This window comes from Podarcis filfolensis, assembly GCF_964270895.1.
Source record: "Podarcis filfolensis genome assembly, chromosome: 4".
Classification (NCBI taxonomy): domain Eukaryota; kingdom Metazoa; phylum Chordata; class Lepidosauria; order Squamata; family Lacertidae; genus Podarcis; species Podarcis filfolensis.
In genome coordinates, this window is record NC_139607.1 from 14309355 (window position 1) to 14453533 (window position 144179).

Here is a 144179-nt window from a genome sequence, read left to right on the forward strand (position 1 = left end):
GCAGATCTGCTAGTGTGCCAATCCAAACATTTACACAAACATATATTGTATAAATTTGTTTGTTAAAAGGTTAATTCTGGGGTGCATAACGAAACAACGGATGAGCAGAGCTGGTCCTCACCATGTGCCATAGGCACACCTCTCACTGCTGATGTGCATGGTATCAATGCCTTGCCACCATCCATGCACACAGAAGCCATGGGAACATGCTCTTTATGTACACTGCATGTGGGTGGAACAAGAAGACCACTGATTGGGTCAGAGTACATGTACATCTGTACATGTGGCAAACTCTTTCTCCCCACTGAGCATGCAAGCAGTGGGGAAGCATTTGAGCCATGCATAGCAGCCGTCGGAAGCATGGCTGCAGTGGGTAGCAGTGGAAGCAGGCAGGACTGGCCTTGTCTCAGCACAATGAGAAGTTTATGAGAGCCTCTCTTAAGCTACAATCCATCAGGAAGTTCTCCTGTGCTCACCTCATTAAAATGAATGGCGCTACTATCCCATTCATTTTAATACAACTCACACAGTAAAACCTCTCATTGCGAAAAGAGTGCCTGAACAGCTTAGAAAGGTTACAGAAGTAGTAACTTCACAGGGGTTTTGTTTAACAGACCAGGGGGGGCACTTTATTCTGGATAACGTTAAGGGCACATAAAAGCAGAGTACATGAAGTTTTAATTAAAGTTCCGTTTCTGAACATGAAAATCATTGATTGATATCTTAATGCGCAGAACATGCTTCAGAAAAGCTTTCATTTAAAAGGTGTCATGCTGCAGCAAGTAATTCTTAAAGCTTTTTGTTTCTTTCCCTTGGTATAAATGAGCGATTTCTTTGCTCTTCTGATTTGTTAATTCCCCCTCAATCCAATTTAACTTTAGGATTTTACAGTAAAACACCTCTGTTCATGCCAGAAATACACAATGTTTGGTGAAACATTCTCGGGATATTTTAGAGCCGTACTCTACACCAGGATTTTGTGGGCTAGCCTATCCATAATATATGAAAACCTTAAATAGTTAAGAGCAAAAGGAGTAACACTGGAAGAAGAATCTACTCTCATTAGTCATGTAAAAGGAAATTTAGCAAGCAAACTAAATGTGCCACAGAAAATTAGATCGTAGCATACATAAGAAATGAAAAGGGTGCAGTAACCAATAGCCAGTGACAGCATAGATGAATAAAATGCGTATCAAATGAATAAATGCTCATAATCCCATTAATATCTTAAATTCCTTAATGCAGGCCTGAAGTGGGGGCTACTGGGGGAGTTTGTCCCTCTTCCCTTAGGGAACGTCCCTGCCCAGACTATTGAGGCATCTAATCAAGGCCTGTATTTTAAAATGAGCTTAAAGATTTGCAAATGTTTCATGCCAGGCAGAAAACCAGCTGGCTAAGGACTTTGGCAGTTGTTTATCCTCCTGGACAAGGGCCCCCCTGATTTATAGCAGTAGCAGGAGACAAGTTTCTCAAGGTTGTAAAAGGGAAATACAGGCTGGGAGCAAAGGTTACACTGACCCTACATATTACAGAATACAATCAAGCTGCAAAAACACTAATTAAGAGTTGGTAAATAGTAAGATCTCTGTTTAGATAGAACTTAATACCACGAGCCATCTGTTTTAGCCATTTGTTTTGGAATGCAGGGGCAACAGGGCCAACAGGGGCAAAAGGTGATCTGGTAATTAAGGTGCCTTGTGAGGCAAATGTAAAATATATGGCTACTTGTCTGCCATTTATGGATAGAGGGAAATATAGCTCTTTGTCTCCCATAAAAGGTAATAGGAAATGGGTGTATCTTTTATGATTGGTTCTAGCAAACAGCCAATAGGAATTTCAACCAGGCTGATTGGACAGAGGCAGCCAAAGGAGGAGCAAGGGGGCTGGGTTGAGGAAATATAAGTGCTGGCCATCAGGGCTGGAGTGGGCAGAGCTTTGGTAACCATATACCACTGTGCCTATCATTTATTTGTCTGACAAATAAATTATTATTTTAATTTCTCTATTGCTGCGTTGAATATTTCATTCCAGCTAAGCGTTAACCACAAGCAGGGTGCTACACTATGTTTTGTTTTGGTTAATCTGGTTAATTCCCCTATTTATATGCAATAAAATAGAACCTTCCCCCCATTTTGCTTTCCCCAGGTCTTCTTTGAGGTATGATGGCAACACTTTTTGCTCTTTCCCCAAAATGCCTTTTAAAAGCACCTTGCGCTCCTGAAATACGGAAAGGCAAACAGAAAGTCACATTAATGCCACCAGCTCTGAAAGGCTGTTTAGAAGCTGAGGCAATTAGTTGCTCCAAAGGAAGTGAAAGAGGCGTCATACCTTTGGAGTGGAGGTTTTATTGCCGGCAAGTAAAACTGCCAGGTAAGGTAAATGTCAACTTTAAAACACTACTCTTCCAATTTAATGTTGTATGTTTACTTCTGTTGTTTCTGGGGGAAACGCTGATTCTTTTAGTTTTACTTAACCACCTCAGCTTGCTTCCTCCCTGTGACTTGCTGACATCACATGCCACCCTCAGCTGCTATATTGGGCAATAATGGAATTTATTACCTCAAAGATTACAGCCTTATTTTCTTCCGATCATTCTCTCTCTCTCTCTCTCTCTCTCTCTCTCTCTCTCTCTCTCTCTCCATGCCAAAACAAAGCTTCATTTCTGAACATCCTTGTCAGTTGTTGTTCAGGTAGGAGTTCAGCAATATTATTTACGTAAGTATTGCTTTGCACCTGTGAATGCTGGCCCATTCGGTTTCTGAATCAAGCCCCAAATCACAGTTGGGTACAGAAAAATACTTCCAAAAATGTATTTCAGAACACACCAGAAGCAAGTTTGTCACATCATTTGGTTTAATAAAGTGGTTTCTGCTGGGAATTTCATCTCCAGAAAAAATGGGTAGAAGTTAAGAATCACCTTGGTTGCCCTCATAGATGTTTAGAAAGAAACCAAGAAGAAATGGATTCTTTTTATCAGTAAATGGAAATAAAGGGGCCTAGTATGTTTTGAAAATAAGAGTATTGTGGACAAGAATAAATCAGGACAGAGCATTCTAGGAGCTGACTCACTGAAGTTCTTGATGGATACTTAACTGATGTTTTCCACTGATAGCCACTGCTTGGTAGACAAAAATAGATTATTTTTCAACATATGGATTCTGGTAATCAAATATAATTTTGAAAAAGCGGAAACTGCTAGCAGAGATATGACTAAAGCTGCAATCCTAGGCATCCTTGCATGGGAGCAAAAATACATACAGTGGTACCTCAGGTTAAGAACTTAATTCATTCTGGAGGTCTGTTCTTACCCTGAAACTGTTCTTAACCTGAAGCACCACTTTAGCTAATGGGGCCTCCCGTTGCTGCTGCACTGCCGCCACACAATTTCTGTTCTCATTCTGAAGCAGATATTTGGAGTATCAGCCTCAGCCACTCGAGTCAGTGATCGTGCATAATGGCATTTGTAAACCAAAACTATTTGGAGGGCACCATGACGTAAGGTATGAAAACATGACAACTGGTGCTCTTAAAATACATTGCTTTTTTAAAAAAAATTAACCACTCACCTAGGGCTCTTTTGCCGCATGGTGTGGCCATGGTGGGTCCAAAGAGGCTGCCATCTTCTAACGCAAGCACTGGGAAGGGTTGGTCACCAGGCGCCACCCCACCTCCTGCCACAAGGCCAACCAGGGCAGGGACTTGGAAGCTGCGCCCAGCCCACCCTAGTCTATTTAAGGGGGTGGCCTGATTGTCACTGGATTTTCCATCGAGTCCATTAAGGCCTGCTCAATGAGTGAGGAGGCGAGGGGTATACAGACCTTGCCATGATTTACTCGGTCACCATATCTGGGGCCAGGGAGGAATTTTCTCCTCCAATGTCAGAGAGAATTCTGAGGAGCAATGGAGAGAAGAGGAAGACAGGGAGATGATGCGGGAGGCAGAACGAGGGGTGGAAAGCAGTCAGGGAGAACAGGGGCTCAGAGAAGCTGGAGAGCCCTGCAACCACCCAGAGGCTCGGGAAGGAAGCTCAACTCAGGAAGGGAGGGGGCTTTCAAATCAGCACAGACAAGGAGGGAAGTGAAATGTAAGGATCAAAGATGCCTCGTGCGATTCCTAGGCCTACTTTGTTGGCGCGGGAATCATAGGAAGCCACTCCCCGAATCTGACTCAACGGGTTTGGACGGGTAATTCTGAACTGTAGCTGTTCTTGTATACAGTGGACGCTCGGGTTGCAAACGTGATCTGTGTGGGAGGCATGTTCGCAACCCACAGCATTTGCAACCTGTAGCGCCCTATTTCCGCAATGTATTTTTGTTTCTGTCTGTCCTTCGATGCAATGGCCTGTTGGCTATGCAAATAAAGTCTATTCTATTCTATTCTAACCTGTAGCGCCGCATCTGCACATGCGCAGGTTGTGATTCAGCACTTCTGCGCATGCACAAAGAGCGATTTAGCACTTTTGCGCATGTGCGAGCGCCGAAACCTGGAAGTAACCCATTCCTGTACTTACAGGTTTCGGCGCATCTGTAACCCGAAAATGCGCAACCTGAAGCGTCTGTAACCCGTGGTATGACTGTGTATGTAATAAAGACTATAAATATCACGCTGATTGTGCTGGAGTGTTACTGCAAAGGGGAAACACTACCTTTACATCCAAACAGATTGGCTGGGTTGCAGGTCTTCACCTGCTTCACAGCAACTGTCACAACTTTGGCCTATAAGGCATTGGGCTGGATCCTTAGTCGCAGGGATACCCCATTAGAGAGGGTTCTGGAGGGGCGATTCTGTCCAGGAGTTCACAGGGGAAACAATGGGCCAACATTTCTTGCCCAATGGTGGCCTCCTATGGGGTTGTGGCACCCAATCTATGTCGGGGGCAACTCCCCAATGCAAGGTTGACCCTACCAGGTTCCCACCAGGTAGCAGATGGGCTGTCTAATGCTGGATGCATGCCTGATGCCTTAGCCAAATCTACACTTTCATATAATCAATAGAGTTGTAGCCTAATTCAACCCAATACCAGTCTCCTGTGTCCATTGCTGTGGCCCTCCCTGCACCTGCAGTGGCCATTATGCACCTGTACTGGCCATATTGTAATCTTGAGTAGATCCAAGAGTGAGCTAGAATCTTTCTCCCCATTACTGAGATCTCCTTCTCTCACCAAACTATAAAATGAAATATTGCTCTTTTATAGAACTTTAAAAGGGGAGCAGCAAAGAATATATCAAAGGAAGTAAATAAAACTCAGGAGCACAATCATAAAATGCTCTTACTTTTATAATTATAGCATCAGCTCTTTCACTTTTCAGGACGCACTACAAACACAAATTACAGATAACTATTAAGGCTGGAGTCTGGATAACAGGTAAGGCCCATCCAAGGCTGGGAGAATGATGCCTTCCCCAACCCTGCTTGAGATACACTGCTGTATAATCTGGCTAATTCATATATTTATGAGCTGACAACAGCCTCAAGCCTAGCGTAAGGAATCCTGGCGGTATCATATCTCTTATAGCTGGTTGTGCTCTGGTGGGGGGGAAAGGCAAAAGGTAAGGTTTGGATTGGAATTGCTAGAGAACAGGTGCCAAGCCTGTGGCATCGAGGCAGCTCTGAGAGAGGATATGTAGAAAACATTTGGGAGTGCTGTTATACTAGAACCAGCTTCACAGTGTCTTGAGGCTACTGGCACCAGACAGCTTTGGGGGTGAGGGAATGACTAGATGATAGAACCGCTTAGCAGCAAAAGTAGGGAGGACAATGAACAGTGACAGTGGTATTTGCTCCTCTTTGGAGGGGGAGGTGAAGGGTCATGTGGACATAAGGAATGCTGGGATAAAATCTGAGAAAACTGGTAGATTACTAACATGCTTGTTGAAGCTTGAATGCATGATCAGGAAATATCCTCTCTATAAAAATTGTGTTTGAATTCTCATTCTGACATAGTTCCAGGAGACACTTCGTCCTATCTATTATAATAACTGTGACATTATTGCAAGGTCTCTCTGTGTGTGTATTTGAATATTAATAACACAGCTTTTAATGGAGTAAAAGCCTGAATCATTTTTCTTCCCCTCTCACCAAAGTTAACTATTGATCAACGCAACCAATGGTAGTAGAAGTCTATGCATTCCAATGCTTTCCCCGCCCCCTAGAAAAAAGAACTGTAGCTGAAGGCTCACCAAGGGTGATAGGCAATGGTGTGTGTGTGTGTGTGTTGGTTTAGAGAAATTCAATCCTTTGCCAGTCCTCTTATTCTCTTCTCTCACAGCCATAAGTACTGAGTTGGATAAGGTAAAAAGGTAAAGGTAAATGAACCCTGGATGGTTAAGTCCAGTCAAGGGTGACTATGGGGTTGCAACTCTTCATGTCACTTTCAGGCCGAGGGAGCTGGTATTTGTTCACGGTACCTATTTATCTACTTGCACTGGTGTGCTTTTAAACTGCTAGGTTGGCAGGAGCTAGGACAGAGCAACAGGAGCTTACTCCATCACAGGGATTCGAACCGCCAACCTTCTGATCAGCAAGCCCAAGAGGGAGGGCACAGCCCCCCAATATTTCTCATGAAAGGGCTGCCCCCCAAAAGTTCCATGGCAGCCGTGCATATATTCCACTGGGTGTGCTTGCATCACACGCGCAAGCCACAGGGCATGCTGACGTCATGCACACATGCCGTGGAGATGTGCACACCACATGCTGACATCATGCAGCCCCAGGTCCCCTCAATTGTGGGGGCAAGTCGGCAGCCCTGCTCACTGCCTACTCTTGTGTACATCACTGAAGACACTGAATCAGGCCCACCAAGGGGCAGGCAAGGTCTGCTCTATCCCCTGTTGAGGATGTGGGATATTTTTTTCTTTGTACAATAGATTAGTTTCTGCACATGTCTGTGCATCCTCCATCCAGGCCAACAAGAAGCGTGATTAAATTCCAAAAAAATGTTCCAGCCAAGCAAAAATCTTCAGTAAAGGGTGTGGGCTGAGGAGAGGGTGTTTGGCTTGAGACGGAGGGTGACGTTAGGAGGGTCCCATGGGCCAGAGTGTGAGGTTTGGGGACTTGCATTTGGCCACAGGGGTTTTAACTACTCTATTCCTGCTCTAGGCCATAGCAACAGCCTCCCTGCACTCCCCATAGCATGGAGGCATTACAACAGTTACAGTGTAAAAATAAGTTATCCCTGGAAAATGCCATAAAACCTATTGTGAGCACAAACTCTTAGAAGGAGACATCCTTATTAGAACCTTAGCAAGTTATGCAAACACATTCTGTCTGATTTTTCTTACCTTTTCTAAACCAGTAAGAATATCATAATACCTCTTTTAGGTCACTGCAGCTTACTGAGAACTTTATTGCAACGCAGCCACAGACCAGAATACTTAGAATTCTTTTCCTTGAAGAGGCTACACCTAATTCAGAATCCATCAGTAAGTGCTGGCAGTCTAAATTGCTCTTTCCAATGTACATTATCTCAGGCTTATTGAGAGGCGCTTCAGCTAAGTCAAACTGCAATTGCTTTTTTGAAGACTCTAGTATTTGCATGCTACAAACTGTCACTACAAGTGGAGAATAAAAGGAGCTGGAAATCATATCAGTTTACAATCAGTTTCATCCTCTATTCAACTGTGCAGAGGTTTTCCTTTCTTTCCTTCCGATATCCACTCACATTCAGTGGGTGCAGGAGAAATGTCATATGACGGCTTTTCATTTCTCTCATTTGAGATTGGGTTAGCAACCTGTTTCCACCTAGATGTTGCTGGACTTCAGATCCCATCATCCCTGACTTTTGACCATTCTAGCTGGGGCTCATGGGAGTTGAAGTTAAACAGCACCAGTATGAAAACAGGTCCCTCTTCCCCAGTGTAAGGTATGGTAAAGGTAAAGGTAGTGTTGAGTTTTGATGATGGTAGTACTGTAGTTGTGGGGCTCCTATCAGAAATAAAGAAGGATTGTACTGGATTGGACCAAAGGTTTACTGCATTGGAAAGCCCATCAGCAATATATGAAAACAGCAGCTTTCCCATATATGTTTTCCAAGCATTGTCTGCAGCACCAGTCATTCTGAGGTAAGCTGCTTATGAACATGGAGGCTCTACCTTGATATCATGAATAATTGTTCCTGGCGAAACAGTATCTTCCATGTTGTGTGTACTGCATATCAAAGCCATCAATCACAATGAGCACCACCCCATCTTGTAGCAAGATAATTAACTCCCTTGGGCATTTTAGGAAGAATATATCAATGCCCCTCTTTCAAAAATAAAACGCTGTATGAAATTGGCTGAATGTTATATGGTACACTCTTATGCTAGTTTTGGAGTGCACAAGGGTTGTTGTTGTTGTTGTTGTTTTGGCCTACAATTCTCCTTTGTTAAATGCATTTTTATGGTAGTTTTCACTTACTTGGGTCTTTACTGAAAAAAAGACAGTGAGGAAATGAATCGTTGAAGAAGTGAAAATTGTTATGTTTACAGAAACTTTTGTGCATTGTTCTGTTCAGTAGCATATGAGGCAAATAGGAAGCACTACATAGAGTGCCTTACTGAAGAAGGTACATGGCAGGAACACTGGATTGACTCCACCACTGTGCTTGTACTATGCTGAACTCCCAGACCCTTCACCCCTCTCCCTCTCCCTCTGGGTTACAGACAATGACATCTGCATTGGGATGCCAGGTAAGTAGCCCCCGCCCAACCTGCTCTGCCCTGCGACTGACAAGTTTGGACCACTGGAAAAAGATATCTGTCCTTCCACTTGCCGTCTCACAGGTAGGGAGAGAGAAGGAGAGAAAGAGGAGGAGGAGGCCTCAGAGGAAGAAAGAGGCAGAAGGGTGTCCGTGAGAGAAAGCGAGGGGTGGATCCATCCTTTTCAGCTCCAGCCTCATGCACTGTCAACATGCAGACCTTGATAGATTACCCCTAAGAGAATGAGCTCTTTGACATGGAACCGGAGTGAATTAATTGATTCTGGTTGGACAGTGTTCTTGAAGCTACTAACATGAGTTTGACCAAACTGCAGGAGGCAGTGGAAGACAGGAGTGCCTGGTGTGCTCTGGTCCATGGGGTCATGAAGAGTCGGACATGACTAATGGACTAAACAACAACAACAAAACCTAACTCATGAAACATCTGTTTGCTTCATTGTGATAGTCATTGTATTCTTTGACATGATCTAGCTGGATGCTCTTCCCATTGCATGTGCAAAGTAATATCCCCAGGATATAAAAGAAGAAGATAATTTCTCATTATGCATTGTAATGGGGCTCCGTAATGGGGCTCCAATGTCCTTATGAGAAGCAAAGTCCATGGATCAAAGCATTCTGAAATATTACCCTAAATTCTGGTGGTTGCAAGTTGGCAATGACCGTGACTGTTATCATTGAAAACAACAGCAAATGTCAGAGATGCCAAGAAATTTAATCATCACAATCCTTAAAAATAAGTTGATGTCTTTTTTTTATACAAAATGGTGATGTATCCAGTGGATCAAGATTTCTTATTTTCTATTGCTCAGTGGCTGTTCTCATTTCCAACAGTGATACTTTGTTAACAGTGTTACCTATTACAATTCAGTTTCCATACCGTCTATTATTGACTGAGGGGTATTCTGAGATACCACTCAAGATTGGGTAGATTTGTTTGCCATAAAGGTACTGGTTTCTTCATTGAATTACAAGTATTTCTCTTTTCACTGTCAATTTTCTGAGTGTTCAGTGACGAACCATTGAATATTTTTACACTTCGCTGTTAGATGGGGGAAAGGGGCCTCTAATCCTTTTTAGCTGTGTACTGTAGAGAAAATCCTGGCAGTTCAATAATCTAGTGAGCATGTAAAATGCCGTTTAATAGAATCCAGATCCCTGCCAAATGACTCCCTGTTGGGCATGATATATCCCAGTTTTTGGTGTATTGCTGTCGTAAGAACATGTCATTTCCAGGGATGAGCAGACCAATAGCTCATCTAGTATTAAAGCAGCCTATTACTGAATGTGATAGGTGCTTAATGCCTTAATGGAAGCTGACATAAAAATGTAACCTCTTGCTACAAAAACACCACCTTCTTGAATGTAGCTATTCCTGTTAAAGCATAATAATTTGTTGCCCGTTAAGGTTATTCCATAATACAAAACTGAGTAATGCAATACCTGGTGATTTATATATTACAGATTATTCTGTAGTGTGTGTTAAGCAACATAGTCCATGCATTGGTGACCTTGAGGCTAGATTACTGCAATGTGCTCTATGTGGGGCTGCCCTTGAGCCTGGTCTGGAAGTATCAGATGGTGCAGAATGCAGCAGCTAGACTGCAGATAGGATAGATGATTGAGAGTATGCAGCACCTCTGCTAAAACATCTACCACTGGCTGTTCATATCTGACCCACTCATGTTGTGGGTGGGTATAAAAAGCCCTTAAAACCTTTGTTGTGTCACTCAGATGGTGGTTCTCAAATTATTTTCTCTGGGCCCACTTTGCTCACTCTACATCAATTTTTTTTTCTTCATAAGAAATACATTGGAAAGCAAAAAGAAACAACTCATAGCAGAGCTTGATGGATAACTGTCAGGCTTCGGGGAATCGACTCCCCACCCCGCTGCAGTAAATAAGCAGATCAAACGAAAGGAAATTTTTACCAGTTAGTTTATTTAATAAACACAGCGAGAGACAAAAGAAAGCATCTCCCTAGAATGGCAGTGCTCCCAATTAAGGCTTACCCCCCTCCATCCCTATTAATCTATGTCACTCCCAAGTCTTATAATCTGAGCTTGTACCCTCTGCGCTTTCTGTTCTAACACTCTCTGAGCTCTCCTTGTCTTTGGGGATGGGGGTTGAATGCTGTCCAGAGACTGTGAATCTTCTAGTGTTTCTTCTGCTACCTGTTCCCCATCCAGTACTTCCCAGCTTCTGCCTTCTGAACTATGCCCCTCTGCAAATCACTATTCCAAATCTATACTGTCCTCCCGCTGCCAACAACTTTCCCATGAGCCTTCAGACTATTGTCTGGACCATGTCCCAGATATTGTTGGACCCCATCTCCTATCAATCCCAGCATTCATAGACAATGGTTAAAAATGGAAATCCCTGCAACGATGCCATAATAAAAGTTCATACTGCCTCAGAATGGGACTGATTTTTAAATTGACTCGCAAGGCTTTGGAATTTTGTTCCTCCCGCCCCTCCTTTCCGAAGTACATTGCACATTATTAAGTTGTAAGAAAGAACTTAGTTACAAAAATGGCTTAAATATCTTCCCTGTTTTGATCATTGTAATTTTAAAATGAAAAATTATAAGCTAGTATGATTTGTACTGTTTTAATTAACTACAAGGCAAGGTTATTGTAAAGGTTAATTAAAATCTGCTTCCTATGACTGTGGGGAAAACACGTTATGATAAGTACTTCAAGAGGTATTGTAGTTTTCTGTATGTGCACTGAAGCATGATAACTTCCATCGGTTTAACATGTACAAAAAAGGATTGTGGTTTTGTGGTTTTTTTTTGTATGTGTGGTTTACTCCGAAAGCCTGATAATCAAAAATATAATCATATTGCTCAAACGAAAATATAAGACCGGGGGGAAATGTGTGTGTGTGTACTTGCAGATTAACTAGCTGTTTTTTGTTTTGTTTCCAAGCACTTTGTCACATCAAAATGCTGGTGCATGTTAAAAATATGTCAAGATTATTATTACTGAAGAGACAAGATCAAAATAAATCACTGTGTGCTCCTCTGGAACTCAGCTGAGGTGGTAATGTCAAGTTACGGGTTTTCCTCTTTAATTAAACTCATTCTCAGAGGTGATTTGTTCCACAAAGAAAACAATAATTAATCAGTTAATTACACTGCTGGCTTACCTTATGAACTTGGGAGCAAATGGAATTTAATTTCCAAAGAATATCAAGACTTTCTTTTCACCTTTCTTTCTTCATCTTCAAGTAGTGTCAGATTACCTGAGGGAAATAGCTCATATAAAATACAAGGTGGTGTGCTTTTTAAGGATTTCATACAGCAGTATAATGTTAGGCCAAACCATGCTTTCTGTGACATATCCAAATCAGGGATCTGTTGAATAGCCAGCCATGCAGCAGCAGGACAGGGGTGGTTGGCAGCTGAGAAGATAAGAAGCTAATGGGAGCTGAATTGGCCTTTAAAATTCTTAATTGTGAAGGTATGGAAAGGAGATTCTACTCCCTCAAAATTAGACTGGCAAAATAAAATGTTGGAATATGCTTAACTAGCAAGACTCCAAGACCATGCAGATCAAATATTTAATAGAGAGTGGAATATTTACAGAGAATACTTAAAGGAACATTGTAACAACATAAATTCTTTGGTAGGCCTGGATTGATTTCTGCATGAAATAAGAAATTTCTACAGAATTAACATAGCAGAATAATTTAGGAGAGATAAAGTTAAGTGCTCAGCTGTAATGAAACTTAGGAATCACAATGGGGGATCAGAAGTCATGTTAGAATTAGTGATGGATGAACTCAATTTTGTGTATGGACTGTTAATTTTGGGTTGCCTTTTGTTGATCGTTGTGTATTGTCTTGTCTTGTTTTGTTTTTAAAACCAATAAAGCATTTTTTTAAAGAAAAAGGGGAGGAATTGGCCTTGATTGTTCTGATGGATTACCTTTATCAGATGATGGACAAGGAAAGTTCAGTCTTGTTCCTCTTACTTGTATAGGTAAGTTTTTAATGTTTAATGTTTTATTATGTTTCTGTATATGCTGGAAGCTGCCCAGAGTGGCTGAGGCAACCCAGTCAGATGGGCAGGGTACAAATAATAAAGTTGTACATAATTCCTCAATCTGGGAGGCGTTCCATGCAAAATAGAAAACTGAACTCCAAAACCTTGAATTCAACATTAGATACATTGAATACCTCTGTAATGTATTATCTGCCCCGGCTTTATCCTCTGTATAATAGAGGTGGAGTATAAGTTCATTTTAAGCGACAAGAAATTTCTGTGTGATAATTGCTGCTTTCAACTGGTGGCCTGAATGTGCGAAACAGTTATCTGATTTGTGCTGTTCTCCTACAGCCATTTCTCTCTCATATAGTGTCTGGCAAATGAGGGAAGGCAACCTGAGACATGATTAAAATAGTGTGATCCATGATAGCAGAGAGGTTTCACACATTGAGGCTGCAATCCTAAACACACTTACTTGGGAGTAAGGTTAATTGAACTCAATGGGACTTCTGCAGAGACGTCCATAGCATTGCCGCGCCAGACAGTCAATTGATCTTCGCAGCTATCATGTGGGAAACCAAAATGTGTTACTACTTAATTTGATACAGTGAATCGAGTCTCCAACTCCTGATGTCAGGAATTGTTGCAGACAATATAATACCTCAGCAATATAATACCTGCTAGTAAATGGCTTTTGAAGATGGAATTTCTCCCAGAGCTTCCTGCTTCAAAATTAGTTGCACTCTTGTGGAGTACAAAACAGGCAACTACATTATTTTGCAAGTTCTGTTTTAGAGCATTTTGTTTTTGATGCAACTTTGTTATAAGGAAATAAGAACTGGACAGAAAAGTGGCTCTTTTCCTGTTTATTTCCCCCAAGGCCTAAAATTGAAATAAAAAAGGAAAAGGAAAAATAGGGGTGTGTCTGTGAAACTAAAATTTGCAGAACATTTTGTCTTTCAGATAATTGAATGAAATACTTCTCCATGTAGTTAGTATGGCTTCAAAATATCAAAGATTCAAAGGCAGTGGTGATGTTGGCAATGTTACTGTATTTGCCTGCATTGGCTGGCATGAAGCGTTCATTGACAATGACAACTGAGTGTGACAATAAAATGATCAGTATTGTGTTGCTCTTAGCCAAATCTAACGTGCATCAGTATTGGGAAGATTGTGTCAAAAAGGATACACAAAGTAGGAAAAGATGATGAAAATGACAATCAAAATGACAAAAGGGTTTGATTGGACTACCTTCTCTAAATGGAAACGCTAAACCCTCTGGGTCTGGGGGTTTTTTAGTTTAGAAAAAAAATGATGACTAAGGAGAGACATCATAGAGGCTTATAAAATTATCACGGTTTGGAGAAACCACATGGAGATACTTTATGTTCTCCGTCTTTCCTTTTATGTGAAATTGATGTCATCTAGTAGATTGAGGAACGATTTTCCGTCCTTCTTGTGAGCATCCCAGAGCCATGTGACTAGTCGCTGCTAGAAGTAAGATGAACCCAGGATCTGATCTGGCAAGGTTTTTCTTGGATAGCTCAGCTGGTTAGAGCGTGGTGCTGTAACACCAAGGTTGCAGGTTCGATCTTTGTAAGGGACAGCTGCATATTCCTATCTCTTCTGATAGTCTCCTTAAGCCGATAAACACCAATAATAATAATAATCCTGTGTGAATTTTCCGTTCTTCCAATCCTCAAATCGAGATGGTTTTCATATATCATCTCCTTCATAGATAACATCACTCTTTCCATCATAATCTCGCAAAACTGTCGCTCTTAAGTTCCTCTGAGGAGTTTAACCCACAATATATAAACAGCTCTATTTCTCTCTTTCTCCTCCCAGACTCAAGACCTCCGACAGAACTTCCCAATATGGCGACGGCATTTTTAACTGCGTCATTCCAAAGCTCTTATACATTCTTATACATTCCACGCTCTTCTTAAAATATGCTTTGGTTCGAAAGTTTATCTCCACACAGCCTTAAATCCACAGCTTAAGTCCTTAAAACGACATTTCTGACTCGTGAGGGGAGGGGATTCTTGTTTAATCACATAAGGAAAGAAAGGAAAGTTTTTTCCCCTCCCCCATCAGTCATTTGCCATACCGTGTCTTGGCGTATCTTCTCATGTTTTATTCTTGTCTTGTTTTATCAGAGATCTCTTCTGTTAGCAGTCTTCACTCCCCCTCCTTCCTTGAAATATGTGCATTCCTTCATCCAAATTGTTTCTTTTGAAGTTCTTGCAGCTAGTGGCGCGAATCAGGGATGGCGTCCAGGAGTGCCGAAATCCCACAGGAGGGCTTTGTGCCTAGTGCCCCCATCCCCACAAATTCGGGGGTGGTATAGGGCACAGCAGGCAAGGGCAGTCCCCCCCACCATCCTGGGGGGGTTAGGGAGGCTAATTACTCCCATCATAGCCTCCAAATTACCTCGTGTGGGTCGGAGAGATGTTATTGTCAGCCATCTTCCGATGCGCCCCCTAGTGGCCCCCCAGCTCAACATATCATTCTTGCAACATGGTGGCAAGGTCTTTATGCGAGTCCACCAGTGATACCTCTTCCTTCTCACTTGACTCGGATTTTGCATTTTGAAATTGGCTGACAAATGTTTGACAGAATTTAATGAAAGACTTCAAGGAATCCAGTGGGTCTAGTCCCAGGTAGCTTACAGTGCATGGTTATGGTGATGTTCTATTATTAAAATATGATTGGCCATATTACATGGTTTTAAATGAATAGCTAAAAAAGGGCTAGGGAACATTTTTCATCCAAAGGACCACAGGAAAAAGCAGGCAGAGCAATGAATGCACATCAGGATAGTTTCTATACAAAGTCAAACCCTGCTCCATCCTTCATCCAGACAAGCAAATGTCACGATCAGAATTCAAGGACTCATTCAAGCCAGGCAAAGTTGCTCAAGGAGGGTGTGAAACAAGCCCAGTGAGAGTCATGTTATGAGGAAAGTTGAAGTGTTGGACTGAGACGCCCAGGTCACATTTGGTTCTGAGACCTGAGGTTGTATACCACTGATCTAAATGTATTGATACTTTATACTAGAGGGCCTAAGGTGTTTATTTTGTGAATGTTATCCTCCAAAAATACGACTTTATTCTGTTTCTGAATGGCCGTGATTAAGCCAAAACGCTATTTCTGAAACCAGAAAATTAAAATTTTTTGTTTACTATGGTGTTTATAGTTTCTGTTTTGAACTGTGTATTTTGGGTCTATAGACTGCAATATAGCTGTTTGTATTTTGAACTGTCACCCCATCTGTCTTGCCAAAGGTGCAAACAGTTTTCAGATCTGTGTCTGAGCATATCTGTCGTTATTGGTTGATTAAAGCAAATACATTCATATGTATATTTTTTATTTTAAAAAATGCATCAAAAAGCACAATTTTAGATGCTGGCCATAATTTCATCTGTTTGGCCAATATAGGAACATGAAATGAGTCCTACTGGACCACACCAAAGATCTTGTCCAGTATGCTAGCCTTACAGTGGCCAACTGGATGCCCATGAGAAGAGTACTGAAGGAATGGAGGCCCATCAGTAGCACTGTGCGAAGGCCCCCCTGAAGTCTGGTGTTGGCCTTCTAAGTGGCAGACACACTTTCCCTGGAACAAATACTGGAACAGACTCACCAAGCACACCAGAAGCAAGATGTAAGTCACTACCTTTACTTAAGGCCAAGCGCAAGATGTTCTTCCTTTTGAAGAAGTCATTACAAGTCCATCACTAGAATCCCAATTAACCCTGATGTATAGCTCTGATTTTTACCTTTGTAAAGATTATCTGAGATGTTAAAAGTTGGGGAGAGATGCTTTTATGAAATGAAATAAGCTCCATTTTTATAGGAGTATCAATCTATAGAAGTATAGAGGTGTCAGAGTTGTCTCCCCCCCTCCTCACTTTCATATATACTGTAAAGTAGATTTTGATGTAACAGAGAATGCCTCCCTTTGTAGTTTTGTCTTATGGGTCCCTCACTCTTTTAAAATACAGCAAAGAAATCAGAGGTGTTTGAGGAGATCAAATGCACATATATTTCAGATGGAACTCAGTGTTAAAAGTTATATTTAACTGCATCAGGCACCAGTTGGATTAGGCTTTGCACAGCTTTCTTTTTATACTATACATATTACTAAAGTTCAGTTACTTGACAGCTGCATAAAATGAATATAAGTTGTGAGAAATATAGATTATTATGATGGTTAGGTACTTCCCATGCAAGTGAAGATAGGCTGCGGTGGAGTGCTAACAACAGAAATAATAAAATGCAAGGGGACGCAAGAAAATATAAGAAATTCTGACAAAAGGTTGAAGGGTTTGTTATAGGAGCATCCACATAATTTGACTCTCAGTTGTCTGATTCAATGAAGTCCTATTCATGTATTATTCACATGTAGGGCATGGTTGTGTTTAATCTGCAACAGGTCTGCAATTGTCAGCCCTGCTCAACATGTTTTAGCCTTGCTCCATATGGCAGTGTATTGCATACCATAAGGGGTGAGGCTGAAGGTTCCATATAAAATGTGGCAATACTTACTTTTGAGTGAATAAGGCTATATTTGTCTGTATAATACATTCTCTAATACTCACATCAATCTTATGATGTCGTCAAGGTTTTTGTGATCAAAGAGTTTGTACTGCAAGCTGGTGTACTTTGCAGTACCGAATGAGGCTCATGCGTCTGGATATGACCGTTCGATTATTGGAGTTTCCTACAAGCAAACAACCCTTCAAAAAAAGCCCCTGTGCTCACTACGTTTTTGGTTATTATGGATTAATCCATAAGCCCCTGATCTCCCACAAAGACTTAAAACTAACAAGTCAATAAACAACCCAGACCTGCACACACAGTAAATCCCTAATATTCTCTCATCTACAAGTGAATGCAAGTCTAGAGTGGTATTGATTATGTAATTCATTCTGAAGTTTCTGCATGAGAGATCTCTAACAGCACAGAGGCTACCATGAGCCATCTGATATTGCATCCGCAATGCAACAATCCTGCCATCTGTTAAATTAAAGATTCCTTTAAAATGCCCATTAAGCAACTTAACACTAAAGCTATGAACCACAAATTCAACCGCACTCCTCCCCTATGCGATCACCTCAAGGAGTCTCTCCTGACATCCGACCCACTCTGCAATGCTGCAGAACGCAGACCTGGACATAAAGAACTTGGGAGTTTTTGTCAGAGCAGGCTGCAAATAGATTGTGGCAATTTCATTATAACACAAATTGAGCTTGTGTAATGCTCAATGCTTGTGTTCATGTTCAAGCACTCTCATCCAGTCTGGTGTAAAAATAAATAGTAGAGATGATCCACACCAGCCTTTGCAGACCTGGTGATCTCCGTATGTTTTCCAGTCATTCCCAATCATTTGTGAGTCGAGGCCCCACCACCGCTTGGAGATAAAATAATACACATGGACACAAGTATTTAGGTTAATGGGCTAAAAAAGGCCACAACTTTATTGGTTACAGAATGTGAGTGGTATTGGCTTAGGCATTGGATCGGACAGACTAAATTTGACTCCTTCCCGCTCTGCCGGGAGTCACACAAGGGTTAACAACCAGTAGGGGGAGCTTTTTGATGCAAATCAACTGGAAGCTTTTCCCTAGAGTCACCGGGGGTCGAGCCATGGCCCTAGCCATTCCTTTAACGGAATACCCTTCAAGGGGAGGGGTAGGTGATGGCCACAACCTCCCCTCGACACACAACAAGAAGGGAGAGTCCATGTGCCCATGGTCATTCAAATACAGCTAAGCCATGCCTCACCCAGTCGTATAGGACTCAGTGATGCAGGGGACTGAGTTACGCCCCCTGCGAGTGCAGGAAGTGGTACCCACTCACAACACCTCCCTTCCGTGAAGAGGAGAGGCCTTACCAGGATGCCTGGAGCTGATGAGAACTGAGATGAAGAGAGGTGTTGTGCCTATTTTGAAAACCACAACCACAACCATTCTCACAACAGCAAAAACGTTCAGCTCTGCTCATCAGATTGTATAATTCAAACGGGCAAATGTGTGTTAGCTTTGCCTTGCCTGTTTTCCATTTATCACATATGTGGGTAAGGGGGAAATCACAGCTCCTTTGACCAACCTATTTGTTTATATGAACAGGGCTGTAAGATGTCCTAAGTGTCCAAGCATTACCGTTTTGCTCAATTTATTTTACAAACAGTTGCCTCTTGTGACATAATGTAGAAAATTTCTTACGAAAACTGCTGTGTCTTGTGCTGCTCTGTTGTTTTTGTCACTGAGGTATAATGTGAATATTATTAAAGAAGAATATTGTTATATGAGGGGCAGATGGGGCTCATCAACCTGGGAAGGTAGCCATAATAATAATAATATTTATTATTATTATTATTATTATTATTATTATTATTATTATTATTAATTTATACCCCACCCATCTGGCTGGGTTTCCCTAGTCACTCTGGGTGGCTCCCAACAGAACAACAATAACAATAATTAAAAAGCAACAACATCAAACATTAAAAACTTCCCTAAACAGGGCTGCCTTCAGATGTCTTCTAAACATCAGATACTTGTTTATTTCTTTGACATTTGATGGGAGGGTGTTCCACAGGGCGGGTGCCACTACCGAGAAGGCCCTCTCCCTGGTTCCCTGTAACTTTGCTTCTCTCAGTGAGGGAACTACCAGAAGGCCCTTGGCACTGGACCTTGTAGTTTCCGGGTCACCTTCAAAGGTAGCCCCATGTAGAGCGCAATGCAGTAGTCCAAGCGGGAGTTAATCTGAGCATGCACCACTCTGGTGAGACAGTCCACGGGCAGGTAGGGTCTCAGCCTGTGTACCAGATGGAACTGGTAGACAGCTGCACAGAATTAACCTGTGCCTCCATGGACAGTTGTGAGTCCAAAATGACTCCTAGGCTGCACATCTAGGAGAAGGAAAACACTGGTCCTAAACCTCCATTGCCTTTTGGCTATAGTCATTCATGAGTAAAAATCTATACCAACTGCCTTGTGGGACATCTTCAGGAGAAGAAAAGGCTGAGGAGTAAACCCTACACAAATCTGGAGTGGAGTCCCTAAGGCTTCTTTCCAGCAACTCATGCAGCCAAGTTAGTGCCAAATGGTTTTCATTGCTTTCCATTGGAACACACTGGTGAGGCCAATGGGAGGTCTTGTAGACTGGGCAGCCCAGGAACGCCATACACGCTTGTCCAGGATTGTACCCTGGAGAGGTTACTTTGGTGCTGCTAGCACAGCAAAAACTATGTGGGAGGCAGCAGTTATGAGTTACCAGTCTCTTCAGCCACAGCAGGCGCTGTGATTCCGCAGCGGTTTGACTTCAACCCCGGAGGTGCACTGTATAGTCTCATGAGACAGATCAATGCCAACAAAATATTCTAGAAGTGTTGGGGGGCAGTATATAAAGCAACTGAAGGAAAACAACAATCACTACTGAAAGGGCACTGAAATAGTTCTGACTTAGACCTCCACATGTTATGCTGGATTTCTAAGCACAGAGAGCTTTATTTTTTTAATTACTGTGATGGCATATTCACCCATGCAATCCTTCATTTGCATAAATGGTACAATGCACATTATTTTCTCTGAAATTTAATCATTGCATTGAGAAGCAAATGGCCACCCATTTTTATAAGTATAAGCAATTACTGTACTTGGATGCTCAAACTAGGCACGTACTCTTCAAGACAGGGGTGGTTAACCTGTGGTCTCCAGATGCTGTTAGGCTACAGTGCCATCATCCTTGACCACTGGGTGCACTAAGGGGGACTGATGTGAGCTGAAGTCCATCCAACATCTGGAGGGCCACATTTCCCATCCCTGCTGTAAGGGAATCCTCCAGTATCTCTTTTATTATTCTTTTGTACATTTAATTGTAGGTTCAGGGATTTCAAAGAGCAAGACAAATATAGAAAAGGGGGAAATTACTTTTGACATCTTACAGTACTTAAATGGATGCATAAAAATAGTAATTATAATATTCCATCTTACAGCACAGATTTCCCTATATGAGAAATCACTGTTTGCTATCCCAAATGGGAAATGGAATTAGTGTGGGAGATTAGTCTGTTCTTCTAAAACAGCACATATAATTTGTTTACCTCTTTCTTCACAATTTTCAAGCAGTTTGTGACAATAAGATATGTCACTGGGAATTAAACGGGAGCCACAGGTTTGAGGAATCATAAATCACTATAACGTTGCTTTGCGAGGGTTTTTTGTTTGTTTGTTTTTTAATTATTCCTGGCTTTTGATGGGCTTTCAAAGCACAGAAATGATGAAAGGACTTGTTCGGTGAAGAAACACCTGGTGTGATCTAAGTTGACAGGCAAGCTGAACAATAAAAAGCAATAATTTACATATGTCCAATTTAGACGAATGGGGTAAGACGATGGCTGCTTTGCAGGGCAGTTTGTTCTCTTTTGTGAGCTTTGGTTAGGAAATCTCTGATCCCCATGAAGATCAAGACCACACTTTTATATTTGGTTTTCCCTTTAGCTTAGGTTGTTTCCTTTCTGATGTTGTATATTGAATGGGTGGGATCCAAAGGATATGCAAGTTTAATGTTCTTGCTCCCCACCCACCCCAGCCCACCGCTTCCTAGACTGTGTAATGGGAAAGGGAAATTGCAAAAAATTGAGCAGGGACCTTTGCACAAACAGAGTTGTGCTGTAGCTTACAATGCCGTTGGTTATTCAAAGTCAGGAAATACCTGGTTAATGGTGATATCATTATTGGGTATGTCAAAGTAACAAAGTATGTCGTTTAAAAGAAAATTAACCAATAAACATGAACGGGGGAGGGCTTCATTATACAGGGCTGCCTTCAGATGTCTTCAAAAGGTTGTATAATTATTTATCTCCTGGGCTTGGGGGGTCGCATAACTCCATACCCTCCAGCATTTCTCTGATGAAAATAGGGACGTCCTAAGCAGGGCTGTCTTAAGCATATGCGGTGCCCAGGTTCAAAGATCCGCCCAGCGCCCCCCCCCCAGGTTGCCGAGTCTCAGGCATGCAGGAGGGCAGAGCTGGCTGGCAGCCTCATCATCTTGCTGGCTCAGTTGTCCCTGAACTCACGGCACAGAGCCACCCGCAACAGAAGAGCCCACCACAGCGCTCTGACCAACAAGCGGGCTCTTCCCCGGATTGAACTCTCAGGCCCCAGACTCTCAGCCTGGCGCCCCTGAGAGCCCAGTGCCCGGGTGCCCTGCACCCTTAATACCTATGGGTAAGATGGCCCTGGTCCTAGGGAAAAGCGGGACAGAAACTGGAATGGCTTCTGTAAATCCAAGACTGTCCCTGGAAAATAGGTATACTTGGAGGGTCTGTGGTGAGGGAGCTGGGTGAGGGAAGTGTCATAGGAACATAGGAAGCTGCCTTATACTGAATCTGATCATTGACTCTGATCTTGCTCAATGTTTTCTGCATTGACTGCCAGAGGTTGTCCAGGGTTTCAGGCAGAGCAGAGACTGGATGTGGGACCTTCTGCATGCAAAGCACAGTGCCTATCATTAAGCTAGGGACCTGCATGGGAATTCACCAGTTAAAACATTGGTGACAGGCTTCTAGAATATATCTTATGAAAAAATAGATAAATAGTAAAATTTCAATAAAAGTAAGACTAGAGGGAAGAATTCAGATGGGTAGAAATCAAATCAAGAGGTCAGTGAAGTAAGCATATTTTGTTGGCTATATGCTCCTGCCAACCTAGCAGTTCGAAAGCACGTCAAAGTGCAAGTAGATAAATAGGTACCGTTCCGGCGGGAAGGTAAACGGCATTTCCGTGCGCTGCTCTGGTTCACCAGAAGCGGCTTAGTCATGCTGGCCACATGACCCGGAAGCTGTACACTGGCTCCCTCGGCCAATAAAGCGAGATGAGTGCTGCAACCCCAGAGTCGGTCACGACTGGACCTAATGGTCAGGGGTCCCTTTACCTTTACTTTATTATTGCAAAGAAAGAATGAAACTGTAAGATCACTTCAAGACTAAGGGATTGAAAGCACCGTTTTCTTTTCAGAGAATTTCCCCCCATACATGCCTAGGGAAGGAAATAAAGTCACGAAAAGTGCCAACAGGAAATAAAAACTAAACAATCCCATAGCTGTCCTTCAATCAAACAATAAGGCCTATCAAAAGCGTTTCTTTGCCAAACAAAAGCCATCTGGGACGTTGAAGCACCTGGTGCTTATTCCAGCTGTTCTTAATGTGACAGATAAAGGGCGTTTTTACACTTCTCAACCTTAATTAACCCAAATTTCAAAGATGACAAACATGTCTAGAGAACAGAGGAGAGAATTGGGAGTCAGGTGACACAGCCTCTCCTCATGAGTCTGCCACAAAGAAAATGGAGTGTTTGTGTATCTGTACTCAACATAATTAAATTGGAGAACTTTTGCAGTGTTTGTGGATCAACTCACAGCTAGCCCCAGAGTACACATGGACTTTTGCCCAGGGCTTTTTTCAGCTGGAACTCACAAAAACTTAGTTCTGACACCTCTCAGGTGGGCTCCATTGTCACTATAAGAGAAGAAGGGAGGTGTTCATGGTGAGTTCCAGCACCTCTTTTTTTCTAGAAAAAAATAGTACTGCTTTTGCCCCTAATTCCCATTACAGCTCTTTACCATAGCAATTGATAATTGATTGGTTGTTTTGCTAGGGAACTACTGTGAAAAGCAGAAAATGAAATATGGGGAGCAAAAGCCCATTCAGCATATGGAGGAACCCCTAAGCCAATAAGACCATCTGAGGCGGTCTTTTGCCATACCGCCTCATTTTTCCTGTGCTGAGCTTTTTCTTCTGGAAAATCTTCTCCTGTTCTAATTTGTCATTTGACCTTGATAAGAATTCAGGGTTTTCTAAGGCTTGTTTCTCTTTTGAGGAGGGTGTTACCAAGCCCTCTGAAGCTCATTATTAGGCCTGAGCCTATCAAAACCTTCTTATATGTCACTATATTCCAACAAAGAAGTTTGAAATGGAGACTCCAATGTGAAGCTGCTCAGTTGAAATTCTTTAGTAAAATTGACAGTGTGAAATTTGATTTTAATGAATCCTATGTCTAGTGGTACCTTGGTTCTCGAACTTAATCTGTTCCGCGAGTCTCTTCGACTCCCGAAACCATTTGAAAGCCAAGGAGTAGTTTCCAATTGGAAGTTTGGCTTCCAAAAAGAGTTCGCAAACCGGAACACTTACTTCCGGGTTTGTGGCATTCGGGAGCCGATTTGTTTGGCAACTAAGCCGTTTGATAACCAAGGTACAACTGTATAGGGGTGATATTATATGTTTGTTTTGCTTGGAACAGACTCATTGTAGTTAAGTGTACTGTTTTTGACACTTGATTGGGAGCCGCCCAGAGTGACTGGGGAAACTCAGCCAGATGGGTGGGGTATAAATAAATTATTATTATTATTATTATTATTATTATTATTATTATTAAAGTGACACAACCAATTATGGTGCATTAATTTCAGTGGATCTGCTTTGTATTGCACTCAGCTGATTACAATCCATGGCGCAAATACAGTTTGCATTATTGACCCCTACTCATCAGTGACCATTTGTCAATGGTGGGTCACACAGTCTCACACCCATGTTAACTGGATCTTTTGTTGAATTATGTTGCCATCTTTCTTATTTTTTAGATGTGCTCTGTACTGTACTCTGGTCCTCACACTACTATCTCATCTGTATTTGGCTTTAGCAATTTTAAAGCCTCTCCCTGAAATCCAGCTAGAGACATATGCACATATATCAGTTATATCCTCATTTTAAAAGACATAGATTTTGTGTATGCATACTGTGCTTTTAACCCTACACTGCATTTGATGTTGGTCATCTATATACCAAATAAAGTGACTTGATAAACATATCAACTGGGTCATATGCTAGTGAGGACCTAAGCAGAGGAAGATACATTCACACAACCAGATGCTGTGTTTCCAACTCTGTAAACTTCGATGCAGTTCACAAGAATTTCCAGGTATTACCAGGCATGTGTTCAGGAGTGGGACTAAGGGGCTATATCAGGGATAGTCAACATGGCACCCACTTTAGAAAACTTGAATATCCTGGTTCGAATATATCAGATGAAAGTTGCCAATCAAACTCGATTATTTACAAATTTCCCCCCAAAAAATGTGCAGCTAGCAGACAATGCCTCCTGAATGATTTCTTTTCCTCATTTATAGTCTTCCCAATGCAGATTGCAAGACAGATGGCTTAAAGCAGGAGAGAGAGAGTGCACAATAAATTTCAAAACCTAACATTCAGCTTTTAAAATGAACTTTGGCTCCCCCAAATGCCACCTATTATTTTTAATGAAGCAATTCATAAAACTTATATTGACTTAAAATGGAGCAGATAGAAGGGAAGGAACAGGCAGGGGAGCCATTTTGCCTGATTCATTTAGCGCTGAATTGAGTACTTAGGATTGTTTGTCAAACAGTCGGCAATTCATTTACAATACTGATGGCCTCTTGTTTACCCAGGGTGGTTTATGTGATTCCTGATTCTCCTCTGGACAACTTTGTGAATTTTCACAATTTCTTCTCAAAAAGCAAAATAGAAGTTTAAAGTTCCACACACAGAGAGAGAGAGAGAATGAGAGAGAGAGAGAGAGAAATCCCCAGAGATTGGGAACCAAGCCATTCCAATTGACAGACAGCTTGCATTTCTGCAGTTCAGATGCAATGAATGCACCGCCTGTCCAAGTTTTGCAAATCACACTCTGTTCAAAATAGAAGGCACACTTAGAAATGTGACATTTCTTATTTGGCAAGCAGATTTTAAAGCCTAAAGGCAAGCCAACATATCTGTAGGGTTTTAAGTAGGGCTCCAGTTAGCCTGTGAGCAGCATAGCTGTTGCACAGAGAGAAACAAGATGCTCCTTCGCATGCAACCCTGATGGCTCCTCCTGGGAAAATAGTACTATAACACACTACTGTTGCTTGCCACCCCAGTGTGAGAGGCCAGGGCTTCCAGCTGTTTACCTAGGGTTCATGTTTCCTTTTGGAAACGAGGCACAGTGAAGACTTTGGTGTTTTTCTGTGGTATCATTTATTTACACATATATACAACCTGAGCCTGATGTTGACAGCATCAACACCCCCAAAGGGTCTTGTGTTTCCCATAGCCACAACCTTGGTTTCAAACAGAGGTCAAACATTGCTCTAATTCTCTCTCCAGCTAGCTGCTTTACATCTAGGTCACAAACTCTCAGCTCTCAGTTCTGGCATTTGCCCTTCTTACTACCTGCAAGTTAAGGGATTTGCCCATTTGCCATCTCCCACGGAGCCCCTTCGTTTGTTCTCCTTAATGGCTCATCACTCAGGCTATCACCTCACTTGGAGGCTAGCCTGGCTATTCCAAGAATTAGAAGCCTTGATTAAGTTTTAACACCTGCTAGATCCAGGAATTAGGGGGATCTTGGCATATAGCCTACTACCCCCAGACCAAAACTCATAACAATATTTCAAACTCACCCTTCTTCCCAAAGGAGCCCAGCACTGATCCCTGCTGCAAGTTGCAGTACAGCCTCAGTCAGTGATGGCGCTAGAGTGCTGCAGAGTTCAGGTCAGCAGTTCCTTCTGTTTGTAAACTGCCTGGGCCCCAAAGGCAGACTGTCTAGTCTGGCAACCTCAGTGTCTTACACAGGTCAACAGCCCACTATGACGCTGCCTAGAAAGCAGCAACAGGTCCCAATCAAAGAACAATGACAACTTAAATTGATGGAATATGCACAATTTGCGGATCTAATTTACAGAATAAGAGAACAAGAAGAACATTTGTTTAAAAAAGATTGGAAAATGTTTATTCAATATATGGAGGGAAATTGTGTACACTTGAAAACATTGGCAGCATTAAGATAAATTCAACAGTGTAAATAAGTTTTGATAGAAGTAATAATGGAATACTGAATGGTTTATTTTATATAAAATATGCAGGGATTTATGCCATGTAAAATAATCCATGGAAAGAGAAGAAGGGGAGTCACTGATATTCTAAGGTTGTTTAAATGAATATTCTAAATTCTGAAACAGAAAATTTAATAAAAATTATATATAAAAAAGAAAGGGGCAACAGGATTGAAACAACAAAAATGAAAGCCAAGTACAATTGTTTACAAAATGCAATTCCCCACTCTCGCTGGAACCTATTTTCTCAAAATCCTTTTTCTCTCTGGTGAACTGACATGTTGTTTTCATACATCACAGAATCACCGCCAAATTATTTTGGCATAAATGAGCAACAGATATTTCACAACACAGGTCAAATTTTATACTTTTGCTGACTCAGGGCAGAACCCCTCCAAATTAATATGTTGCTTCTTCTTGACCGCACAGTTTCTTCTGTGACCTGCATATGCTGCCTGCAATTTGGCATCATTTACCTCACTGTAACCCATGTTGCTGTCTCAAGCACATTGTTTTGTAATGAGCCTGTGAATGGGATGTATGCTATCATTTAATCTTCACCCCTTACCTAACCCCCACCCCCAATAAAGGTTGGCTTGAACTGACACAATGAGAGTGAGCCCCTCCTCGCCTTGTCCCATGCACCTGCCCCAACTGTTCCAGATTTTGAGGTTATACACCGGGAGGATACACTTAGTTGGTCTTTAAGGTGCTACTGGAAGGAAATTTTTTTTTTTTGTTTTGACCGGGAGGATGTATTTACATGACAGAGGAGTGTAACTGGAAGTTCTGTTTCACAAGTGGACATTTGTTGCCCAACAGGAATGGAAGTGTTGGATACTTTTCTTTTCTTTTTACTTTGCATTAATGCCACCACCATCATTACAAGCAACCACATGAACCTTCAAATAATAATAATAATAATAATAATAATAATAATAATAATAATAATAAATTTTTATTTATATCCCGCCCTCCCCAGCTGAAGCTGGGCTCAGGGCAGCCAACAACAATAAAATAATACAACATTCTAAAATCATTTAATTATAAATTTAATTCAAATCAAATTGATGGCAACCACTGGGCTAGACTTCTGTGAAGATTACCAAAGGAGGGAGTCAGGCTGTGCCCTGGCCAAAGGCTTGGTGGAACAGCTCTGTCTTACAGGCCCTGCAGAAAGACGTCAAGTCCTGCAGGGCCCTGGTGTCTTGGGACAGAGCATTCCACCAGATCGGAGCCACAGCCGAAAAAGCCCTGGCTCTGGTTGAGGCCAGCCTAACCTATCTGTGGCCTGGGATCTCCAAGATGTTTTTGTTTGAAGATTGTAAGTTCCTTCGTGGAACATACCAGGAGAGACGGCCCCATAGGTACAAGGGTCCTAGGCCGTATAGGGTATATTTGATATATTTCTGCTATTCATTGTGTATGCATGCAACTGTTTGTAATGGTGGAAAGAGGCTGCTATTTACATTGAAAGCCACCCATTGTCAATCTGTGTATGTCTTCCAAAACTTCTGTCATCTCCCACCATTGGCCATGCTGGCTGAAGCTGATGAGAGTTGTATTGAAAATGCCTGGAGGACATCAGGTTGGAGCAGGCAGCTATATGCTATGAGTGCACATTGAGACTTGGTCTTACTAGCCCAAGAAGTCTGCTTTTCCTCAGGACATCTGTGGCCCTTGGAAAATAATTATATATGTCTATTTCATCCAAAATATCAACATACATTTTAAATCTGAAATGATAAACTCTTTTTTTTCCATGAAAGGCGGGCACATCCATCTCTAAACGAGGCAGCAAATTAGAATTTAGTTGGCAGGTGCAAATTTTATTCATTGGAACTAGGCTGATCAATTTGGGGAAAAACAATTTGATGGAATATTTATAAAGCAATTAAGAAACCATTTAATAAAAAATATAGTTCTCAATTAAAGAAATATTACATTTAAAGCTATTAATTATTTACCACATGGAACATGTAAAATATATGGGAGAGATCCAAGATCTAGGCACTCCTTATTGACTCTTCTTGATGAATCTATTCAGTAGCTCATTATAATTTAATTCCGCAAATGCGTTGCTAGACTAGAATGCTAAAAGCAAATATAATCGGAAAATGTATTTTGCAGTTCTTCTTGTTATTCACTGGGTCAGTGGTGAATGTCACTCAATGGGCCAAGGTGGGGAGCTGCCTTGATTTTATTCAACATATTCCTTGCAAAAAAGAGCCTAAGCAAATCCCTCTGCTTGAATGCTTGCAAGCAGGATTTGAGATGAACACTACTCATCTGCTGGTGCTCACTTTGATCCTGTGAGCCACTCCTGCTGTCGCCTTCCACCCGTCTTATTTGCTCTTGAAATATGTATACCACTTCCCATTTATAAAATCTCAAAGTGGTTCACTATATATGTAAAAAATAACTAAATGTGCAAAAAAATATATCCAACAGTGAAAACACCTGGATAATCATAAAACATGTGGTTCCTACAGCAACCAAAACCAACCCTCCTTTGAAATATCGGTAGTCAAGGAAAGTCAGACTAGACAGAAAATTCTTCAACTATCTGTGAAAGCCTCATCTCATCAGTGTTCACCTGACCTCCATAGGGAGCTCAGCCTACAAAACGGGCACAAGACAGCCTGTACACTTACTGTGGGAGGGGGCCAGAGTGATGGAAGTAGGCCCTCAGTGGAGCATCTCTTCCCTGATAGAACTTCTTGCCCATGGGAAACTGACTCTCTGTGCATCATTTCCACTGAGAAGAAAAGGCAGCTCCATTTAAATCACCTCCCTTCCATTATGGTTTAATGTGCTCTACTTATCCAGTTGGTGGCACATTCCAGAAGCAGCCTTTTACAGGTTCCACGTATCACCTGCAATAATTCAGGCTGTGCTTCATGGGATGATTTTTAACTGCCCAAACTGTTCCTCCAGCCTCTGCCTAAGCAGTAGGTGTGTGGTAACTAGCAGCCACCAGACATCAAAACCTATCCTACTTATTTAAGCAAGCATTTTGTAACCATCAACTTCCACTGAGGAAACACCATTGGCTACTAACTCTCCAGAAGTCAAACTTAATCATTGTCTCATTATATCCAAAAGACTAGAAGTCTCCAGGGAAATAATGGGCTGATTTGTTGGAACATTTTTGTTCCATTTTTGCCCTCATTTTCTACATAGGATTTCTGGATCTCAGTTCTGTAATGATGGTTCAGAATGCCTCTGTCCTGATTTAGACTCAAAATCTCATAGTTCTATGTCTATTTGATTTCCTCACTAACAGACCTGAGGCATTTCCCTTCCTCATTTCCCCCCTACCAATAGGGAACCCCAAGGTCTCGTGTGTTGTTTTGGCCAAGTCCTCTTCACAGTATTTATCTGGCCCTGTGTCATCCCAGACACAATGACAACTTTCCCTTCCTTCACAGAACCCAAATGTGAACAGCTTAGTTCCTTTAGCATCTGAATATTCTATTCCACCCACAATGCCATCTCAGCTAAAAGAAGAAAGGCTTGAAAGATCTGAAAACTTCCCCAGAATTATGACTGGGAATTCCTATTCTCCTTAAGCTACTGTTTTCCACATGTATGGGAATGAAGTAAATGAATTTTATATTGGTGCCCACAAGTCTGTTTCCATCATGGTCCTGAAGTTACTTGTTCCAGAGATGTTACTTTCTCCAATCCAGTCATCACGACCAATGATCAGGGATGATGGGAGTTGAGGGGAAGTCAAATAACATCTGGAATGTGACACGTTCCTCATTCCTGTTGCAGTGACTAAAGATCACAGTTTATGTTAAACTTTTTCTTTTCTTTTTTAAGGTTATTCCTTTCAAATGAAATTGCCTGCAATCCCACACAGAGGAATATTCCACAGAGCTAATAGGCTGATAGAAGTTAATCTTGAATATAAAGCTAAATTAAAAATAGATTTAAAAGCTTTTTTCCCCCTCTGAAGGCAACAGTTCCCCCGCCTCTTTCTTGGGCTTTGTACTTTTTGATAATTCTCTTAATGTCACAGATGCTAATCACACGTCTCCTTCCTTTGTGGATCCAAGACAGACACTATAAATCACAGAAGTTACATTAATGCAAAGACTGGGTCAAGTGGATATAATAAATCAGCTTCAAAAGACCTTTAGTCTTTCCGATTCTCCACATTTGTTCTATGGATTTCATTAGATTGATTGAGGCTTTAAGTGTAATCTTGTGCAAGCTAATTTTGGCTTTTGTTAGGCTGTCACTTGCGAGACTTTATAAGATCCACATTCCTCGAAATGTGAAAGTATTCAGGAGAACAATTAGCTGATATTTGAAGGCAGAAGGATATCACCCTTATTGTGCTCATGATTCTTTTCTGTTTGGGAGGAGGAACAGGTCTGAAATTCTCTGCTCCAACTAGCCGTAGTCCCACCATTATCAGATAAGACAACAGATGAGTGACTTTCCCCCGGCTCATGCCATGTGAGCTCAGAAATTAGCTTATTTTCTGGAGCTAGGCTAACTTTGTTTTGAATAAATTTTATCAGAGTATAAAGAAAAATACAGAAAATATTATCAAATATATTTCCCCCCAAATTAAAATATTAATCTAAATATCTTATCAAAGGGGGGAGGGAGAGGGAAAAGTGTAAAAAGGAAGGAAAAGAAAGGGAATCTGAGTTTGAAAATTGAGCCCCACACCTCAAAGTACTCTCCCATCCAAGCACCAAACCCTCAAGAGCCTTTCATCCTGGTGCACTGCAGTGCACTGGGGAGGAAAAGGAGGAATTTTTGCTATGGGGACGGCAAAGCCTGCCAATGCAGGAAAATTCCTTTCCGGCCCTTCAACGGTGACCATAATGTAGCAGCACCCACGTACCTGTGAAAAAGAGGTTGACCTGCAAAAGAAGGCTTAACTGAGGGAGGGCAGGGTGGGAGAAGCTCTGGAGCCGACAGAGAACTCCTAGGTAAGTTCTGCCCTCTATTGTGTGGGCTGGGCGATACCTCCCTTTACCTGGTCAACTCTCTCCTGGCAACGCCTCCCCAGCTGGGATTGAGTAACTGGCAGAGGTAGGCGGCTGCCTCCAGGTGTCCAGCCTGGGGGGCTTGCGAATCCAGGCTGTACTGCCGGGAGCCACATGGGATTGGGGGGCTGCATGCGACTGCGCAAAAGGCACCCCCCATTTGATGTGGGGAGTGGTCATTGTGGAAACCTGGGAAAAGTGTCTTTCTGAGGTTTGATGGCCCATAACACCACTTTTTTTTAGTAATACCATAAAATTAGACATCAATGGAAAGATAATTTAATGAAGAATTTAATGCAGCAAAGATTGTTCAATTATCTATTTTCTATCTAAGGTTATAGCCAAATAACTAGAAAAAGGAAGCACAACTTGCTTAGGTTGATGTTAGTTTGACATTCATTTCTTTCATTTAAATGTAGCCAATGAGCATGTGTGTTTAGAGAGCCAATCAGGTGTTATGAGCCGTCAGAACTCAGAAATACACTTTCCCCAAAAGGTTTCCACAATTTTGGCCACTAGTGTGTATGTGGCAAGGTAACATATCTAAGCCAATGGAATCTTTCATTGTGTGTTGGGAGGGGGGTGGATAATGGATGTGGTCAGGCGAAAGTTCAATATTTTTAAGTACTATTGATTTCTGTGTGGGAGAGTTGAGTGCTTGCATTACAATTTGGGCTTAGCTAATTCCCCTTTGTAAGGCAAACTCTTAACATTTTCAGATTATTCGCACAGGCTTAAAATTTAAAGAAAGGTTTCAAAGTGCCCATACCCCCCCCCAAAAAAAATAGATCTAGGAGATCTGTTCTACAGTGAGGTACAAGATAAGGAGAATAATAGAATCATAGAGTTGGAAGGGACCCTGAGGATCATCTAGTCCAACCCCTTGCATTGCAGGTATATGCAGCTGTCCCGTACAGGGATCTAGCCTGCAACCTTGGCATTAGAAGCACCATGCTCTAACCAACTGAGCTAACAATGGTTTAGATTCTTTAACTGTGATTCTTGCACTATGGGGAGTTAGACTAGAAGGAGCGTTTCCTCCCCCATCATTCAGCCCGGACATTGAGGTCCAGCTCCAAGGGCCTTCTGGTGGTTCCCTCACTGCGAGAAGTGAGGTTACAGGAAACCAGGCAGACGGCCTTCTTGGTGGTGGTGCCCACCCTGTGGAACGCCCTCCCATCAGATCTCAAGGAAATAAACAACTATCTGAGTTTTAGAAGACATCTGAAGGCAACCCCGTTTAGGGAAGTTTTTACTGTTTGATGTTTTATCGTGTTTTTAATATTCTGTTGGGAGCCGCCCAGAATGGCTGGGGAAACCCAGCCAGATGGGCGGGGTATAATTATTATTATTATTATTATTGGCTTTCCCAACACTCTGGGCAGCTATTACCCTTGGGGTATCTTGAAACTCTACAATTCTATGAGTCTACCATTACTGAGTTAAAAGAGACATGGTTGAGCAACCTGTCTTGATCTAAACATATAGGGCTGCATCCAAAGTTGGAAGGAACTTCCACTAGGAAAACTTTGGATTCAATCATTTTAATTTTTACACAAGAAGATCATATTTTGTATTATATGGCACATGATTTGGTATGTTTGATACTATACTCTGGGGTTGGATTTCATGAACAGCAGGCTAGAAATGTTTCAGATTAATTAATTGATTGAAATTTGTTGCAGTAATTTCTCCTTTTTTTAAGAAAAAGTATGTATAAAGGACGTGTTGGAACAAAATATGACAGAGCATGGAAGTAACTGAATTAGAATAACTTATCTATTTGTAGCTGAACAAATGCATACTTGATAGCTGAGCCCATATGCCCCTTCCTTTGTTTCTTGGCTCTGCTGTGGCGAAAAGCAACACTTGAAAATAAATGTGAGAAGACACTATAATAAAGTTACAATTGCTTGTGAATTATGATGGCTTTACAAAAATAATAAAATAATATTATTATTGAGTTCCTTTTCAGGCAGTCTGGCATTTTTGAAAGAGCAACAAATATTATAATTAGGTATTGGCATTATCTAAATAACACTTCAGACCCTCCAAGTGTTCCTATTTTCCAGGGACGGTCCCGGATTTACAGAAGCCAATTTTGTAGAAATAATAATAATAATAATAATAATAATAATAATAATAATAATAATAAATTACTCATACCCCACCCATCTGGCCAGGCCTCCCCAGCCATTCTGGGCAGCTCCCAACAGAATATTAATAACACAATAAAACATCAAACATTAAAAACTTCCCTAAACAGAGCTGCTTTCAGATGTTTTCTAAAAGTCAGCTAGTTGTTTATTTCCTTGACATCTGATGGGAGGGTGTTCCACAGGGTGGGTGCCACTACTGAGAAGGCCCTCTGCCTGGTCTCCTGTAACCTCACTTCTCACAGTGAGGGAACCGCCAGAAGGCCCTTGGCCCTGGACCTCAGTCTCCGGGCTGAACGATGGAGGTGGAGACGCTCCTTCAGGTATACTGGGCCGAGGGCATTTGGAGCTTTAAAGCTCAGCACCAACACTTTTGAATTGTGCTCAGAAACATACTGGGAGCCAATGAAGGTCTTTCAGGACCGGTGTTAATAATAATTGTACCCCACCCATCTGATTGGTTTCCCCAGCCGCTTTGGGTGGCTTCCAGCATATGCAGCAACAGAATAAAACATTTAAAAAATTACCTATACAGGGCTGCCATCAAATGCATTCTAAAGGTTGTATATCTACTTATCTCCTTGATATCTGATGGGAGGGTGTTCCACAGGGTGAGACCTCTACTGAGAAGGCCCTCTGCCTGGTTCTCTGAAACCTCATTTCTCGCAGTGAGGGAACCACCAGAAGGCCCTCAAAGCTAGATATCAGTCTTTGGGGTGGAAAGAAGAGTTTCTATAAGGAAGGCAGCAGCTTGTCCCCACAAGCTATTTCCTCCTGCCCTGCAGTTCCACATTTCAATACAAACTGCAAGCACGTGTGATGACTTCTTTTAAATATGGCAGATTGTACATAGAGCTTTTCTCCCATGTCTTTTATAAATAAACTCTGAGTATGCAAGAGTTGAAATATGAGGCTTGTCGCAACTAGGACCAGAGTTTGATGGAGTGCTGGGGCAGATCGTTACTTTCACCTTAGGCTTCTCTAAGTGGTTTCTTTTAAAGTCTGGCAACTGAAATTAATATGGCCAATTACTGTTAAGTAAAGAAAAATCCCACTCCATTGACTCCTAATTCATTCTGCAAGTTGTCTTATAGGATGGTAACATATATCAATGGCAATGCAAATGAGCTTTAAAAACAAAACCTGTCTCTTCATTGGTTACTTCTTGGGATAGTCCCTGTCAACATCATAAATGTTGCTGCTGTACTTTGTGAGCAGTCTGAGCATGTTGCAAAACTTCAGCTACATAAGGAATTCTGAAGAAGTTCCAGTCAGAAATCAAAGAGAAAGAAAGCATGGTAGGGGCAGACTTAGAGACCATTTGCTCCCTATCAAACCAATAAGCCACTAGGTATATTACAATGAACAAGCATCATCTGAAAAATGGAAGCTAGTTTGAGAGATTGGAGATAATGTTGGCTTATAGAAAGTGGTTTTGTTGTGTGTTATATTGGGGTGGATGAAGTCCTCAGTTAGGAACTCAGCTAAGCCTTCTTTCACTAACAGCCCCACTATTGTTGTTTATTGTTGTTTAGTCATGTCCGACTCTTCATGACCCCATGGACCAGAGCACGCCAGGCACATCTGTCTTCCACTGCCCCCCTCAGTTTGGTCAAACTCATGCTGGTAGCTTCGAAAACACTGTCCAACCATCTAATCCTCTGTCATCCCCTTCTCCTTGTGCCCTCCATCTTTCCCAGCATCACGGTCTTTTCCAGGGAGTCTTCTCTTCTCATGAGGTGGCCAAAGTATTGGAGCCTCAGCTTCACGATCTGTCCTTCCAGTGAGCACTCAGGGCTGATTTCCTTGAGAATGGATCGGTTTGATCTTCTTGCAGTCCATGGGACTCTCAAGAGTCTCCTCCAGCACCATAATTCAAAAGCATCAGTTCTCTGCGACCAGCCTTCCTTATGGTCCAGTTCTCACATCCATACATCAATACTGGGAAAACCATAGCTTTAACTATACGGATCTTATGCCTGATGTACCAATTGCTCAATGTTGTACAGCACAACTGTTAGAGATTTTTAATGTCATCGAATTTGATTTTTGACTGCACCATATAGCCAGTTCTTTCTGACGCCTTTTATTAGAAGATGACTGGTTAATGTCCAACACCACTTGCTGTCGTTTTCCCCTCTGACAAATTACTTAGCACAATAAGGGCAGAGGTACAAGCACTTTCAGATTCTCAATCAAAAGATCCTTTGACATCCTTTCAAATTTGTCAGAATAGCACATTCCCAGGACATTTTACTTTAAAGACAATGGTGACAAGTAAACACATTGTTTTTGCTTATAAATGGTCAGTGTGAGTTTTGAAAAATACTCCATCCTTTCTTGATTCACTGTTAACTGATCATTTGGTCTCATAAATGTTTGCAAGTTGTGCACAGAAAGAAAAACAGGTAAACAGTCCACTGTTCGTGAAATCAAATGGGGAACTGTTCACTGAATTCCAAAGGAACTTCTCAAAGAGAGCAGCTACTGTGAAGACTAACAAAAATATAGTCAAGGTTGATGCCATTAGCCACCAGCAATAAATGTGCCCAACATGGTTCATCAGACCATCAACCAGATAAATACGAAATAGGCTATCACTGTCACCATACTACTGTTAAACATTGGTGGCAATATATGGTAACTTAAAGCCAGATTTTTTCCAGGAAGTTAGTCATCTGCAGCATTTCATAGAATCATAGAGTTGGAAGAGACCACAAGGGCCATCGAGTCCAACCCCCTGCCAAGCAGGAAACACCATCAGAGCACTCCTGACATATGGTTGTCAAGCCTCTGCTTAAAGACCTCCAAAGAAGGAGACTCCACCACACTCCTTGGCAGCAAATTCCACTGTCAAACAGCTCTTACTGTCAGGAAGTTCTTCCTAATGTTTAGGTGGAATCTTCTTTCTTGTAGTTTGCAACCATTGCTCCGTGTCCGCTTCTCTGGAGCAGCAGAAAACAACCTTTCTCCCTCCTCTATGTGACATCCTTTTATATATTTGAACATGGCTATCATATCACCCCTTAACCTCCTCTTCTCCAGGCTAAACATGCCCAGCTCCCTTAGCCGTTCCTCATAAGGCATCGTTTCCAGGCCTTTGACCATTTTGGTTGCCCTCCTCTGGACACGTTCCAGTTTGTCAGTGTCCTTCTTGAACTGTGGTGCCCAGAACTGGACACAGTACTCCAGGTGAGGTCTGACCAGAGCAGAATACAGTGGCACTATTACTTCCCTTGATCTAAATGCTATACTCCTATTGATGCAGCCCAGATTTGTTCACAAATGAGTTGGATGTCTGACACTAAGTATCCGTGAACCTGGACTTACGAGACATTTCTTTCCAGAGTTTGTAAACACACAAACATGGAGGTAGCAGAAATGCTGTTTAGGAAGACATCACTTGGATTAGTTGACTGTTAATTGAACAGTTTCATTTTAATAATAGTTTATGGGAATTTTCCATATCAAAGCAAAGGAACAGTAAAGCTCAGATCATATACATTTGGTTACAGCAAACTAAGATCAAAACAAGAAGACAACGGAAGATCTCCCATAAATATACCATCCATTACACACGGACAAATAAACACAAAGTGAAGCAATCAAGGAACCATCAAAGAAGTAATCAGCTAGCCAAACATAAAGAGAAGAGAATAATAATAATAAATGAGGCTGGATTTAGACATATCAAAAAAACATTTCAGGAAAACGCATTGTAAACCTCATAATGGGAAATCATGTTGCAGAAAGACGGAACTCCACAGCGCCATCTGATGTCACAGTGTTATAACACATTTAAAACACTTTCTCTTTACTAATGTAGCTGAGCCCTCAGTCAAACTGCAATATTACTCCATAAAATCACATGAGTTGCTATTCTTTGACTGAAACACACTTAATAAAACAAAACTATTTCACATAAAGCATTTTCCTCCCTCCTTGGATTACTTTTTTTTAAAAAAAATAATAATTTCAAACATACAAATAAATACATAGATAACAAATACATACTTTGGTACCTTCTATATAAATCAAGTATACCTCTCAACATATATAAAAGAAAAAGGAAAAAGGAAACAACAACAACAAAAAAGACAAAACAAAGACAGTGACGAAAGCAAAAACAAATTCAATATGTATCTTTTGTTGGATATGATTTAATACAATTTTGGATTTTTCTTTCCTTCAATTGTTAAGTTCTTTCCATAAGGGCCAACAATCAAATCTGAGAATACAGCAAATAAATTCAGACTCTTTAAACTTGATACATTTGAGGGGCGTCTGATAGCGATGGTGTATGTTGAACTGGATTTTTTTGCTTTTTTGCTATGATAAAGTTTCTGTATGAGCCTTGAATTTTTGAAAGTTCAAATTTTGGGCATACTTGCCTGAAGTGAGGCAGCAGGGGGGGGGGGGGGGAGAAGAAATGTTACATCAAACCCATACCCCATCTGGTTCTGCAAGAGGTGATGAAAGCAGGAAAACAATGCTTCCTGCTTAAAAAAATATTTTAAAAACTAGATGAGATGCTATAAACATGAAAAATTAAAAGGGGCTGTATCAAAGACTGAAGTGAAGGTGCCTCCAGGCAGCTTTTTCACTCAGTGAAAAGGGAATCATCAAAGCAAGGATGGGTCTGTCAAAGAGAGGTTTGGTTTTATTTAGAGAGAGGGAGAGGTGTCATTAGGGGCTAACTAAAGACATGATCACTCTAACCTCTGGAGTATAGTTGCACTTTGAAGTTGATTGCAAAAAATGAAAAAGCACTCAACAAACTGATTCAGACTTAGGTGAACCATTCATTATCCATTAATATGCTCTTCTTAGAGTTGGATATTGAAAGGGCTAATCTTCTCTAGTTTGGGGGGAAATATCAAAAAAGCTAGATTTCCAATTATCCAACACACCAAGTACTCTGGGAGAGGTGATGTAGTGTGAACTGATGGATATGAAATATTTTGAATATCTACACCTGAAATTAGTACTTCAATGGCCCCTGAACTGTTGATAAAAACCAGACCATCCTTCCTCAGTGATTAATACTTCAAAATATGCCCTCATTTTCTTTTGAAGTTTTATTCCTCATCTTTCTATTGATAATATTGGGACTCGGAAAAGTATTTCAAGAAGTAGCATCAAATATTTAGGAATCGGATGTGCAGAGAACTCAGAAAATCTTTAAGTTGGAACTGCACCTATACTTGCCTGTTTCAATTTTCAAGTTGATTTCGTTGGGAGAGAAATATTCACCCTCTTTTCAGGCACAAAAAGAGACAAACACTTTGCATGTTTAAACATTAAACTTTTAAAGATGAATTTGACAGAATTGTTACACAGGCTTCAGTTGCTTGGGCAACATTTATGAGTCCCACCAATCAGCTGGTTCTCAGGATTGCAAGGCGCTGTGTCACCTGATGCCATTGTGATGTCAAGTGATTGACAGGCACCAACCTTTCAGATTTGGCCATGGGGGGGGGGTTAGGAGACATAGGCATATGGCCCACTTACCAAATCCAATAAATAACTAAGAGCTGGTCAGGTAGTGATTGCTCTTACAATTTAGAAATTCCTTTTCCTTCCATGCAGCCGAGGTCAATCAGTGGTGGACGATGCCCTCCTTCCTCTCCACTCAAACTGTCAAACTTATGGAACTGACCAGCTCAGTGGCTGTGAGGAGCCCACCCAGCCCTTTCAGGAGGTGGCAGCAGTGGCGAAAAATCGGGTGCGGTAGGGCCCCTTTGGTTTGAAGTGGCTGACACAAATTGGGCCCCAGCCAAGCAGCAAGGCAGAGGAAGGTCACCAAGGCTGACGGACTGCTTCTGTCCCGTCGACTCTTATCTGTGTGAGGGCCTAAGTGGGGGGCCTAACTTTTTCCAAAGGCGAATGGGCTGGTGGTTGAATTCCGTGCCCCTAAAAATTCTGTGCCCATGCCAAAAAAGCTGAAAAACATCTTCATGTATGTGACAACGGCCGCGAGAGCTCTGGTAGCACAAGGTTGGAAGACTGAAGAAACCCCGACTAAAGAATCATGGCAAGAAAAATGGATGGACTATGCAGAACTGGCAAAACTGACATATAAGCTACGGGACAAGGATAATTGTGACTTTAAGGATGAATGGGAACCCTTTACAAAGTATGTGAAGACGCAACAAAGCGAACTGGACTCCTTGGCTGGTTTTGAATAAACATTCACAAACTTTTTATTGATAATAATCAGCTAAATAGTTTGAGGATTTATACAACTGTGTAACATGCAGAAAACAGCATTTTTAGAGAAATCAAAGACTGGAACTGAGGGAAGTTGGGGGGTGGGGTGGGTGGGTTCTGTGGGAGAGCGAGGAAAAATGGGGGGGGAAATAAGGATGATATGTTTCTGGATAATATGTTTTGTTTTAATTTTGAATAAAAGTTATTTTTAAAAAATAAATAATTCTGTGCCCGGGACGACCACCCCGCCCACGCTATGCCTCTACTGACAGGAAATCAGATAAGCAGATCTGCTGCACCATGCTGTCCACTACTGCACCTGTAATTTCACATACACAATATTTTTAAAAGAAAACAAAATGAGGGGACAGTCTACCTGAAGCATTTGAGGGAAAGCAATACTGGTGGCTGAACCAATGTACAACATACGTATGGGCACATTGGTAGATGCAAACAAATAAAGAATCAAATGAGAAAAGCTGACAGATTGATAATAAATTGAGTTTAAAACCTCACTGCACTCAGTATAAGGAACAAGGAACTTTCCCTCCCATTTCTGCTTGTGCCTTAGAACACATTTGCCCTTTTCCCAAAACTACTTATAAATTCTTATGAGTTAGTAATAGGTATTTGTTTTTCTCTGGAAGGCAGTTTACTTTTCTATATACACAAGTTAAATAATCATAGTAATACTTCACAGGCATTGCAGAGTTTAATTAATTATTGTTTGTAGATGTGAAAGTGCTTATAATTAGCAATTATTCTTTCATGTGCTCCAATGAAATAGGCAAATTTCTGCAATTAAAGATCAAGATGGCTCCCTGCTTTCCACAATTTATGAGTTTTAATTAATTAGGAGAGTACACTTTATACAGAAGGTCAGATTCAGAGGAAAGCAACAGAATCTTCTGTGCATAGTAATGCTCCTTGTCTGTTATGTTAATGACAGAAAGAGCTGGTTGTTCAGCTCCAGGGCCATGAGCCATGTTGACCCCAGGCAGGAAGACAGAAAATTCAGAATAGAACTCAAATCGTTCTGCTACTGTTTAAGCATGGAACTCCAGGCAGGCAGAAAGGAGAAGGTAGAATGAATGAACTAATCACATTTACATTAAAGTGTGACACAAACAGTGAACCAGTATGGGGTTTTGGACATGCACTGGGCAGCTGGTTTCAAGTCTCCAGATTCATTCTGTCTCATCGTGTGACAGTGATGAAGATCAGATGTGGAACCCATTTGTCACTTTATCACAAGCTTTACATTTTTTTTACACCTGTCAAACTTGCTAGAATGAATACGGAATTTTCTAATATATGTTGAGGGGTTATCAAGGGGTAGGCACTTTATACCACATGTGGTGGCCTTGTCCAACCCTCCTTTTGGATTAAAAATGGGTTCAAGAAAATTCTTCAATTGCACACCAAATATTTGACCAAGTTCTTCCTTTGTCTTAGTCTCAACTTTCCTAAATGAGCAAAATTGGATATCAGATTAAAATGTATTCTCTTCCTTTTGGAATGTAATTCAACTTCTTTGTACAATCTCAGGTCCCAATATTATGAGAGAAGGGGCAGGGAACTTTTATGTTAACTTTTTCTTAAAGAGGAGTTGTCCTACATCTGAAAAGAAGACTCAGAGACAGTACTTGAATTAAGGTTATATTTGTTTAAAATATAGTAAGTTGGGGGAACTGTAAACCAGCTTCAGCCCAATTAACCAAATTCAAGAAGTATGGACAGGTGAGAGTTTGGACTAAATCTGATGGGGAAGCATCTCTCCAGCTTCACTGGACATGTGTTCTAGCCTCAGACTGGGACTCTCCAGCAATGGTCAGACAATCAACACAGTAAGTATAACCTTGGGTATAAACCCAGCATGCACACCCAGGCCCTACTGTCAACTGTTCACCCCAAAGGTGCATACCAGACCTCCAGGACACAACCCAAGTCTCCCCAGACATAAGGCGCTAGCAGATCTCTGAAGAGTGTCTTCAGTTTGCAAACTAGTTCCTCACCTATTTCCTTACTGAGCCTTATTCAATGCCGCAAATTACATTCCTTTTTTAAAAAGTCAGCTGTCGAATCCAATTTATTTATTTTGTTGTGTATGCCACCTGAATCCTTTTGAAGAAAGAAAGGGAGTGCAGAAAGCAGTATATCTGAAAATGCAGAATATTTTTAGCGCAATTCTTCCATGTTAGTAATATCCTTACATCAATGTATGGAAGTAGCACTTTTTTGCAAATTTTTCAATTTCACAATGCAATAATCAGTAATTAATTAGAAAAACTATATTGTGAAAGATTCTTATAAGAGTTGATTCAATGAAATATAATAAATTGATGTGAAAAAGTTATTTGGTGGAATGCCCTCATTTATTTTATCGTTCCAGAATTGAATAAATATGGACCATATTCCATTTTTTCAGCCTACCCTTCATGATGGTCCTCCATGCATTGAGACAGCAGAGGAGACACTTGGATTCGGGACTGCATGAGAGCTCTGTTAGGATATTTCCATTCCTCCATAAAAAGGGAGCAGGCTGTTGTGTGTCACAAGTCTGCATACTTCCTGCTCACAGGGAGTTTCCGTTTTGTATATAGCTTTTGCTCTGGCTGTTTCCTCAACACGAAGGCAAGCAGTCATGCTTTTCCTTTGTTCTGACCAACGTTGAATAAAGCTGTAAATACGCTCTCCTGGGTGCATCTTCTGTTGTTGAGTCTGCTGAAAAGGGCATGCATGAGTCTTGGAATGTGTCTGAGGCTCGTGTCGCTAATTGACTGATGCTGTTGTACGGGAGATCGAGAGATCGTCTGGAGACGACGTGTAGGCTGCATGATGGCCTTTGTCTCCCTGGCAGTATCCCAACAAGCTCATCTTCATGGGCCCTTCAAACATGGGCAACCTGTCTGGTATAATTTGAAAGTGGAACAAATTCTCACACTGACAGTAAGTTATTTGATAAAATACCTCTCCAGATTAATTTTAATCCATAATGGTATAGTGTTAATTTGTCTACTGAAAGGGTGATTTAGAAGACCATTGGTCTCATGCCTTCCTTATGCGCATCTGGTTGACCACTGTGAGAACCGAAGGCAAATACAGAGTATCAGAGAGGGATTTCTCTCAGCCCTACCTGGAAATGTTGAGGATTGAAACTGGAATGCTTTGCAGCTGATCTATCATTGAAGGTGCAGTTATATTTCATGGGACGCCAATTAATTTTCATAATACCATCCTGCAGCCCTTTGTGCATACCTTATTCTCTTAGAACTGAAAGCAGCAGCACAGTTAAAGCCATAACAAAGAAGGAAAGAAAGAAAGAAAGAAAGAAAGAAAGAGCAAAAATGGAAGGTTTTGAACCATCACGTGGGTCCCATCTAATTTCCTTTCTAATTTCAACACACGGACAACTTCTGTCAGCCAGTTCCAAGTTATTTGATCATGGAACTGACTAGCTGTTATGTTCTTCATCTGTCATAGTACATATCTCCTCACATCCAGGGAAATGTCATCAGCAATGAGAACTTTCTTTCCCCCTTTTCTTTTCTGGAACTCCAAAGCTGCCGGTGGCCATCTGCTTGGCCTTCTGTTATCCAAGTAGAACTCCCCTAGAAATATTTTCAAAGTTTATCTGTTAAGAAGTCTTTGCAGTTGATGGTATTACTTTAACCCTGTTGAATGGGGTGCTGGAAGGGAGATGATGGAGGCTTCATGGCTATACCGTGCATTACATTTCATTGGCAATCCGTTGTTGATAAACTATCAAAGTAGCATGGATACTAAGCAAAGGAAAAGGTCAAGCTTTTAAAAGGTTCCCGGGAAAGACATCTGCAGTGTGCCCCACCCTGGTTCCTCTGACACTGGGAGAGGAGTGCCAGGCTGGGCTGCAGTGTGTAGAGCCACCTGCTACATGCCCCCCAAAAAAACTGTACCTGGGGCCATGGCCTCTACCTTAAACTGAATCAGTCCATTGCCTCACTTTGCTTACTGCTTAGTATCACCTCCACCAATTGGCAATGGCTCTCCTTCCCAGGAAAGCACACTGAGGTAAGCACAGTCCCTGGATTTCCTGAGGTAGGAAGGGCCAGGTCTCTGGATGCATTGGGGTGATGGGGGCCAAAGAAACCACCCCACTTTTAAAGTCTAGCTTTCACGATGGTCTGTGCATCAAGAGAGAAGGGGAGACACTTGGACTCAGGATTGCATCAGGAACTGATATTCGTGAGCCATTCGAACATCAGTGGTCCCCAGATAGGCACCTATCTTTGCTGGGTGTTGATACAATGAGGTGGCCACAATCCTGCTATAAATTTGTTTTGATGTTCATACTGATGAATAATTTCAAGAGAGAGAGAGAAGGGGAACAAGAGTATATCTTTACCAGCTGTGAAGAAGTGGCAATTTTGCAGATGTGGTTTGCCAAGTCATAATTGGTTATGAATGCAAATGCTTTTAATAATTGCAAATAATCAGAAGGCTGATAAAATTCATTTTTACACAGAACAACAACAGTGAATCAGAATGTTGTTTGTACTAACAGATTTTTTTTTTAAAGCCAGGACCAATGCAAACTTAATTAAGGGACTGTGTTATTATTCCGTAGTTGTTAATAATGTTGTGAATAAACTATCCTTCCTCTTAAGGAGGACGGGGCAATGTACAATGTAAGAAAATACAATCCAACATTAATGATCAAAAGCAGCCAACTGTAACAACTAAAATAATAAGAGTCACAATGCAACAGCAAAGCAGGACAGAGCTTCAGATAACAACACAATATCAGAAGTAAAACCTTGGATACTGCTCTCACCTGTTGCTCCTTCCTTCTGAAAAGCCATTGGCATTTCCCCCTTAACAGGGACTAAATGGTTACACCAGTAACTAAGTTACTCATAGTTAAGGCTAACCAGAATCAACACTTAACCAAGAAAGGGAAACAAGATTTGGGCTACACTTAACAATACTTAGCTATAGTTATGATGTGTGGGTGTGAAGGGGTGCAATGAGGAAAGGAAATTGTGAGAGTGCTTAACTTTCTTGTTTGTAGCTGAAGACTCCAGATCATTTTTTTATTATTAATTATTATTCATTAGTTGCTTTATCTTGCCCAGGGCAACCCAAAGAGACTCACAACCAACCAAGAAATAGACAAAACCAAACCCAGGAGATAAAGATACATCAACCACAGCTCAGAGGTGAAACTGGAAGCACTTGTAAAAGGATGGAAAGCTGAGCCTGGTAGACAACAAAGAGACCATAGCAAGGAACATGCTATGCTAGCCCTGTAAGGTAAAAGATAAAGAACCGCTGGATGGTTAAGTCCAGTCAAAGGCAACTATGGGGTACAGTGCTCACCTTGCTTTTCAGGCCAAGGGAGCCAGCATTTGTCCACAGACAGCTTTCTGGGTCATGTGGCCAGCATGATTAAACTGCTTCTGGTGCATAGATGACTGTGATGAGTGCCAGAGCACATGGAAACGCCATTTACCTTCCCGCCACAGTGATACCTGTTTATCTACCTGTACTGGAGTGCTTTCAAACTGCTAGGTTGGCAGAATCTGGGACAGAGGATTTGAACTGCCACCCTTCCGATCGGTAAGCCCAAGAGGCACAGTATCAAGACCTGGAACAGCAAACTATGGAAGCTGTAGATAAGACTAAGAATAGCTGGACCACAGAACAGAGAATCAGAGCTGATGCTCTAGCCCTGGTCTGAAGCCTAAAAGGGTAAAGAGACCCCTGACCATTAGGTCCAGTCATGACCGACTCGGGGGCTGCGGCACTCATCTTGCTTTATTGGCTGAGGGAGCCGGCGTTTGTCCGCAGACAGCTTCTGGGTCATGTGGCCAGCATGACCAAGCTGCTTCTGGCGAACCAGAGCAGCGCACAGAAACTCCGTTTACCTTCCCGCTGGAGTGGTACCTATTTATCTACTTGCATTTTGATGTGCTTTCAAACTGCTAGGTTGGCAAGAGCAGGGACTGAGTAACGGGAGCTCACCCCCTCACGGGGATTCGAACCACCGACCTTCTGATCGGCAAGTCCTAGGCTCTGTGGTTTAACCCACAGCGCTACCTGTGTCCCTATGGCCTGAAGCCTACAGAGGGTTAAATTATTGTTTCGGGGTGGGTGTTTTCCAGGACAGGGATGGAAAAGAAATTCTTTTGGCCCACTGTTGCAGTGGACCAACCAGATCTTGAACCTGTAGTCAGGATACAAACATTTTTTGTTGGCAAATGTGCTGGAAAGCACTGGAGAGGGTGTAAAACATGCACACGAATTTGCACAAAATGCATACATCAGGACAGAATGGCACACAACAGAACAAAACAAAATGCAGAGTCTTCCAGTCAGATGAAAGTATGAGATTCCCTCTGAGAGTGGGCCAGGTTTACTCAGGAGTAACCACATAGTATCACAGTTACCAAGCGCTAAGAAATTATGCAGATCATTTCAGAAGTCTATTCATAAATCATAAAGCAACTTTTATTTTGCCTTCACAAATAATCTGAATCAAAATTTGTATTCCCTTTGAATGTTGACTCCAGTTCTGAGTTGTTTAATTAGACAATTTGACTTGCTTTTCTTTGGCTCATTTTAAAAATTCAATTCAGCGTCATTAATTTCATCTTCATTTACTCTGTTTAATTGAATAACAAATCTTTGCAAAAATGAAACTGACACTAACCAGTTTAAAAAACTGGAGGATTTTCACATGCTTCTTTCATATCATGTGGCACAATGGCAATCAATCACAAGCTCCATCAACCTATATTAATTATCTCCATATTAATTAACAAACACATCCAGAATTAATATTTATTTACAGCATTTGAAGATCCTGATTCACAAGTGATGTGGATTAGTTTTAGAGGAGGATTGATCTGAAATCTGGCATTATTCCTATCAGAAAGCCAAAGCCCTATAAGAGAGTCAAATTTCCGATAGTAAATGAAGTTTATTTGGCACCCAACAACATTATTTTGTATTCTATTAATATTTTCTGTTTCTGTATTATTTTTTCAGATGACCATGCAACACCTTCATTAGTTGAAATTACAAGGCCAGGCATTCAGTTACTTACCTTTAATCCCCCCAAAAAACATTCAGAAGTTACTGAAATCCCCCCTTTAAAATAACCATTTTATTCAATCCATATACCCCACAGTTGTTTGATGACTTCAATAGAACACTGATAATCTGACAAATTCTGGTTTAGTTTCAGTTTCCAGTTGGATGTTTGACTGGATGTTTCAGTCTTTAGGCTACTTGGTGTCTCATCCTGGGAATTTGAGCTGCAGGTCTCTCAAAGGAGGGGATAGAACCTGAGAACACAGCATCTTTGTCAGGTGGTGGGGGTCAGTAGCAGTCGAAGCTAGGCTCCAAAATGATGGGTGAGTTGTAGAAAGAGCAGAAAGAGAAATGTTCCTGGACTGTGTTAAGGACCCATTGCTTGGTGTTAAGAACAATGTGTTACTTTGTATTTTTGTAACTATTTTAAGATAGGGACGCGGGTGGCGCTGTGGGTTAAACCACAGAGCCTAGGACTTGCCGATCAGAAGGTTGGCGGTTCGAATCCCCGTGACGGGGTGAGATCCCGTTGCTTGGTCCCTGCTCCTGCCAACCTAGCAGTTTGAAAGCACCTCAAAGTGCAAGTAGATAAATAGGTACCACTCCAGCGGGAAGGTAAACGGCGTTTCCGTGTGCTGCTCTGGTTCATCAGAAGCAGCTTAGTCATGCTGGCCACATGACCCGGAAGCTGTATGACAGCTCCCTCGGCCAATAAAGCGAGACGAGTGCAGCAACCCCAGAGTCGGTCATGACTGGACCTAATGGTCAGGGGTCCCTTTACCTTTACCTTTATTTTAAGATAGTTACAATTTTAAGATTGTTTACAAAAAGGCTTTGAAACTTTGTTCTTGTGGTGGAGAGCATTCATTTCTACTCTGCCCAAGGTCCAGATCAGGGATTCCACTTGAAGCAACTAACATTTCTTCCATGGCTAGTACTGAGAGCTATAATTCCCACTGCAATATGCTAAGGTGCATTCTTATGGCATCATTGCTGCAAATTTACCAACATTATGAAGCAAGAGATACAACTCAGAAAGTAGCCCTCTCATATTCTCATTAAGAACGTTCTTAATGACAGAGCCATTTCTGTATCAGGTTGATGAGAATTTACTCATAATTTCTTTCCGCCTTCATTTATGTATTAGCGAATTGGAACAGGCTGCAATATCATTTTGTTAAGGGGAGAAATTCCTATGCAATTTGGCAGCTCTAGCAGTTACAAGAATAACTCCATGCATAGAAACAAGAATAACTCCATGAATAGAAACTCAAAAACAGCAGCAGCAAAACAACAACAACCCTATTTCTTAGCACCATTCCATTGCCGTTTTCACATTTACCTTTATATTATAATTATTTTATTATTTATACCCCGCTCATCTGGCTGGGCCTCCCCAGCCACTCTGGGCAGGTTATAGAATATTTAAAAACTTAATGAAAAATCAAACATTAAAAGCTTCCCGATACAGGGCTGCCATCAGATGTCTTCTAAAAGTTGTGTAGTTCTTTATCTCCTTGACATCTGAAGGGAGGGTGTTCCACTGGGATCTCAGACTGGCTTCATGCCAGACTGGTTTCAGAACTCTACAAAGACGAAGCTGATGTTGAGTCATATGCACGCTAAGAGTGGTAGTCAGCCAAGATTTACTCAGAGTAGACACATTCAAATGAACAGATTTAACTTGGTGGTGTTTGTTAATTTCAGTGAGCCTGCTCGGAGTTAGTCTTTGTTGAATACCACCCATGATCATCTAATGCCAATTTCGTGATCCAAGGATTTCCACACCACAAAATGGGGATAATCATTTGCTGGATTGGGCATGGAGTATTGATCTTGACTAAGGATGGAAACATCTGTTAATTTCAGTTTTTGCAATTTATCATCCTCCCCCCCCCCCATTTTTAAGCAGTTGTCCACATTTTGCAGCAAATTGAGGATCTATCAATCTATGCTTATGGCTCACACAGAGACTCTCTCCAGAGCCTGTAGAGGGTCTCCCAGGAGGGTCTCCTTGTGAGCCAGAGGCACGGAGATTTGCTGCAGTTGGTCAGGTCTGTCCCCCCCCCCACTTCTGGGGCCCACCTGAGAGGTGCTGGAATGCCGTTCTGGTGAGTTCTGGCTGAAAAAAGCCCTGCACAAGGGAGTTTGGGTACCGCTAGAGCATCTCAGAACAGAGAAGGTGGTGGTTTTCCATGCTGCTACCAAGAAAAGCAAAACCCTTCTTATAATGCAGATGATTTCGCCATTGTGCCAATTGCCTTTTTTTTTAAAGTGATGAGGGTGTTTTAAGCTAGCAGAAGGGGTCTCTGAGTATGGATGGGGTGGGTAGTTTTTCTAAGATTCTAGTAATGGCTTGGAACAATCTTCCCCAACCTGGTGCCCTTCAGATATCCTGGGTTACCACTCCTGTCAGCAACAGCCAGCACTACTGTGCTAGTTGGGACTGGTGGAAATTGTTGTTCAAAACACCCAGAGAGCACCAGGTTGGAGTTGTCTTGGGGGGGGGGGGAATCTGCCACCCCAGTGTGTGTTCTTCTTTCCTAGGAACAGAAATCAAGTAAGTCACCCTTTTCCAATGCCAGGGCGTCCTAACGGCTTAATCATAGGTCGGTGTATCTGCAGCAATTTCAGATGGTTGGCTGTTCCTTTATATATAGTCCTAGCAGGGTATTTCCAAATGAGGTCACTCAGGTTTGGATTCAAAAGCCAACACCTGACATTTGCGAGGATATATTGGTAAATGCTAGAGGATGAATAGAGCATTCCTATATATGCCTACCCAGAATGAAAACTCGCCATGTTCAATGGGGCTTGCTACCTAGTAGGTGTCGATGGGGCTGCAGGTTAAAATTCCCTTGTCAACCCGCAACTGAAACTGGTTGTAAGCAATTTTGGGCTTACCTGGTGACATTTCCTATAGAAGGTCATCTATTCATCAACACCCTTAAGGGAATATGGACTGATAGCCCTCTTGAGATGTAGGTGGCATGTGATTTTAGTCTGTTAGACTCTGAGTGCATTTAGAGTTAAAACATATGTTGCAGTCATGATGAAGATACTCCCTATGGTGAGTGAGAGCCACTCACATTAAATTGTTGAAAGTATTTGCTGCATGATTCACCCTTATCATGCTGTGAATGTCTATGCCACCCCATCAGGAACCTGTCAGGAACATGGAGTGGGAGTGTAGAGACTTAAAGCATGATAATTTTTTTGGCAGGGGAAGGGGGTTTGGAATCATGCAGCGAGTACTTTCAAATAATACACTTGGGTTACAGATCTCCCACCATGGAGGGGACTGTAACATATGTTCTGGTCCTTGCATACTTTCATGTCCCAGTGTTCTACAACAGGGTGCACTGTTTGGATGTGAGCATGATAGGGAAGCACAGATCACGTTGCAATGTTTCCACTCTTTTCAAAAAAGGCCACGCCGAAGCAATTTCATTTGCTGTACAGATTGGCAGCCCTTTCACAGAAAGAACAAGGAGATGAAGCAAACCGGAAACCTGGAAATTTATCCAGGCAAACTCTAATGCTTTCCAATTAATTACTTTGAATAGGACAACACTAGTTTAGCATTTAAGCAGACTAGGTGAGCCATTTAGCCCTTGTTAAAAGTAATTGAATGCATTGCACTGATTCTCTTACTTTCCAAGTGTCCCAGTTAACGAAACATCCTTTTTTTTTATCAGGATGCCAATTAATGACTGGATTGTGGTTGCATTAAAATGAATGGGAGTTTTGCCAAAGGTATTGCAGAAAGCCAGGACTATAATAGAAATATCAACCATATGCCCAAATGGCACCTTCCAAATGTGGCAGTGTTTGGATTGTTTAATATATAGGCATATTTGCATTGAGCATTTATATCTGATTAACTGTGGCAAGGGTCTTTTTTTGTCCTCTCTCTTTTTTAATGTATAAAGCATATGCATTTTAGGGTTTTGAGGTTTTATAAGAATTACAGCTTTTAAGCCATCTAATTTAGGTAAATTTGTGAAGGATATAACTGTCAGTGACTACTGGTCATTATGGGTCTAGAAAACCTCTAGGATCAAAGGCCACTTCTCTCTGAGGTTGTAGCCCTGTCATCACTTACTTGGGAGTAAGCCTTATTGAATGCAATAGGACTTACTTCTGGGCAGACATGCCTAGGATGGTGGTGTAAATTCCTACTTCCCAGTGAACAATAGGAGGAGATGACTGTTTCTTTCATTTTCTACTTACATGTTTTCCAAGATGCATCTGGTTGACCATTATGAAAAAAAGGATGCTGGATTAGGGGTGGGGAACTGCAGTCCTTCAGATGTTCTTGAACTACAAGTACAACACTGAGATCCAGCACCGAGGGCCTTCTGGCGGTTCCCTCACTACGAGAAGCAAAGTTACAGGTAACCAGGCAGAGGGCCTTCTCGGTAGTGGTACCCGCCCTGTGGAACACCCTCCCATCAGATGTCAAATAAATAAACAACTATCTGATGTTTAGAAGAAATCCGAAGGCAGCCCTGTTTAGGGAAGCTTGATTAATCACTGTATTTTAATATTTTTCTGGAAGCCACCCAGAGTGGCTCGGGAAACCCAGCCAGATGGATGGGGTATAAATAATAAATTTATTAATCACTACTACTACTACTACTACTACTACTATCACCCACAACTATTGGCCATGTTGGCTGGGGCAGATGAGAGTTGGAGCCACGGGTTCTCCATGCCTATGGTCTGATCCAAGAGGATTCTTCTTCTGTTCTTAAGAGTCATTACTTGTGACTCTGAGTGTTTCAGATGCCATGAAACCAATTCAAAACCAGATTGAAACATACATATGTGCAGGCACCACAAATCACTATGATTATATCACTGTGACTGGGGATGCTGCAGATATCTGTGAATTTTCATTCACAAAGTGAAAATTGTACATTTGCAACCACAGATAAGCATTTTGACCAACTATAAGGTTTGCGAGCAGACTGGCTGAATTGGTATATTAGTCATCCTGCAAGCTCATGTGCATTTTAGCAATAGTGTGTGTGTTTTGCAACAATGATTCAAACTGCCATCTAAAGGGGATCTGTGCAGTTAAGTCTAGTATCTGTGCTTTATACTTGGGGATGACTCTCTACTTGTGCCAAGTCATCACAAAATAGGTCTGACCCATTATATTTTTAAAGCTGAAAAACACATACAAGAAACCTGGATAAGGTATCGCAAGAATAAGAAGCCTGCCATATTTTACTCAAAATGCATGTACAAAAATCCACTGCTTACCATTTTTAAAATAAGAGGGTTTCTTTTGTAAATTAAAAAAACAACAACAACAACTAATGAACATTAATTTTTAAAAATGCAAGAAGCACAGCAAGTAAAATTATATTTTGTTAGAATTTATTCCAATGAAAGGAAAAGGGAAAAAGGTAAGCAGTTGAAGTGAGCCAATAGATGGCAGGCAAACACTATATTTTTGATATGGAAGATTACCTTTTTAATTGTGTTTTAATTAGAATACATATATACTATAGGAAACTCCAAAGTGTATCAGATTATTTTTGAAAGATAGCAAGAGTAATGCCAGGAGGAAATATGAATATATAAAAATGTGTTTATTAACGTCCAGGGTGGGTTGTTGACAGTGAAAATTTGATGGGGTTTTTTGGTACTTTATTCCTGAATAGAAGCTTTGGAGTCTATCAGCAGTGCAGTTTTCGACTGTAGCATCAAAATGATGCTCATCCTATTTAGACTGGACTTTACATCCTTAAAAATAACATATAGAGATTGGACAAAGGGTAGAAAATGGCACCTCTTGTAGAATATGCTTTCTGAAATGATTGCTTTGTGTTGGCTCTGTAGAGCAGATAGCATGTCAGCTGTTCCAGTAATAAGCCTGCCCAATTACTCCTTTGGCAGATACTCAAATTCTGCTCTATTGTCCTGAGACTGGCAGTATTTATTTCTTTAGTTGATGAATAGGGCTGTCACATTCTGAGTCAGTTGAAATTTCATGACCATCTTCAAAGGGGGCCTTCAATAGAATGCATTACAATAGTTCAGTTGGGAGTTTACCAAGGGATGTATAAGAGTGGGCAGATATTTGGTGCCCTGCCAGGAAGCTACCTTATATCAAATCAGACCATTGGTCCATCTAGTTCCATATTGTCCACACTGACTAGCATCAGCTGTCCAGGGCTTCAGAAACACAGATTTCCCAGAGCTACTTAGAGACGCAAAGAAGATGTTTCACCACTGAGCTATGCTGTTCCCCTATGTCTCATCTGGCAAGGAGGCCAAAGCTGATCAAAGCACTCCTGATCTAGCAAAGACACCAGATGGACCTCCAAAAGTAGCAACAGATCTAGAAACACTCATAAACTCTACATGTACCTTTTCTCTCCTGGAAAGTGCAGTGCCATCTAGAACAACAGAAACACCAGTTGGTGTTGTCCACCATTAACATATTTGACTTACTTGTTATTCACCACCATCCAGTTCACATTAGATCAGGGTTTCCCAAACTTTGGTCTCTAGCTGTTTTTGGAGTACAATTCCGATCATCCCTAACCACTCGTTCTGCTAGCTAGGGATGATGGGAGTTGTAGTCCAAAAAAAGCTGGAGACTCAAGTTTGAGAAACCCTGCACAAAATGATGGTTGTCTCAACAAAAAAGGCCAATTCAAGCTGTGTTGCCTTGACCCAGTTTCAAGTTAGGAAAAAGAAAATTGTGAGCAATCTAAATTCAAGATTCACTGTGTTTTGAATAGGTGGATATCCACTGCTGCACTACCTGAAGCTCCTCGTCCTGGCTCATCCAGAGATATGCTGACATAAATCCAGGTTAATTCATGGAAAAGTCCTGGGTAATTCCTAGGAAAGGGGCTTTCAGGGGTAGTAGTGAAGGTAGAATGGGAAGAGAGAGATTTGCCATTCAGTTTGGTCACGCGAATCCCCGTGACGGGGGTGAGCTCCCGTTGCTTGGTCCCAGCTCCTGCCAACCTAGCAGTTTGAAAGCAGTTTGAAAGCACACAGTGCAAGTAGATAAATAGGTGGGAAAGTAAACGGCATTTCCATGCACTGCTCTGGTTTTGCCAGAAGCAGCTTAGTCATGCTGGCCACATGACCCGGAAAAACTGTCTGTGGAAGCGGAAAAACATCAGCTCCCTTGGCCTTTAAAGTGAGATGAGCGCCGCAACCCCAGAGTCGTTTGCGACTGGACTTAATTGTCAGGGGTCCCTTTACCTTTACCTTTACCTTTGGTCACCTCTCCTAGGAACCTGGTAAAAGTTACATTGGCAAAAAGGGTAATATAAGTCAACCTATTTTACAAGATTGGTTTCAGTCTGCCAGACTCAGGTTGGCTCAGCTAGCAGTATCCCTGCTGTTGAATGGAGTTTGGAATAAGGATAAACTACACTGGAATAATTTACCCCAGTATAAATTACATTGCTTTCCTATACTTTCAATTGCTCTGGCTGTGACTCAGGCTTACAAGGTCTTGAGCCATTAGCATTGCAGTTGAGTGGGTGTTTGATATTTGTTGTGAATTTGTTGGCATCTTTATATTGAGTGGGCTTCTTTGTTCTAGAGTTGCACGATTATTGTTATTATTCTTTTCTTTTCTTTTTTTAAAATAATTTTTATTAAGTTTCTTTTCTCATACAAATAACCAATAACATTACTAAGCATACATTTTCCAATTTTCCCCCTCCCTGTTGACTTCCCTCAACTACCATTTCTGGTTTGTTATATCAAATGATGCACTATTATTCTTTTTTAAGCTAATTTGAACACTTCAAATTATTGAAAAGGGGAATTTGCCTTAACAGTTTATCTCAAGAATGATGAGCTTGTTTCAACATGCAATTAAAATATTACGTACCATACAAAGTTAGAAGTAAAATCAAGTTCAACAAAGCCAGGTTGTTTTGAAAATAGGAGACAACTCCATCGGCAACTAACTTTATACTCCTGGAAGACAAGAGATCTGTTTGATAAATAAAATAGGTACAGAAATATGGGAAGTATCCATAGCACTGCATACATCAATATTAAGATTTTAAGCTCTACTGGGGGCAGACTCACATATTTTTCTTCCTTTCTTTCTCCAAACCTTTATTAGGCATTACAGATTTAGACCAACTTAAAACATCCATATACAATTAATATATATATATATATATATATATATATATAGAAAGAAGCAGCCATAGAAGATATATAGGAACAGAAATTTCCATTGGAGTGTCTTCCCGTTCACATATTTTTATATGAAACTGATTATATATATATATATATATATATATATATATGGTGTTATATAAATGAATCAACATGAAAGAAACAAAAAGAAACATCCAAATTTCTGCATGTATCTGATACGTGACTTTTTTTTTTACATTATTGATTTGAATTATGATTGTTTTTTGACTGCATTGCTGCATGTATCTTAAAGTTTGGTTAGCTTCTTAAAAGAAGTTTTGTCACTCAGGTATTCAAGATTTGGCTTATCACTTCTCATAGAAATATATTTGATCTCCCCATTTTGCCATCCTCCCCAATAGTCAGTAAACAATCTGTGCCACTCAGCATGCTCAGTCTGCATTGGTGTATTTGTGCGCCCCTGCCCCCAAAGTGTTTTTGTAGTTCTGTAAATCTACATGGCTAGTGCCACTTTGGTAACATAAGAATCCAAAATTCAGAGGATGGGTTCACTGAATATGCCACATGACCCGGAAAGCTGGATGGACTTAACCATCCAGAGGTCCTTTACCTTTACCAACGTATATGGTCTGAAGCTCAACATCAAAAAAACGAAGATCATGGCCACTGGTCCCATCACCTCCTGGCAAATAGAAGGGGAAGAAATGGAGGCAGTGAAAGATTTTACTTTCTTGGGCTCCATGATCACTGCAGATTGTGACAGCAGCCACAAATTAAAAGACGCCTGCTTCTTGGGAGAAAAGCAATGACAAACCTAGACAGCATCTTAAATAGTAGAGACATCACCTTGCCGATAAAGGTCCGTATAGTAAAAGCTCTGGTTTTCCCAGTAGTGATGTATGGAAGTGAGAGCTGGACCATAAAGAAGGCTGATCGCCGAAGAATTGATGCATTTGAATTATGGTGCTGGAGGAGACTCTTGAGAGTCCCATGGACTGTAAGAAGATCAAACGTATCCATTCTTAAGGAAATCAGCCCTGAGTGCTCACTGGAAGGACAGATCGTAAAGCTGAGGCTCCAATACTTTGGCCACCTCATGAGAAGAGAAGACTCCCTGGAAAAGACCCTGATGTTGGGAAAGATGGAGGGCACAAGCAGAAGGGGACGACAGAGGACGAGATGGTTGTAGTGTTCTTGAAGCTACCAGCATGAGTTTGACCAAACTGCGGGAGGCAGTGGAAGACAGAAGTGCTTGGCGTGCTCTGGTCCATGGGGTCACGAAGAGTCGGACACGACTAAACAACTAAACAACAACAACAACATACACACACCATTTTTCCCATATAGGTCTCAAAGCAGTTTACACCAGTAAACTAAACAACATGCACCATTTAAAATATAAATTAAATCTCCAAAATTTTAAACGGCAAGAATTCAAAATCTCAAGAAACGAAACGAAAGTAAAACACCTGAGAATCATACAGGGTACAAAGGCATCCTGAAATAACAGTTTTGACCAGATGTCCGCAACTCATTAGAGATCTTACGATAGAACCATAGGATTTCAGAGTTGGAAGGGACCCTGAGGATCATCTAGTCCAATCCCTGTAGTCAGGAATATGCAGATGCCCAAATGGAGATTGAACTTGAAACCTTGGCATTATCAGCACCATGCTCTAACCAACAAGCTGATCAAGATGCCTATCTTATGACAGAAGGAAGTTAGATAGAATTGGGCCCACAACCTTGAAGGCTCGACTCCCTGTTGAAATTATTTATGCTTCCAGCCCTTAGGGAACCACTAATAGTGCTTTCCCTGACTATCTCAGGGATCTCTTGAGACAGCGAGTTCTGAATAAAGCAAAAATTGGAAGCCTATGGTACGTCAGATGCTGTCATGTTATTTTTATTTCAATCGATACCGATAGTTCATGGAACAGGACACTTCAAACAATGGCAAAAAGATATATCTAAGTTTGTCTGGCAGGGGAAGAAACCTAGGATTAAATATAAATTGTTAACAGAGGCAAAAGAAAGAGGTGCATTTGCCTTACCAGACCTGAAATTATACTATGAAGTGTCCTGTATCTGTTGGCTTAGAGAATGGATTAGCTTAAAGAATCCAGATATTTTAGATCTGGAAGGTTAACAGATTTGGGTGGCATGCATATCTTTGGTATGAGAAAACGAAGGTTCATAAAGGTTTTTTTAATCATATTGTTAGGAAATCAACATACTCTATATGGGAAAAAGTATAAGAATTTATTGGAAAATAAGACCCCATGGTGGATATTACCACTAGAAGCACTCTCAGTTTAAAAAAATAAATATGGGAAAAAATGGGCAACATATAGAGAGTTGCTGGTGGAGGAGGGAAATCAGTTGACACTGAAGAGCTATGAGAATATAAGGCATTTGTTAACTGATTGCTTCCAATATCATCAGCTAAATGACATTTTTAAAATGGATAAAGGAGTGGGATTTAGGAAATAACTCTCAAGATTACAAAAAGACTTGTTGGAAAATAACGAAAAGGTTCTGTCAAAAATATATAAACTGTTGCTGGAATAGGAGACAAAAGATGAAGGAGTAAAATCTGTAATGATACATTGGGCAAAAGATGTGAGTCATAATATACAACTTGATTCATGGGGAAAGTTGTGGAATGTAGATTGAAGATTTACTGCTTGCTGTTCGTTAAAAGAGATTGTATGAAAATGATGCACCAAAGGTACTTAACCCCTACAAGACTTGCAAAAATGTATAAGAGAAAGTCTAATATATGTTGGGAATGTAAGGATAATGAAGGTGCATAAATGGTGGACCTGAAAATTAGCAAAAGCCCTATGGGAAATGATTTATAATATGTTTAAAAAATGTTTAAAATAACTTTTGTTAAAAAACCAGAGGCTTTTCTATTAGGTATAATAGAAGAAATACTGAAGGAGAAAAAGGTCCTACTTATGTATGTGATGACAGTGGCAAGAATGTTGTATGCCCAGGGATGGAAGGAAGAAAGAACCCCATCGAAAGAAGAATGGATATTGAAGAATGGATATTGATGGACTATGCCAAAATAGCGAAATTGACTGGGAAGATATAATTACTGGAAACCAGGGAGAGGGGTGGAGGGAAGTCTGAGGGTTAGAAGAACCCCCATAAAAATATTAATATTTGGACTAATGCAAATAATAATGTATGTAAAAACTTTTAAAATAAAATTTATATATAAAAAGCAAAAAAATTGGAAGCCTATGGTACCTCAGATGCTGTCAGACATCATACCCAGCCAATAGTCAAAGATCGTGAGAGATGCAGTATTGGAATTTTTGCAAGCCCACAAGTTCCCAATCCCTGAGGTAAAGTATCATCACACACTTCATATCAATCAAATACCTTTATTGGCATCACAGTATAAAACATTTCAAGTAACTGGAACAATTAAACCGACAAGGGTGAAGCTATCAAGGGTTATAAGGTCATGTGCATCTGCATATTCTGCTACGCCATGTCATTTTCCAGAAAGGATAGTTCGTTGGGAATCCTTTCGGGTAAAATTGTGGCTCAAAAGGAAGCTACTAAAGCAGTAATATCTTTGTCCCGATCTGCCGGGAGAAACCTTAATTGGCTTCTTCTTGGATTTGTGGGCCTGATGTCCAACATTTTACTCAGCATCAGTTGGCGAGGTCTGCTGTGTAAATCTAAGATAATGTGGTCCATTGAATCAGGCACTTCTTGATTGCAGGCACACAAACGGGCTTGAAATGGAATGTACACACTTCATATTACATCCTATTGTAACATAATGCAACATCAATGTGCCAAAGCTGACATTATGTACAAGGAAATCTATATGGGATGTGGCACATTTTTAAAAAAAGAATTACAGGGTCTAGTAAAACAGAAATGCTATATTCTTAGCAAAACGTTTCCACTTCCATCTTCTTCCGTTGTCATAACAATGACGCTGTTTGCAAGGTGGCAGTTATAGAGCTTTGGGGATGGATGCTGAGAAAGCTGTTCTGAGTTTGCTAACAATGGGTAGCTTTCTCTGATTGCCAGGTGATGGTTAGGAGATGCTGGCAATCAGAGAAAGCTAGCAAACACAGAATGGCTTGCTAAGCTATCAACAAGCCTCCTGTTACAGCATTTCGCCAGCTTCCCAATCTATTAGTGAGGGCTGCATTTAAGCCATCTATCAGCCATCCAGGATCTCATCGTTGTTATTCCAAGTGCTGTATCGCCTTTGTCAATCTCGTGGAGACGGCTACCTTCAAAAGCACCAGGTTTGGTAGTCCTTTCTTTCTCACTGTACTCAAAACAATGGTAGAATTTTGAGTAAAGCACGGGTGGAGGACACAGAAATTATTAGCTTTTTTAAAGAAGCAAACCAGTTTTAACCGAGAAATAGCAGAGATAGGTATAACACATCCCAACTCCCTTCTCAAACTTTGTTTTAAACTGAAATTTCCTCTCTGCTCACTCTACTGAAAACTCTGTTATTGTTTAAAATCACCAATTTTCCCCTTTCTGTTTTCCTTCATCCCTGCTTTATTCAAACTTCTGCTGCTGTTTAAAAGTTCAATTTTCCTCTCAGTATCTCTCCCTTCTTGCTTTAGTCAGACTTCTGCTGTTGTTTAAAACTGCTGCTTTCCTTTGTGTGTTTCTGCCCATCTTCTACCTCCTCTTTTGCTTCCCTCCCCCAGTCCTGCAATGTGAGATGCACAATGATAGGCTTACATATACACTCATATATATTCACTGTTCTGGTAGAAGCTGTTCATTGGTATTTGCATTAATTTAAAGTGTGACATGTGCACATAGACTTGGCACCATTAATGTTCTATTCCAAATGAATAAGATTAATAAGGAAACAGAAATAAGATATATGAGCCATCTTGGTGCCCTGAAAGCGGGGACTCGTTCCATTATTTGTTTGGCATCTATTCAGTGCACAACTTTGTTCTGTATTTCTAATGGCCTGCATTAACTTGGCTTTAATCAGCATTAGTTTATACCATTAATCATCTGGTTTGCCTGATTTAATCCAAATTAATTAAATACTTTTCTCTGATGGAGAAGACACTAAGGATGCCAGCCTCAACACTTTCCTCTTGTAAATCTTTCCTATGTCCTTAAAGAAATTCATTTACGTTATTTATCAGCTAAACCTTTGTCACTCTGTACTGAGACCTGATTTTTCTAAAGATAACTTTATTCAATATGCATTCAGCTTGAACAACTTGGGTATTCCAAGAAGGAATAATCTGAAATTGTTTTCATAGTGCCACATAATGGGTTAGCAGGAAAACAGCACATCTCTCTCTCTCTCTTTAATTTTACAACTAAAATCAATTGTGTCTGCTGTCTAGATCAGTACTTATTTGAAGGTTACTTTTTGTGTTTCATGAGCAGTGTCACAGAAGAGCATTCAGATGAAAGATTGCAAAATGTCTGGGGGAAAAGCGGGCGCTGTAGATATTTTTTGTTCTGCACAACATGCATAAAAACTAAGAAAATACTATAATAAGAAACTAGGGGAAATGCAGTGAAACATCATGATAGCATTCATCTTCTGTGCTAAGTCCCTGTGCGTGGTGTAGTGGTTAAGGGTGGTGGACTTGTAATCTGGTGAACTGGGTTCGCGTCCCCGCTCCTCCACATGGAGCTGCTGGGTGGCCTTGGGCTAGTCACACTTCTCTGAAGTCTCTCAGCCCCACTCACCTCACAGAGTGTTTGTTGTGGGGGAGGAAGGGAAAGGAGATTGTTAGCCGCTTTGAGACTACTTAGGGTAGTGATAAAGCGGGATATCAAATCCAAACTCCTCCTAGCATCCTAGCAGGGCTGAGAAACAAAGTTGGCTGAAACCCCAGAGAATCACTGCAAATCAGGCTAGACGGTTTTGAGATGGGTGACCCAATGACTTAACTATGTACTTTCTTACACCCTTATATGCCAGACTTCACCAACCTGGTGCATTCCAAATGTTTTAGACCACAATTCCCATCAGCCCCAGTCAACATAGCCAATGCTTAGGGATAACCAGAGCTGTAGACCCAAACTGTGAAGGGCACCAAGTTGTAGAAGGCTGTCAGTTGGAATTAATCTTCCTTAACTTTTTCACTCCTCTGTCTTCTTGATTCCCCTTGCCTAGATACCTCTGATTCTTTTAATATAAAAATACATTTATTTAATATTAAAACAAATCATAACAATACATTTCCCACAAAATCAGGAGTTATGCTACAGAACGATCACTCCAAGCCTGAACTCCACAGCAGGATTTGGCCTTCAAAATACCCTCAGTTGACACCCAACTACCGATCTGGTTTACTAGACATTTTCAATCCATATATCCCATCCATAGACACCTCTGCAATGATTTCTGAAGCCACTATGTATATCCATCTCCTCCCACTGATCAGAACTGGATAGGAAACCTTCCTTATAGCGGAGCCTTTGGAGAGTTGCTGGAGACTTTGGGGTGTTGCCTTATCACATTTCCCCCTTAATAAGCAGCTGTAGGCATATGTCTTTAATAAAAGAGCTAACACATCTTTTGGCTTTTTGTTTCTGTTTTCCAAATGTGACCTTTATAGGTCTCAGCTAATCCAAGTCACCCCTCATTGACTTTCAATCTCAGAATCATTGGATGATATGAGATTTCTATCTAGGTCTTGGGAGACTGCCAGGTCATAGCATCCCCCATGGGCACGTGCTACAAAAGTATAGTGACCTATTAGGTCAGGCATAGCCAACCTTTTGAGGCCTTGGAGCACGTATGCCTTGGAGCATGAAATGCCTTCATGCATTTAGGCTTGAAAAAAAGAATCTCGTTCTGTGTATTTCGACTCTAATGGGGGGTGGGAGTGATCTTCATGGAGAATGGGGTGGAGGAGGCAAAAGTTAACGTTCCCTCCCAGCTGTAATCTCCAGGATAACAATTAGGCTTTTAAAAACCTTCTCTTGAAGCCAACAGAAAAGTTTTTCCCATGCATTTTCCACAACATCTGGAGGTCACCAGCTTGAGGAACAGTGGTGTAAGGAGTGCCTGCTGGAGCCAGGCTCTGTGACTGGAAGGGCTTCGCAGGACTGGGGCTTTCCTAAGTTTGTTCTGAAGAGGCAAGGCGCAGCCACACAGGTGAGGCCAATTGGTAACTCACAGCACCTGGTGGCAAGAGCCAGGAAGGGACGTAAGGTCAGCATTTCCCTTTGGCTCTTTGCCACAGCAACACGCTTCCTGCCTTGCTGCGTTTGGCTTCTTTACGCCTTGCTTCTGGATCCTTGGACCCTTGGCTTCTTGACACCTTGCTTCCTGATCTTCAGACCCTTGGCTTCCTGACTCCCGTTCCTGCTCCCACCCCACCCCCACCGTCTTGCCTCTGGTCCCGACATCCTCAGCTGGGACTTCAACCGCCCGTAAACCTGATCATGACAAGTGGTCTAACTGAACTCACCAAGTGGTCGAGGGGTGCTTTGAAGGGTGTGTGTGTCTCAAATCACATCCATGCCACATGCAGGCTTCAAGAAAGCTTCCTGTGGGCTATGGTGCAAAGGCTTCCTTCAATTCTCCAGGATAGTGATTTGATTGAAGGTGGGTGGGAGGGACCACATTTTTTGCAGAAATGGAAAGGTTTTATTCTGAGCCTTACTGCAGTGGGCTGGTGAGTCAAGGTGTGTGTGTCCCAGCTGGGAGGGAAGGGTTAATTGGAAAGCTTCTCTCCCATCTAATTTCAGCTAGGGGAGGAGAGGGAAAATAGGATGGGCATCAAGTAAGGTCTTCCTGCTACATTGTTAGACTTCTCCCTGATTTTGTGATTCCTTGGAGGAATCAAGAATCAAGCAGTTGTAGTGGGTTATTGATGTGCATGTCTGTGCATGGTCACTGTGATAGTTCTCAGGCCCTGTGAGCCTGCCGTAGGTCATCTTCATCTCTTTGTCCTGATTTCCTTCTGATTCCCCTACCCTCAGTCCTCTTGTAGAGCACGGTTTCCCGAGACTGGAACATCTCCAACCTTTAATTTCCCTCATTGCATCTGGGCTGATTGATAACATTACAAGCTTGAAAGCTGATTTAAATATTATGGCCTTAAAGTGGAGGATGCTGAGAAACACATAAATGTGCTGGTGCTCCATATGGCAAGCATACAATTTAAAGGGCTCTCTAAATCCACACAGTGCTTGCCTGCAGCATGATGTGGACACCACCTTGAATATAGAGCAATGGCCTCCAGAATCAACTATGCATCAGTGCACAGGATACTTTCAAACGCTGCACCTGTAAAAAGTGGGGCAGACATAGGCAAAGCTTTTTTGTGCTTTCCAAACTGAGTATATTTCAGTTGCCCCTGAGATGGGAGAGGAGTGTGATTCAGGTTGCGTTTATAGGCAAACCTACCTTGGCTAGTCTTCCACAAAAGTTGGCCAAAGATGGTGGTAGCAAATGACCACTTTTGACGCTAAATTCAAGTTTGCACTTTAGCAAAAGTAAAATTACTTTTTTCAGTGGTGGTGGAAGAATGAATGTGCACCTTATCCTTCCGCCATCAAACAGATTATCAGATACAGGAAGTGAGTGCTCCATCTTAATATTTGATTGTCAATTCTAATTACTCCTGTCTCCTTCATCTAAGTGCTTGAATCAGGTGTTTGCACAGTTAGACATTCATATGGAGTGCCTGTTTCATATGAGATGTCATGTGCGTGATTGATGAGTCAGGATGGATGAATCTGTCAATTTTGGTTTCTCACAGTTACTCATTTTAAATCTTAAGTCCATATCTCTGCATTTCTACATCAGTTAGTGATTTTCTTTTTTTAAAAAATGTATGAGACTTCACCAGCATTTTAGTGTGCATGTCTAATAATATGCACACTGTGTGTGCAATTGCGCCTAGTATACATATTTCTGCAAGCAGCTTTCCCTAATTAAAAATAGTTTGAATAAGATTTTCACAAATATAGGCATTGTTATGCATACTTTCCATGTTATGTACATATTTCCGTACCCACTATGTAGTTGGCAAAATGCACCACAAAATTCAGGAAGGGTGAATTCCAAAGGGTACTGTTTGTGTATTGTTTCAAAAGAGCAAATCAGATTGTTTCACATTAAAAGCTGAACTGAAATCAACTTTCTTTCCCGTCCCTAATAATGACTGAGGGTGTGCTTGCATGGAGATGGGCATGTACACACATGGTGAAGAGGAACTCTGTCTTAGCTGGCATATCAGACAGGTTTTTAAAGAAGCGGGGGGGGGGGGGGAATGCAATTTTGCAGATGATAAGAACCAAAGACCCTTCCAAATGGATTTGCTTTTTAAAGTGACACACAGCCTGCAATCATCCTTTGTCTTTCTAGGGCTGCATTCATGTATCAACCAAAGGGCTCTGAAGCAAATAATAATTTCAGGAATTACAAAATCCGGCCTCGAACAATTCTGTATAATTACAACGTGGGCTGGTTTTCTGATACATAAAGGTATCTTTGGGGGGGGGGAGAGAGCTACTATCTCATTTATTATTGGTGTCCTACCTTTTCACAGAATTCGCTGAGGCAGAGTGTGGGATGGGTTGCGGGGGGAATGGGATGTGTGAGAACAATCATCAGGCCTGAAAGGCATCTTCAGTTTTTGATTAAGTGGCAAAGCTATTTCGAAGAAATCTATATGAGGATTTGCCATTAGGAGTCTACCTAGATGCCATTTCAGCTTTTCTGTGAAGCTAGAAATCTGGAAGAGTTCATCACTCTCTCTCTAAATCAGAGGTTCCTCAAAGGGATAACAGAAATATAGACCTCCCCCCTCCTTCCAAAATAAAACTGTGACAGTTCTTGCTATAGTCCTCTAAAGACATGGTGAGCTTTTATCACATTGCCAATAGGAGTTTCATTTCCACATAAATGCCAAAATAAGGATAGAAACGTTTTGTGCAAAGCTCCATCAATCAGTTCAAGGGTGGGGAGGATAAATCGTGTCTGGCCAGATGCTCTGCTCAAATCAAGATGAATTTCAGTAAAAGTAGGAGGCCTTTGGGGGTGATGGAAAAGGGAAATACCAAAAAGATAGTATCTTGGACTGCAAGAGGTATTGACATTTCCCCTCTTTTATTACTTAGTTGCACTTTAGAATTGTCCAGGCTGGAGGCTGATGGCACACTTTTTTAATGGGGTGTGTGTGTTTTTAGCTCATTTTCTTAAGTAATGGCAGGATTCCCTTGGGTACATATATTTTTATTACTTGAGCCAAAATGTTCCACAAAGTCCAGGCTGCCCAAACATAGGACACAGCTGTATATAGTAGACCGCCAATGTCTAGTTTTTGTTGTCTGCCTGGGACTGCAATGTATGGGTGAATCGTAGGATTGTAGAGTTGGAAGGGATATTGAGAGTCATCTAGTCTTGAGAGCCAGTGTGGTGTAGTGGTTAAGAGCGGTAGTCTCGTAATCTGGGGAACCGGGTTCGCGTCCCTGCTCCTCCACATGCTGCTGCTGGGTGACCTTGGGCCAGTCACACTTCTTTGATGTCTCTCAGCCCCACTCACCTCACAGAGTGTTTGTTGTGGGGGAGGAAAGGAAAGGAGAATGTTAGCCGCTTTGAGACTCCTTAAAGGGAGTGAAAGGCAGGATAGCAAATCCAAACTCTTCTTCTTCTTCTAGTCCAATCCCCTACAATGCAAGACTCTCAACTAAAGCATCCATGACTATTGGCCGTCCAACTTCTGCTTTGAAACCTCCAGTGAAGTTTCACTGGAGTCCTCCACCTTGTGAGGGAATGCATTCCGCTGTCAAACAGCTCTTAGTGTCTGAAAGTTATTCCTGATGTTTAGTCAGAATCTCCTTTCTTATAACTTGAATCCATTGGTTTGGGTCCTAGCCTCCAGAGAGAATTATATTTGCTCCATCTTTCCTGTGACAGCCCTTTAGATATTTGAAAATAGCTATCACATCTCTCAGTCTCTTCTTATCCATACCCAACTACCCAATTCCTCATAAGGATTGTTTCCACACCTTTGCCACCCTCCTCTGCACACATTCTACCTTGTCAATATCCTTAAATTGTGGTGCCAAGAACTGAACACAGTACTCCAGCTGTCGTCTGACCAAGGCAGATCATTGCTGTAACTTCCCTTGATCGGAAAGTATATTTTTGATGCAGCCTCAAATACCATTCACCTTTTTTTGCTGCTGCATCACACTGTTGACTCGTGCTAAGCTTGTGGTCTAAAGAGACCCCTAGGTCCTTTTCACATGTGCTGTGGGTAATCCATTTCATTCACTAATATAAGCATTTTTATGTACACTTTATCTCAGTATAGGGATTTTTGTACATACTGCTTGGCTCGAGAACAACACTGCAAATATGGAGAAGTGCAAAAATTTGAAGAACACATTTCATTTTATTGTTTAATAAAGTGTGAATCGGGTATGTTGTTGTTGTTGTTTAGTCGTTTAGTCGTGTCCGACTCTTTGTAACCCCATGGACCAGAGCACGCCAGGCACTCTTGTCTTCCACTGCCTCCCGCAGTTTAGTCAAACTCATGCTGGTAGCTTTAAGAACACCATCCAACCATCTCGTCCTCTGTCGTCCCCTTCTCCTTGTGCCCTCCATCTTTCCCAACATCAGGATCTTTTCCAGGGAGTCTTCTCTTCTCATGAGGTGGCCAAAGTATTGGAGCCTCAGCTTCACTATATGTCCTTCCAGTGAGCACCAGGGCTGATTTCCTTAAGAATGGATAGGTATATTCACCTTTAAATGAATTCAACTGAATTCACGATCTCCCTCAGTCCTAGTCATGACTGCATTCCAACTTCCACTTAGTAGAAGAGGACAACCATTCTAACACATATGGAGGTACATAGGACACAGCTTAGTATTATATGAGCTTGTGCTTGCTCCCGACATGTGCTCCCCAGTCTTGCCCTTGCTCTGGTGTGAGGATTATAAGATCAGTATGGGGCACATAGATGAGTAATGTGGTTTCTGTAAAGGCTGAAAGAATTTTCAGTAATGTGGGTGTCAAATAAAATGGCTTGCAGTTATTTTTGTCGATGTTAATTGTAACTGATTTGATTTCAGCCTCTCTTGGTAATGAGGGCACAACACACAAATGAGCTGCAGTTCTAGCAATCAAGGATCATCTTTGATTTACATTTGTCTGGGATTTAGCAAAGCTTAAGTAGAGACAACTAGTGCAAAAATGTCTTCAAGATGTCATGCTCTGAATCTGAAATCTGCTCCTTTGTAAATTAACTTCGTTTCTTACTAAATCACCATGTGGTTTGTATTTTTATATTTCACAAATATTGAAAACTTGTAAAATGAGGGAAATCTCATAATGTAACTAATGTGGCAATTCCACCAATATCGTTGTGTTTATTGCCTTCATTTTTATTTAGCTCAACTTTTGTTGGCATAATGGGAAGACAAAAGCATTCATAAGCAGATGCAATGGTGCAACAATTTTCTTTCCCCGTTCTGGAATCAATTTAGTCATGCAGTTTTGATCATAGTTCATTGGGACAATTTGCTAATGAAGTGGAGAACAGTCGGCTAATGAAGAAATCATGCACTTAGACTTACCATTTCCATAAACACATAATTATTGTGGCAAAAGGAGTGCTGGAAATATGGAGCATAATGTATTATCCTTTCTAAGCATTATGACATATGTTGGATGGTTTTGATTGGACTTTATTTTTCAGAATATTCCCCCTCCCCCTTCTCTTGTCAAGCCTACTGTTTCTGGGAGATGTGGGGTCGGCATGTGGGGGTGTCCCTGGTCCTGAATGGAGTAACTGTGCCCCTGAAGGATTAGGTGTGCAGCCTGGGAGTCATTTGGACTCCCAGCTGTCCATGGAGGCACAGATTAATTCTGTGTCCAAGGTGGCTGCATTGGTACACTGGCTGAGACCCTGCCTGCCTGCACACTGTCTCTCCAGAGTGGTATATGCCCTGCATATCTCCTGTTTGGACTACTGCAACACACTCTACATGGGGCTATCTTTAAAGGTGACTCAAAAACTACAGCTAATCCAGAATGTAGGAGCTAAACTGCTGACTGGGGGTGGCCACTAGGACCATATAACGCCAGTCCTGAAAGACCTACATTGGCTCCCAGTACGTTTCCAAGCACAATTCAAAGTGTTGGTGCTGTCCTTTAAAGCCAAAAATGGTCTTGGCCCTGTATGCCTGATGGAGCGTCTCCACCCCCATCATTCAGCCCGGACATGGAGATTTAGTTCCAAGAGCCTTCTGGCAGTTCCCTCAATGTGAAAAGTGAGGTTACAGGGAACCAGGTAGAGGGGCTTCTCGGTAGTGGCACCCAACCTGTGGAATGCCCTCCTATCAGATGTCAAGGAGATACAACCTTTAGAAGACATCTGAAGGCTGGTCTGTATAGGAAAGTTATAATAACTATAACAATTTATTTATACCCTGCCCATCAGGCTGGCTTTCCCCAGCCACTGTGGGAGGCTTCCTACAAAATATTAAAAACACGATAAAATGTTAAACATTAAAAACTTCCCTAAACTCGTCTGCCTTCTAAAAGTCAGATAGTTTATTTCCTTGACATCTGGTGGGAGGGTCTTTCACATGGGGGGGGCACCCTGTTTGGTGTTACTGTGTTTTAATTTGTTGGAAGCCATCCAGAGTGGCTGGGGCAACCTAATAAGACAGGCAGGGTACTACTACTACTACTACTACTAATAATAATAATTACTAAAACACCACTCTATAAGCCTTCTAGCTGGAATAGCCCACTAGCTACAATTGTGTAGAAGTTACTTAGTAAACAGTCCTAACCACATCTACTCAGAATTAAGTCCTATTGAATTGAAAGGTTGAGCATTTTGTTTGGATATATAAACTGTCCAAATTAAGAGATAATTATGAAGTGAGAATGCTTTGCTGTCATTTTAGCTCATCTATCAAATGCAGGTGTTGAATTCATTCAGAGTACAGTGCGGGAAGGTTCGTCATGTTGCCATAGTCCAATGTGCTATTTGACAGGCAGAACAGAAGATACTGCAGGAAGGAAAAGCAGTGTCATATATTCAGACTGAGTTCTTGGTAATCTGGAATCTACTCAGTCATTAAAATTCCTTGATTTCTGCAGAGCCACAGTTGAATATTTCACAGCATGCAAATGTTATATTCAGTATTTTGTAAGAGACAAGAGGAATGGGACTTGGCTGGCAATTTTCTGTTTTCACTTACCTGGGGCTAAGCCAGGTAAGTGACTTACTTATGAGTAAAAATGTGAATGATTGACCATGTTTTGAAACATTTTTAATACTGAAATTGACTCTTATTTCTTTGAGTTTGTCAACTCCAATTACTATGAACACAGACTGGAGTAATACTAAAATAATAAAAATAATGAAATATTCACTTGTGAGGTGTCTAGATTTCCATTTGAATTTGTTCCCCTCCTCAGTTGCACGTACTAGAAAATATGTTCCTCCTTTAAATGAGACACTATTGGTATCCTAGTTCTAGGCATTAAGAAATTATTAAAATGTCTTTGTTAGTTTGTCTGTTAGTTTGTTTATTTGATTAGTTTTCTACCAAATGGTGCTCAAGGCAGCTTAATAAAAATAAAATTATTCAGTGCATACCACATGCCCTGAGAATTAGAATTCTGTCTCTTGCAAATGTGACCCTACAGGATGTTGCATCATGGTGTGTCTTCTGTTCCAGTTTCCATCCAACTACTTTTCACTCCCCCCCTTGCTACTTGTGCAGGAGTTCCAATCATGCACAGCCACAATATGTGAGGATCCAATCTCAGGGATAGGGCTAAAAGTGTGTTCCCATCTCAGTATGTACTGGATTATGCCCAACATTAAGGATGCAGATGGTGCTGTGGTCTAAACCACTGAGTCTCTTGGGCTCCCCATCAAATTCCCACGATGGGGTCAGCTCCTGTTGCTCTGTCCCAGCTTCTGCTAACCTAGAAGTTGAAAAGCACGCCAGTGCAAGTAGATAAATAGGTACCACTCCGGCGGGAAGGTAAATGGCATTTCCATGCACTCTGCTTTCCATCACGGTGTTCTGTTGCGCCAGAAGTGGTTTTGTCATGCTGGCCACATGACCTGGAAAGCTGCCTGTGGACAAATGCCTGCTCCCTTGGCCTGAAAGCGAGATGAGCGCCACAACCCATAGTCGCCTTTGACGGGACTTAACCGTCCAGGGGTCATTTACCTTTACCTTTTACCAGTGCTTTTTTTTCTATAAAGAATGTTTAGGGGTACTCTCATTTTCCTACTCATATTGAAATACCACTACTCAATACTCAATGAGGCCAAACTTAGATCCACAAAATGTTTAGGGGTATGCGTCTCCCCAGAAAAAAGCACTGTCTTTTACATATCCCCAGCATTCAGTAGCATATGCCCAGGGCTTGTGTGTCTCAAAGTTCTGTGCCATTAAGTTCTTACAGAGTTCTTTCAGGGTTCCACCTCTTGGGGGGGGGGTTCCCTTAAATATTTTTCATACCTGTGCATAATTGCGGGTTACCCATTAGATGTGAATCAGTATGAGCAAAGAGAGCTCCATATGAAGTGAGTAAAGGAGAAAATTGTGAATTGTTCTGCAAGCTGTTTCAGCATCTGAATTGTTCCAGAGTTTCAAACATCTATTGGTAGACAATAGACCTAGTGGAGATTATTTCAACACAATATACTGTGGTTTGGTTGTTGCAAACTCATATCGGTCTCTGTCCTTCAGTTGGAAAAAAAAATACATGTCTATGTCTATGTCTCTGGCTTATACTCTGATTCTCAAAGCATCATGCCAGAGCAAGTAGTACAAGGGTCTGTGCATCCTGCTTGAATGAATTCCCTTAATTGTAGTCAGCAATGAAGAAGTATCCTGCATACATCCTGTTTGACAGTATCCCCTTAATGCCTGTAGATTGCTGCTGTTACTAACAGGGGATGGCAAAATTAAATCGGAACAGTCTTTACTCTTGTTTTATACAGTCTTGTGAGGATGGGACTAGGGGGAGAGAAGGCAGATGGTAGAGGTCAACCAAGGTTGAAGAATGAAGGGAAATAGAGAAGAGGGAATTGCCAAAGACTCCAGAGTATAGGCAACTGAGAGAATGAAAGAGGAGTTAATGGAAGAACAAGATGGCAATGATTACAATCTGATTGCATGCAATTTAGGGTAATGCTAACAAATGTCCCCAAGTACAAGGGGAGAATTAAACATGGCATTAGATATGTTGCCACGGAAATTGGCAACTGCATCAAGTTCTCCTCCCCTCATCTCTCCAGAATATTTAGGCAGGCATGGCAGTTGCAAGCAATAATGGAGAGGAAGTACAAGATGATAAGTAGAGTTGGGTAAGTCTACAGAAACATTATGGAGAGAAACAGAAGTATACTCTTTCACCACTCATGGGCTTCTGAGCAGCCCTCACCCACTGCCACCAACATTATGGAGAAGAACTGACTGCTCTTCAAAAGAACCAACAACGAGAACTGGCCCTCAGGATGTTCTAAGAGTTCCAGTTGAATTGTAGAGAAGAAATTGATGACCTTTTGAAATGGGTTAAACCGTGGGTAGGCAAACTAAGGCCCGGGGGCCAGATCCAGCTCAATCACCTTCTAAATCCAGCCCGTGGGCAGTTCGGGAATCAGTGTGCTTTTACATAAGTAGAATGTGTGCTTTTATTTAAAACGCATCTCTGGGTTATTTGTGGGGCATAGGAATTTGTTCATTCCCCCCCAAAAAATATAGTCTGGCCCCCCTACAAGGTCTGAGGGACAGTGGACCAGCCCCCTGCTGAAAAGGTTTGCTGACCCCTGGGTTGAACAATGAACTTGTGGAGATATGTAGGTTTGGGCATAAAAGGGGTCTATGATTAATAGAATAATTAAAAAATAATTATAAATAGACAGATCCCTGAAGTGTAGGAAATGCTTTTTGCCTAATAGAATTTGCATGTTGCTACTTTAGTATCCCCTTTACTAATTTACTAATTTACTTTACTAGTATCCCCTAGTCCCTTTACTAGGGGCGCGGGTGGCGCTGTGGGTTAAACCACAGAGCCTAGGACTTGCTGATCAGGAGGTCGGCAGTTCGAATCCCAGCGACGGGGTGAGTTCCCGTTGCTCGGTCCCAGCTCCTGTCAACCTAGCAGTTCGAAAGCACGTCAAAGTGCAAGTAGATAAATAGGTACCGTTCTGATGGGAAGGTAAACAGCATTTCCGTGCTCTGCTCTGGTTCGCCAGAAGCAGCTTAGTCATGCTGGCCACATGACCCGGAAGCTGTATGCCAGCTTCCTCGGCCAATAAAGCGAGATGAGCGCCACAACCCCAGAGTCGGCCATGACTGGACCTAGTGGTCAGGGGTCCCTTTACCTTTACCTTACTTTAGTATTGATTTTTTTCCTTTCTTTCGCTTTTAAATTCCATGTCAATTCCGACTGCCTTTGCAACCAATTACTTTGCCAAGGAAAAGGAAACAGAATTATGACCCAGCAGGATGCTCGATTTGTTCCAGGGAGCTCCAAATGTTGATCTGTTGATCTATACCTGCAACATTTCTCAGGGGAAGTAGCAGCTGCCAGCCTCAGCCACTGTGAGCTCAACTCTGAGATAAGGGAAAGATTGTCAAATAAATTGAGAGAAATATCACTGAACTAGCAATGGTAGGCCCTGGAACATTTTGGAAAATATTGTCCCTTCCAAAATCACTCTGTTTCCAGTGTATGTGCAAATATAAAGTCATCCCCTTACTTCAAATGGAAAATTCACATTTTAAGAACTTTCAGCTCAGATCTCTTATGGTGATCACCTTGTGTTCCTGGATGAACAAAAAGGCAGACCATTCATTTTATTTATAAATGAATGAATAAAATATTCACTTACAAGAAATCATGCTAAGAAATGGGGAAGTCCAGGAAGACTCAAACTAGGAACTTATTCACATTAACCCTTTCACAAATTCCCATCCAAAAGCAAGCCAATAGGTGTCAGCAATATTACATTTATCACATCAAGAAATGTTCCACATATGCAGCTATCAAGATGGCTAACTTCCTTGCCTATAAATAATACTAATTTTAATAATAATTTTCTTATTTGTACCCTGCCCATCTGACTGGGTTGCCAGTCAGAATCAGGAAAGTCTTGATTACTGTCTTTCTCTTGGACAACGAAAGACAAATATCATCTTCCCTAATCTAGTGCTCCTTTCAAATGGTGGAGTTTGTTGGTTGGTTGGTTTTGTGTGTGTATCCCAGTCCATCCACTTTACATACACAGAGTTAAATGCTCATAGAGAGCCCCATTTGAGCAGGGAGCTTGCTCCCTTCATCCCAGAGTGGTTGGGCAACCTAGTCAGATGGATGGTATATAAATATAAATATAAATATAAATATAAATATAAATATAAATATAAATATCATCATCATCATCATCAGAAAAGTGTTGATAGCTTAGGATGGCTGATCAAAACATTCCATTAATATAGCCTTTAGAAAGTCCAGCAGCACCATTCTCTTTCTGTGATTTGAAAGCTATTTTACATCACTATTAATAAATTGCTGATTTTATAAGACCAGGGCAGTCGTGCCGGGGGGGGGACGGGACGGGACTGTAGAGACATAGTCATATTGTACAGTGCATGAGTAGAAGCTTGAGTGAGAGCGAGATCAGCAAGTGCAGAACAACTCTGAAAGGAGACAAAAACAAAACAACCCCAAACCAAACCAGAACTAATATCCAACTCCTTGCAGTACCCATGTGGTGTGCTCATGCCACTCACTCTAATAATGTGCCAAGAAAAGTCTCAGATGCACAAAAATGGAGGGGGGAAACTTTCCATATGACTTCTATTTAACTTTAGCAGAAAGTGAATCAAATCCAACTCTTAGATCCTCATGCATGAGGATTCTATTTAAATCGCTGATATCCATTCATGTGTCTCTCGGGGCAGAATTTCCTGTAGTCGCGAGGATTCTGCAATATCCCAGAGGCTTTAAAATGCCTTATTTTCCTACCTGCATGCTGGGAGCTTTCAGTCACTTTCAATCTGATCACAGTGTTTCAACTGATATGGCTGTGATGCATAGATATTCCCATTAACTAGGTGAACTACAGCCTGGCTAGAAGCTACGCTGTCCCGGGCATTCACTTTCATTTATTCCTGTTAGGCAGCATCCGTAGTTTCATCTGGAGAAGCTACATTTGTAGGAACGGCAAATTTGGGTACTTTCACATTTCATGAGCCTGGCTCTGTGATTCTCGGTGTCAGCTTAATAAGGAATAGATTCAATAAACAAGGAGTTTTTTTTAAAAAAGAAAGAAAGGAAAACATGAAGCAAAATAAGTGTGTGGTTAGATCCAACATTACCATTTTTTTTGGGGGGGAGGGGTTTTTGATAATATCCCCTGAGTTCAGCTTAGGGCAGGAGGAGATGGAGTTTACCGCTGGCATAAAGGTCTGACGATAAGGTGACAGACTCCTTCTGTATCACACAGAGCATCTTTCACCATAAAGCCCCAGGGCAGGTTTCAGCAATTTAAAAATCCCATATTAAAAACAGTTTAAAAAACAAAAATTACATCATGATTAGGGCGATGAAGACTCATTTTGCGGGAAGCTGTTAAATGTGGGGTTTTCAGTACCTAACATTGCATTGGGCCTTTTACTGGTGTTTGGTGCCACTTTGGAGTGAATCGGACGGTGTCACATTTTCGGCAAAACCGTAATCCTGCAGGGTTAGGGCACTGAGGGCTCATTTTCTGAAGTGCCGTGGAGTTTTCACCACAAACATTGCAGGGAGGCTTCTGCTAGTGTTTGACATCGCTGTAGAGTGAAAGGGATGACGTCAGATTTTCAGCGAAACTGTGACCCTGCAGGTTAGGGCACCGAGAGTTCATTTTCTTTGGCACCATGAAATGTGGGGTTTTCATGGCCAAATGTTGCATGGGGACTTTTGCTAGTGTTTGGTGCTGCTTTGGGGGGGGGGGGGTATCACCACAACTGGGAACTACAATTAGGGGAAGATGTGGCTATCTTAACAGGCTCAGCTACACTCACCCTTTTTACTAAAGCTCATCCTACACCTACCGGTACATCTAGATTGTGCCTCCTCAAAAATTGTGTGCCCAGGGCCATGGTCCTCCTGGCACCCCCATGCCATGCCCCTGCTGCAGATACTCGGATTGTGGCCTCAATTAAGTAAGTTACATGCACACACAGAGACAAACCATTTTCAGAATTTTCTTTTTCAGCAAATTGTTCCCATGTAGGAGGATTTCAGATTTAGTTGAATCATTTTGTTACAGACATGGAAGGTATGCAGCATAATAACACTCTCTCTCTCTCTCTCTCTCTCTCTCTCTCTCTCTCACACACACACACACACACACACAAACACTTTGAATAATTTTCAATAGGATATAGCAAATTATACCACCCAAGGAATCCTGGGAACTGTATTTTGCTAAGAGTGCTTGGAATTTTAGCTCTGCCAGAACTAAACTGCAGTTCCCAGCCTAGGAGCCAGCTCCTAGGGGCTGGGGTCCCTTTGCCCCCATTAAAATAATGAGGGGGCTGGTCCCCCCAGACTTTGCTATTCAAATGGCATGCCTGCACTGCGTCTTGTGATCAATTATGCTTGGTGCGACTTACATGGTTCCCTCCCAGTATTTTATTCAAGCTGGCACGCATGGTTCCCAGCATTCACTGAAGGAAGTCATGTGCTTTAAATATGCTTTAAATTTCTGGTGCATACACAGCCGCCATCTGAATTGCATGCTCCGTGGAGAATAGCCTCTGAAAAAGAATTAAAATTACAGACCCTCCAAGTGTCCCTGTTTTCCAAGGACAGTTCCAATTTTACAGAAGCCATCCCAGTTTCTGATTTGATCCCACAATGTCCCACTTTTCCTTAGGACATCCCTATTTTCATTGGAAAAATGTTGGACGGTATGGAGTTATCTGATCCCCGAGACATCTGAAGGCAGCCCTGTGTAGGGAAGTTTTACAAAAAATATTTAATGCTTTGTTGTGTTTTTATGCAGTATATGTTAGAAGCCGTCCAGAGTAGCTGGGGCAACCCAATCAGATGGGTGGGGGTAGTAAAATATTATGGAATAGGATGTCCTTATTTTTATCATAGAAATGTTTGAGGGTATGAAAGTAGCCACTCCTGATGCTGATGTTTCAGTTATTATTCAGAGTCACTTGCATATTATTAACTGCCAAATTCCTTCCGCACAATTATCTGTGTAAGGTTGTTCTACCATACTGTTGTCTCATAAATGGTAGCTAGGCTTCTTCTGAAGCAGAATCATGCTCAGGCTGGAGCAGAGAACGGAAACAGCAGAACACCAACCAACAACAAAAAGCTGAGCACAGCAGTGTGTTCTAAGTTGAGTGCCGTGTTCAGAGGGAAAGACAAAGTTGTTTGATCCTTCTGTTAAAGGGTGAAAATATAATGGTCTGACAGCACGGGAAAGGTGATAGCCAGGTTTTGCTAACATGCACTTGAACAGCAGGAGCAGCTTTTCCAAACCTTCCTTCTGTAAAGGGTCATTAAGAGAAAGCAGCTTTGATCAGTCACTCAGCAGAGAGGAGCTATTCTGAAATGTATTTTTTTAATTTTGTGAAGAGGGGAGTTTGAGGCTGTGTATCCATCGAAGTGCCACATTTGATGCAACGTGCAATTGACCAAGGTGTTGAGAGTTGTTCGCTGTTTTTCTTCTCTGAGATGTACAAAAAATGCTTTGTTTTCAAGAGCTTTCCTGGATTTATGCTAGTTAAGCTCCTCAAGATGGGTTGAAAGGGGGGGGAAATACCCTGTTCCAATAGATTTGCAAGGTGAGCCTGACCTAGTACTTTAGAGTGCAGCGTTCAGACAATGCAATTTCAATTTATTCTGCCCAGGGTCCCCTTTCTGGTAGTTTCAAAGAACACATTGATATTCTAGATAAAAAGTCATGGGAATTGCCAGTTTTTCTGCTGTTGTACACTGAATGTATCTCTGTTTTCACCACGAATCCCATGTGTGGGAAAGCTGTTGCCAGGAGCTTAAAGCAGTAGTGTAAAATACAGTTCTTTGAGAACACATCCTCTGTATCTGCTTTTCAAAACTTTTTCTGGTGCAGAGGATAAGCAAAATATATAATTCAACATGCAGTTCTCCTCTGTATGCCCCAACAGAACGTGTGCAGGTTAATTTGGCTCACTGACATTAATTTTAAAGAAGACAGCTGACTGGGAAGCACCATACCCAATAAAACCATTGGCATGGTAGCTCACAGGGTTTTTTTTTACTCTCCTTTTGCTTTCATACCTCAGGTTTGATTTATTATTTTTATTTTTATTATTTAATTTATATACCACTGAACATATTTAAAATATCTCTAAGAAGTGTACAAAAACTGAAGGCAGAGGATCAGAGCCATACCGGATTTCTGCTGGAACCCAAGGCTTCAGCTGTGGGAGAAGTAAGACCCTCTTGAGGTGTTAAGGCTGTGAACCTCTCCATCATAGGCTCAGGTTGTATATATCTATAAATGAGGCATATATCATAAGTCTCCACAGTACCTCACTCCAAAGGAAATACAAAGCCTGGGTGAGTTTCTGAGACCCCTGGAAACTCGCAGCACTCAGAGATTGGTGTGGCATGCAACAGAAGCAACAACAGACAACTGAAACAAAATGTTACAAAAATACTGTTACATATAAAAGTGTTGCATTAATACAAAGCTATTAATATACTAAGGAAGTCAGACTATCCTCCACCAGGGCCAGGGCCTTTTCAATGATGGCTCCAACCTGGTGGAATGCTCTGTCCCATGAGATTTCATTGTTATTCATGTTTTTATTCCTTCTCCCCCTGCTGCTGCAGTATAGATTTGGAACAGTGGTTTGCAGAGGGGCATAGTTCAGAAGGCAGAAGCTGAGAAATACTGGATGGGGAACAGCTAGCGGAAGAAACACTGGAAGAGATAGGGTTAACAGACTCACAGTCATTGGACAGCATTCCTCCACTCAGCCAAAGGTCAAGAAGGGGGGAGGAGAGAGGGTACAAATTCAGAATACAAGATGCAAGAGTGACGTAGATTAATAGGGACGAAAGGGCACCGCCATTTCTAGGAAATGTGTCATTTGTTTTCTCACTGTGATTATTAAAGATGGTAAGATGTTCCTTTCTTTGATACTGCCACGGGAGGAGGAAGCTGATTCCCGGAAGCCTGACACACACCCTATCAGCCTCCAACTTCTCTCCAAACAAACTCACAGCTTACCCAGAAAAGTCTCGCAACGAGAAGAGTTCCTGGAATCAGTGGGCATCACCCTAGCACCTCTCTTTAGACTTGCTTTTTATGGTCAGGCCTCTTCCTCAAATTGCTCTTCCTCAATTGCTGTGTCCCATCAACTGCACTCTCCACACCCAGTTTCAAGTGCATCAGGTTTGTTGAGTTTCCAAGGGCACCCAGAAGATGGGGAAAGGCCCTCCTCTACTCCCAACTCTTTCTTCACCTTCTGTCCTCTCCTCCTCCAGCTGATTTCCATGGAAGGATAGAGGGCAAAAAGAAGATTGGAATGGCCATGGTTCAGTGACAGAGCATCTGTTCTGCATGAGAAAGGCAGAAGGCTCAATCCTAGCATATCCAGAATAACACTTAGGGAGGGGGAACCCCACATCTGAACCCTGGACAGGAGCTGCCAGCCAGTGTTTGCAATACTAAGCTAGATGGTGGTTATATCATCATAATAGTAGTAGCAGCAGTAAAAGTAGCAACATTAGTATAATTGAAGTAGTAGCAGTTATGGGGTGTTATGAGAGGGGTAGTACTTCAGGTGGGGTACACATCATGCTCTTTGGGGGGTAGTTTGTCACCTTTGGTCCTCACCCTTTGCTCAGCTCTCACAGGTGCCTCCCAGAAGCTATCAGCATGTGGCAGTGGCCCACACTGGGAAATAGCTTCAACTGGCTAGCTAAACAATGGGTTTCAAACCCTTGGTGAGCTAGGAACTTCCCTTGAATGGGGAAACAGGCTACAGAAGATTGAGTGGACAAGACCAATAGTGGGTCCAATGGTCAAGAAGACAGTTTCCACATGTGCTGTAGAGGGAAGTAAGGGGAAGACGGGGCCCTTCAATCTGGGAAGGTAGCCTATCTAGAAGAAGGAAAGCTCTGAACCTAGACCTCTGCTGCCTTGCAGGATATCTTCGGGAGAAGAAAGGTAAACAGATGGATGCCTACAACAGCAAGTGTCCAGCTCAGACACTGAGGTCCAGCTCCGAGGGCCATCTGGTGGTTCCCTCACACTGAGACGTGAAGCTACAGGGAACCAGGCTGAGTGCCTTCTCCGTAGTGGCGCCCACCTAGTGGAATGCCCTCCCATCAGATGACAAACACATAAACAACTATTTGACTTTCAGAAGACATCTGAAGGCAGCCCTTTTAAGGGAAGTTTTCAGTGGTTGATGTTTTACTGTGTTTTGAACATTTCATTGGAAGCTGCCCAGAATGGCTGGGGCAATCCAGTCCGATGGGCAGAATAATAATAATAATAATAATATAGTACTATGTTGCTTATGTGGCCAATTGAGGATTGCATTCTAAAGGTTTTCCTGTTGCTCTAATCAGAGGTTCACCTTGCATGTTAAATCAACATGCTAGAGGGAGAGGGAGAAAAAGCACACTACCTATGCCTGCTATTGCCATCCCACTGCCCTCCACAAATTGCAGGGCCATCATCTGCAGGGGGAAGCCTGCTCTGCTCATGTTGATTTCCTGTGTGATGTAGACCATGAATTGTGTGTGTTTCTTTTAAACAATTCATGCTTTGTTACAGAACACTACATGCAGATAATCTGTGTTTAAGTAGGTGATGAGGTAATTGATTTGAATGGGGGGGGGAAGACTTCATTAAGAGAGCTAGGGCTTTATTAGCGCTTCATTCAGGGAGGGGGAAAATCTTTATTTGAATTCATTTTCAAACAAAGAATAGATTGGGTAATATCTACAGCAACTCTTATCGGTCTTGCTTTAATGCAAGTTAAGCTCTTTGGCAAATGAAACCTTTCCAAGCAAATAGGGCAGAATAACTCTCAATCTTTCTCTCTGCTCAATTCTTCTGAGCCAATGGTTCGAGACAAATGTAGGCAAGGCACAAACTTTGCATGCCTGCTTTACATAATTGACACTCAGAAAGTTTTGTGTTGCCACTTTTGTACGTCGATGGACGAAAGCTCGGAGCAGAGCGGAGCAAATTATCATTTCTGACAGACAATGATTTCTGAGGTTTCTGTTTTCCTGTAATCAAGATGCTGCTGATAAGGAACATGAAAATTATCGTTCCAAACATCACAATGCAGAATTGAACAGTTGGTATTTTCTGGAGAGCATTTAAAAATGTTTCTGTTGCTTTGGCAGAGCATTCTAGCATGAAAGAGAATGAAAGATGGGGAGGAGGGATTTGTAGGATTTGCACTAGTCTGAATGTGTGCAGAGTTGATGATAATTCTTTGTCAAAAGACTGTCTGTGATTTTGCACACCTGATGTGAAAACCACATCTTTGTCAGTACAGGTAAGTGTACGGAATAGGCAGCACGTTTGAGAATATTACCATCAGATCGATGGCAAAAGCAGCAAATGGATGTGCAAAGTGACATGCAGTGAAACTAATTCTGGAAAATGTGGATCTGATGCACAATGATTCACATTTCCCTTGAATTACTTAGAGAGAAATCTCTGCCTTTGATTTGGGACTATGATTAAGCCAATGAACTACACAACATAGTTCAGCTCTTCCTTGTTGAAACCACGTATCTGCTTTTGCAAACATGTGCCTTGAATACATGACAATATGTGTAGACATAGCATGGCAGGCGCAGGGAGACACATGCTGTGAAGATTCTTACTTATGTGGTTAAGTTTAAATGGCATAGCTGGAAGATGGTTGAGGTGAAGTGCTATGCCTCTGGGATTTCCTTTATAATGATCATTATTCCAACACTAAGGCTGAATACAGACCATGCTTTATTCCATTTTCCTGAAATCTCCTTACCTGATATTTTTCACATTTTATGTGGTCCTTCGCACAACATAAAAGCCATTTCTGGAAATCTAGTGGGATTTTGTGGAAGTTTAGTGCTCATTTCTGTGTTAATAGCTTCCATAAAAAAGTCTGTTTGCAACCCCATCAACCAAGATAATGACGGGACCTTGGTGTTGTAATTTCCTTACCAGCTTCATGGATAATGGCACGTGATGAAATTTAGGGTGCTTTTCCAGCATCTTGTTCTTTCCCATTATTTTCATGGGTGCGTCATGGGGGAACAGAAGGACACATGAGCATAAAGGGTGGCAAACTGTCTGATACGGTGTGATGTTGTCAGGATGCTGTCAGCAGCTCCCGGCTGGTTGCGCAGGAAAGTATAAAGACAAGGGAAGGTTTCTTACCATCCTTTCTTATTCAATATTTACAGAGAGAGTTTATAGAACCCAGCCTCTTGGATAATGGCATTGTCCCGAGTGAATCTCCACCCCCGTCTCTCCCACTTCCTCATTCGTCACTTCTACAGGTGCTGCTATGTGCCCTCTGTCTTTGAGCCCCTTGCTCTCCTACTTTCAAGGATCGCCGGGTTCTGGGAGAGGGTGGGTCTGGAATGCTTTCTAAAGACACTGTGTCCGCCAGCTGTCACTCCGCTTCTGCCTCCTCATCCTCCTCCTCCTCTCCCATTATTTCCCAACTTTTCCCCTATAGAGGCGGTTTCCACTATTCCTTCTCTTCCAGGGGGCACCTAGGTGGTGCATCGGAAGATGGCTGACAATAACATCTCTCCGACCCACACGAGGTAATTTGGAGGCTATGATGGGGGTAATTAGCCTCCTTAACCCCCCCCCCCAGGATTGTGGGGGGATGGCCCTTGCCTGCTGTGCCCTATACCACCCCCAAATTTGTGGGGGTGGGGGCACTAGGCACAAAGCCCTCCTGTGGGATTCCGGCACTCCTGGACGCCGTCCCTGATTCGCGCCGCTAGTTGCAAGCATCTTCAAAAGAAACAATTTGGACGAGATAAATTGCACATGCTTCAAGGGAAAAGGGGAGTAAAGACTGCTGACAGAAGAGATCTCTGATAACAAGACAAGAATAAAATATGAGAAGATACGTCAAGATACGGTATGACTGGGGGGGAGGGGGGAAAAACCTACCTTCCTCTTTCTTATGTGATTTAACAAGAATCCCCTCCCCTAATGAGTCAGAAACTAAGGACTTAAGCTGTGGATTTAAGGCTGTGTGGAGATAAACTTTTGAACCAAAGCAATGTTTCAAGATGAAGCTGGAAAGCTAAGAGTTTTGGAATGACGCAGTTAAAAATGCCGTCGCCATTTTGGGAGGCATTGTTGGAGCTCTTGGGTCTGGGAGGAGAAAGAGAGAAATAGAGTTGTTTACATATCGTGGATCAACTTCTCGGTGGGACTTAAGAGCAACAAATGCCAAATTTATGATGGAAAGAGTGATGTTATCTAAGAAGGAGATATATGGAAACCATCTGGACTTAGTGGAGGAACGGGAAATCCACACAGGATTATTATTTTGCTTATCGGCTTAAGGAGACTAACAGAAGAGATTGTAAAGGAAAAATGGAAATTATATGAACAAGATATGATGTGGAAACACCAAGATAAGACTGGATAGAATTATGAATTTTGTTTGGACTGATTGGGACTGATTTGGACATTAACGCAGTAATAAGAAGATGATCTGAATCCCCCTTTGGATCTTGAAGTATGGGTTCCCCCAACAAAATTTAAAAATTTGGCTTTGTAATTTGGAATTTATGTGATGTGATTTAATTTGATGTGATTGGCCAGTTAATAAAAATTATTTTTTTTAAAAAAAATATTCCTTCTCTTCCCAGTCCATGACAGATGTTGTGTCACACCATACCCATGAGTGTGAATGAAATTCAGTGTGGTGCAGTGGTATATCGATCAAAATGCCACAGTTCAAAAACAAAGCAGATGATGCAGTGTAAAAGGCATGTTAGAACTGGGACAGAAGCCAGGAAAACTAATAATTCCCATGCCGGCATGCAGCCTAAGTTGTGTTTGTGATACATTTGGTTTCGTTCTATTAAATCACAACAAATAAGAATGATAAACAGTGGGGTGGATCCAGAATAACAGAGCAATCCAAACTCCCTCTTCTGCAGTTCTGTGGCACTACCACCACATCCACAGCCTAGACACTCACGGTAGCCATGGTGGAAAATGGAGGAGCAGGCAGATTGGAACCAGTGCTGGCTGATGCCACCTGTGAGAATGGCTTGAGATCCAGTGAATCCCGAGGTGGCTCAGTCTCACCTGTTGTGGGACATTCTGTCAGGCTTAGCCAGTAGAGATGCCACTGGAAGACCTTCAACTCATCCACACATTCAGTGGGTAGAAGGGAGAGGCGTGAACCAACAGTATGGTACTTGTGTCAATGTGTCAGGGACTGGGCAAAGGAGGAATAGTGGAGACCGCCTCCCCAGCCCGACCCTTCCAGAGAAGAGGAAGGCAGTTCAGATTTACAACAGGGTTTGAGGGAGGTCACAGCTCAGAGGCAGATGAGCTCGGAAAATTGGGAAATAATGGGAGAGGAGAAGGAAGAGGAAGCACCAGGGGGGCGACAGCTGATGGACACAGTGTCTTTAGAGAACATTCCAGATGACACCCTCCCCCCAGAACCCAGCGAGCCTTGAAAGTAGGAAAGCAAAGAGCTCAAAGACAGAGGGGACACAGCAGCACCCGTAGGAGAGAAGATGCGAATGACGAATGAGGAAATGGGAGAGACGGGAGTGGGGGGTGGAGAGTGAGATTCACTTGGGACAACGCCATTATCCAAGAGGCTTGGTTCTATGGCCTCACTCTGTAAATACTGAATAAAAAGCACACAGTAAGAACATTCTTTGTCTTTATACATTCCTGGGCAACTGGCCATGGGAGTCGCTGGCAGCAGCCTGACACAATGTGACTTAAGTAAGTTATGACTTCTCTGTGAGCTAAGTGGATAAAGTGTTTGACTCAGGATAAGGTAGCCTCCTATGTTCTTATGTCCACCCCTAACCACAACTTATTATAACCACTCTGAATATCTTGGAGAAAGGTCTGTTATGCCTCTTACTGATGGCGCAGAACCCAAAAGAGCTTGTCAAGAATTTTGCAATGGTTGCTTCAGTCAATAATTGCTTCTTTTCAATATTAAGCTAGGTGTCCCCCTTCCAACATAGCCTCGATTTATCTGCGACCATTTCCTTTCCCTTATATTAAATCCATAACTGCTGTTGTTTCTGCCAGAATGGTTTTCTTGGGACTGTGACAGATTGCCCTGGTGAAGATTGTTCTGCCTACAAGGCTGTCAATTATAGATTTCAAGGAATAAAATAAAATGTTTCCAAAAGCTGAATAGAGCCTGGCGACATTAACAAAGCTTTGCTGGGGAACAGTTGCATGCAAAAACAGAATTTGATATAGAAATAGCCGGTTAGAAACCTTTGCCGTGTTGCAGGGCCAAGCACTCTGTTCCTGTTATCTTTAACGCACTTTAAATTTATAAACATCATTTTTTAGTAAAGTTTGTGAACTTATTTCGTGCTTCCCGAACTGTGATTCACACCCCATATGAAACCATGCCTTCAGCATCTGGGTCAAATTCTGAGAAATTCAGCATCAAGATGTACCAGCAGAGGGTGTGGGGAAAGTTTGCAACCTTTCATGCTTTTCTCCCAGACGTTATCTGTTCAAGTCTATGAAAACAAACTGAACAAGAGTCATGAAAAGGGGGCTTTTAATGTGAATCCGGCTACTGTCTTGACCCAAAGTGAATTGAAATAAGACAGTATTTAAAACCCATGCAAAAGTTAACAGGGTAGGAGTCAAATGTTCTTCTTGTAGGAGGGGGTATCAGAGATATGGGGCCACCACTGTCTTGTGTGCCTGCCTACCTGGTTGAACTTAACTGTGCATTCTGATAGCTTTGAATGAGGGCATTTTTATTGCCAGAAATCTCATTCAGAAAATATAGGAGACTTGGGAAAGGTACACTAGGCCTGAAGTATAAGGTTGGATGGCAGGAATTGTCAGTTTGCATTTCTTAGTGCAGGAAGTATTGATCTGATGTGCAGAGATCTTTCCTATTCTGCTTAATTCAAGAGGTTTCTGGAAGCTTCTCTCTGTGAAAGAAACAAGCAGAAGGTTGATGATGTTTGGGTTATTCCTTCAGAGAAGTTGAGTACAGCTGGCTTAAACTGGTTCTCTTATCTCTTCTGTCAAGGTCATGCTGACTATGAAAAATAGGCCAGAAGGAGCCTGGGTTTCACTTTCACTTTCTATCTCTCTTCCTTCTGGTATGCTTAGTGTTAAGGTTTAGACTTATTATAAGTTATTGCAAGTTTAAGTTAAGTCTGCTGCAACTGAATTTCTTATGGACAGTGCCAATCCTGAATGTATTGGATTTGTGACCATTGTGCTCATTTGCCTTCAGTAGCAGTAAAGCTCTGCTGGATGAAATATAATTGCCTCTGATCTTTTTTTGGGGGGGGGAATCGTGCAACGTATTTAAGTTTTTACTCTGCAAACTATACATTAGAATCTGCTCTGGATCAATATTGAGTAGAATTTCAATGACAGGTATATGATTAAATATGGTGACATTAAAACTGGTTCTATAACATAGGATAGTCACAGTATCCAAAATATGTTCCATTCTGGTTTTTCATGGGATGGGACAGATGGGACAGAAGCTTAGCCCATCCCACTTCTATGTATTTTGTTTTAAATATGGAAAATCATTTACAAATCAACACTGAAAAAAGGAGAGAGAATGGACTTGTTCCTCTGATCTCTACAGAGCTCTTCAGCATTACACAGGCAGCCTTATAGACAGCCACAATTCTTCTGATACCTATTGCGTGGACAGGGGAGTCCCCACAACCCCAAGCGACCCCCGAGTGGAGTAATGACTCGAGACAATGTGCTATGGGATTAAAATTGGCCACAACTTTATTAAGTTTCAGATGTAGGGAGACCTTAGCTCAGGCATTGGGCATTTATCCTTTCCAGTCCCCAGCCGGGAATCTGGGAGACATCAGGGTTATTCAGAATGTGTGGGGATTGGGCTGGCTCTGGAAACATATGTTTCGCCGCCGTCGCAGGGGAGAGTAATGACAACCTCTTGGCATATGACCAATGCCTCCCCTTAAGACCCCTTTAACGGGGAACCCTGGGATCACCACCGCAAGGGGGGCATGGGTCACCATTTCATGCCCCCCATTTAAGAATATAGACTAAAGGATTCCGCCCAAGGCCTGAAACCGCCAAAGTTTTTTTAAAAAAAACTTTTATTTTGCTTTAAACAGGTACATATAAAACAGGTACATATAAATGTAGACAGCCAAAATTACAAAGGAAAATTCCTTAATAGTAATGGGAAAAAAAACTACAAAAAAAATTGAAGTACATGACACAGAACATAAGCAATTATGGGAAAGATAAAAGAAAAGAAAAAAAAAAGAAAAAGAAAAAGGAAGATGAGCCAAAGCAGGAAAGCTCATCTATTGAAACCGCCAAAGTTGTGACGTTTTGCTAAGGGGAAGGCAAACCTGCCAATGCAGGAAAATTCCGGCCCTTCAACAGTGACCATGACGTAGCAGCGCCCGCGTACCTGTGGAGAAGAGGTTTACCTGCAAAAAGAAAAGGCTTAACTGAGGGAGGGCAGGGTGGGAGAAGCTCCGAAGCCAATTGACTCTTCGCAGGTAAGATTCACCTTCTGTTGTGTGGGCAGGGTGGTCCCTCCCCCTACCTGGCCAATCCCCTGGCAACGCCTCCCTAGGCGGGTTTGGGCGACTGGCTGAGGTAGGCAGAGACCTCCAAGTATCCAGCCTGGGGTGGGCGAAGCCAGTCCGTACTACCGGGAGCTGCACTGGGATCCGGGGGGCTGTGCGTTACCATGCAAAAGGCGCCCCCCATTTGATGTGGGGAGTGGTCATTGGAGAACATCTTGATGTGTCCTCCATACAAAATCAGACAATTAAGAAGCTGACTGGTACACAGCTGCTTGTGTGTGTGTGTGTGTGTGTGTGTGCATTTAATGGTGCAAGCAGGGCTGCATCCCACACAAAGACCTCTTAATTGTTTTAAGGTAAGAGACAACACCCCACTCAAAAAATATTTAACTGCTTTCCCATCAGTCTCTTTTCACCCTTATGTGACTTCTTTTGCCCATCTCCCACGTGAAAGTTGTTGTTGGGTTTTTTTAAAAAAACAACCCTTAAAAATATTAACACAGTGCTACCTATAATATTCTTGATTTTAATCATGAGCAGAGCATCATTTTTAGGGGCAAGGGAGCAATATATATTTGCATACTGCAAGCTGAGTAATTTAATAAATTTGCACTGCAAGCCTAATACTTTTGGACTTTGGTGACGTTACCAGTGTGTATTATACTATATATGTAGTATAATATGTTTGTTGTTGTTGTTGTTTAGTCGTTTGGTCGTGTCCGACTCTTCGTGACCCCATGGACCAGAGCACGCCAGGCACTCCTGTCTTCCACTGCCTCCCGCAGTTTGGTCAGACTCATGTTTGTAGCTTCGAGAACACTGTCCAACCATCTTGTCCTCTGTTGTCCCCTTCTCCTTGCACCCTCCATCTTTCCAAGCATCAAGGTCTTTTCCAGGGAGTCTTCTCTTCTCATGAGGTGGCCAAAGTATTGGAGCCTCAGCTTCATGATCTGTCCTTCCAGTGAGCACTCAGGGCTGATTTCCTTAAGAATGGATAGGTTTGATCTTCTTGCAGTCCATGGGACTCTCAAGAGTCTCCTCCAGCACCAGAATTCAAAAGCATCAATTCTTTGGCGATCAGCCTTCTTTATGGTCCAGCTCTCACTTCCATACATCACTACTGGGAAAACCATGGCTTTAACTATACGGACCTTTGTTGATAAGGTGATGTCTCTGCTTTTTAAGATGCTGTCTAGGTTTGCCATCGCCTTTCTCCCAAGGAGCAGGCGTCTTTTAATTTCGTGACTGCTGTCACCATCTGCAGTGATAATGGAGCCCAAGAAAGTAAAATCTCTCACTGCCTCCATTTCTTCCCCTTCTATTTGCCAGGAGGTGATGGGACCACTGGCCATGATCTTCGTTTTTTTGATGTTGAACTTCAGACCATATTTTGCACTCTCCTCTTTCACCTTCATTAAAAGGTTCTTTAATTCCTCCTCACTTTCTGCCATCAAGGTTGTGTCATCTACATATCTGAGGTTGTTGATATTTCTTCCGGCGATCTTAATTCCGGCTTCGGATTCATCCAGCACAGCCTTTCACATGAAGAATTCTACATATAAGTTAAATAAGCAGGGGGACAATATACAGCCTTGCCGTACTCCTTTCCCAATTTTGAATCAATCAGTTGTTCCATATCCAGTTCTAACTGTAGCTTCTTGTCCCACATAGAGATTTCTCAGGTTTCTCATGTTTAGCAAGCGTATATTGTCAGTCCTCCTGGCAATGTCAGTCCTCCTGGCAAAAGCTCTACCACTTTCCTTGACTGCTTCTCTCTGCCTCGAAAGGAATTTGTGTGTTCCAAGTGTGTTCTGAAGGCAGATTCAGACAACTCCTGGCTTTCATATATTATATACAGCCAATGTACTTCTTTATATGGTCCAGGTGGCTGCTCCCAGTCACCAGTCTAGCTGCCACATTCTCGATTAGTTGGGCCATAGCCCATCTCCAATTTCAGGGAACATCAGCTGTAGTTTGTCTGAGGCAGTGTAGTCCACTTTTATTTTGAGATGTGCGTAGATCCAGCCTGAGTGGTGCCATGCAAGGTGAGTTCTCTGAAAAACATTCGTTTCATTTGAATGATTTGCCAACCCCATTCCTATGAATTGGAAGAGCACATCCTCTGGGCAAGCTGAATAGTGCAAATATGCAAAAAAAGAAGCATGTGGAGACTTCAACTGTCCTACAAAGCGGTGTTAAGGGAAGACCTTGAGGGAAGAGAGAAGCTGACAGAAGGTAACAGCTTCGAGAACCACATTACCCTGGACACATTCAAATTGTCAGCACATCTGTTGTATGGAGTTGATTTGCTATGATAATGTTATGCTTTTAATCCTCTCTCTCTCTCTCTGTAAATATGCCCAGAAGCACTGCAATGGGAACACAGTTGCAAATGCATATATAAATAAATAAGAATAAAAGCACCCCCTTTTTGGTGTGTTTGTGTGTGGGGAGGTGTCAGAGAAATCTAGTTTTGTTTTTCTTCTGCACCACTCAGAGTACCTCCAATTCCTCCAGCAGCCAAAATCCCCAATGAAAAATATATCCTGGCTTTCCATGTTGACTTCTCAGGTACTAAATATATGGAGAACAGATTAACATTTCATCATTACTAAATCATTTATTCGCATATCAGAGTAAAAGAGATGAGCCTCAAACATATTAAGCACACAAACACATACCCAATCCAGATTTTTCACACTAAAATAGTTGCAGTTTCTGAAGTGACAAAAGCTCTTATGTTCACTTCTGCAGCCGAAGCAAGTTATGCTAATATGCTTCAATTCAGGGTTACTTAAAAGCAAAGAGAGAGGGAGAGTTTGTCCTAGTTTATTTCACTTTGAACTACAGTGGTACCTCGGGTTAAGTACTTAATTCGTTCCGGAGGTCCGTTCTTAACCTGAAACTGTATTTAACCTGAAGCACCACTTTAGCTAATGGGGCCTCCCGCTGCTGCCGTGCCGCCGGAGCACGATTTCTGTTCTCATCCTGAAGCAAAGTTCTTAACCTGAGGTACTATTTCTGGGTTAGCGGAGTCTGTAACCTGAAGCGTATGTAACCTGAAGCGTATGTAACCCGAGGTACCACTGTATATGTGGTTACAGATAGGCATGAAGAAGAAGAAGAGTTTGGATTTGATATCCCGCTTTATCACTACTGTAAGGAGTCTCAAAGCGGCTAACATTCTCCTTTCCCTTCCTCCCCCACAACAAACACTGTGTGAGGTGAGTGGGGCTGAGAGACTTCAGAGAAGTGTGACTGGCCCAAGGTCACCCAGCAGCTGCATGTGGAGGAGCAGAGATGCGAACCCGGTTCACCAGATTACGAGTCTACCACTCTTAACCACTACACCACACTGGCTCATGGAAGCTTGTTTGGAACATGTCTGGAAGCTGCTGGTGTTTCCAAAAGGTGGGGATTCTGCAGGTGCCACCCATACTTCTAAACCACTACCATGACATTTTCACTTAGCTCTACTTGCCCAACGCTCACCTTACCTCCTCCATTGCATCTATGCCCATCATTATGTCTTGAGGAATGGATGAATCCGATCAGTTTTGCTTTCTCATTTTCCTCATCTGTAATTCAGTTCTTTCCATTTCCACAACAGTGTGCGGTGGTGACGATGATGATCTACAAGTCCTCATGAAAATTTATATGAATCTCTGTGTGCATTTCATTTAATATATGCATTTTTGTACAGTTTTGCCTGTTTGAATGTATATCTGCACATTATTTCCACTGATGTAAGCATTTCTGTGTACACTTTCCCCTAGCACTCGCTTTTCATACCACTGTTTCCGCTGGATTTTTTGCTTCACAAAATTTGGAGAAGTGTGAATTGTGGAGGGTAGCTGTCTTTCTGTTTGCATAGGGGTTTAAGAAGTACAAATTAACTACAGTTGTACCTCAGGTTAAGTACTTAATTCGTTCCGGAGGTCTGTTCTTAACCTGAAACTGTTCTTAACTTGAAGCACCACTTTAGGTAATGGGGCCTCCTGCTGCCGCCGCGCCGCCAAAGCCCAATTTCTGTTCTTATCCTGAAGCAAAGTTCTTAACCTGAAGCACTATTTCTGGGTTAGCAGAGTGTGTAACCTGAAGCATATGTCACCTGAAGTGTATGTAACCTGAGGTATCACACTAAAATCTGAATGAACAAATCACCCCAGCCCTACCTATGAAAGCAATGAAAGCAAAAACAGCTATGTTGGCTAAATTAGGGTTGCCATATTTTGAAGAGCAAAAAGGAGGACACTATGAAGACTCTCATTTTAAATACTCCTACTATATGCCAGCTATAGAAGCTGTGATATATTGCTGGGGGGGGGGCAAGAGAAGAGAAGAGGAAAGCAAATCTTCAACCACTAGTTACATCTATGTCTCATCCAGACAGTATAGCCAGAGACATTTTGGCAAATTTAAAAAATCCACCCAGACAGAAATGTTAACCCCTGGAAAAGAGGACATGTCCTGGAAAAAGAGGACACATGGCAACCCTAGGATATCAATCTCCTTCATAGTCAGTGAAGGACAGCTATGTCATTTTAGTCATGTCCAACCCCACACTACCCATACATTTAGTGAAATGTGTAAAAGGGGCTCCTACATACACACTGCTTCTTGTACACAGGGGTTGTATTCTGATCAGGAACCTTGGAACAAATATGGTTCCTGATCTCACAATAGTCTTGATATGACTTCAGATTCACCTGTATAAGGCGCCCATTCATATACTCAACAAAATGTGCAGACCTCTACTGAAAGGAATGCCCGCATTGGCAGGATGGCTAGCAGGCATAGCTCTTGCCATTGCTCATGCATGCATCAGTCACTCAACTAGATAATTTTTTTTAAAAAAAAATGATATTTATTCAAAGTTTCATGAATACATAAGTATGAAAAAAGAAAAAAAAACAGAAAAATACAGCAAAAAATAAAAGAAAAAGAAAAAACCAAAAAAGAAGAAAAATACAAATCTGAAATTACATCTTTTCATTTGCTTATTTCTTGAACCTCCTCACACCTCCCTTTTTGTATTCTAATTTAATTCATTATTCCAGCAAATTCTTCCCATATTTCTCAATTTTAATTTAAATAATTTATCTTAACAATCTATCTTATTTATTAATTCAACATATCTTTTCCATCTTTTAATATATTCTGTTATTCAATTTACCTTAATTTCTTATCTTATCTTAAAAACCTTAAAATTTCAAAATTTAAACCATATTCATACATAACTCCTTAAATCTTTTTTACTAAAGCCAATTTAGTTCCTTTCCAGCATGTTCCCTGATATTTCATTAATGTTGCACTAATTCCAAAAATAAAAAGAAATTTTTCTTGATATCTCTAATTTTTATCCAACATTCCTTCTTCCTGGTCTCGGGTTATGTCAGTCCTTTCTGACCATTACATCCAGTCCATCAATCTGGTGATCTTATGTCCGAGGCCCTTAAGTCTCTTCTAGGCCCCTTCTGCAGATTTTCTTGTTCTTGTTTGTGCTTATGCACTTCTTTGTCTTTGGTTGGTTTCTTTCGTAGTTTCTCCCCTTTCTCCTTGGGGAGTGGGTCTCCAGAGGATTCCATCCGGTAATAATTTCCATTTTCCTTCATCAGACTAGCCCATTCCCCACAGTCCCACTCCCCGTCATCATCTTTGTAATCCAAAAAATAGTTATCCAAAAGATAGTTGTCCACCTGTTTCATAGTCCCACTAGAGTTAAGAGCTTCCTTGACTCCAAAAACTTCCAGACACTCTCCAAATTCAATCTTCCAATGCAGTGGCTTTTGCTCCTGCAGGACTTTGGATCTCTCCATTTGTGTTGTTTGAGGTGTAATCGCAGCCTCTTCCTTCCTCATCTGCCCTTGGACTTGCCCTGTCAAACCAGATTCCTGAATTGGTCGCTGTATAGCTTCTTTATCCTTATTTCCTGTTAAATCATATTCACTGGCTACAGCATTCATCAAGTCCAACTTTTCATTCATCAAGTTCATTTTCTCATGCAGCTGCTCCAGCAAAGCATTTGTCATGCCAAGGGCAGACACCAAACCTTCCTTCCAACACATTTCTGTTCAAGGTCAAACGGCTGGTCCCACGATCCCAATCTCGCAGCTGTAAGGTCTCCAAGTAAGCTGCAACAACAAACTGACAGGCTCCCTCTAGGGGACACAATTTCTATTTGTATCCATTTTTAAAATGTATCCAACAAAGGAGATTACTTTCGGTTTTCAAATACTTTGTTTCTTTAAAATGCAGAAAGTAGCATTAAAGTTAATTTGTTTCTCTCTTTTTTAAAAAACTATCTGTCAAAATGCTCCACTTTCAATCAATGGACATCTCAAACAATTTCTGTCCAGACACCCCGTCCCCAGGTTTGGGACGATGGAAACTTAAATTCCTTTATTCTCCTCCTGCAGGATTAAACAGTCAAATCCCCCCCCCCTTTTCTCCTGCTTCCAAGGGGTTTTTATTGGTTATGGATGCAGGAAATTTCCAACTTTAAAACAGTTTTCCAGGCTATTAGATTGCAAGGTCTTTGCTTCAGTCTATATACAAAAAGCGGAAGGCGGACTTCCTGTTTAAACCTTCCTGCTTCGTTGCCTAATTCACAAATTTTACAGATTTCTTGATCCAATTTTCCGTTTTTACTCATGGGTACTTGATTTAGAGTCCAATTGTCATCAGGAAAAAGTCAGCGCTCTCCGGCGATGGCTGTGCAGCTTCCCTCTGTGGAAATAGCAATCGGTTCGCAGCACCGCGCTGCTAACCCCACTTCACTCCGGAGCCCCGAAAAGGGGTTTCCTCACAAGTAGGGGAGGCGCTCTTGGTGCTCTGCCGAACCCCACGTTCCCAGGCTTCTCCGCCTGGGATTTCTAGCGGGTCCCCGCCTTCGCCGCGACGGGAAGACCCAATTTCCACAGAGCCCGTTCCTCCGGTCGGAGGAACTCCGCCATTCGTCATTGGCGCTAACCCGGAAGTTCTCAACTAGATAATTTTAAACCCTGAACTTAATGCTCTTATTTGGAGCAGGTGGGCTTTTTCGATAGCTGTACAACTTTCTTCACTCGTTCCAAAGTGTTCAGCTTTGCTACATTTAGAAGCTGACTGTGCCCCTAGATTTCTGCTCCAAAGTTCTGCCTTGATGACACCACTGTATTCACTGAGCAATACTTCTAAGAGGGCTACAGAGGGCAGCTTATGCTGGAGGAGAATGCTTTGGGCTCATATTATTGTGGTACACAGAGAGTTCTCCTGCAGCATGCCAATGAGCCCCAGGGCATATTTCAGAAAAAAGGTGCTCTGGAAAGGGAGCTCAGCAGCATAAAATGAGGACCAAGGAAATTACTATGATACAAGAATCAGGTGAAAAGAGAACTGATTATTTAGTCGGGTGGAGGGGGGGAGTACCATATTTAATTTTTATACCTTAATTAAGGGCAGATTAGAATTCAACATGAAAAAATGCATTTGCATTCACACTCAGAAGCACAGGTCAAATGCAAATTATCTGGCAATTCTGAGGAAGAATGTAGAAAAGTGCTTCTGTTTGGGTGCCTGGAGAATATTTATTGTTGCCCTTGTTAGGCATATTTTTAAACTAATGCATATAATCATGAAGAGAATGGAAATCTGCTTTGTTTAAAAATTTAGAATGTTATTTAATAAATACTGTTTAGAATCTCCCACTAATAAAAGAGGTCAAAGACATTTAAAATTATACAAGCAGTGGGGACCACGAAGACAACCAGAGGCATTATGAATAAAGTATTTATTAGACACAAGAAAATGAAATAAAAATGCAAAATTAAGTTGACAATACTATATTCGGTTACATGGATGTAAGCCCCACTGAGGGAATGGAAATTTCCAAGAGGAGACTATTAAATTTATTTTCCTCATAGTTTAGCTTGAAAGTATAATGTAATGCGAATCTGGCCATATTGTGACAACTTGGTTTTAACAAAGAAAAAAAGGAAATCTCAGCGTTACCAAGTCAATCCAAGGAGCATGCGGAGATGGCTGATCCAGTAGAAACTGTGAAGCTGGACATTCAAATTGTTAGCAAATTGTTAAAAGAACAGGAAGCAAAGAGTAGGAATAAATGGAGATTCCTCTCAGTGCAGAGATGTTAGAAGCAGTCACTCAAGGATCTGTGTCAATGCTGGTGCTTTATGGAGTAAGGAATGAGATCCTGCCAACCTTGCAGTTTGAAAGCACGAAAAAGTGCAAGTAGATAAATAGGTACCGTTCCAGTGGGAAGGTAAACGGCGTTTCTGTGCACTGCTCTGGTTTGCCAGAAGCGGCTTAGTCATGCTGGCCACATGACCCAGAAGCTGTACGCCGGCTCCCTCGGCCAATAAAGCGAGATGAGCGCCGCAACCCCAGAGTCGGCCACGACTGGACCTAATGGTCAGGGGTCCCTTTACCTTTACCTAAGGAATGAGAAGTGTGGTGGCCCACCCAGATTGCCAATGACACCAAATTCTTAAGTGTGCAACCAGGAAAGATAAATGGGGTTGTTGTGAAAATGTTGACCCAATCAGCAGCAGCCATAATGATTGCAGCCGTGCAGCCACAACCCTCTCAATCACCTTGCTGAAGCAAGGAGATGTCAGTGACCGGACAGTAGCTATGTATTGGGATTCCCCCAGCCTCCGTGAGTTGCCACACTATTACCTCCTTCAGGGCAGCAGGCATTGCTCTCCTGCATTAAAACCCATTCATTCAATACCCTCTGGCCCTGGCTAGCTTTCGTCAGTCAAGAAGAACAAGAGTCTAGATGGCACATGGTTAACCTCATTCTTGCAAGCGCCTTGTTCATGGCACCAGGCTCCATCAACTGAAACTGATCCCACAGGACACAGTGTTGGACACCAACAGGATTCGCATTCGAAGAAAGCAGAAGGAAGGCCTCCATGGAAAGAAGTGATTTTATTCTCAATGTATTTTGCAAACAGAATTAGAGAAGGATGCATACTGTACTGAATGATCATATATAGTCTTTTAGCTTGCTCTGCTAAATAGATCTTTCTTTATAAATCTGAAGTGCTCACATAATCACTTTCTCTACAGTTTCTCATACTCTCACCACAATGTGGCTTGATCTCCCAACCTCTGATAGTTAATTCAATTTATTCCACTGCCTGTGCTTGCTATACAATGCATCATGCTGGCCACAAATGCTCTTCTTCTGTGTTCCATCATGATCCAAACATGCACAGTGAGGGCATTTCACTTACCACCTCCTGCCCATAATTTCAACCTGCAGGGAACCCTTGGAAGGAACAGCAGTGAAGTTTTCTGCTGGAGCTTGGGCATAGGCAAGAGAAGGATTCTGAATGCATCTTGTGAAGCACAGAAGAGCATCTCCTTGCTTGGTCTGAAAGTTGGAGTTATGGTGGGACATATATAGGGAGTTATGGTAGCAGAGAACCCCTGACAGCAAGAGAGGAGAGAGTTATGCCAGCCTCTAATGCAATATGCATCCCTCAGTATATTGGACTACAACTTCCATCATCCCTGACCATTGGAAAGCGGGATGTTGATGATGAGAGTTGCAAGTCCAACTACTTTTTGAATGCACCACATAGTCTACCCATACTGTAATGGAACTGCTATAAGTCTGCTTGGGGGCACAGGACAAACTAGGATGGCTTCACCAGCCTCCTACTTCTGCATGTTTTTGAATCTGATGTTATGACTTCCAGTCCTGTCCTCTCAATAAGATGCATTAGCATGAATCCTTTCTCCATCCATTACACGTAGCATATGCAGGTGATGCATATTTTGTAGAGACAGGAAATCTCTTCTACTAGACTTCATCACCATGTTCAAAGTAATGCATGAATTAGGGCCTTGTTAAAATAAATGATTATATTAATGAGAACTTTAACTAAGACAGGACTGGGAATCAAGTCAGCATCTACAGATCCTATTATGTAGTGGTTAGCAAATATGAACAACTCACTTTGGACGTTGATTAAATGAAGGTTTAATTTGCCTCATTCAAATTATGCTATAGTGTTATACCTCTCTGAGGAACTCATCATCAAACTCATCAACAAATACGGGTGTTCCCTAACAACAAGCCCTGGCTAAACAGGGAGGTGTATCTTCTGTTAAAGGCAAGAAATGCTGCTTTTCATTCTGGTGATGCGCAACAGTATAGAGAAGCCAGAGCCAAATTGAAAAAGGGCATTAGGAATGCCAAAGCTATGTACTGCCGGAGGATTGAAAAACATTTTGAGAGCTCCGACCCTCGTCGAGTATGGCAAGGCCTGCGACAAATCACAGGGCAAAATATTAAAAACGAATTGGCCAGTAGCAGTGCGCACCTGGCTGATCAACTGAATCAATTTTTTAGTCGCTTCGAGGTGGGAACTGGAACTACCGTCACTACAGCATTGGCTACCAGCACATCATCAGAAACTACTACTGATAGACAACCATTTTTATTACAGACCTCTGACGTACAACGTGCCTTTCGGAGCATTAACATTAGGAAGGCAGCTGGACCGGATGGAATTATGGGACGGGTTATTAGGGACTGCGCTGCAGAATTAGCTGGGGTATTTACGGACATTTTTAACCTATCCCTGTTGCAGGGTTCTGTCCCTACCTGCCTGAAGACATCGATTATAGTGCCAGTCCCCAAGCAGTCAGTGGTGGTATCTCTCAATGACTATAGACCAATAGCTCTAACATCTGTTGTTATGAAATGTTTTGAGAGATTGGTGCTAGATCATATTAAGGCTGGTCTTCCATCCACTCTAGACCCGTTCCAGTTTGCATACAGAAGAAACAGATCTACTGATGATGCTATTTCCATCGCTGTCCATACTGTACTGAGTCATCTAGAACGACAGGGAACCTACGCAAGGCTGTTGTTTGTGGACTACAGTTCTGCCTTCAATACAATTCTGCCAGACAGGTTATTTCTTAAAATGACCAATTTGGGTATACATCAGAAGATCTGTCTGTGGGTAAGGAATTTCTTGACTGATAGGCCGCAGACAGTGAGAATGGGACCTTACTATTCTTCTACTCTAGTATTAAGCACAGGAGCCCCTCAGGGATGTGTGCTAAGTCCCTTTCTCTATTCCCTGTACACATTTGATTGCACCCCACTGTATAAGTCCAACACAATCATCAAATTTGCGGATGATACAACAGTGGTGGGGCTCATTAGTGAGAACAATGAGACTGCTTATAGGAAAGAAGTACAGGGGTTAATTCAATGGTGTAAAGAAAACAATCTTATGCTTAACACCAAAAAAACCAAAGAACTCATAATTGACTTTAGGAGAAAGAAAAGTGTATTTTTACCATTGTACATAAATGGCGAGGAGGTGGAGAGGGTTGGTAGTTTTAAATACCTGGGCATTTATATCTCTGAGGACCTCTCATGGACTGCAAATATTAATATGGTTGTGAGGAAGGTGCAGGGGAGGTTGTATTTCCTGAGAATGCTCAGGGGACTGAATCTATCTCAGCACCTACTTCTGTCCTATTATCACAGTACCATCGAGAGTGTCTTAACCTATAGTGTATTATCGTGGTATGGGAGCAGCTCCGAAACGGATAAAAAAGCTTTACAGAGAATAATTAAAATTGCCCAGAATGTTATTGGGCTCCAACTACCAACCCTGGATGAGATCTTCACGTCTCGCACTTTGAAGAAGTCACACAATATCCTGAGAGATCCCACCCATCCTGCTCACAACTTCTTTGAACTGTTGCCTTCGGGCAGAAGATATAGGACAATGAAAACACGAACCACACGCCTTCTGAATAGTTTCTATCCAAGAGCTCTGATTGCACTAAATAATGATCTCAGGGCCAGTTGCAAGAAATAGCAAGCAGGGAGTAGGAAGGAATGAGATAGGTTTTAGGTTATGTTATGCCTTTAAATAGGTTATGTTATATTCTGGATTATGTTATGTTTTATAGATTATGTCTGAATAGGATGAGAGTGTTGGAGATACGTGTAAATGTGTATGTGAACCCGGTCTTTGGGGGGGTGTTTGATTTTCGTTGTTGTGTATACTGTGTATATACGGACAATGACAATAAATTTATCTAAATCATGCAGGTTACAATTCACTGGGGCTGTCTGGTCAAAGATAATTGGATGGGAATAGCTAAAGGAGAAGAAAGGGAAGCCTCTTGCAGATATTTGCACCGTGATATTCAATACATAAAATAAGGATTGCCCATAAATGAGGCTGGGTTATTCCACAGAAAATAGCAGAGATGGCAGAATATTCCTCCATTCAAACAGATGGTTGAATTGAAGTTGACAGCGAAGTATGCAGAAGGGGAAAAGTTTTATCTTTACATCAACCTAAACTTTCCCCACATATAGGATTGCCGTACGTCCAGAATTTCCTGGACAAATCCGGAATACTGCATTTGGAAGCATTGTCTGGATGGGAATCGGTGAAATGTCCAGGAAAATCCAGATGTATGGCAGCCAATGTCGACAGTGTCGCTTTTGCCAATTTCCGATAAAAATAGCCCCAAAATGGAATTTTTGCAATTTTGCAATTTTTGCTCAACAAATTTGCAATTCCCCCCAATAACTTTTTCCTTCATTGAGTTAATCCAATGGAGGCTTACATTTGGTGTGGAAAGTCCACACTGGCCACCTAGAAATATATATGGGGATCACTATGTTCCATGAAGTCTACTGTTTGTAAGAGCCAGCATTGACTACAGAATTGATTCCTATACAGTGGTACCTCGGGTTAAGTACTTAATTCGTTCCGGAGGTCCGTTCTTAACCTGAAACTGTTCTTAACCTGAAGCACCACTTTAGCTAATGGGGCCTCCTGCTGCTGTGCAGCCCGAGCACGATTTCTGTTCTTATCCTGAAGCAAAGTTCTTAACCCGAGGTACTATTTCTGGGTTAGCGGAGTCTGTAACCTGAAGCGTATGTAACCTGAAGTGTATGTAACCCAAGGTACCACTGTATAGTGTTAAATTAATTACAGTCCTAAAGCCACTTCTGTTAATACTTTCATGAGCTACCTGAGAGAAATGTGTTTTACTTCATTTTCATTCCAGAATTTTTGTTATTTTGATATTTAGAAAGAAACCTAAATGTGAAAGCTTGATTTTCTTTGTTGAAACCAACACATTATTTGTAATATCACCAGATTAGTCTTCTGCCGCAAAAGAGATATAGCATTCATGAAAACAAGGACTTGAGTACACGTTGATACCCAATTCCCCCCAAGACAAAATTAAGCTAGAAAATACACAGTAAATATCAACCAAACTGATCAAGGGGTCAGAGCAGATTCTGTAAGCAGAAAAGCCAAAGCAATTGGAGAGTTTTATTCTTTAAAGTAAGTGGGGGTATGCCTAAGGGAAGCATAATAAAAATTTATGAAATTATGAAGTGTCCCGGACCTCACTACTGGGTGAAGAACTCAAACTCCCAGTTCTGTTTGTGCCACAGGTTTTAATGCATAAATCAGATTGGTATATTGGCAAGGCACATGTTACAGGATGCAGCAGGTACATAAAATGTATTGTCATATGGTTAAGTGCAAGCTAAGATGTTGATTGAATAAGCGACACTCGCTCTGTAGCTTCATTTTGAAGTGCAAAGTAGACAAAGTAGGCACACTCTTAGCATGGCATGGCATGGCAAGTGGTCATGGTCCTGGGACTGGGAAAGCAAATGGGGATTCCTCTGAGTGGGCTGGGTCTGCAAGGTTTGTTCATACCAGTGCTAGCATCTCTGCATCCTTGGAGATGGAGGCAGAGTCAGCACTGGGTCATTTTCCAATTTCTCAATCTAAGTCAGGGAAGAATTCTTAGCTCTCATCCTGTCATAGCTGTCAACGTTTCCCTTTTTTAAAGGGAAATTCCCTTATTCCGAATGGGATTACTTGCAAGAAAAGGGAAAAGTTGACAGCTGTGCATCCTGTCCATCCATGCCATTCCTCACTGTACCAGCAAATTCTTCCCTCAGCCCCCATCCTACAAAACCTATCCCACCCCTCCACTTAATTCTCCCAAGAGCTACTCCAGTTGTCAAGTTAGAAGAGACTAATATTAGGATCTGAATTGGATACCAATCACTTTCTCTGCTTACTGCAAGATGCTGCTATTACACTCCTAAATTTGATGCAGCTTTCCCAGGATGGTGTAACTCAAAGTTCATTTTCATATATCTAATTGTTTGCTGCGATGAACCATTTAATGTCAAATCATGCATTCCATTTCTGTTTTAAATAGTGCTTCTTTGGAAGTTCCAGTCCTTAGCTGTCTAATTACACATTTCCCATTTGTTTACTATGCCTTTTTAAACTTTAATTAATCACATTTCAAAACATCTTTATCAAAGCTGAAAGGGAAATGAGCAAAAACAAATCACTTTGCAGAACCATTATATAGTTACCTTTTTGCCATAATTCCCCTAGATTATGAAAATATAGCATCTTGCCTCACTAAATTCATAACCTAAGATTATCTGCTTTTAAATTCTGTGCAATTGTGACAAAATCATATGCATTGCTAAACTGTTCATCTCATTCTGCTTAACTCTTGGAATTTTGGAAGAAGTTTTGAACAAGTATTTTTAAATACTTGCGTTCTTCTCTTTATTTTTGGCTTCTCCACAGTTTAATTGATATGGGGTTCACCAGATTCTCTCCCAGAACTTGTTTTCATTCCTACAGTCTAGCCATGGAGCATATAACACAGCAATATTCATTTTATTTTGCTTTTAGCATTTTCATTGCGAATTGCATATTGATTGGTGGTTCTCATATATAATGAATAAAGCAGAAATAAAGAAATAACAAATAATTGAAACAGAAAGCTAGCCCCAAGTTCCTGCTTCCAGCTGACAAACAGGCAGATGGAAGTATCTCCTCTAGGTGAAAGGCGAGAAATGAGCTGACACAGCCCATGATCTATTAGATCCCAAGCCAGTCCCAATGCTGTCATGTTGATGGCATCACCCCTCAGATGATCCCAAGCTATATGTCCTCCCACCTTCCACCATCACCACCAGGCTTGGTGGGGCTGCAGATACAGCAGTAGCCCTACCACTACATGAAGCCCCCAAAGGCAGTGACCAGGGTTAGGACTGCACCCTAAATCATTTGGGAAGCCTGAGAGTGCAGAGAGTGAAGGAGCGTCTCCACCCCCATCGTTCTACCCGGACACTGAGGTCCAGCACCGAGGGCCTTCTGGCGGTTCCCTCACTGCGAGAAGCCAAGTTACAGGGAACCAGGCAGAGGGCCTTCTCGGTAGTGGCGCCTTCCCTGTGGAACGCCCTCCCACCAGAAGTCAAAGAGAACAACAACTACCAGACTTTTAGAAGACATCTGAAGGCAGCCCTGTTTAGGGAAGCTTTTAATGTTTGATGTATTACAATATTTTAATATTTTTTTTGGAAGCCGCCCAGAGTGGCTGGGGAAGCCCAGCCAGATGGGCGAGGTAATAATAATAATAATAATAATAATAATAATAATAATAATAATAATAATAATTAATGTTAACCTGGACAGAAGCAGTAGCCCACCGGGTGGGGCAGAGTGGCTATACTAGTGTCCTGGCAGGTGGGTTGCTGGGGTTTACTAGGAGGGAGAGGGGTGAGGCAGCAAGGAGGTCTGTGTAGTGCAAATGCACCAGCAGAGCCAATCTGGCACTCCATGTATCTCCATGGCTGCAATAGCCTCGGCTTTGTTTTTAAATTACCCTCTGCTAACAAACCAACCTAAAATCCCGCCGCCTAGATTCTCAGTCTCTGCAGCCGTAACCTCCATCTGAACCGCTCCCCCCATTTCTGCTCCTACACTTGCCAGCAGACCCAATTCAGAGGCATTACTTAGAGGGTTGCTAAGTTGAAAAATCATTCAAGGTTTCACAGGAAATATAGGAAGCACAGCACAGATGTCCATTCACAGGTTCAGTATATTTTATTCCCGGAACATTTTAAAGCATTTCACCATAAGTGGATGTATTTTGAGGAGGGGATTAAAGTTCAGAGGGGGAAACAAGCCTTCCTTCTTGAGAGTGCTTGCTGCTCCATTTGCGGCTCACGTGTGTGACATAAACTTCAAAGTGCTGCCTTAGCATAAAAGCTAGTGCCAAAACTCTTTGGTCTGCCTTGGCCTGGAAAGGGAAATTCCCATACAAGAACCGTCTTTTATTTAAAACCAAGCACAGAAGGACCTAAACCTCATGGTATGGGGAAGGGAATATTCATTGGATCTTGGTGATTAATGTCTCCAGCAGCAGTCAGCTGGCTGGTGCAGGCTTCCTAATGTTGAGTATTTCTGCTGGTTCCTGAGTCGAGGAGGTATGATGTGTGTGGGGGAGGAGCTCAGCACAGTGGGGCAGAGCTGTGAGGGGGACATTTAGGACCACAGTTTTGGTGAAAGGTTTTTTTTCTGTATACAAAAAAACCCCACTTGTCATGCACCACAGTCCTGATCCTAATTGGGTCATCTTGGAGGTGCTATTTTAAGGTTAAGAAGAATTGCACATCACCAAACTGAATGAATGTAGCATGTAGGCCAAAATGGCTCTAGTTAAATCTTTATTTAGGGTATCTGAGGGTCATTCTAAAAACTCTGCTGCCTGGGTTGCCTTTGGCTGCAGAGACAATAGACAAAGTTGGTGCCTTTCATTTGCCAAACAATTACACTACCTTGGAGCTAGGACCTCTCTCCTGTTATAGCATCTTATAGGAAGCAGAAGCAGAAGAAGGAGGAGGAGGAGGAGGAAGAGAAGAAGAAGAGTAGCTGTTTGGATTTGATATCCCGCTTTATCACTACCCTAAGGAGTCTCAAAGCGGCTAACAATCTCTTTTCCCTTCCTCCCCCACATCAAACACTCTGTGTGGTGAGTGAGGCTGAGAGACTTCAGAGAAGTGTGACTAGCCCAAGGTCACCCAGCAGCTACATGTGGAGGAGCAGGGACGCGAACCCAGTTCACCAGATTACGAGTCTACCGCTCTTAACCACTATACCACACTGGCTCTCCCTTTTTTATCTGGTATGTTGTTTTCTGGAGACAATCCTCAGAGTAACGTGCTGTTGAAGAAGCTATTGAATGCTGGCTGACACCATGATTTTTGTGGTTGTCCCCTTGGATCAGGACGTCTCTATTTTCACTGGAGAAATGTTGGTGGGTATGGAATAGAAAGTCCTTATTTTCATTATAGAAAAGTTTGAGGGTATGATGTTTCAATTCACACAAAGCATTATGTAGCATATTGTAATGTGCTAACAATATTAAATGTTGCTAGAGTTATCTCTTTAGAATTGTTTTCTTAGGTATTTGCATTATAAATATTAATTTCTGCCAGACTGATGCTTTGGAACACAGGATGTTGCTGTATACCATGTCCAACATTGGTCCATCTGGGTCAGTATTATCTAGACTGAGGGATAGTCAATTTTCAGAATTTCAGATGTGAGTCTTTCCCAGCACTGCATATATATATATATATATATATATATATATATATATATCGTATTTTTCTAGGACACACCTTGTTTTAGAGGGGGAGAACAAGAAAAAAAAATCCTCCCCCTCTCTGCTCAGCACCCCTTCAGTGAAGCGGCAGGAGAAACGGAGCCCCTTCCATTTCTCCTCCCGCTTGGCTGAGGGGGCGCTGCATAGCTCTCCCTCTCTGCTGAAGCCAGGAGAGTCTTGCTCTCCCGGCTTCAGCAAAAGGAACCTGAAGCCTGCGGAGCGCAGCGGGAACTCGTGCTGTGCTCTGTAGGCTTCAGGCGGCTATCCCTGAAGCCTGGAGAGCGAGAGGTGTCGGTGCACACCGACCCCTCTCGCTCTCCAGGCTTCAGCGAAAGCAACGCGAAGCCTCCGGAGCACGGAGGAAGCGCTCCCTCTGCACTTCAGAGGCTCCCTGTTGCTATCGCTGAAGCCAAGGAGCCTGCATTCACTCCATAGGACGCACACATATTTCCCCTTAATTTTTGGAGGGGAAAAAGTGCGTCCTATAGAGCGAAAAATACGGTATGTCAAGGATTGAACCTGGTACCTTCTGATTGCAAAGCAAACACTGTCACTGAGCTACAGCCTTCCCCCTGCTGGCTATCATTTCATGTATGAGGCAATACCAAGGGTGAAAAGCATGAATATATTGTATTGTTGTTTATCTCTATGTTCCTAGCAGATCCCTGTGGGGATAGCTTATCTTTATGCCTTCTTTTTACTCACGATCACATGCTATAATACTTGCTGTCTTTTGTTCAGTATATAAACTCTGGTGCAGTTTTCGTTACTCATAAAGTTGTATGTAATCTTGCTCTTTCAAAAGTCAACTCTGTTGTTTACAAAAAGTTTATTTTGACCTGGATAACAGTTACTCCATGAATAATACAATTGCCAAAAAGACTGACTATTGAAAGGTTGACGTTTGCAGCCTTAGCTATTTTATTGGCTGACTAAAGTGTAATTAGTATGTCAACCAGCACCTTCCCTTGCTAGCGTAATTAATCCAATTCCAAGAGTGCTGCGCAGCAGATAGGGAAGGATGGTGAATGAAAAGAAAGGTAAGGAACAGGCAGGAGAGAAAACCCTATTGCTTCCTCGTGCATTTGAGCAATCTAAAAAGGCAACAATTATATTACTATGCCACAGTCATGTGACTTCCAGCTTACTGCTGATTCGCTCCAGGTGTTTTGGCCATACTTCTTTGCTATGAGCAGCCAGTTCTCTGGTTAGTTAGTAACCACAATTCTAGACCTAATGAGACGCTTGACATTTCTGGCTTGTGACCATGGTTCCTTTGCTCTGTCTCCTTGATTCCTCTGGCAGCTTGCCATGGCTACAAGCTTGTCCAAGTTTGACTTTCGATGACCTTTTCATTTGAAAGCAGGTTTGCAAGTAAGAGGAGAAGAAAAACTTCTAGGCTGTCACTGTGTATCACCAGTTTTAAAAAGTGTGTCGCTCACTTATATAAGAAAACTTTAGCATTTATTCTCTGTTACGTTTGGTTTTTCTGGCAGATGTGGATTTTCACGAAACTCAATGGGAGTTAGAACAAATTACACACCTTGGTATGGATGGTTCCATGAACGATCTAGTTCACCTGTTTTGTGAAAGGGTTGTTTGCCAAAGTCTTTTTGAGATCAAATCCAATCTCCCATCTTAATTAATTCGATTTTTAAAATACCCTTCTCAAACAAATAATCATGCATTCTTAATACTCTGCTTAAAACTGAAAATATCAGCATATATAATACGCTTGGAAGGTCAAATTCCATTTAATCCTGAAAGGAAATATGTCATCACACGCTGATGCTTAGCACTGTTGTACAAGTTCAAAGAGATTTTGCAGATATTACTAATAAAGTTGACTTTTAAGACATTGACATTGCATTTAATAACTGAGGTCTTATAAATACATTTGAAGACCTGATTATGTGAGAAATCCATTTAATAGTAATGATTTGCAGAAGAGCTGAAAGTTACAAGAAATATGATCTAGTTCAACCCCCCTCCTGGGAAATAGTCATGAAATCCCTTTTAGTCTTACCTGTGTCCTATATTTTAAAAAAGAAGCACAGAACTGATACAGGGACTCACCTATAATTATTCCCTTCCTATAATGGAGGAGTGGCTGTAACATGAGGCAAGCCATATGGATGCTATCACATATAAAAAACTGGTTTTTTGCTTTTGAAAAACAAGAACAAAATGGCAGGGGATTGCTATGAATATGGTGCACATGAAAACCTGCCTCATGCCTTAACATTATATAGGTGTTGGAAGAAGGTGCATACATCCATCTGCCGACCACAGATAAGAACTTTGAAACGGATGCAAACCAGTCTATACCCCCCACAATATATCCATAACCTTGAACAGTACAAGCAGATTAGTATACGTGAAAGATTTATATGTGTGAATTCCATTATGAACTGAACTTATCTGCACCTCCTGGAATAATGTGTGGATCAGAACATAATCCTTCACCAGATTCCTGAATGTTCTGACACAGTTCCTTGGCTCAAAAACTGCTGCATATACATTTCAAGATGCATATCTGGGAGAGAAGGTTTATAGAAATGTGTATTTTGAGACCAAAATGGTTTGAAATATTTAAATGAAAATTGTCATGAGTAGATATGGTGGCCTATTCTAGCCAGTGGGTGCAGCTAATTTGACGATAAATAGTAAATATTGAGCTATTTGATTGCAGGTAACAGTAGTGAACTATACTATAGAACTGTGTATACAGTGGAATCTTGTTTCTCGAACTGAATCCATTCCAGAAGTCCGTTCAACTCCCAAAACTATTCGAAAACCAAGGCATGGCTTCCAATTGGCTGCAGGAGCTTCCTGCACTCAAGCAGAAGCCACATTGGACGTTCGGCTTCCAAAAAATGTTCAAAAACCGGAACACTTACTTTCAGGTTTTTGGAGTTTGGGAGCCAATTTGTACATCAACTAAGGTGTTCAAGAACCAAGGTATATACTTCATACCAATATGTTTTTAACAGTGCAGTGAAAAATGTTGATTAGTATAGGATGGCTGTATGAATTGTATCTTGCTTCAAAATCTCAATTTTCTTCCTGAACTGTCGTGCCCCAAATTTGCATGTTCACGTTTATATTTATTTACTGCATTTATACCACACCATTCCTCCAAGAAACTAATGACTCCTCCCTTCTCATTCTATCTTCACAAAAAATACCCTGTCACGTAGGTTAAGCTGAGGGACAATGACTCATCTACGGCCACACAGGGAGCTTCATGGCTGGGAAGAGATTTGAACCTTGGTCTCCCATATCCAAGTTTGACACTCTAACCACTACACCACACTGCTGGTTTTCAACATATGTGTTTTGTTTGTTTCTTCCATTATCTAATGAACTGCCCAGGACAGGTTTGACAATATGCTACTGCTAAAATCCAGAAGAAATGAGTCAACCTGTTTGATATATGAAAGGTGGCAGGTGCATGCATTGCTATCAAAGAAAACATTATGATGAAGCTTTACCCCTGTAAAACTGGCTAAAATTTATAAACTAACATCGGATCTGTGTTGGAGATGTGAGGTATCAGAGGGATCCTTATATCACGTCTGGTGGGGATGTGATAATTTTTTTAAAAAATTGAGGAAATATACATGAGGAACTAAAAAAAAATGTTTAAAACAACAATTGGTAAGATGCCGGAATCATTCCTTTTAGGAATTATAACAAATGACATCCCCAAAGACATGAAGAGAATCTTTTTATATGCAACAGCCGCCGCAAGGTTACTGATTGCAAAAAATTGGAAATCAGAAGAAGTACCAACAGTGAAAGACTGGCAACATATTTTTTTTGAAATGATTGTATTAGCAAAAATGACGGCAACAATTAGAATGCTATCTAATCAAAATCTCAAAGAGGAATGGAAAAGATGCTCCAACAAGAATTTATTGACATTTATAGACTGATTTCACAAAGTTAAGTTAAGTTAAGCAGATATATAAGATTGAATGTTTAATTATTAAGATACAAAAATACAATCTCAATAATAAAGTTACAAAATAATAACAAGGAAGTCACGCATGGGTGGAGGGAAGACACAGGGCAAGAAATAAGAAATGGATAAATGTTGGTACATAATGAAATGTGAAAATGCGAATTTCCTAATATAATGTATATGTATCATTATGTAAAGATTTCATATATGTATTGCAACATTAATAATAAATGAATGAATTAGAAAGAAAGGAAGGAAGGTGGTGGAAATTGATTGGAATGGATCAAACTAGGATGTAGAAAATGAAACATTTCTGCCCCTTCATTTTTCTAAGATGTCTCCAATTAGAAAATTTAAGAGATAATAAGCACCAGATTCATCCCTCTGCTACGCTGATTAAGCACCATTCCCTTCATATAGTGATTTCTAGGCTGGTTCTTGCAGTTTAAGATAAGGACAGAAGATAAGGACAGGGGAAATTGGAGTCCTACAATTAGTTATGCAGCCATTGATTTCCCTGAGATTCAAACATGGTTGCCTAAAGTCTAGGTTCTGGAGAGAAGAACGCAGCCACTTTGTTTTACTAGCACCATTTTTAGACATGCAGCTGTGACGTGGATTTAAGGTACAATTGTCTCATAAATTCTAAAGAACATCATGCATCATTTTGCTAGATCTGACTATCAATCAAAGGTAACTGGTGAGGGTGCTCAGCAAGATGTTTCCATTGATGGGACAATGAATCAAAGCTGTCACCCATCATGGTGAACAATCTGAACTTTTGATCTTGTCTGATCATTATCTGTCTCCTGGAGCAATGAAGTTACTGAGTTAAATGTATGACTTGCGGACCAGAATTTTCTGTTTAAGTTAAACAAGGGTGGATGTTGACCAGTATAGGGAAGTTTTTAATGTTTGATGCTGTATCGTGTTTTTAATATTTGGTTGGAAGCCACCCAGAGTGGCTAGGGAAACCCAGCAAGATGGACAGGGTGGTATAAACAATATTATTATTATTATTATTATTATTATTATTATTATTATTATTATTATTATTTGGGTAGTAGTACTCCATTTATGGGGATGCGAGTGGTGCTGTGGTCCAAACCACTGAGCCTTTGGGGCTTGCCGATCAGAAGGTTGGTGGTTCGAATCCCCATGATGGACTGAGCACCTGTTGCTCTGTCCCAACTCCTGCCAGCCTAGTAGTTTGAAAGCACACCAGTGCAAGTAGATAAATAGGTACCGCTGTGGCAGGAAGGCAAACTGCGTTTCCTTGCACTCTGGCTTCCGTCATGGTGTTCCAAGGCACCAGAAGTGGTTTAGTCATGCTGGCCACATGACCCGGAAAGCTGTCTGTGGACAAACACCGGCTCCCTCAGCCTGAAAGTGAGATGAGTGCCGCAACCCCATAGTTGCCTTTGACTGGACTTAACCGTCCAGGGGTCCTTTACCTTTTTACCTTTACTCCATTTATGCTTCCTTCTACAGTACTTGAGTAGTAATAGAGAACTGTACAAATCTTTAGCTTTTCTTTAAATTATCTTCTTCCATCCAGATATATGTATCTGCTTCTGATCCATGTGCCAATATTTGTTTAATCCCATGGTTAACATGCCTGGTGCAAACATGGCTAATCTCTTCCACTTCTCCCAATTGTAAAGCATTCTTTATTTCCTTCTCAACATAAGAATTAAATGTTGCATTTCCTCTTCGCTTACAACAGGTTTCTGTGATACTCTCTTCTCTATGCCACAATCTGTGTATTAAGCAACAGAATCTCTCTCTCTCTCTCTCTCTCTCTCTCTCTCTCTCTCTCTAATTTTAAGTAAAGCATATCATTATTTTTTGTAGTTAATGGTCTCCTAGCAACAGAGCTGTGCCCAATTGACTCCTGTCATTTCAGTGTAACTGCAATGAAACTACCTTCAATAGCTATAATTACTGCTCTGCTGTAGTTTCCAAAAATGAATTCATGTAAATTCTGAAGACATTTGCTCACGTTATCGCTATAAATTCAATGCCATCAATTATAGACCTGTGGACTATTCAATATTTAGAAGGGTAACATAAGAGAAGGTGTAGAATCAAAGCAACGTTTTTGTAAACTTTTCTGGGAATATAAAGGATGCAATAAATAAAAATACTTGTAAATGATGAATAATCCTCCTCCTCTTCTTCCTCCTCCTGCTCCAGATTATATGCATTTAAACTATTCCTTATGTCTGATTTAATAAATTTGCATCCCACCCTTCATTGGCAGCAGATGGAAGCTAGAAAGAATAATAAAATACTTTTAAAATAATAAAATAATAAAATAAATAAAATATTTTTAAAACTCATGGTACTATTAACTCATAGTACCATGGTACTCATGGTACTACTATTAAAACTCATGGTACTATTAATTATATAATTATTGCACATTTATTACAATAATTACACTACAACTAATCCAGAATGCGGCAGCTAGACTGGTGACTGGGGGCAGCCGCCGAGACCACATAACACCAGTCTTGAAAGACCTATGCCTGGATGCTGAGGTCCAGCGCCGAGGGCCTTCTGGCGGTTCCCTCATTGCGAGAAGCAAAGCTACAGGGAACCAGGCAGAGGGCCTTCTCGGTAGTGGCGCCTGCCCTGTGGAACGCCCTCCCATCAGATGTCAAAGCGATAAATAACTACCTGACATTCAGAAGACATCTTAAGGCAGCCCTGTTCAGGGAAGTTTTTAATCTGTGATTTTAGTGTATTTTTGGTTTCTGTGGAAGCCGCCCAGAGTGGCTGGGGAAACCCAGCCAGATGGGCGGGGTACAAATAATAAATTATTATTATTATTATTATATTAATTAAATTCACAAATATAAAGTATGCATTTCACTGTACAGTGGTACCTCGGGTTACAGACGCTTCAGGTTACAGACGCTTCAGGTTACAGACTCCACTAACCCAGAAATAGTACCTCAGGTTAAGAGCTTTGCTTCAGGATGAGAACAGAAATCATGTTCCGGTGGCATGGCGGCAGCAGGAGGCCCCATTAGCTAAAGTGGTACCTCAGGTTAAGAACAGTATCAGGTTAAGAACGGACCTCCAGAACAAATTAAGTTCTTAACCCGAGGTACCACTGTATATAATCCCCAATAAAAACTAGTGGTAAAATAACAATCAAATAAAAACAAAGTAAACCACTTCGCTGAAACAAATCTGGACAGTGATGAGGAATCAATAAACAGAAAGTCAAGGGCTCTTAACAGTGGTCTTCACCATTCAGCAGAAAGCCAATAAACAGTGATATGAGTATCCTTCAGGAATGTGAATAACAACCTAGGGTGACTCTGGTCCCAGATGCATGGCTAGCAGGGATAGAACAGACAATATGTTTATCCTAGTAAGTGGGCAGTTTTCTATGGAAGAAGGTGGTCTTTCAGATATTCTGGCCCCAAGTTGTAAAGGACTTTAAAGATCATGACCAACATATTGCATTGGGCCCAGAATCAAGTCAGAAGCCAGCATAGCTGCTATAGTAAGAAAGTTACATGTTACCAATGGGCACTCTAGTGCACTTTGTAATTGCAAAGATCAAAAATCTTGCAGTTGGATAGACATGGCGTACCATAGCCAAATCTAAATATTCTAAGATCGGGTGTCTTTGGCATCCCAGGCTAAGTTATGCAAAAGCAGTTCTAGTGATAGCCATTACCTGTACATATAAGGTTAAGACTGGGTCTAGTGGGTGCCCCCCAGACTGTAAACCTATGACTTCAGTGGGAGTAGAGATAATAATAATTATAATAATTATAATAATTCTTTATACCCCGCCCTCCCTAGCCAAGGCCAGGCTCAGGGCGGCTAACAAGTAATAATAAAAACAAGTTGAATGAATCTTAAAACAAGATTAAAATACAACAATTAAAATATTAAAATGCAGCCTCATCACAGGAGGAGAAAGGAAAAAGAAAGAGGGGGAGGGAATCAAATTGGCTCCAAGCCAAAGGCCAGGTGGAACAACTCTGTCTTACAGGCCCTGCAGAAAGAAATCAGATCCTGCAGGGCCCTGGTCTCATGAGGCAGAGTGTTCCACCAGGCCGGAGCCAGTGTTGAAAAGGCCCTGGGTCTGGCTGAAGCTAATCTAACTTCCTTAGGGCCTGGGACCACTAGGGTGTTGCTATTTATGGACCTTGAGGCTCTCCGTGGGGCATACCAGGAGAGGCGGTCCCGTAGGTACGAGGGTCCTAGGCCGTGAAGGGCTTTAAAGGTTCAAAACCAGAACCTTAAATCCGACCCTGTACTCCACCGGGAGCCAGTGCAGCTGGAAAAGCACTGGGTGAATATGCTCCCATGGCAGAGACCCCGTGAGGAGCCTCGCTGCAGCATTCTGCACCCGCTGGAGTTTCTGGGACAGCTTCAAGGGCAGCCCCATGTAGAGCAAATTACAGTAGTCAAGCCTGGTGGTGACCGTTGCATGGATCACTGTGGCCAGGTTGGGGCGGGAAAGGTAAGGGACCAACTCCTTGATGCGGCGAAGGTGGAAAAAATGTCACCTGGCTGTTGCTGTAACCTGTGCCTCCATGGAAAGGGAAAGATGGAAGAGAAATTTGATTTGGTCTCATTCACACTTTCTGAAACAATACGTGGACCGAAAATATAGCTATCCTTCAAAAGTTGGCCTTGCCTAAAAATGTGAATCATAGATATAATGCTCCAACATCTCAGATTTATAGGAGCCCATCCTCTGTTAATACAGTCTGTATAGCTGCTCTAACATGCTTTTTTTAAAAAAAGTTGACCCCAACTTGCTTCCATGTCTCATCTTTTGCAAAGGTCTAGGCCAGGGGTGGCCAGCTCCCAAGAGACTGCAATCTACTCACAGAATTAAAAACTGGCCATGATCTACCTCCTTGAGCTTTTTGTTGTTAAGCTTTCTTTAGGAAGGGAAAGCCTTTCCTTCTCCCAGAGGGGAGGTGTTGTGAACGGGAGACGATTCCTGCATCACGCAGGTGGTGTTCTGCCCCCTGCCCCATTGTCATGGCTGGCACGCCACACCCCCCGGTTGGGCACCCAATCGGGAAGCACAGTGGGGGCGTGGTTTGCTGCTCAAATGCGGCCACGCCAGCCATCCTCACCATTGCGCTCACGTTTTCGCTACGAGTCACCCACCCACCACTCCCTTTAGAGCTTAGCTTTTCCCTTGACTTTGCTATGGACCTCTGGTTGGTCGCCCTGGTTGCCCAGGGGGCCTGGTAGGAGTTTTTTCCAATTGGCAAATTGGCACTGGCCTCTTGTTTTTTTCCGCCTACCTCGTAGCAATCGTCACAACTTTCGTGGTATTTGGCGGTTAGGCATTGGAATGTGTTGTTGGTGTTTGGAAGGGCAAGGTGTGGCCATTGCCTACCCCTTCAATTTTGGGTATTCTGTTAAAGGAATCCTGCGGTCGTGGATCCTGTCCGATGCCTGTGTGGAGGGGGGCCATGGCACGACCCTCGGTGACATCAGGGGAGAGCTTATAGTTGTATTAGCATCAACAGGCTCCCCCGACTGGTGGTTAACCCCTCTTCAGACTCACCCCTCTCCGAGTGGGTGGAGTCTAATTTTCCGTGGTCCAATGCCTAAGCCAATACCTTCTCACATGCTGTAATCAATAAAGTTGTGGCCTTTTCTGTTGAGAGAGTCAGAACTTGCCCCTTAACCTAATATACTGTGTCCACGTGTCTTTATTCCCCAAGCGGGGATCGGGTCCTCGAATCACAAGCCCTGTTTTTTTGGTAGATCAGCTGTGATCTACCTGTTGGACATCCCTGGTCTAGGCCAAGGTTTCCCAAACTTAGATCTCCAGCTGTTTTTGGACTCCAACTATCATTCAGGGATAATGGGAATTGTGGTCCAACAATGGCTGGAGACCCAAGTTTGGGAAACCCTGGTCAAAGGCAATGACTATGGCTCTTCTTTACTTGTCTTAAGACAAAATGAAAGTTAGTCAACAACCCCATATTGTTCAGGGGCTCAGTTTTCACTTGTTTTGGCTCCTAATTGTGCATAAAAGCCAATGGACGATGCAAATGGAAAGGATATTATTTAAGATGAACTAGTGTTTAAAAAGACAGAGATGGATAATTTGTAACACTGGCTCACTGCCTGCTTAGAAGTGGTTCAAGTAAAGAAAGAGTTTTTTATTTATATCATGGCATTCATCAGAGGATTGAGAGTCTTGTCATTTAATTTATTCAATTACCCTGGAGCTGAAATTCTCTCGTTCCAGTTAATTAATAAAATGCCACATCCAAGATTTGAATCAGCATCTTTCGTTGCACGGGAGGAATGTATGGTATGTTGTAAGGAGAACAGAAATAACTGCGCCTAAAAGATTACGTCTCTTGTGGGAGATCTTTCAATTAGCAGGAAGGCACAGATGAGGAAATGTGATTCTTTGCCAAAGTCAGAAAACAGTGAAGCAGCTGCAACTACCACAAGTTCTGAAAAGCAAAATAGAAGGAGAAAATATTGCTGGGGTGATCCTGTGTCTTGGATGCTGTTGTAACAGAAGCTGGAAGTTGTGATTGACGAGCCAATATTATACAATAGGATTAAAACAAAAACAAAAAAACAACAGAGCCTGTAATAGGATGCAGGCTGCTATATCAGCTAACTAGTAGACCTGAAGCTCAGTAATACAGTGTCTGTTTTGCATGTAGAAGGTTCTAAGTTCAATCCCTAGCACCTTCAGATAGGGCTGGGAAATAATATTGCCCAAAACCATGGAAGGCCACTGCAAGTCAGTGTAAACAATACTGAGTTAGATGGTTTGAATCAATATAAGATATTTTCCTATGGTCCAGAAGTATCACTTCTGCTCAGAAAGTTTGGTCCCATCTCAGAGTTCTCATTGAATAGAGGGGAGAAAGATGGGATGCTACTAGGGCATGGCTAATGGGGCGATTTGGTGGCTTCAAGAGCAATGCCTAACATTTGACTCCAGATTTAATCCAGGAAAAAAATCTGTTTTGCAGGTATCAGCCATTGCAATAGGTGAGGGTCCTCCTTTCCATTGGACCTGAGCTATTGCCCTTTTTACTGTATTGGATCCAGAGAAGAATGAGCAGGATACTGCTCGTGGAACAGGGTTTTTTTGGCTTCTTGTCCAACTACACTCTAGAGATAGATAGAGCACTAGAGTACTGCAGCAGGACATGAAAATGGGAAATTCATCCAGGCTGCCATGCCAAGTTGAGGTGCTTTTCCACTCATATGAGACATCTGTCGATCCAAGCCATGGGGTATTCATTCTGTTAAGCTTTACTAAGAATACACCGCTTAACATTAAAGAACCTGACTAAGTTAGGTCCATTAATTTCAATAGGCCTACTCTGAGGGGGAGGCAATTGAATACCATCCATTATATTTGTTTACAAAGATGTAAACCACTTCAGCCATGTGTGACAGAAAGTAAAATAAAGTCAATGACATGTTTCTCCAGTGAAGAATTTAAATTTAAAATGAGTGATTTTATTCTCAAACAACTGGTAGCTGAAACAAGCATTCGGTGCCTGTTGGCATGTCCAGAGACAATTGTTTAATTTGTGTTTCTTTGTGAGCAAGAGGGTTTAATTCTTCTCAACAGCATATGGAGAAATGTTCAATGGAACCTCTGTGGTTGAGCTTCCTGGCATAGCACCTCGCCATCAGCATTGCCAGAGAGACAGAAAAGACAATCATCTCCAATTGCACATAAATGGCTGCAAAGAGAATGAACTCCCAGCCAACCCGAATCTTTCCAAGCTCTTTAGATGGACAATCCTCTACACAATGCACACTGCGTAGGAGGACAAAAGGGAAAGAGGTGCAAGAGAGAGGCGTGAAATCGAATGAGCAAGCTAGAAAAGGTTCGAGGTCTTTATCTGATAACAAAAGGCATTCAAAATGTTATGATCACCCACCCTGGCCAAAAGGAGCTATTCTTTCCCACCTGTCATCTGCCTCCTTATTTTAAATAGCCTACTGTCATTCACAGGCATCCATCGCAAGAGCACATTCTACTTTGCTCTGCATGATTTCATTATTTTGCTGTGGTGGGGGGATATTTTTATCTATCATGAACAGTACCATAAATAATGTTATCTGTGCCTCCTAAACTCCATCCCTTTGTAATTAACGCATGTGGGGCAATTCTATAGCAAGATTCACTGGGAAGATACAATGGCTTCCTGGCTCAACTGGCTGATTCTAGGCTCAATCACGGTCAGCTGGAGTTAAGTCTTCAACATCGGCTGAGCTTGAAGATACGCCAATGTAACTGCCTCATTGTGGTTCAGCTGGGACTCAGTCAAAGTTGACTGAGCCAAGGCCAGTGAGAGTCGTCCCCCCCCTCCCGCAAAGGGGCATTGTGGGGGCAGGACCAGAGAATGGGTCTTTAGGCTGGATGCAAAGTCCATTCAGCTGGGTCACATGACCTGACAACATGACACACAACAGTGTTTAAAGGTTTGTTTTCCCTCTGCCTTGCATAGGCCACCTCAGCTAACAGTGAATGGGTTTTGGATCTGGTGTAACTTCACACCAGTTTGAATTACACTGACTTGCTTTACACCAGTTTCCGGTGTGTAGGATTGCTCCCATAATTGACAATTTAGAAACATACAAGGTCAATAGAACACTACTCAGAAAACCACAGCCAGCTGTTAATTTAGTATATATACACAATTTGTTGCTGCTAAATGGCAATCAAATCATTCAATTTATAACAAATTGGTTAAATTAGTGTCATCTGTGACTTCATTGGATTTATATTAGAGATGAGTGTGGCTTCTTTTTTCTGAGCCCAGAAATATATTGATTAAACAATGTCAATAATGGATTAGGAAGTCAGGTCATATCATCATTATTGTGGTATAAAAACCAAACAAATACTCATATGGAAAATAAAAAGCTACCTTATTCTTTCAGACCAGAAAGAGGCTTTAATGTCAATTGGATTTGCCATCTGGGAATTAAATGAAAAATAAATAAAAGGATAATGTTTTAAATTAAGTGCTTCCAAATAAGGATTTAATTTAGATTTAATAAGGGACTGAAAGCTGGAGACAAAAGAATAAATGCATAAAATTGAAGATCTAATCAACTTGATTTCATTTTAATATTGTGGAATCAACAGAAAGGAAAAAGAAGAAAACCCAGCTGCTCACATCTTAATCTCTTTTCTATGTATTCCAAGAGGAAGCGTATCCAAATATTTCAAAATAACTATTGTCCCACTCATTCATCCACAACCAAACACAGAAAGAGAAATTGTCTAGTAAATAATGGAGATGATTATAGAACTAATAAGATGTAAATAAATGTTCTCTGCCTGACCTCCTTAAGATTGGGTAGGAGGAGAGTGACAGGTAAAAGTCTAAAGGGCATATCTCATTAGGTATTCAAATATTCACAGAATGATGCTTTGTCTTTTTTTTTCTTTCTTTAATTAATTTCAGGGCACCTACCAGAAGGGTAATTTGTGAGACTCATGAAAGCAATGTTCATTTATTAAAAGTGTTTTCTGCAAGCACCATGCCATACTTTGGGGAGTTTGTTTCATTCTGAATCAGCTTTTCCTGACCTGCTTCCTTCCAGATGTGGTTGATCAGCAGTGATGTGTGAGTGCCTGGAGGCGACTGGAGGATGGATGGTGGCTAACAGATTGGGGTTGAATCCTGACAAGACAGAAGTACTGTTTTGGGGGGACGGCGGGTGTGGGGGACTCCCTGGTCCTGAATGGGGTAACTGTGCCCCTGAAGGACCAGTTACGCAGCCTGGGAGTCACTTTGAACTTGCAGCTGTCCATGGAGGCGCAGGTTAATTCTGTGTCCAGGGCGGCTGTCTACCAGTTCCACCTGGTACGCAGGCTGAGACCCTACCTGCCCGCAGACTGTCTCACCAGAGTGGTGCATGCTCTAGTTATCTCCCGCTTGGACTACTGCAATGCGCTCTACGTGGGGCTACCTTTGAAGGTGACCCGGAAGCTGCAATTAATCCAGAATGCGGCAGCTAGACTGGTGACTGGGAGTGGCCACTAGGACCACATAACACGGGTCCTGAGAGATCTGCATTGGCTCCCAGTATGTTTCCGAGCACAATTCAAAGTGTTGGTGCAGACCTTTAAAGCCCTAAATGGCCTCGGTCCTGTATACCTGATGGAGCGTCTCCACCCCCATCATTCAGCCCAGACACTGAGGTCCAGCGCTTAGGGCCTTCTGGCGGTTCCCCATTGTGAGAAGTGAGGTTACAAGGAACCAGACAGAGGGCCTTCTCGGTAGTGGTGCCCACCTTGTGGAATGCCCTCTCATCAGATGTCAAGGAAATAAGCAGCTATTATATTTTTAAAAGACATCTGAAGGCAGCCCTGTTTAGGGAAGTTTTTAATATTTAATTGTTTTTAACACTCGATTGGGAGTCGCCCAGAGTGGCGGGGGGGGGGCTCAGCCAGATGGGCGGGGTATAAATAATAAATTATTATTATTATTATTGTAACATCTGAAGGGTATCAAGTCAGGGAGCACTGTTTTGGAAGGTTGTTTTCCTTTGTTCCAAGCAGGATGGGTGAATCTCTCAACTTCAGTTTGTCTCATTCTCCCCCTTCCCAGCCTTGGTTTGTGAATTTATTGAAGTCTCCATGAAAATTATTTAGTATTTGGGTGTGAGTTTCTTCACATATACACATTTCTGTATGCCATTTCCTGTAATATGTGCATTTTTGTGCAATAATTTCCCTCATACCATGCATTTATCTACATCATTTTAAATAATATATGCATTTATATGCATGGTATACCTTAGTATGTGCATTTTTGTATACACTACCTGACTGGCAAACTGCATTGCAAAATTCAGAGAAGTGTGAATTTCAAAGGACAGCTGTTTTTCAGTTCACATATCATTTCAGAAACTGTGAATTAGGTAAGTTTCACTTTAAATGTGAACTGAATTAAATTTCTCCCCATTCCTAATTTTAAAGTGATGTAAAACATGGACTGGACTCAAACATTACACACACTCCAAACTCGCCCTGCCTCTAATTCAGTATTTGTTTGGGAAGAAACACATCTGATGCAGCTGACTAGATAACCAAAAGTGACGACAACAACAACAACAACATCCTGCACATCTGACTGGGTTTCCCCAGCCACTCTGGCTGGCTTACAGTATATATATAAACATAGCAAAATATCAAGCATTAAAACTTCCTGAGACAGGGCTGCCTTCAGATGTCTTCTAAAAGTTGTGTAGTTCTTTAGCTCTTTGACTTCTGAAGGGAGGGTGTTCCACAGGGAGGGTGTCACTACTGAGAAGGCCCTCTGCTCATCTTGCTCTAGTGTCAAGATGTTTCACTGCCCCTTAGTGCTATTTGCCTTCCCTTTTTAAACTCATATTCTTAGACATCTCCTCACACTGCCTCACCCTGTAATTTACTTTGATATGCTGTGGAAGGCCTTCATGATCCCCCCCCCCCCCAGCAATCTCCATGGTTTTTAACTTGTGGGTTTTTAAATGTTGGGTGCTTTGTTGGGGGCACAGGCAGTTAGTGACTGTGCTGTGTGCCAGCCCCTCCTCCAATGTGGGGAATTGCAGTTGTCCTTTCAGGTAGCCCTAGGGTCTGCGGCTGCTGTTGCTGAATGCCAGGTTGGCTCAGAGTAAGACCTTCCTCCCTATAGTGAAAGCTATGGTTTTCCCAGTAGTGATGTATGGAAGTGAGAGCTGGACCATAAAGAAGGCTGATCGCCAAAGAATTGATGCTTTTGAATTATGGTGCTGGAGGAGACTCCTGAGAGTCCCATGGACTGCAAGAAGATCAGACCTATCCATTCTGAAGGAAATCAGCCCTGAGTGCTCACTGGAAGGACAGATCCTGAAGCTGAGACTCCAATACTTTGGCCACCTTATGAAAAGAGAAGACTCCCTGGAAAAGACCCTAATGTTGGGAAAGATTGGGGGCACAAGGAGAAGGGGACGACAGAGGATGAGATGGTTGGACAGTGTTCTCGAAGCTACCAGCATGAGTTTGACCAAGCTGTGGGAGGCAGGGGAAGACAGGAGTGCCTGGCATGCTCTGGTCCATGGGGTCACGAAGAGTCAGACACGACTAAACGACTAAACAACAACAACAAAGACCTTCCTCATGCATGTTCTGATTGTGGATGAGGAGACCAATCTGGTCTGTATCACTGAGATCTGGGTTGGTGAGCTGGTCTCAACCAGCTGTGCCCACCTGGATACTCAGTGCAGAACCAGGATAGACTTTAGAGTTGGGGAGGCGGACTTGCTGTGGTCTATAAAGGTTCTCTCCCTACCCCCAATGCTCTTTGCCCAGTTGAGGGGAGGATCTAGAGTGGGCAATCAAGATTATGGATTCTTCTGGTTTACTGCCTGCCTCACTGCCAAGCTATCTTGCTGACAGAGCTGGTCTCAAAGGTGATGTTGAGGGCTCCCTGACTGATGGTTCTGGAGGACTTCAACATTCATACTGAGGAGATTGGTTCTGGGGTGTCAGGGCTGGTTCAGATGCAGGTCAGCACTCAAATATCTCCCCCTATGAACCTATCCGAACCTTGCAATCATCACCAGATGATTCGTGTGCCTCCTCCATGAGAGGTCCACAGGGTGGCAACATAAGAATAGACCTTTTATGCAGTGGCTCCCTGTTTGTAGAATTTTCTCCCCAGGGAGGCTGGCTTTGTGCCTTCATTATGCACGTTTAGGTGCCAGGTGAAAACATTATTCCTCAACAAAGCCTTTGACTGATTAATATCATACATCCTTTTAAATGTGGTATGAGGGTATTTGTTGTTGATGTTTGGTTCTTAGTCTGGTTTCTATTACATATTTTTTTATCTTGTACTTTTAACCTGTGAACCACTCTGAGATCGTTGGACGAAGGGTGGTTTACAAATTAAATGAATAAATGGCAGCTTTAGGAAATCACTAAACACATCAACCTGTTTTGCCGCAGCCAATAGAATTCAACAGTAGCAATTTGAAGTTGGAGGTCATTCTGTGCATGATCTGGCCATTGACTTTATCACATTCCGGTATGTAAATGGTTTTCAGATGCTAACCATAGGTTGCATGCAACCTACTCCCACTCATTTCATTTCCTAACTTGTTCCCAGGATTTCAGCCTCAGGCTACAATCATAAGCACGCTTCATTGGAAGTACAGGCCATTGAAATCAATTAGACACACTGTCAAGTAAATGTGTTTTGGACTCGGGTGTTAGGCTGTAATTTTCACACCATTCACTCAGAGGTTGTTTCATTGGCTTTGATGAGAGAATGTTGAAATAAATCATGTGAGCAATATACATGGGCATCGGTGAGTAGTAAACATGTATGTGTTTTCAGGGTCATGTGTTGGCCATGATCTTCCTAATTTATACCTTAATTATTATTGGCATATCACAATGATATTTTTTTTCCTTTAAAAAAAAGGAGGGGGGAAGGAAAAAATTTACAACTGCAGTTCTATACTATCTTACTTGAGACTAAGTGTCAGCGAACTTCCTCTGCCTTTCGATAGATACTTTTTTCACTGTACATTATTCTGTCACTCTTTAGAATTACCGTGGTACCTTAGGTACCTTGGGTTGGGAACTTTGCCCCAGGATGAGAATGGAAATCGTGAGCCGGCGACGCAGTGGCAGTGGGAGGCCCCATTAGCTAAAGTGGTACCTCAGGTTAAGAACAGTTTCAGGTTAAGAACAGACCTCCAGAACGAATTAAGTTCTTAACCCGAGGTACCACTGTATACTCAGAAACAGAATTCAGAATAATACTATGCAGATTGGAGCAACAAACTTGATTTTCAGTGGCTGTGATCAACAGTGGCTTAAAAGCCACATTATCATCTTATAAAAATAGGTAGGGAGGCAGGAGGTGAACAGTTTTAGAATCAGTTAGCTCTCTTGTGTGTTGAAAAGTTATTTAATTTGCAGTCAGCACAAGGATTTTTCCCATTTTACTGTAAACACAGAATATGGCACTCTCTAGAACCCCACCCCTCCCAAACCCTCTAAGTTGCCTTAATTTTGACAGGAGAAGTGAAGCATATGCTTAAATTTCTCCCATTGAAATAATGAGACTTCAAAATGCAACAGTTGGATTCATTTGTGTTCATAGCCATTGTTTGTTTATTTATTGTTTCCTATGCCTGCTTGGCCTCCTGATGCTTCCTCTAAGCTTCCACAGTCTACTAAAACAGTATTCAAAAGATAGCATGCTGTCAATTATTATTATTTTAAGTCACAGATTGTACACGTTCTAAATCTGAAAGAGCTGATTAATAGATTTTGTTTTTAATCGAAACACAATTGGACATGCAGATTCGAGAGCTGAGAGCTGACTTACGATCACTGCTGAAGGCTGCAATTTCCATTCCTGTTACTATGGAAACACATTTTGAATTTTCCCCAAAAATATGATAAAGAGCATAAAGGTCACCAGTGTTTCAGCTGAGGTATTATGAGGAATGCCATTATCTGGCTATCTATATTATCTCAGTGCCAACTGACCACTGTTTCTCTCCATGCATTTCTTTCTCTGTACCCAGGTAGGGGATCACGTCGCAGACATGCCAGCATGCATCAGGACGTGTGCGGGGATACAACTAACGGTGACCAGCTAATAATAGCAACTGGGGGGGAAAGCACTGCCACCATTGCAAAAATTGCTGCAGGACCTTGCCTGCTTTTATTATTTGTATAATATCATTCATTTACAGTGCGTCATTGGTGCAAGCAGCACCTTACAGAGTTCTACAGGTAAAAAGGAGACCGGTCCTGGAGGCACTGAGAAAACAGACTAAAAGAGGTGGTAGAATGGCAGGATATAAATGAAGGGGAAATGCAGATAGACACAATGCATCTTTGGAAGCCCCTGGGAGCAGGAACTTGGAGGGTAACTTGGAAGGGCGATTCTACAGAAAGAGGAAAGGGTTCGGCACTCTCTGCCAACACTTATCTGCCCACAATTGCATGTTTGTCAGAGAAAAATAGACATCAGGGATAAGTTGCATGCACTTGCCTCGGCCACCAAAGAATGCTTTAACTGGCAGATGGGTACTATTCTACGTAACAGTGAAGAGTAGATTATATAGATGGGCAAGAGCAATTTATGAGCCCGTGTCCTGTGTTTCCTGATATGATCGTACAACGATGGATGGTACCCATGTAATCTACGGCTCTCCATCCCATAATACAGCTACTCCCAATTGCACTAATTAATCTTTGCTTGGAACATGCCGTGACTGAAACCTTGACTGACATTTTGATTTGGATTCCTAATGGGCTACACAATTTCCTGCCATCCTAGACAAATGGTGACACTAGACTCAAGCGCAATAAAGAGATATCGGTGCACATGGAAGGGCGGGGGAGCGACAGAGTAGGCCAGGATATTTCTAAATGTGTTGCAGATTCTTCTTCTTCTTTCATCTGCTTTGCCATTCTTGCCCCCTCTTCCCCCTTTGAGATCTGTTCTCCATATGTGCTGTTTCGTATTTCTGAATTATACTAACAGCTGAATTCCCTCAGAGTCCCCAGTAGGATATTCTTCCTTAAAATAGAAATGCGCTGTGTGGCATTGTACTTATTTTAAAATATGCATTGACTTCTAACAGGAGTCTGCTTTGAAATGTGTGAGTGTACTGAATAGCATTTCAAGCAGATCACTGGAGACTCAAGTAACAATGCAAGCAATTGTCCGCAGTGGCAGGAGCTCTCCAGAGTTTCAGAAAGGGGACATTCCCAGCCTTGCCTGAAGATGTTGGGGACCGATGATGGGGTTTCTACATGCAAACTTTATGTACGGCCACCGAGCTATGGCCTCATTCTCCACACAGCAGTGGCCATGGGAAAGCTCTGCATGGGGCAACATTAGCAGAAAAGGATTGGGCCTGTGACTCACATCTGCTCCCGTTCTGTCATTGTACCCTTCACAAACAACTAGCAGGAAGTCTTGCAGTCTTGATGACTTCCAACCATCTTCTACAGGTACATAGGTACCCCCCGCCAGAGAGATATTAAACACTATAAATTGCTGTAATTGTGGTGGTCATGGATAGTTCATGTCTGGTGGTGACAAAAAGTGGAAGCTATGCTATTTTCAGAAAGACTTAGATTATTGGTAGCAGCTACCTGATGCTTCTGCAGCCACTTCCGTTGGAAGCCAGAATATGCATATCACCCAAGGCATAAGTATCTCCTCTCTGCTTCCCAGCAGTCCTGGGCACAACTGGAACAAAGCAGTATTGATCACGCCTTCTCCTCCCCACTACTTGGAAGTTGTCACTGTTAAATCACAGGATTAACCACAAGGTACAACCACAGTACGCAGGTGGCGCTGTGGGTTAAACCACAGAGCCTAGGACTTGCCGATCAGAAGGTCGGCGGTTTGAATCCCCACGATGGGGTGAGCTCCCTTTGCTCTGTCCCTGCTCCTGCCAACCTAGCAGTTCGAAAGCACACCAGTGCAAGTAGATAAATAGGTACCGCTGCAGCGGGAAGGTAAACGGTGTTTCTGTGTGCACTGGTTTGCCAGAAGCGGCTTAATCATGCTGGCCACATGACCCGGAAGCTGTCTGCGGACAAACGTCGGCTCCCTCGGCCTATAGAGCGAGATGAGCAACCCCAGAGTCGGTCACGACTGGACCTAATGGTCGGGGGTCCCTTTACCTTTCTTTACAACCACAGTACAGACAATTAGCATTCATCCACATTGTTTGCAATAAGTTTCTTAAAAGGCATAAAAGCCTGAGGAATATATTTAGAGCTTTTTTTTCAGCCAGAACTCACCAGAAATTAGTTCCGGGAAGTGTTCATTGTGAGTTTTAGCGCCTTTTTTAATGAAAAATAGCACTATCAATATCAATATTATTATTATTTATTGAATTTATATACCGCCCTATACCCTAGGATCTCAGGGCAGTTCACAGAATAAAATCAAGATATAAAACCACAAAATACATAAAAAAATAAAAACAACAACCCAATACCCCCCCCCCAAAAAAAACACATTTTAAAAGGATGTGGGATGTAAATCAGATCAACCAAAGGCCTGGTTAAAAAGGAACATTTTTGCCTGGCACCTAAAGGTATATAATGAAGGTGCCAGGCGAACTTCCCTGAGGAGAGCATTCCACAGACGGGGAGCCACTGCAGAGAAGGCCCGTTCTCATGTTGCCACTCTCTGGACCTCTTGAGGAGGAGGCACACAAAGAAGGGCCTCAGAAGATGATCTCAGGGTCATCTATCACACACACCTATCTATTATCTATCTATCTACCATCAAGCAAACAAACACCTTACCTACCTACTTGTCTAAGGCAGGGGTGGGGAACATGATGCGCTCCTCCAGACAATGTTGAGCTACAGCTCCCATCATCCCTACAGTGTAGGGTTGATGGAAGCTGAAGGGACATGGTTTCTCCTTCTCTGGTCTAGGATTTCAAGCCACACAGATCTCAGAAGGAGGTCTGGGAAGTACAAAACAAGGGTTTGCATCACTATTTCCAGTGTTTCCAATGCATTCACTAGTGAAATACACCTCTTATATGCACCTTTTATATAAACAGTGTAAGATACTGAACACCTTTTTGTGCCCAATTTATGTGCGCAAAATTGCATTGCAAAATCCAGAGGAGCGTTTAAACTCACTGGGAATTGTGTTCTGAGCCACAAGCAAGTTCAGGAGTGCTGGAGCAGATGGGTCCACTCTGTAAAACGCACCAAGTAAACTCTTTTCTCTAATTGTGTCAGATTTGTTGATTTTACATCACCATCTCTCTCACAGCTGCTTTAATCAGAGGAAGAAATTGCTACATCTTTGTCAGCAGGTCAGGTTTCCTAGGTTTTTTAACTGTCCGTGTAGTTATTTGTAGCAATGTTTCCATGGAATTAAAATAGGTGTTCTTATGGAATCCGGCTTATCCAAATCATACCCTGAATTTTGAGGTTTCTATTTGCAGGTTGTGTTTATCTGAGTGCTAAAATCTTTCAAAGTTGCAGTGGGGTGGGGGATACAGACGACAGCATTTAAAATTTAAAAGATATACTCTGGGCACTTTCTTCTTTCAATATCAGTTTAGTTCATTTCAGATTTATTGTATGTAACTATAGGTCATAGCAATCTGAAATAGGAACGATAGATATATAATGAATGGAATGAGAAATAAAGCAAACATAATAAAGCAGAAATCAATTTTTTAAAGGCTCAGTTAAATTCTGGCAGTCAACCCAATGAATAAAATAATTACAAAGTCCAGTTCCAGATTTAGTAAATTTAGCTACATGCCTGCATTTAAATTTGCACTATAGCAGTTTCCACTTTTCGTTTTTATAGGCAACTATGAACCACTAACCCACAAATAAAACCTAGAAAAATAAAATAAAAAGACATAATTAAACTTCTGCAGTAAAGTCTTTGACATTGGAGTTAAAAAGTTGGCTCAGGTCTGGACAAGTGCAATTGAGAATGCAGCAGGTCTTCTCTCTCTCTCTCTCTCTCTCTCTCTCTCGTGGTTATTGAGCTTTATCCATACAAAGAAGAAAAAAACATACATAATTGCACGCCATCATTGGTAAGGTAAAAAAAAAAAATCATAATGAGGAATAAAAACATATTCTGAGGCAATTTAACGTGACATCACCAAAGAAAGAAAGGAAAGGAAATAGGGCCTAAATACTTTCACATTTTCAGCAAAGGTAAGTAATACATGTGACTGAAAAAGCAGAAAAGAAATAAAATAAATATAAATCTATCTTTGGACACACGGACCAATTGGTACCATTTTTTAAACAGATGAGCAATGTATTGTCCTCCAATAGTGGGGGGGATCATCAGCCTTGTCTAATGGCCAGATTTGGTGGCATGGTATCTTTGTTCATCTGCCTCATGCGTTGAATGATTTAAAAGACAAAGACAATCCGCTGCTCTCCATTAATAAATCAAGCCAAGGGAGTATGGGATCTAGAAGTTCCTCTGCCTCCTGATTCAATTTGGGAAGCAGAGAAGATTACAAACTCTATGCTCACTGGAAGAAAGTAATGTTCCTGAACATTCTCAGGATCATCATTCTTAATTAAGAAGGGGCTAGAAGGGCATCTCCTGTCTCTAGCTAAGCATCCCAGCCACCGGTAAGAGAGAGAGAGAGAGAGATTTTCCTTTGTTTGGGAGGGGAGTGAAGAAGCTGGCATGCTTTGTCTTTCAGCTTGCTTCAAGAAAACTTGAAAACATCCTGAAAAAAGCAACCTTTGCATGCATGTGCGTGTGATTGTGTGCGTGCAGACTGCCTGAAGGAATCTCATCCATATTCAGTAAACAACTTCCCCATTTTTAATCCCCAACCTTTCCTACGAATAAAATATGTTAATACACAGCCCTCCCTAAAGATGGTCTTGTAAGATCTCTCCATGAAATTCTGTGTAAGATCTCTCCATGCACTCCTGTGGCCCTTCAAGGGCCTTCGTTCTCAACGGAACAAGTTGGAACATTTTCCCCCTTGATGCTACTTGCCTTGAGCCTACCTGAGGAGCCTTGCTTGTGGTTCATATTTCCATTAGCCTGCCTCTCTACTGAGATAGCCTTCCCTTGCTCGATGCGGCAAGACTAATCATTCACAATTTTTCTCAGAAGCATGGGTGTAGCCAGGGGTAGGCAGGGGGGCAGCTGCCCTACTAAATCAAGTAAATAAATAAAAATACTTAACTAAAAGTAGAAATAATCAGAATATTGGAAATGTTTTGACAGATTTATCTGAGCCCTTGGGGTCAAAAGAAAGTAAATTAAAGCAACTGTTGTCATGACATTTCACTCCGAATATGCTAGACAAAGCCAGACCGAGGATGATCACAGGTGGGTATCTTGCCCACGTGAGATAAATCATGGCTACATCCATGCTCAGAAGCTCTTTAAAAGCATGTTAGAAAATCAAAAGTTGTTTCAAAGTATAAACTTCCATCTTGGACCAGTGCCAGATTAAACCCTGTGGAGGCCCCTAGACAGTCAAAATCGAGGGGCGTGCTCACAAATGATCTCCTAATATATTTTTGATTTTGTTGTTGTTTAGTCATTTAGTCGTGTCCGACTCTTCGTGACCCCATGGACCAGAGCACGCCAGGGACCTCTGTCTTCCACTGCCTCCCGCAGTTTGGTCAAACTCATGCTGGTAGCTTCGAGAACACTATCCAACCATCTCATCCTCTGTTGTCCCCTTCTCTATGCGCCCTCCATCTTTCCCAACATCAGGGTCTTTTCCAGGGAGTCTTCTCTTCTCATGAGGTAGTCAAAGTATTAGAGTCTCAGCTTCAGGATCTGTCCTTCCAGTGAGCACTCAGGGCTGATTTCCTTCAGAATGGAGAGGTTTGATCTTCTTGCAGTCCATGCGACTCTCAAGAGTCTCCTCCAGAACCACAATTCAAAAGCATCCATTCTTCGGCGATCAGCCTTCTTTATGGTCCAGCTCTCACTTCCATACATCACTACTGGGAAAACCATAGCTTTAACTATATGGACCTTTGTTGGCAAGGTGATGTCTCTGCTTTTTAAGATGCTGTCTTTTTGATTTTACCAACCAACAATTTTAATAAACTAAATTCAATGTCAAATCAATATTATTTTGATCTGCTACCATTGGGCCCCTAAAAAGCATGGGGCCCAGAAGCCAGTGCCTATTTGGTAAGCCGACACTGCCTTGGACCCTTGCCGAGCAATCTTATGTGAGCTTGCTCAGAAGTAAATTCCATGGTGTAACTCATTCTCAGTGAAGTGCTCATAGGATTCTGAAGCCAGAATCAAACATAATTGCTAGGGTTAACCACTTGTGCTCTTTATTAAAAGGACAATGCTCTCATAACTGCAGAATGCACATTATAAGCACAGATAACAGAAAATGAATAACTAAACTGGCCAATGACTTTGAGGAGGGGAAAAGGAATTGCATTACATAATTTGCCCATGACTCATGAGTGTGAGTCAGCTGCATTGCTCATTAATATACATTAACTAATATTGCTGTGTGAGGTTGTTGCGCTGTAATATAAGACTACTGTGGCCCATTTGTGAGCATGATTAAGGCAGTGCGCTGAGCAAAGAATTTGCATAATACAAGTGTAAGCATATGGTGTCCCAGAGAAAGGAAAAGTTAATCACTTCTCCTAAATGAGAAAGCAAGTTTGTGTTTATTAGTCAAAGATTATGAAAAATGTGGCTTCTGTTTTGCTGTGTCGGTTTCAGTTTCTGTCAGAAGACATATGCTTCTGTTTGCGAGAGCAAGCATACCAGCACAGTATATTCCTTGCACCTCCTGCTTCTCTCTTTAGTGATTTTGTATTGAGGATTGAGATTCAGTTGTTTTTTTACAGCAATTCTGAAAAATCTGACAGAGATTTGTATCATTTCTTTTGGCAAGTTTTTCTCTTGTTTACTCTTGTATTTCTTTGTCTCCAACAGAACAGCAGTAATGCCTTTGCATGTAATTGAAGGAGAGTACTAAAAGCAGAGTGTTCTCCCTTTTTGCATTAGGATGGGAATCAATAGCTATTAGCTGTTCGTTCATTTGTCTTCCTTTCTGATGGCATCTTTCTCCTCTTCATTTCTCATTTATGTACTCACATCATATGCAGAAATACTGTCTCCAAATGATTGCAAATATGCCTTCTAAGCTGTCCCTCTTTATTGTGCTTAAAACAAGCTTGCTCTGATTTTAGCTCAACATATCCATGCTCTGATTTTAGCTCAACATATACAGTCCAACTGTAGCATAACTCTAGAATAAGAATGGGCAAATCTGTCAATTTCAGTTTTCCTCAATTTCTCTTTTCCTCAGTATTCTCTTTTCCCCTCTCTTCAGTTCTCCACATTTTCATATTAGCTTGCATTATATAAAAAAAGTCCTCACAATAATTCATCAGCATTTAGGTGTGAGCTTTTCTCCTAATGTAGATGGTTTTTGCAAAACGAATTTCTCTAAAATTATGCACTTCTGAGTGATTTTCACTAAGATATGCATTTTTGATGCATACCTTATGCTAGTGTTTGCATTTTGTACACATTACATGGCTGAAAAACAGCACTGCGTATTCCATAGAAGTGTGAACTTCGAAGGATGTCTGTGTTTCAGTCCACATGTTATTTCAAAAGTGGGAATTATGCAGGTTCACCTTTAAATGTGAACCGAATCAGATTTCTCTCTAATCTCTCTAATGACTGCCCATAAAATGAGCAAAGGGGAACCTATATATTCAATATATATTGTATCTTTCTTGCTTTTTTTACTTTGCCTCATGGAACCCTGTGAGACATTGAGAACTGACTCCTCTCCCTTGACATAGCTGTTCTTTACATCTTCTTGTCATACTAGAGTGCAGTGGCATAGTGTGGGGGGTGCAGGGGGGCCGGCCGCACCAGGCGCAACATCTGGGGGTTAGGGTGAGGGGCGCAAATCCACGGGTTAGGGGGCGCAAATTACTTGCCTTGCCCTGGGTGCTGACAACCCACGCTACGCCACTGCTAGAGTGTGACAAAGTGATGTTAGCCAAGAACTAGTGTATTTAAGCCATGGGTTGGCAAACTAAGGCCCGGGAGCCAGATCCAGCCCAATTGCCTTCTGGATCCGGCTCACGTGGATCTGATTCTGACCGTTTGGGCTGCGCCATTCCCCCCCCCCCTCACACACACCACGGCAGTGCCTCCTCCCTCCCTTCTCCTGGCTTCTTCCTGCCCTGCAGAGGAAGGGGGCTGGGCTTTGATTGATGCCAGCAGCAGCAGTGTGATCGCTCGAGCGGCCTCCATTTAAAGCAGCCCCTCTCCAGAGCCCTTTTGCGTGCCGCTCATCATCCCTCCGCCGCTGCTGTCTTCCGGCCCCCCACAATGTCTGAGGGACAGTGGACCGGCCCTCTGCTGAATTTTTTTGCCGACCCCTGATTTAAGTTTAGAAAAATGTTTGCTGGTAGCCTTTTTTGGGTGTTCAGTGAACTCACATGTAAATGATCATGCAAAGTGGAGAGGGGTGTGATCTTCCGAGCTCTGTTCCCTCAAGAGCAACATCTTTATTTTGTTTCCTGGCATTCATGAACAGGAAGCAGGATAAAGATGATGCTCTTGAGCGAAGAAGCAGGAACTTCCTCTATGTGTACGGGCTTCCTGCAGGAGCTCAGGAGGCCAGAGATGGATTGTTCCCATTTGGGCTGATGAAGAAAAAGACAGTGAGGCCAGCAGTAGACAGAACTAATGTCAAGCAGAGTCAACTGTTTCTAGTTTTGTTGCCATTCTCTTCCTTGCTGAGTTCTACAACCAGGGTCACCCCAGTCTGGTTGTAAGAAGGCAGGCAAGAAGGGAAGGTTGGCTGAAGGCAGACAGAGGTTGGTAGGGCAGAAACTTTAGAAACTTATGGAGGGCTGTAAATGGGGGAAAGTGATGTTCCAGAGTATGTAAGATTTGGCAGAGTTCCCCCTCTCCCCCAGCATGATTGTTTATTTGTAAGTACAGGGCTTTCCCCTGCTGAAACTCACCAGAACTCTGGCACCTCTCAGGTGGGTGCCATTGTCATTATAAGACAAGAAGAGAAGAAGAAGAAGAGTTTGGATTTGATACCCCACCTTTCACTCCCTTTAAGGAGTCTCAAAGCGGCTAACATTTCCCTTTCCCTTCCTCCCCCACAACAAACACTCTGTGAGGTGAGTGGGGCTGAGAGACTTCAGAAAAGTGTGACTAGCCCAAGGTCACCCAGCAGCTGCATGTGGAGGAGCGAAGACGCGTACTTGGTTCCCCAGATTACGAATCTGCCGCTCTTAACCACTACACCACACTGGCTCTCACAAGAACAAGAGAGGCGTTCATTGTGAGTTCCGGCACCTCTTTTTCTAGAAAAATAGCAATGGGTACATTGGACACCCATACAGGGCTATTGTGAAAATTAGGAAGATGACCCTGTATTGCCTTGTGTGGAAGAGGCACAATGTACATCTATTTATCCAGTGTTTTTTTCTGGGGGGATGCAGGGGTGCGCATACCCCAAAACATTTTGTGAATCTTTGTTCTTTTGCCCATTTACTCTATTTATTTTTCCCAATTTGAACCATAAAATGGTGGTTTTCTGGAGTTAAAATGAGAGTACCCCTAAACATTTTTTTAAGAAAAAAAGCACTGAATTTATCAGTTGCAGAAACAATCAGAGCAACTTCTATGGGTAACATGACAGTGTGTGAAACTGAAACTTTGTTCTTAAGTGTAGCTTTTGACTCTCCCCAACACCACCGGTATGAATTGCAGCTGCTATATATTTAGTTTACTATCTGCAGGTTGATCATAAAGCATAAGGATCTCTTCATGGGAGCCTGATAAGTTATAATTGATTTGAAGGAAAGTTCCCTATTCTAGAGGGCCCCTCTCATTCTAGAGCCTCACTGTCTCCCGGAGTATAATGGATGCTCCTATTTCCTCACTTCACACTTTCGTTGAACATAATGGATGTCCCTTATTTCAGACACTACTAGTCCAAAGTGCCCTTATTTTTCATATTTTGCTCTGGTAGTGGCAACTGTGGAAAGCACGTACAGCCATGAACTGAGCACAATGGTACCATTTAGCATCTTTCAATTCTGCTGTTAGTTGTATGAGGACAAGTCAACCATATTTTCCCTGCTTTATTCCTTGACCTATTCTTTCCACACAATGCAGTAGACTGCACGGAACTTTCGGTGATAATTACATACCTAAAGTTAAGATATTTTTTAAAAGCCACAAAATTCAGCTAAATTATTAACTCTCTGGGACGTTGGAAACTTATATTTTCCTTACAATTTCTTTTCTTTCCATTTTTTTTAATGGCCAGTATTATAAAATCTGAGGATTGCTTTGGATTCAGAAGTATTAATACTACTGCAAGATTAAGAATACTGAATCATTGTATTCCAGTGTGGCATGGTGGCTAGAATGCTGGGCTGACAAAGCAATCCAAACTATAAGAACTTGATGGAATTTATGCTGGGGTCTAAATTATGCAGGTTTAAAATTACCCCTATTTCACACTTCTTTCAGGAATGCGGCTACTGTTGGCTGAGCTAAATTTGAGCCTGGCACAGGGAAAACAAGCCTTTAAAATTAGAGTTTGACTTATTATACTATCTTCTTCTTCTTCTTCTTCTTCTTCTTCTTCTTCTTCTTCTTCTTCTTCTTCTTCTTCTTCTTTGTAACTTCTGCTGCTTTGATAGGCCATCTGACTAAGCTAAATGGAGTTTGAAATATGGGTAAGTCTCTTCCTGTTTTGTCACACACACACACACACACACACACACACACACACACACACACACCATTCTGACAGAATGCCCTATTTGGGGAGTTACTCTCATTTTGCCTCAGTCAGCTTCAGATAAGCCCTGGTTAAGGTGGAATGAAGAACTTACACTGGAATATATCCAGACAAGTCAGGATGAAAGGCTTGAGCCATCTCAGCCAGCGATCATCTACCTATTTCAAACTCTACTCATCCCAGCGGATCTAGGTTGTGGATTGCTCCTTTAGAAAGTTTGGTTTGGAGCAGTGGTTCCCAACCTTTTTTTTTTTTTTGCCATGCCCCACCTAAGCATCTCTAAAATCCTGATGCCGCCCCCCCCCCCGTGTGACATATGATTCTTATTATTCAAAGAGTGAACTCCTGTTCACTTGGAGGAAGCCTAAAAGGCCTAAAAGGACCAAGCCTAAAACTTGGTCTAACTCATTCTCAAATTGCCCCCCTGTGGGGCGTGTGCCCCACATTGGGAACCACGGGTTTAGAGTCTTGCTTAGTTGCAAAGCCAGTGATTATCTCCCAACCTATCCCACCAATTCATGCAATATTACATGGTGATGTACAGTATATTCAATAAAAGGTAAAACACCTTAAAATATTACAGAATGATTAAAATGGCATGTCTGCTCAGTTTTTGCTGGGAGAGTGTTTCACAAGGTGGGACCAGGGACTCAAAATGGCTGACTTCATTTCCTCTGCTCCTTGTTCTACTACAATGCATAGGTGTGAAAATTAGGTAAGAACACTTGGTTGCACAAGAATATGGGCACACATGCTTTGGCGTATATACAGAAGAGGATATGATTGTGCACATGCCCAAGGTTTTATCTAACATTCCCCTTTCAGCATCTCAGAACATGAACTACCTTGTATTGGTGAGAAGAAGCATAAACAACAATTGATGGTGTCCCGTTATGATGTATATTTTATGCAGACAACACAATATCCTTATACAATTTACAGTACAATGTTCATGGGACACGGGTGGCACTGTGGTCTAAACGACTGAGCCTCTTGGGCTTGCCATTCAGAAGGTTGATGGTTCGAATCCCCATGATGGGGTGAGCTCCCATTGCTCTGTCCAAGACCCTGCCAACCTAGCAGCCTGAAAACATGCCAGTGCAAGTACATAAAAAGGTACCACTGCAGTGGAAAGGTAAATGGCGTTTCCATGTGCTCTGCTTTCCATCACAGTGTTCTGTTGCACCAGAAGTGGTTTAGTCATGCTGCCCGCATGACTTGGAAAACTGTCTATGGACAAACACCAGCTCCCTCCGTCTGAAAGCAAAATGAGAGCTGCAATCCCATAGTCACCTTTGACTGGACTTAACCATCCAGGGGTCCTTAACCTACAGTGTTCTACTTGGGAACTTAATACACTCAATAGAAAGGGAAAAAACCCCTCTATGAGCATTTAAAATCCACTAAACATTTTAAAACCTTATTTTTGCATGGGAGAGTTGTCAAAGATGATGCTGATAGCATTTCTATATGATTCTCTGCAATGACTCAAAGATCTTAATTATTGCTTCTATTTTTCTTCTGTAGAATTCCCTTGGTGGAGAGAAGATGAAGAGAAGATTCATCAGGAGACATTCATAAAAGCTCATAGTGCCTGCCAATGACCTTTTGCTGAACCCAAAAAACAACAAAAGATTAAGCATCAAGTTAGGAGCACTCATTATATCAAAATAACAAATACAAACAAGAAGTATACTGCCAAATAAGCAGTTTCAGAAATGTAAATGAGCTTGGCTTTACTTATAATAAAACTTTTTTTAAAAAGAAAAAATGTTTGATGGAAATATTGTGAATGTATAATGATGTTAGGTGGCAGCAAGACTATATCTCTAACCTAGATAAGGGACTGAAGGTCTCTCATGAGATATTTTACTCATTTTATCAAAACTCATTTTGCTTCTCTCAAAATTTGTCAGTTGTTTCATCATCTCAGAAGGTACCTTCACTTTAAATTTTCCTTTTAGAAATGTGACTGTCAACTCTTGATTGACAGATTCCTACAATTGGGAATATGTTTGCACTCAAGGTCTAATTCATTGAAGCCCACAGCATCTCTTTCTTTGCTAGTTTATGGCCATATCTCAATGGTCCACCTTCCCAAACTATGGTTTGGTCCATTTATCTAAAGTGACATACAGACTCACCTGAGTTGTTCTGACATACTTGTTCTGACATTCTTTAGAACATATTCTGACACCCTTTGGACATAGCTTTTGATCCGATAATCTGTGTCTCCATAATTTGGTGTGAATTAAGGTATACCTAATCAACACTACCAAATTTTGATTTTGCTGTTGTTGCTTTTAAGAAGGAGAGAGGAGAGCTCTATGCACACACTACTTATGTGTGAGGAATAAGCATGGGCAAACCACATTAAGTAAAATTGGTTTAATTCACACAAATTTAGAAAATGCCTAAGTGTATTAATGAAGGTATAACATGGAAAATGGCTAAATGTGTATTGCTAACGTTGGGGTTTTCCCACAGATTTGTAAAGTGGTTTCTGAGCTCCTTGGTGGGTTGATAATTAACTAATGGTTGTTTTCTGCTAATTCTAAACTGAATGCAACCTTTGATCAGGTGACAAAGGTATTGAGCTGCAAATCACCATATTGAAAGGGTGGTGGCTTTAGTCATTCCCTGAACGGCCACAGAGAACAAAAATATGTGATAATGGCTCTCCAAAAAGCTGGATCCCCTTAGACAGGCTGCAGTGGGGGAGAGAGACAGTGTTTCAATCTTTGGATTTATTTATTTTTTGGAATTTTTATTTCTAAGACGATGCTAAGCATGTTCTGAACATTGAACAAGATCTTATGGATATTTAATGATGTTTGGATGTATCTTTGATGTTTTAATTTTGTTTGGAAGAAAGTTTTGCAAGCAAATTTTGAATATTTTAATGGGTATGGGCAATGCTTCATTCCAAAAAGAACAATTTTTATGCTTCCAGTCACTTCAAACTGTGCAATATTAATATCTGAAGTAAACAAATGTGGGGCCTCACTCTTAGCCCCACACCACATATTAAGTCTTCTTTCTTTAACAATGAACCATTGTGTATGGTTGTGGGAGCCAGTGTGGTGTAGTGGTTAAGAGCGGTGGACTCGTAATCTGGTGAACCAGGTTCACTCCCCTGGAAGACTCCTCCACATGCAGCTGCTGGGTGACCTTGGGCTAGTCACATTTCTCTGAAGTCTCTCAGCCTCACTCACCTCACAGAGTGTTGGTTGTGGGGGAGGAAGGGAAAGGAGATTGTTAGCTGCTTTGAGACTACTTAAGGGGAGTGAAAGGCGGGATATCAAGTCCAAACTCCTCCTCCTCCTCCTCCTCCTCCTCCTCTTCTTCTTCTCTCTATAGAAATCTGACCATAGTTATGTGCAAGACTTTTTGTGTTGGGCTGCTTATACAGACAACTGCACAGAGTGAAATATGTTAAAGAAAGAAGAACCCTACACGTGAGTAGCATGTAGATTATCTGCTAGAATGTACAAGATAACAGGAAATATACTGAGTAAAAATGCATAGCATTGGAGTACTAAGTCCCACTGTGCTCAATGGGGCTTGTTCCCTAGGAAGTGTGTATAGTATTTCAGTCGAAAAGTAGTTCCTATGGTGCAGATTGGGCTTTGAGGTGAGCCTGAAAATCTGGAGATGCAGGATTCCTATGGGCTACCAGATGCTAGTAAACAATGCCAGAGAAGTGCCATCACATTCATGCTCTGCTTATGAGCTTCCAGAGGCCTCTGACTGGCTGCTATTTGAGCTTGGAAGCAAAGCTTGCTACATGGCTTTTGAATGCTCCAGCGACACAACTCTCACACTGTCATATTCTTAGAGCATTATTTTTGTTCTGCTGCAAATGCAGCAAATGATCTTTTCCTTTAGATTGACGGCCTTTGATGGTTAAAGATTATGCTTTCCTCCCCCGCACTTGTTCTCCTTTTCTCCTGCTCTTTGTTCTTCCTTTTATGTCCATCCATGACAATGTTTTAAATGTCTCGGTGCTTTTAAATAATGACTGTAAGGTCTGCACATGTGGGCACACTGCTGTTACACAAAAGGAAAGGGGAGAAAATCCTTTTTGTATGTTATTTGCTTTGAATGTCAGTCTAAACGTATTTATTATACTGGGGGGCAGGGATAGAAATATTTCTCTTTTGTTGGATTGCCATATATGAGACAGAAAGGGAGATTGATTATTATTTAAAAGAATGCTTTTGGAAGAAACCCTCAATGGAAATTGTTAATTTATTTATTTAGCAATATGTATTTATTGCTTAATCAGTAATCATAATTATAATCTATTAGCAGTTTATATAACATTGATATAAATATTCATTAAATATAGCAATAAAACAATCTTTTAAAAAGTGAACATAATCAAACTATCAAAATGTAGACTGAAATCAACAGATTTTGTTTTTTAAAAAATATTTTTTTATTAATTTTCCAACATATATCAAAACACAACACAACTGACAATACACAAACAAACAAACATACAAACACGTATAATTTCATAAACTCTTTTTCTTAAACCTTATTTCAACGACTTCCCCATACCTCCCTTTTCTGCATCCCTGTTTTAAACTTTTCCAGCAACCCCTAATTTCAATTACTTATAATTCACTTTCTTTGATCCTTTTTCTCTTACCCAATTATTTGTCACTGCAATTCTGTTTTACATTACCCATAACATTTTAGCACTCATTAATTTTACAACAGTTCTTAAGATAAGTTTTGAATTTCTTCCAATCTTCTTCCACCGTCTCTTTTCCTTGGTCACGGATTCTGCCAGTCATCTCAGCCAGTCCCATATAGTCTATCACCTTCGTCTGCCACTCTTCCAGCGTGGGTAGTTCTTGTGTCTTCCAATACTTTGCTAAAAGAACTCTTGCTGCTGTTGTAGCATACATAAAGAATGTCCTATCTTTCCTTGACACCAATTGGCCTACCATGCCCAGGAGAAAGGCCTCTGGTTTCTTATGAAAGGTACACTTAAGTACCTTCTTGAAATCAACAGATTTTGAAAACAAATGTACACAATAAATTACATGTCTGGGTAGGCATTCCTAACATCTTTCTTTACTTTCAGTTTTTGGATAACTTAATTCCTTCAACACATGTGAAAGTTTCAGCCCTCATCAACATCTTGAATCTTGATCCAACCATCCCAAATAATTAATCTTTCAGGGTGAAATCCAGCAGCAAGATCCACCAGGATGAACAGCTTAGGCTGCAGTGGATCTCTAGTTTAGCTGGCTGATTCCTGACTTTTTTTGAGACTTACACTGCCCTTAGCTCAGCCAGCTTCCTGTCTGAGGCTAGCTGAGCTGGGAATCAGGCAGTTGAACCAGAAACCTGCTGTATCCCAAGATTATCATCTCAATGGATGCCTCAGGATTCCCATTTAAATACTCAGCCAGTAGTAGCTCCACAGTTGAACACAGTTGATCTGGTGTAACTTTACACTGGATTTATTCAGACTGTTTTGCTCTACACCAGTTTTTGTGTGCACATGATTGCTCCTGGTGCCATGTGTAATTGTGCTGCTGTAAAAGTGTGCAGGATCTTTCCTGCCCTTCTACAGGGATGCGGGTGGTGCTGTGGTCTAAACCACCAAGCCTCTTGAGCTTGCTAATTACAAGGTTGGCAGGTTGAATCCCAGCGACGGGGTGAGCTCCTATCACTTTGTCCCAGCTCCTGCCAACCTAGAAGTTCAAAAGTGTACCAGCGCATGTAAACAAATAGGTACTGCTGTAGCAGGAAGGTAAACAGTGTTTCCATGCGCTCTGGTTTCCATCACGGTGTCCTGTTGGGTCAGAAGCAGTTTAGTCATGCTGGCCGCATCACTCAGAAAGCTGCCTGTGGACAAACACCAGCTCGTTTGGCCTGAAAGCGGAGATGAGTGCCACACCCCATAGTCAAATTCAACTGGACTTAACTGTTCAGGGGTTGTTTTTTTGCCTTGCCTTTACCTTTTTACATAGAGACCACTTGCTTTACCCCCCCCCCCAAAATCCCCAACCACCTCATATCTATGTATAGATAAGTCTAAGTTTGGATGAGCTGTAAGAAAATGTTCCCGGAACATTAAAAAATGAAATACCTAGGGCAATTTATCACAGAGCGTATAGGACTAGATCTACCCTGCAGTTTCCCTGAGGTAAATTTCACATGAAACACCCCCTGGGTTCACTCATAGTTCAGTATCTCCTTATACCAGGCAAGGAACACTTTCAGGATTGCTTTGTCCCAGGGAATAGCCTAAGTGTTATTTAAATGCCTCAAGGCAGACTTGGAGTTACAATGAGACACCCGCGGGTTAACTTGGGCTGCGTATATGACTAAGTTATAAATGTTTTTGAGTCATTACTAGTGATGACTGGTGTGCACGTGGACCGTCATAGGCATGAATACCACAATAAAATGGCTGCTACATATATAAACACATGGTGTGTGTAAGAGGAAATATACTTTTCAGGTGTACAAAGTGCTTGAAGAGAACAGCAGGGTCATGCGCTTCACTCCCAGCATCCAAGAGCTCCACAGGATTCCTTCATGCATGGAATGGGAAGATTTGAGAGGGAATTCTAACCATGTCCAGTCGAATCTGCTTGGAATCCTTCCCACAATCAATAAACTTGCAGCATCTCCCTGCAGACACTCACACTCAGTTGTAAAGGCAGGGAATGGATGGGTCAGGCCAGCATCCAATGCACACATAGAAGGGCCCCCTATATGGTTTGAGCCCTCATGCATTCCCCCATATGCCTGAAGAAAGCTGTAGGTTTTAGTAATGCAGTGGGTCATGTGGCCAGCATGACAATACTGATTCTGGCACAACAGAACACTGTGACAGAAACCAGAGAGCACGGAAACACCGTTTACCTTCCTGCTGCAGGTACCTATTTATCTACTTGCACTGGCATGCTTTTGAACTGCTAAGCTGGCAGAAGCTGGGACAGAGCAACAGGAGCTCACCCTGTCGCAGGGATTCGAATCGCTGACCTTCCGATTAGCAAGCCCAAGAGGCTCAGTGGTTTAGACCACAGCGCCACCCACACCCCTTTTGCTTATAAGTCTGTTTGGATCATTTCATATTTTGTAAGGCGATGAGCCTGTTCTAGACAGCACAAGATATTGCATGGATATTTTTGATGTTTTAATTCTGTTTTGAAAAAGGTTCTGCTAGTAAAAGTTTAAATAATATTTCCGTGGGTCTAGACAATGTTTCCTTTCCAAAGGAGGCAGCTATTATGCTTCTAGTCACTTCAAACCACACAATATTTAATATCTGCAAAAGTGCAGTGTGGGAGGAAACAGGGGGGCAGTGTACCACTCTTGGCTCACCTCAGAAAGTGTGGTTGGTCCAGAACAAGGGGAAATGGAGGGGCACCTATCACAAGAAAACAAATGAGAAACAAAACGATACTTAAAATATATATGAAATATATAAAAAAGCCCAATGTCTGTTGGTGAAAATCTGCTTATGGGGAACTGACTGAACAATTGCCTCATATGGCTTCAGATTGCATCATGGCTGCAAGGAGTTCTGACTGCAGAAGAGAAAATGAAAACTTGTTATCATTCCAGCCACAGCAGTTTTGAGGATAAGCACGGCGCTAAATGGGAGAGATGCCCACAAGATAAATTAGGATGCAAATACCATACGTTACTACACCATTAATTTAACAAGAAATGTGCCCAGAACATAAATTAAGAGCGTTAATGCTTTTTTTTTTAATGGTCTGCACTCAGAGAGAAAAGTTTTGATGCATTTCATTGTCCGTTACCAGCCAAAGCAGATCTGAAATATCAATAGTTTGTTATTCTGATATAGATCTTACCACTGTAGTTGTTTCTAAAATAGTGCTGTCTATCAGAAATGCACAATGAGTCAGAAAGCCTAATGGCGTCAGATATTTGCTGAGTACTCCTACTGCAAACTAGCTAACTTCACAGTACTTAATTATATTCAAATGATATATTGTCACTTACTAATGCTCTTGAACAACAGTGCTCCCTGCAAGTCAATGTACTGTGTGCTGCAAAGGAAAAGGTTTGGAAGTTCAACAGCAGTGATTTATATTGTGAAGGGTTTGGGGTTTTTTTAACAGGGGCACATGGGTCAGACCACTGATTGCCCTGGCAGATGCATTCTGAGTCCCAGAACAGTGAGAAATGACCAGACAGGACACTGGGTGTTGGAATGAAATCAGGCCAAATATAGCAGGATATGAGTTGGCATGGCAGCAGGGCTAGGATCAGTCCCAAAATCTCATCCTGTTGGTGGAATGAGATCCACTGGGGTTGAACCATGACAAACCCATTGCATGGGAGTTGTCCAGTGCTGAACCCTGTTGTGTTGCAAGCCAGGCTGGCAAGGTTTCACTGGGTGACTGCAGTGAAATGCATCCTTTTTTATGTTATTTTGACTATATGCATTTATGTTGGGAAACTGTGTACGTGCAGCTACTCACACAGAGTCAATTAAGGTTTGGCAGACAGCCAAAAGGCAACCTGAAGGAGTAAGTCTGCCTGGTGATAACAGAGACATGGAGACCGCTCCCTGATTGGTCAAGCTCTCTCAAAGGAGTGAGAATTAATGGCCTACTAACTGGAATGTGTTAGTTCAAGAGTTCAGAGGATCAGAGTTCTGTGTGTCAGTGTAGGAGTTGTGAGTCGTATCAGAGAGAGCTAGCATAAGATCCATGTTCTGTTCCTGTAAATAGACCACTGTATATAGTAAACACCTAACTACAAGTTCCTGGTTCCTGCTTCGTCTATCCTGTCTGCAGCCAAGTCGCCAATTGCTTCCGTGGATTCTGCATGTACTCTGCCAGGTCTGGCTAAGGTCCTGCAACAAGTCAGACTGTTGCAAAACACCAAATAGGTTTTGCCAATAATTTATATGTAGACTTTGTCCTGGTATCTGCAATCCTGTAGACATTACTTGGCTTGAGGGAGAAGAATGGTTCAAGATGGTGATGGAGTAACATCTCCAGGCAGAGTCTCCTCCGTAATTAGTGTTCCCCCTTCTTTCTTCTATTTTCTTGGCTTGAGAACTGCATTGCACAGTTCAGAGAAGTATGAATGTCAAAGAATGGCTGGGTTTTGGTTCACATCTTGTTTCGCAAAGTGCAAATTAGGTACGTCCAGCTTTGAATGCAAACTGATTCAAGTTTATCCCCCATCCCTAACTGAGAAATGGCTTTTTTTTTTAAAAAAAAAATCTGAATAACAAATTTAGTTATTTGACACAAAGATTTTATACAATTATATGCAGCATATCAGTAGAGGATGAGCTCACCCTTTCCTCAAAGGAACCCAATCCCAAAGTTGTGATGATTAAACAAGGCTTGAAATAAAGTAAGGCCTCAGTAGAGGTGTGCTTCCATTTAACACGACATATCTTTTTCTAGAGTTAGTCATGCTGTGGTCTGCTTAAACATAGTTCCTTTGGACACCTTGGTCTTCCTTTTCTCTATGAATACATCATGGTGAAAAGACAGCAGTAGAAAACCCATTGATACCAAAACTGGAGAAATGTCACAGGCAGCTCTTGTTGACATCATGGTCAAACAAAACCATGCACTCCCTTACATCTGGAGTCTTGAATCCAGATTTGAGCATATTTTTTCTCTCCCTGTGGGGGGAAAAAGGCCTACATTGGGGTATTGGTGCTGGTTGAGTTCACATGCTCAGAATGGTTCAGGACATACTCTTAGCTTTCCATCCTTCTCCTTTGGCCATTAAGATACTTGTTGCTACCATCAAAGTTGCAGCTAGTGGGTGAGCTGCATCCCTTTGTCCCATCAAAGGATTTGTGCAGCTAGCTACACATCATCATCTTGACTGTTGAAAGCATATGCGCTGCTCCCATGTTATGGTTTCTCCCCTAAGACAACTGGTTAATGCTGCTGTGCCACACTCTATTAACCAAGCAAGGGTTGAGTTGTGAATGTGTTTGCAAGGGATGATAAAATTCCTTCCTGGGCTAGGTCCTATGGGGTGGGTGGGGGAGAGAGTGAGCACAAATGTGTTTGGAGTAGACATTTAATCACTGCAAGCTCAGGTTTCAGAACAATTTTTGTACAGCAGAGGACTGATGCGGCACAGCAACAAATGTCATTCGTGTTCCATTGCCTGGAGATTAATTTGGAAAGAACCAGGGGCAGAGTCAATTCAATTGAACTTTGGCCATGTTGGTTGGAGAGTCAATGTCTATGGTATAATGTCTCATTTCATGTAGTCATGGCCGAATTTGTTGCACTGTTAAACAACTGTTTGGCTCCAAGTTTTTTGGCTCAATTTTTATTCTAATAGTTGTGATAAAATTATTAGTT